Source organism: Pleurodeles waltl, chromosome 11, assembly GCF_031143425.1.
Source record: "Pleurodeles waltl isolate 20211129_DDA chromosome 11, aPleWal1.hap1.20221129, whole genome shotgun sequence".
NCBI lineage: Eukaryota > Metazoa > Chordata > Amphibia > Caudata > Salamandridae > Pleurodeles > Pleurodeles waltl.
The window spans coordinates 662,539,090-662,683,268 of NC_090450.1; positions in this window are offsets into that span (position 1 = coordinate 662,539,090).

Genomic DNA, 144,179 nt, shown 5'->3' on the forward strand with positions numbered 1-144,179 from the left:
CTGGGTGTGACAACACCCCAGCTGCCGCTGCGTGTGAGCAGCTCCATGATCGACCCCTTCAGACTGCCACATAAGCAGTGATAAATCTGCAATTGGATCAGCCCACAACTGAAGGAGACACGGCTGAAGGTGTCTGCAAGACCGCATGAGCAGCACTTCTTCTGCATCTATTGTGGCCTGCCTCCAGTGTGCTCTGTGACTGTGGAGGTGAGAGGCAGTCTAGGCGACCCTGTGGGGAGGGGTGGCAGCCCCTGGGCTGCTGAGTAGAGCTGTGTGGAATGGAGTCCTGTCCTGGCCTAGGGCCCATGGAGAAGTAATTTCAGAGAGACTAAACTAAGACCTGTATTGATATTTGTGCTATGAAGCCGGCCTTGCCCTTCACACTAACTTGACTAGTATTTAGCTTGAGCCTGATAAGTGGTAAAAGTCCTGACCCACCACTGTTATAGGGAGGGAAACAGCATTTAGAGTATCAGGAGTTGAAGAAGAAGGAAAGGCACCCTGTCAAGGTGGTCAGTAAGGCCCCTGTTGCTGGAGGGGAGATAGTTGTGTTAGGCGGAACCGGCCACTCCAGGTTGTGGTGCGGCTTGCAGCCCAATTACCCCTAGTACTACGATTTGCCAGAAATTGCCGTAACTTGACACTAATTGCCATCTTAACATCACTGGCCTAAACTATTTTTGCTGGCCTAATTCATGCGTGACTGTGATCAATAAATTGAAGAACAGTAGCTCAGCCCTAAAATGAGGTTGGGACGTGAAAGACAAGTAAGTACAGGAGTAAACAAAAGGAGGGGGCTACAAATGGGGCAAACAGCAAAAAAAGCTAAGGCAAACTCTGCAAGGGAAAATGTATCTCTAATGTTGCCTGTCACAAGAATATTTGACAAAGTATTGAAAGTGCCAGAAAAATTCAACTTTTAAAAGGATCCAGTGGAAATAATCTTCTCTACTTCTACTCCCAAGGACACAAATATACTCACAGCACTAATCGCACCAATAAAATCCAGTCCAGCACAAATGAATAAACAAAGGGGTGATGTGAGAGAGAATTTGCAGGTTACTGGCCTAAAAAACAGATTTAAAATCAAGAAGAAGAAATTAAGGATAAAAATGGAGATAGTGTGATGTTGGGGTGGGGCTCAGTTAGTGACACAGATCTTTCATCAGTTATGCCAGAGTCATCCCCTCAGCAAAGTAATAGAAGTGAGAATAAAATTCCCCTGTTGAAGAATGAATATCCAATGTCAGTAGAAGGTTTTGTGGAGACTGATGGGAATAAGGCAGGAAAAGCAAAGATACCATTGATAAAACCAGACAAAATTTGAGATAACTGAAAGAGGAATGGAGGGCAATAACCTAGTAAGGAAAAATATGGAACTGCCGCAAAAAAAAACTCACTAGTAAAACAAATTTGACAGGACAAGCACGCTACACACGAAATCCTGAAAGAGTCAACAGATCAACTAAATGAGAGAGGGCCTGCAGCTAACATAGTAAATGTGTGGGAAGTTATGTTTAAAACATCGCAATTGACTCACGAGGCATTGACATATCAATCCAACAAAATGGATGTCCAGATAGGTCTATTGACCCTAAGGCCAACCTCGATATCAGGGATCGATTAGAAACTTGTGGATCTAAATAAACTGATTATGGGAGTACAAACCCTGGCAGCAACAGCAAATATTGATTGTGCATGTGCCCCAATAGTGGACAAATTGAAACAAATCTCCGAAGTGCTAAGTACTAAAATAGAGGATTTAAAAATGAATAATCCAGTAGTAAATGGAAAAATACAGGAGAAATGGAATAAGTGCTGTAATCCTACGAAGGAGGATAAAAAAGTTTTTTAAGATTATGAAGTAAAAAGTGAAAATAATGAAGTAATAAGAGAAAACAGAGAAGATAATACCAAAAATCTTAATTGGGGAACTAATGGGTAGTAATTCCCAAGATGGGAAGTAGTGAGAACAATATGTGTGATGTCAAACTAGAAGTTCAGGAAAAACCCAATGTATATGAGGTGCAAGTAATAAATGGTACAGTAGAAAGGGGAATAACAGAAAAACAGAGGAAACAATTGCGTAAAGCCAGGAACAAGCAACAAATAAGCTCAGCAAATTTAGAAGTCCTAAATGTGAGGCAAAAAATAGAAAAAATAGTGAGATGACACCAGAAAAGGTGCTACTGGAGACAGAGCATATAAAACTCTTTCCAATAATTCAAAAGCAGGAGAGGAACTGTGGGAAAGTACCATCTTGCCTGGCATGTTACCCCCAATTTTTACTTATATGTATGTTTGTTTTTGCCTGTGTCACTGGGAGCCTGCTAGCCAGGACCCCAGTGCTCTTAAAGTGTGCCCTGTATGTGTTCCCTGTGTGGTGCCTAACTGTATCACTGAGGCTCTTCTAACCAGAACCTCAGTGTTTATGCTCTCTCTGCTTTTAAAATTGTCACTGCAGGCTAGTGACTAATTTTACCAATTCTGATTGGCACACTGGAACACCCTTATAATTCTCTAGTATATGGTACCTAGGTACCCAGGGTATTGGGGTTCCAGGAGATCCCTATGGGCTGCAGCATTTCTTTTGCCACCCATAGGGAGCTCAGACAATTCTGACACAGGATTGCCACTGCAGCCTGAGTGAAATAACGTCCACGTTATTTCACAGCCATTTTACACTGCACTTAAGTAACTTATGAGTCACCTATATGTCTAACCCTCACTTAGTGAAGGTTAGGTGCAAAGTTACTAAGTGTGAGCGCACCCTGGCACTGGCCAAGGTGCCCCCACATTGTTCCGGGCAATTCCCCCAGACTTTGTGAGTGTGGGGACACCATTACACGTGTGAACTACATATAGGTCAATACCTATGTGTAGCTTAACAATGGAAACTCCTAACATGGCCATGTAACATGTCTAAGATCATGGAATTGTCCCCCCAATACCATTCTGGTATTGGGGTGCTATTCCCATGCATCCCCAGGGCCCCAGCATGGACCCCGGGTACTGCCAAACAAGTTCTCTGGGGTTTTCTCTGCAGCTACCGCTGCTGCCAACCCTCAGACAGGTTTCTGCCTCCCTGGGGCCTGGGCAGCCCAGTCCCAGGAAGGCAGAACAAAGGATTTCCTCTGAGAGAGGGTGTTATACCCTATCCCTTTGGAAATAGGTGTTAAGGGCCTGAGAGGAGTAGCCTCTCCTGGCCTCTGGAAATGCTTTGAAGGGCACAGCTGGTGCCCTCCTTGCATAAACCAGTCTACACTGGTTCAGGGATCCCCCATCCCCTGTTCTGGCACAAAATTGGAGAAAGGAAAGGGAAGTGAGCACTCCCCTGTCCATCACCACCCCAGGGGTGGTGCCCAGAGCTCTTCCAGTGTGTCCCAGACCTCTGCCATCTTTAATTCAGAGGTGTCAGGGTACAATGGAGACCTCTGAGTGACCAGTGCCAGCAGGTGACGTCAGATACCCCTCCTGATAGGCTCTTACCTGGTTAGGTAGCCAATCCTCCTCTGAGGGCTATTTAGGGTTTCTCCTGTGGGTTTCTCATCAGATAATGAATGCAAGAGCTCACCAGAGTTTCTCTGCACTTCTCTCTTTGACCTCTGCCAAGGATCGACCGCTGACTGCTCCAGGACGCCTGCAAAACCACAACAAAGTAGCAAGAAGACTACCAGCAACATTGTAGCACCTAATCCTGACGGCTTTCTCGACTGTTTTCTGGTGGTGCATGCTCTGAGGGCTGTCTGCCTTCACCCTGCACTGGAAGCCAAGAAGAAATCTCCAGTGGGTCGACAGAATCTTCTCCCTGCGACCGCAGGCACCAAACTTCTGCAACACCGGTCCTCTGGGTCCCCTCTCATCTCGATGAGTGTGGTCCCTGGAACACAGAAGCTGGATCCTAGTGACCCCAACAGTCCAATGGTCCTTCTGTCCACATTTGGAGGAGGTAAGTCCTTGCCTCCCCACGCCAGACAGTAATCCTGTGTACTGCATGAACTGCAGCTGCTAGGGCTTCTGTGCACTTTTGTAAGGATTCCTTCATGCACAGCACAGGCCAGGTCCCCAGCACTCCATCTTGCATTGCCCAACTCACTGAGTTGGACTCCGACTTCGTGGGACCCTCTTTTGTTGTGCTGAGATAACTGCCATCCTCAGTTTCTGTTCAGGTGCTTCTACAGGTGCTGCTGGCTTCTGCATGAGCACTCTATATTGCTGAGTGCTCCCACTGTCTTCTCCTCCAAGGGGCGACCTCCTGATCCTTCCTGGGCCCTGGCAGCACCCAAAATCAGTAACCGCAATTCTTGCAGCTAGCAAGGCTTGTTTGTGGTCTTTCTGCGTGAAAACAACTCTGTATCCTCTAGCACGCCGTGGGACATCTTTTGACCCAAGGAAAAGTTCCTGGCACCCTCCGTTGTTGCAGAATCTTTGGCTTCTTCCACCCAGAGGCAGCCCTTTTGCACCTTCATCTGGGGTTTAGTGGGCTCCTGCCCCCCCCGGACACTTGCATGACTCTTGGACTTGGTCCCCTTCCTTTACAGGTCCTCAGGTCCAGGAATCTGTCTTCAGTGCTTTGCAGTCAGTTGTTGTCTTTGCAAAATCCCCTATCTCAACTTTAGTGTTTTTCCCGGTGTAGTAGGGTAACTTTACTCCTACTTTTCAGGGTCTTGGGGTGGGGTATCTTGAACACCTTTAGTGTTTTCTTAAACACCCGCAACCCTCTACACACTACACTAGGCCTGGGGTGCATTCGTGGTTCGAATTCCACTTTTGGAGTATATGGTTTGTGTTGCCCCTAGGCCTATTTTCTCCTATTGCATTCTATTGTGTTCTACAGTGTTTGCACTACTTTTCTAAGTGTATTACTTACCTGATTTTGGTTTATGTGTATATTTTGTGTATTTTACTTACCTCCTAAGGGAGTATATCCTCTGAGATACTTTTGGCATATTGTCACTAAAATAAAGTACCTTTATTTTTAGTAACTCTGAGTATTGTGTTTCTTATGATAGAGTGCTATATGATATAAGCGGTATAGTAGGAGCTTTGCATGTCTCCTAGTTCAGCCTAAGCTGCTCTGCTATAGCTAATTCTATCAGCCTAAGCTGCTAGAACACTACTGATCTACTAATAAGGGATAACTGGACCTGGCACAAGGTGTATGTACCATCAGGTACCCACTATAAGCCTTGCCAGCCTCCTACAGGAACAATAATGATAATGCTGGAAAGACCGTAAATGTTAAATCACCTAAGGAAACAAATTTTTCCAAAAGTCAAATGAAGGCAGATCAGTCCCCAACACCAATGCAACTAATTAAGGGCAGAAACCTTGTAAACAGTATAATGAAGGCAGATCAGTTTCCAACTACAATGCCCCCCAATGATGGGGATAACATGATTAATTGATTGACTGATTGAGGCCCCTGGACCGAAGAAGGCAGTAAGTTGAAGTACCTAATAGTGTGGGAGCCTCAGGAATTTTAGGGAACAATTATCAACACCAGCAGATAAACAGTGATATGAATAACACGGAGGGGAAATTGCAACTCCTAGATAAGAATGATTATGTTCCAGAGGTACAGAATGTAACAAAAAAAGTTGTGATGTGCCGAGTATTGGACTAATATGACGAAGGAAATAGGAAGGAGATCAAAGGAACTGGGAGTAACGGTCAAGTGAGAAAATCAACAGAAAGGGAAGACTGGAACTTTGTCACCAAATGTTTGATTTTATCAGGCAAAATAATCTTTATCTCCATATATAACTCTAGAGGCTCACAAGACATCTTGAATTGTGAGAATATATTATATTTATTACATGCAATTCCATCACTATCAAAAGTAACCTCTAATTATATAGGCCCTCATTATGACATTGGCGGGCGGTGAAGGCCACATGCTAATGCTATCCAGCCATCAGGCCTGACCCTCACCTGCCCTATTATGGCTTGCCCATGGGGAACAAGGCATTAACATTGCAACCGGCTCCTAATGGAGCTGGCGGTAATGTAGCAGTGCAGCGGGTGCAGCAGCACCTGTTGTGCATTCCACTGCCTGTAATTCGGGCAGTGGAATGCGCGATGGGGCTGTGCATGGGGGGCCCTGAACTGCCCATGCCAAGTGCATGGGCACTGCAGGGGCTCCCAGGGGCCCCAGAGTCCCACATATTGCCAGCTTTTCCATGGCAGTGTTTACCGCCATAGACAGGCTGGCGGATGGGGACTCGTAATCCCCAGGGCAGCGCTGCCCTGGCGGATTACAATGGCCGGGACCACCAGGCTAGAGGCTGGCAGCAGCCTGGCGGTGGCTTGACCGTGGCACCTCTGTCATGGTCATAATGTCACAGCCAGACTGCCACTTTGGTTGCAGTCCGATCGCGACCGTGACCCTGGTGGTCCACTGACTGCCAGGGTCATAATGAACACAAAAGTGTCAATTGAGCTTCTGGGCCATACCGAGGGGAGGGTGCAGGAAGCTACTGTGGTCTCATTTCAAAATAACTTACTGGCACAATCAGTAATGAGAGAAAAACCTATTTTGGCAGCTTGGGGGGGGGATACAATTATCTTTACCACCACAAGCCACACATCCAGAACCCTTTGTGCTAGTAAAATCCAAAATAAACGTGACCCCAGAGGATAGGGGGGATCAATTATACTCAGTACTTAGATCTGCTAGAGGAAGGATAGAAAAGCCTGAGGAGATTCACCATCTCCTATGCCCAGAGGAAAAGGAAAGGGCCATAAAAGTAAATGTAGGTTGGTTAACAGAGGAACTACATGGGAAATGTAGGACATGACTTAATGGGAGTAATGCTACAAATAGACGGTATGACATGGTATCCATATGTTCATGGAACGTTAATGGAGCACAAACTAAGTCACAGAAGAAAGATTTACCCTTGGTGCTAAAAGGAAGTCAAATAATGCCTCCAGAAAACATGGGTGATTGAAGCTTTTGATATGGTAGGGTATACTGGTCTTTACAAACCGGCAGTTAAAATAAAAAATCAGGGGTGACCAAAAGGTGGCTTAGCAATCTTTACTGAAATAGCATTAATAATGAAGTAGTCAAGGTACCCTCACAAAATAATAATATTCTGGTGCTGAAGCTGAATAACTGGATGGAAGATAACCAATACTCTTTTATATATAATAAATATGTATATTCCTCCAAATGCAAAAATAAAAGCCCTCATTATGACATTGGCAGTAAGTGACGCTTACCTCCATGCTGACTGCTGCCAACATACTGCGATCGCCGTGGTATACCGCTACGGGTATTATTACCCACACATAGAAATCCGCCACTATACAGACACACACAAAAGTCTGCCAGCAGGTCAGTGTAGTACGAAAACCCACACCGTTACACCAACAAAAATACGCCCACAGCATCATGACCCACAAATCACTTCATCGGTCATTCAACCGTGGTAAACCATTGGCGGTACCGACCGTCGTGCTCAAAATACACATGCACTAACAAAACAAAACCACATTGGACAATTCAAACTACACACACCTGATACACATACACACACCATACCAACACACCCACACCAATATAAAACACACACACACACTACCCACAACCCTTTACGATCCAAAGAATTTGGCAAGTGAGAGAGAGACAAGCCAGGAGCACCGACTGAATCTGAGCCACAAAACACCATCACCCATACACCATCCACGCACCTCACAGCACACACTCCAACACATCACCCCACACACCCTCACACACACCACTCACACAACACCCATGGCACCACAAAGACACCGCAGATTCTCAAAGGAGGAGCTAAGGGTCATGGTGGAGGAAATCATCCGGGTAGAGCCACAGCTATTTGGATCACAGGTGCAGCAGACATCCATTGCTAGGAAGATGGAGCTATGGCGGAGAGTCGTGGACGGGGTCAACGCCGTGGGACAGCACCCCAAAACAAGGGATGACATCAGAAAGAGGTGGAATGACGTATGGGGGAAGGTGCGTTCCGTGGTTGCAAGACACCAGATAGCTGTACAGAAGACTGGCTGTGGACCCCACCTCCTCCCCCACAACTAACAACATGGGAGGAGCAAGTCTTGGTGATCATGCATCCTGAGGGCCTGGCAGGAGTAGGAGGAGGACTGGACTCTGGTAAGTAAAATCTTCACAACTTAATCCCTCACTACCTGCATGCCATCACAAACACGTACCCCTACCCTCACCCCCATCACTCCACCACCTCACATATACCCCACCATCACAACCCACCCCGCCCAATACCAAGCCATGCATGCAACACCAATGCATGGACCCCCATCACAGACCCGCATCGAAACCCATCAACACAGCATGCACACTAGTGACAATCACTTAGCCAACCAAATCACAACTCAGACAAGCCAAAGCTGCCTTGGTAGTAATAACCATAGAGGGAAACATACCCATGCCCAAAATGTCACACGCAGAAAAAATAACACTGCATTTACATCCCCATAGGACCCCACGCAACGTCACCAGAGATTAGGTGCCAGCCACATCCAGTCCCCCTCCAGAAGAGGCCCACAGTGATGACAGCAGCTCTGCACGCCTGGATCAGGATGACCAACCTGGCCCATCAGGGACCTCTGGACAGTCGGTGACCCAGCCACATTCCCAAACCACCACAGAGCCTCCACCCTCAGGAAACACCAGCACAGCACCCAGTGAGCCCATCACTCTGTCCCCAGGACACGTCAATCAGCAGTGTGTCCACCACTACAGAGAACCCAGGCAACCCCACAAACACAGGACGATCAGGTACCTGGGGTCAGTGGCAGTGGGCACACGGTTCAGGGGACAGAGGCACAGGACAACAGGGAAGCTAGGAGGACTGCAGTGCGAAAGGGAGTGGACATGCCTAGGGAACCGACTCTCCATGAGGCACTCACCAACATCCTGGGGGCATACCGCCATTCCCAGGAGACCATGGGCCAGATACTGGCCAAGCTGCAGGAGACCCAGCGGCTGCAGGAGGGACAGTACCTGGGGATCAGGGAGGACCTGAGGGATATCCACACCACCCTGGTCACCATTGCAGGGGTGCTGACAGACATGGCCAACACTATGAGGGAGGCAGTGGTACACCGACGGGCCCCTGACACCAGCCACACTGAAGAACAGACCTCCACCTCCGCCGACGCTAGTGGACAGGGGGCCCCGCCGATGGAACAACAGGCCACCAGCACCCCACCCCCTGCTGAAGGAGAACCACCATGCAAAAGGTCCCTGCGATCCATGCAGAAGCCAGAGAACATTGCCAAGACCCCAACCAGGAAATAAGACTTCCCTGATTGTCACCCTTGTGTCCCACTCTGTCACCCTGTCCACCTTGAACTGCCATTGCTCCACTTCCTATGGCCCCTTTGACAATGCACCTGTGATACCAATAGACTGGACTCTACCCTCGACATTTCTCCACTATCAACCCAGCCCATTGCAATACCCCCTACACATATTATCACAGAAATAAACACCCTTGGAATAAATACAAGTATGGAGTCTGTCAATTGATTGAAATATGTATACTTAAACCAGCTGTTAACATTGCAATTCAAATGTACAGTTACATTTACATAGGTATGACCTGTGGTGGGCAGCAGTAAACACACAAGGAGCCAGAGTGGGGTACAGATATCTGAAAATAGAGATGCCAAAGGGTACAGAAAGTGGCCATAGAAATAGGGAAATCTGGCTGCCATGTACAATGTCCAACACAAAACTGCAATGGAAGATGAAGTTACAGTGTCTTACCTGTGTGTCACTGGAAGTACTGTTGGATTATTTTAGTTCTGTTGTCCACATCCTCTTCCTCTGCCTCCTCTTCATCACTGTCCATAGGCTCCACCGCTGCCACACAACCATCCCCAGGCTCATCCTCCTACAGAAAAGGCACCTGATGTCTCAAGGCCATGTTGTGCAACATGCAACATGCAACGATGATCTGGCACACCTTCTTGGGTGAGTAGTACAGGGATCCACCTGTCATGAGAGGTTGGGGTAACCAGAGTCACCTGAAAATATCGAGGGCTACATGTTAGCAACACACTCACCCTTAGGGACAACCCCACACCCATATACCTACATCAACTGGGTGGGGACCATAGGCTTACCTATTAGCCACAAATGGTGCCTCTGGAGTTGAGTCATCACATATGGAATGCTGCTATTCCTCAGGATAAAGGCATAATGCACAGAGCCAGGATACTTTGCATTGACATGGGAGATTTACTGGTCCGCCAAACACACCATCTGCACATTCAGAGAGTGAAAACTCTTTCGATTTCTGAACACCTGTTCATTTATCCGGGGGGGGGGGAGGAAGGCGATAAGTGTACCATCAACGGCACCAATGATGTTGGGGATATGTCCCAGAATGTAGAAGTCAGCCTTCACTCTGGTCAAATCCTCCACCTGGGGGAAAACGATGTAGCTGCGCATGTGTTTCAGCAGGGCAGACAACACTCTGGACAGCACGTTAGAGAACATTGGCTGGGACATCCCTGATGCAATGGCCACTGTTGTTTGAAAAGGCCCACTTGCCAGGAAATGGAGTACTGACAGGACCTGCACTAGAGGGGGGATCCCTGTGGGATGGCGGATTGCTGATATCAGGTCTGGCTCCAACTGGGCACACAGTTCCTGGATTGTTGCACGATCAAGTCTGTAGGTGACTATTACGTGTCTCTCTTCCATTGTCGAAAGGTCCACCAGCGGTCTGTACACCGGAGGATGCCGCCATCTCCTCACCTGCCCCAGCGGACGTGCCCTATGGAGGAGAACAGCGAGCAGAGAATCAGCCAACACTGAGGTATCACAAAATTTCATTTGCACACATTTATTAATCCGCAATGTGCCTGTTACTATGTGTATGCAAGGCCTAGATAGGTGTGACGCAGTTATTATTAATGCCATGTGGCCCCCTGAAATGGCGGCTGCCTGACCTGTAAGGTAGGACAAGGGGATAAGAGGTAACTGCACTGGCGTTCTACACCGTCGCGGTATACGGTTGTAGACCACAGAGCAATCCTGAATTGGTTAACTTTGGACCCTATGGGTCTCAGGAGCCAATGACGATGTAAGCTGGCAGTGACAGTACGCACCGCTGTGGACGTGACTGCCATTTTCTGTCTGTTCACTCACTTGATACCTGACCTTCAACAGGAGAGGACCTACACTGCAAGTGCTGCTGTGACCTCAGTCTGGAAGCGAGGATGGCTCATGTGTCTGGGGAATGGGCCCCTGCCTTCACTTCGCAGTAGTTGGCGATACTAGTGGATGGGGTCCTCCCCCAGTACACACAACTGTACGGTCCTCCAGACAAACAGGGGAGTACACTGTGAGCATGCTGCATGGGCAATGCCTGTTTGGAGTGGTGTGGATGGAAGATACATGGGGGGGATGAGGCCTGCATGAGCGGACAGTGAGTGTATGTGCGTCAGGGCAATGGTGGGAACGTGGGCCAATGGGTATGATGGTCCAGACGGGTAAAGATTTTCCTTTTCCCCTGTACTATTCCTCTAGGTCAGCGCCCACCAGAAGAAGGACATTTGGCGTGCCATCGCTAAGGACGTCCGGACCCTGGGGGTCCGCCACAGACGGAGCACCCACTGCCCGAAAAGATGGGAGGACCTTCGCCGCTGGAGCCAGAAGATAGCGGAGGCCCAGCTGGGGATGGCCTCCCAATGTGGGAAGGGTGCCCGTCGTACCATGACCCCCCTGTTGTTCCGGATCCAGGCGGTGGCGTATCCGGAGTTGGATGGGCATCACAGCAGCCACAAGGGGGTGAGTACAGTCACATTCATCTGACTCTGTGCGCATTACGAGGTGTCTGGGTGGGGGAGGTGGGCAGTGGGTTCGCCCAGGCCAGGGCGAGCTTGGTAGGCAAGGTCCCTTGGGAGGCAGGTTCAGTGGAACCCCAACCCCACTAGTGGTTAGTGCCATCTACACCTAGTAAGGCTCCTGTGACTTCCATGTGTACAGCAATCGGGCTTAGGCCTTGTACCCCATGGGCATGTGATTAATCTAGGAACTATAAGTGCATGGCGTAGTGCAGAGGGCTGCTGTGTCTGTAGTGTCCGCATACGGTAGTGGTGTTGCATGCACTGAACATGTCTTTCTTCTGTCTCCCCCCCTTTTTGTGGTCTTCCTGTTCTTGTGTGCAATAGCATCATCAGGCAGAGGAGCAGTGGCACCGGAGCAGGAGGGACCTGCATTCCACTTGGCCCTGGAGGGCAAAACAAAAGAGTCTGAAGCCACCCATTGGGACGGAGGGCGAGGGGAGCTGCACGGCGGGGACAGGAGGTGACAGCAGTGACAGCGACTCCTCCTCTGATGGGAGCTCCCTTGCGGTGGCGGGCCCCTCTGTGCCCCCCGCATCAACAGGTACAGTCGCCATCCCCCCACCAGCACCGCCCTCCCAGCAGCCTCTCAGCATGTGTCCCGTGCCTGCTCACCCAGGCATGTGGGCATCTCCTTCACCCCAGGCACCTCCGCCCTGCCCCATTCAGCCCTGCTGCCCTCAGTGAGGAGGTTCTTGACCTCCTGAGATCCCTCACTGTTGGGCAGTGTACAATTGTGAATGCCATCCAGGATGTTGAGAGGCATTTGCAACAAACAAATGCATACCTGGAAGGCATTCATTCTGGCCAGGCAGCCCAACAGAGAGCATTTCAGGCTTTGGCCTCAGCACTGATGGCAGCCATTGTCCCTGTGTCCAGCCTCCCCCCTCCAACTTCCTCCACCCAGAACCAATCCCCTGTACCTCAGCCTATCCCAAGCACACCACCAGACCAGCATGCACACACCTCAACACACAAAAGTGGCTCAGGCAAACATTAGCACCACACATCCCACAGGCACTCACACAAGCATCATACCCATGCAGACATACCAACATCCACTGTCCCCACTGTGTCCCCCTCCTCCACGTCTCTCTCCTCCCTCCCAGTCTCGTCTCCACTCACACCTGCATGCACTACATCTTCAGCCACAACCTCCATTAGCAGCACGCCTATCACCACACACCGCTCACGTGCACTCACCACCCCCACTACCATTCACACATCCCCTGTGTCCTCCCCCAGTGTGTCAGTGAGCCCTCCTCCCACACAAACACAGGCACACACCCACCCAACAGCCATCCACCTCACAACAGCCTCCGGCCCATGCACCTTCACCTAAATTCAGCAGACGCCTCCTACAACCACTGCCTCTACCTCCACTCCCAACCCCCCTCCATCTTCCCGTCGCAGTGTGTAAAAAACTTTTCCTGGCAAACCTTGACCTCTTCCCTTCACCTCCCCCCCGTCTTTCCCCTAGGGCCAGGCTTTCCAGGTCCCAGCCCAGCACCTTTGCCACCAAATCCCCAGGCACAGCGGTGCCAGCAACTGCAGGGTCATCGAGTGCGCCACACATCAGGGCTGCCAGTGTGCCACATAGCGAGGTCAAGGACATTCCGCCACCTGCCAAGGTGAAAAAGGTGCCCACATCCCGGAGGGAGAAGCCGAAAGTAGCAGCCACCTAAGGCTCAGCAAAAAACAAAGGGGATAGTGGCAAGACAACTGCAACACCCTCAAAGGTGGGGAAGGGCCAAAAGCTGAAGAGCAGGTCAGGAGAGGGCATGGTGGCACCGACTGAGGGACCAGTGTCACACTTTCTGTCCACGACCACGCCAACCTATACAGCGGCGAACACCGCTAGCTGCCCTGCCACCACAACCGCCACCTGCACCGCCACATGCACCGCCACCTGCACCACCCCCGGCAGTCCCCAGCCTCTTCCCCAGTGGGCAGCCATCCGAGGCAGCAGGAGACGTCCTGCTGTGTCCCTCAGCAGGTGCTGGGCCATGCACCACCACCAGCACCGCCGCAACACACACCGTCGCAAGCACCGCCACCGGCAGACGTACACCTCCTACAACCACTACCTCTTTCTCCACTCCCAAAACCCCCTCCATCTACCCTTCCCAGTGTGTCTAAAAACTTTTCCTGGCTAATATTGACCTCTTCCCTACACCTCCCCCCCGTCCATCCCCAAGGGCCAGGCTTTCGAGGTCCCAGCCCAGCACCTCAGCTACCACATCCCCAGCCACAGTGGTGCCAGCAACTGCGGGCTATTGGAGTGCGCCAACCATCAGGGCTGCCAGTGTGCACAGAGCGAGGGCAAGGACATTCCGCCACCTGCCAAGCTAAAAAAGTTGCCCACATCCCGGAGGAAGAAGCAGAAAACACCTGCCACCAAGGGGTCAAGGAAAACGAAAGGGGATAGTGGAAAGACAGCTGTGCCACCATCAAAGGTGGGAAGGGCCAGAAACTGAAGGGCCAATCAGGAGAGGGCATGGTGGCCCCGACTGAGGGACCAATGTCACACCTTCTTTCCACATGCCACCTGCACCGCCACAGAGCCCGCCACCAGCACCGCTGTCACAGACACCACCGCCAGCACCGCTGCCACAGACCCCGCCGCCAGCACCGCTGCCACAGAGGCCACCGAAACACCGCTGCCACAGACCCCGCTGCAAGCACCGCTGCCACAGAGCCCGTCGCAAGCACTGCTGCCACAGAGGCTGCCGCAAGCACCGCTGCCACAGAGGCCGCCGCAAGCACCGCTGCCACTGAGCCCGCAACCAGCACCGCCGCCACAGAGTCCGCCACCAGCACCGCTGCCACAGACCCCGCCGCCAGCAGCGCTGCCACAGACCCCGCCGCAAGCACCACTGCCACAGAGCCCGCCGCAAGCACCACTGCCATGGAGCCCGCTGCAAGCACTGCCGCCACAGAGCTCGCAACCAGCACCGCCGCCACAGAGTCCGCCGCTAGCACCGCTGCCACAGAGCCCGCCGCCAGCACTGCTGCCACAGAGCCCGCAACCAGCACCGCCGCCACAGAGCCCGCCGCCAGCACCGCCGCCACAGAGCCCGCCGAAATCACCGCCGCAAGTGACACTGCAGCAAGCACTGCCAGCCGCCCGCAACATCCTGAGCCAGTGGCACCACCGCAGACATGGCTGCCATCCCCAGTGGTCAGTCGTCCAGGGCTGGTGGAGTGTTCCAGGAGCCTGGGCAGCTTCCATGAAGCATCACTTTCAGTAGAGAAAGGCATCCACTACCTCAGTCCTTGGCAGGATTAAACACTCTGGGCACCAAGCCCCCTCCAAAACCAATGGAGAAAGGCACCCACTACCTCAGTCCTTGGTAGGATGAAGCACTCTGGGCACCAAGCCCCCTCCAGAACCAGTGGAGAGATACATCCACTACCTTAGTCCTTGGCAGGATGAAGCACTCTGGGCACCAAGCCCCCTCCAGAACCAGTGGAGAAAGGCATCCACTACCTCAGTCCTTGGCAGGATGAAGCACTCTGGGCACCAAGCCCCCTCCAGAACCAGTGGAGAGATGCATCCACTACCTCAGTCCTTGGCAGGATGAAGCACTCCGGGCAAAGCCCCCTCCAGAACCAGTGGAGTATCACATCCACTCCCTCAGTCCTTGGCAGGATGAAGCACTCTGGGCACAAAGCCCCCTCCAGAACCAGTGGAAAAAATGCATCCACTTGGCTGTGGCTTTGCACTCCGCAGGATAAAGCAGTGGGTAAACCACCCAGTGTAGAGACTTGAGAGACTGTGGCTTTGCACTCCCCAGGATAAAGCAGTGGGCAAACCACCCACTTGAGAGACTTGAGAGACTGTGGCTTTGCACTCCCCAGGATAAGGCAGTCGGCAAACCATCCACTTGAGAGACTTGAGAGACTGTGGCTTTGCACTCACCAGAATAAAGCAGTGGGCAAACCACCCACTTGAGAGACTTGAGAGACTGTGGATTTGCTCTCCCCAGGATACATCAATGGGCATGGAGCTCCCTTGTGCAGCAGTGGCGTTGTGCATTCTTCAGGCTGAGGTGCCCCTCCTCCCCCTCCCCCTGAGATGCCTGTTTATTTCCGTTTCCAGTCAGGTATCATGTGTGGGCCTCGCCCATGCATTTTGGGCCCAGTGGTCCACAGACAATGATTAGTACACTATCCGTACTTGTGTAGTTGGTGTACATATTTGTAGATACTGAATTTTGACTTTTGACTAATGGATTTTTCGTGATTACAATCATTACAATCATTTCCTTTTGTCCTTGCGTTCTTCTAGGGGCTGGGGGGTGTATATGTAATGTTGCTGCATGTATTTGTGTGTATGTTGTTGTGTGTGAGGGTGAGGGTAGGGGTGTTACGTGTTGCGTGTTGCATGTTGCATGTGTGTGTGTCACTCTCTTTCCGCCCCCCTCCCCTGTGTTGTAGGTGCAGTACTCACTGTGGTCCCCGCCGCCGCCGTTCGTACTCCTGGTAGAAGAGGAGGTAAACCAACATGGGTAACACATGAAGTTCGGGCTCCATGGCATCCTGGTTCCTTTTTGGGTGTCGAGAGGTGAGTGTTTTTCCTTTTGTGTACTGTTTCCGCCGTGCTTTTGATCGCTTCGGTTCTGCCCCGGAAAAGGTGGCGGATAGGCCTCTTGTAATACAGTGGGATGTACTTTGTCTCACTACGGTCTGTTGGCTGTGTCCGCCGCGCTGTTTGTTTCTACCACCTTGGGGGTCGGAGTGTTAAAGTGGCTGTCTCTGTTGGCGGTTTCTGCCACGGTCGTAATCCCATTTTTTTCCCGCCGGCCTGTTGGTGGTATTACCGCTGCTTTAACACCGACCGCCAGGGTTGTAATGAGGGCCTAAGTCTTTTTGGCCCTTAGACTTCAGAAAAGAGGAGGCAAGCTCAATCCCAGTCTTTGAAGAGCACTTCTCTGCAAAGTCAGAGGGCAGGAGGGGAGCCTTTGAAATGTAAGTGCTGGGCCCTCCACCTTTCCAGCCCAGGAAGACCCATTCAATATGCAGATGAGTGCAGGTGTGACAGAGTGTTCTGTGTTTGTAGTTGCCTGGGTGACATGCACAAGGGAGCGGTCAACAAGTCCAGCCCAGCCATTGATTGGAGACAGACTGTAAGGCACAGAAGGATTTTAAGTGAAGAGAAATGCTCATTTTCTAAAAGTGCCATTTCTAAAATAGTAATATCAAATCCAACCTTACCAATAAGTAGGATTTTCTATTACCAAACTGGCCATTCTAAATATGACTTGGTTTCCCCTTTCCGATCAAAATCTACCACTCAAACAGTATATGATGGTATTCCTAATGCTATCCTATGAAAGGAGCAGGCCTCACAGTACTGGAAATTAATTTAGGAGTTTTCCACTACCAGGGCATATAAAACACACATGTACATGTACATGTCCTGCCTTTTACCTACATAGCACCCTGCCCTACGGGTTACCTAAGGCCTACCTTAGGGGTGGCGTATATATGGGAAAAGGTGAGATTGGGGCTTGGTAAGTACTTTGAAATGCCAAGTTGAAGTGGCAGTGAAACTGCACATATAGACCTTGCATTGGCAGGCCATAGACATGGTTAAGGAGCTACTTATGTGGGTGGCAGAATTTGTACTCAGACCAACTAGTGGCATTTAATTTACAGGCCCTGGACACATACAGTGCACTTTACTAGGGAATTATAGGTCAATTTAATATGCCAATAAGATATGAGCCAATGTTACCATGTTTTAGGGAGCGACCACCTGAACTTTAGCACTGGTTAGAAGTGGCACAGTTCCCAGAGTCCTAAAGCCACCAAAAATGAGGTCAGAAAAAGAGGAGGAGGAAGGTGAAACGTTTGGGGCAACCCAATAAAGAAGGCCATATTCCAACAGGCTCAATATTTTAAAGATGTGAATCTTTCCAGTACACATTGTATTCCAACCTAATCCTTCACACTACCCATATTTCTTCAGTGTTACTACACCTGGGGCCAGATGTAGGAAAATGCCAATTTGTGACTTGCAAATTGTGAGTCCCTGCGACTCGCAATTTGCAACTCGCAAATTGGTATGCAGAACGGTGTCTCAGACACCGTCTGCGAGTCGCTATGGGGTCGCATTGACCCACCTCATTAATATTAATGAGGTGGGTCGCAAATTGCGGCCCCATAGTGAGTCTAGGCACTCACAAACATGGAGGCCTGCTGTCGTCAGCAGACCTCCATGTTCGGGACTGCTTTATCAATAAAGCAGTTTTTTTTTTTAAGTGTAGCCCGTTTTCCTTAAAGGAAAACGAGCTGCACTTAAAAAAAAAACCGAAACCTTTAGTTTCGGTATTTTTTCAGGGCAGTTAGTGGTCCCTTGGACCACTACCTGCCCTGAAAAAATGGTTTTGGGTCCATTCGCAAAGGGGAACGAGTCCCATGGGGACCCCTTCCAATTTGCGAGTGGGTTATCATCCACTTGAAGTGGATGGTAACTGCGATACCATTTGCGACCGCATATGCGGTCGCTAATGGTATTGCATGCCACTCCGAATCGCAAATAGGAAGGGAACACCCCTTCCTATTTGCGATTCTGAAATGCATATTGCGAGTCGGTCCCGACTCGCAATATGCATTTCTGCATCGGGAAATGCGATTAGCGAGTCGCAAACGGCAATTTTTGCCGTTTGCAACTCGCTAATCGTTTCCTGCATCTGGCCCCAAGTCCTCCGTTTAGAAATAAGCTTTTGTTTTTTTCTTCTAAATGGTTGTTTCATGTAGGAATAAATCCATCCCATATTGACTCTTCTCTCATGACCCAGTCACAATTTTCTTACCTCTGGTTGTACTGCTCCATCCATCTCGGATCATGGTCCTCCTGATATCCTTAGGATAGGAAGAGTCCCTCTCACCCAACCACTTTTAGCCAGTGTCTAATAATACAGAATTGTGAATGTATGCAGTGGCTTCGTGATTGAAATGGGACAGACCATGACGTGACATATCCTGGTCAAGGCCACATTGTTTAATTGGTAGATTCAATACTATCTTTATGTGTTACATTTCCTTTCTTTAATTTCCATTCCTTGTACCCAATGTGCGGATTGAGATGCATATACGTAGATACAACATATACAAGCATGTTAATTTAAGCCTATGCATTTCTGGCTCACATTCCTGGTGCTTTTCATTTTTCTTTCAGCATTTGTACTAGGTAATCTGGGACTGAATTAAACCCCAGAAACTCATTCCCTAATGAGGTCGAGACACAAGTCAACCATGCCCACTGCAAGAAGTAGGCATTTAGATTTTATACTACAATTGTTTATGGAGTGACCAATCTCTAAAGGACATGCTTAAGGGAAGTGTATGATTACGGAAGAAAAAAAAGAATTTCAGGAAACCTTTTTTGGAGAAACTTTCTCCAGGAACTGGTGTCCTTAAATTTAAAAAAATAAATGACATTCTCGGGATGTCAAATTCAAGTTAGTGAATGCATTTTGGTCCGTTTTAGGTGAAACATAGCAGCGCAGAAGCGGTGTTTTTCCAAAGTGTAGTTATTTATGTGGGCTTTTAACCATACCCACCTCATGCCCATCACTTTCATCCATTCGTGGGCTTGCGTTGTGGCAAGAAAAGTCCAGTTAGGAATTTACAATGGTAATAGCTCTAACTCGAGTAAACGTGAGACCCATTGCATTGCAAATGCTTGTTCAGGATCTTATAGATTCATCTTTTACCTTATAGATAAAGACACTCTCCAAATTGTATTCTTAGTTTCTGCTTGTCTTGTTTGTGGTTGAAAAACTTCAGTTCATACCCTCACTTCTTTTTCCTCATCCTCTCTACCATCATTCAAGTCAGTTTCTCCCTTCTTCATTCACAACTAGGGTTTACGTCCTACACATCCTTCCTTACCCTATTGCAATTGCCCTATAGGTACCTTAATATTTTTATCCTAAGTATATCATAGTATCACTGAGAGAGCGTAGCTTATATAATCTATATTAACATGAAATGCTTATGACTTAAGATGTGATGATGCCGCATAGAAACTATAGTAATAGCAATTTTGCTTAAACGTGCACTTGAATTGTGACCACGAAGAGTGGCCACCAATGTATACTAATAATGATGATCAAAATGTTTATGTTATGTTCAATTAAGCTTATATTAACATTTGCGTTATTAAATCTGTATTGAAAAACCTCGTAGGCCTTAAGTTAGCATGAGCCGAAGCTTAGCTGCTTGGCTCTCATATTAAATGCATTTTTCTATTTTTCAGTGTTCTTTTTCTTCGACTTGGAAGATGAATGTAACCATGTTAGATCCGTTCTCAGGCGTATTTTCTATGCCCATGGAATAAATGTTAAAATATATTGAAACAGTGTAGATTAATGTAATGTACTAGGTCATTCAAACCGGGGAAGACAATGGAAGTGCTGACCAAAAGATGTGCAAAGAATTGCCAAGGGATGAAGTAACACCGGATGTGCCACCTCTGAAGACGTCAATTGCGAAGACCAATCAAAGACTTGTAAACCAATATGGGGTGAAGATTAGGATTACCTAATGTGTTATATGATAGGTTAAAGATAGTGGGGTATAGCAAATGTCCAATAGGATTTTGTGGGAATGTACTACGAAAAAGGGATAAAAACCCATGTCACAGAGAAGTCATCAAGGCGGGCTAGGGAATGCTATTGATTTTATCCAGAAACTCTGTCACTCTGTTTGGTGACTTGAGATTTTATTAAAACCATCCTTGCCCTTAGACTGCCCATTTACACTTTACCTCCTTATGAGGAAAGTGCCCCTTTTATCACTGAGCTGAGTTCTGACTGATGGCGATTTGACTGATGTCCTGAAGACGAAGACTGAACCTGTGCGCTGACCTAATGTTTGGAGGGTAATTATGACAATGCAATTGTAATTTGTCTGTTTGCTTTTCCTTTCAAGGTACCAACTGCTTGCTTTTGACAGAGACCTTTGCTAGATGTTTTCCAAATTAGTGTTCTAAATTGTTTTGCATGAAGCCAAACATGCGAATGCTAATCAGTGGTTAGGACAGGTGTTCACCAAAACTGACGCAAATAGACAAACGACCGAGACTATACTTTGTTGAACTGACGCAATGTTGACACTCTGCTAAATTTGATCTATGTTCACGCCGTGTTATGTTCTAATGTTTGTGATTCTTGCTTTATTGAAATCTTATCAAAGTTGCCATTTCGTGACTATGCTATTATGTTTCTTGGTGTTGAGATTAACTCATTTTCTTTTAGATTGTAACTAATAGGGAATAAAACTCATACAATTCTACTAAACTGGTGTGGTTATGCATGGCTGAAAGGTCATGGTAGTGTCTTTTAATTGATTAATGACTTTGACTAAAGTGAAATGCATTGTCATGATAAATATTGATGACATTATTGATGTATTGATTAATATATTGATTAGCTATCTCGTCCTACGGTGTCTCTCAACTAAGTCAAAAGATTAATTGGCCTAAAACGAGTCCTGATGTGTAATAAAATATCATAAAGGGACGCGTTATCATCACTATTGTATCAACATCTTAGTGGCTCTTTCCAGTCTATGATTTAGTTTCTCTAGCACTGCGAATATGTTCAAACTTAAACCTCTTAGTACACTTACTTTCCACTACGCTTTCTTTAGCTCTAGTGTTTTTACCTATGCCTACACCCAAACACAAAATTCCCCTCCCTGTAGTGAAGTACCACTATGATGCAAAAAGCCTACCCTTACCTCCACCAATCAACAATGGACTGTCTATGACATAGTATTGCTATCCCTACTTCTACTATACTCTCTCTTCTCCCATCTATATGTTGTGACTCTACTGCCATTATTATCTATATCATACTCTAGACCCTTACCTAGACACTTGTGACTCTACTCTTGCCTATAATCTACATTTTACCCCTACGTATTACTAGTACCCCTCTGTCTACCTACCCATATATAACTTCCTAAAACTTGGGACCTCTTGCCTCAAAGAAAACTACACTAGGGTTAGAAGGTCTGAGAAAAAAGAACAACTCAGAATCACTGGAAGATGAAAAACAGAGTCAGAAAGGACTCACCAACGAAAATGATATAATGGTAGGACCTATCTGTTGACGTTAGAACATAGTGAATACATTTTGAGGCAAAAAAATAAAATTGGAATCATCCTTGGGTGTCCACTGCAACATTCTGGTTAGTCCTTCTCAGTACAGTGGAAGTATTGTGGCCCAGCAGCAACGTGACTGCAATGCGGAGCAACAACTTTCAGATGCAAACCAAAGACATGAAACCCTTCAAAAGTGTGGCCCAACACCCCTTACATTTGTGTTCTGTACATATGCCGTGCTACCAAAAGTAATTACATTTCTGATCTTGTAACTAAATATTATAAGCTTCTGGCTTGTGGCATGCTGCAAAGCATTGTGGAAGATGTTAGACATCTAGTCCACAGACCTGTGCCAGCATACAACGTACACCTCTGATTGTCCATTGAGCAAGCACTTACTTGCCTACTGCCAACAAAATATTCCACAGCATATGTCTGGCACCAATGCTGATTCTACCTTCCCTTTTTCTTGCCTGCGTGTTGTCCACTCTCTGAAAGATATAAAAACAATTGGCAACCTGAAGTCAGCTCCCTATAGCTGGTAACAGTAACCCTCGGACACTGGTACCTCTGCCATCACCTTATTCCTCCTATGTAGTTCTTGCTCCTCACCATGACTATGCACCTTTGGCGGCAGTGTAGTGCAATAGAGAACTAAAACGATCATAGAATTACCTAGAAACAGTCCATGCCTGATATCCCACAACTCTCACCTCAACCCCTAAATAAAGTTATGTAGTTAGGATCTTCCATTCAAACTCAACCACCAAAACAACTCCACATACTTGAAAACCTGATTCAGTATATTTCCCATCCTATGGAATTGTAAAGTTTGTCTGTGGCAGTGGTGTAACAAAGCCCCTTGTGGCCCCTGCGGTGCAGAGTCCACCAAGCTGCAGGGGCTCCCTCAGCACAGCACCTGGCCTGAGTGAATCCGAAGGGGTGCCCCTTCCATGTTCTTTGCAGGGGGAACCCCTCAGGTTTCATTAGCACACTGGTCTGTGGTTACTGATCCTATCGAGGTCAGTATAGATAATCAATTTTCAGAGAATGAAGAAGGTATCTAGAATAAATGAACCTAGTGAACTCGTTCAAAAACCTTTTGCATGTTGGTAGTTTCAAAATTATTCTAAGGCAAAAGTCAATGTACAAATGAGGAAGATTTGAAAGGTAATGGCTAACCCCCTCTCCACACAAAAAAATCCCTGTCCCCCACATTTGACACCACTGAATCCCAACAAAGAATCCTATATATCTCTTGCATCTCGCTACCCTAAAACAACTAACTTGTGCGTTACATCCTGCCATCCTTTTAACCCCCAAACAAATCCCAGCTCTTGACACCTTGCCACACCTTGTACCACAAAAATTAATACACATCCATGGCATTGCACCAACTCCGAAGACATAAAAACAAATTCCTCTATCTGGCATTTTCCTACTCGCCTTCTGGAAAACAACAATTAAAACTGGCAACTTGGCACCTACTGAACAACCCTTTGTTGCAGGTGTTGATATTCGGATAATGACAGAGCAGCTGCATCAATGCAACAACTTTGTGTGAAAGAGCACGAAAAAAAAGATGGGCCAATTTCCATCGAGACTAGTTTGGTGACTGGTTGTCATCTAGACCCTTACAGCTCGCTCCTCTGGGCAAACAAGCTGAGGGAGTTAGAGCACAACAACATTGTTGATTTGGGAGAAAGACAGTGGTCATTCTCCTTGAAGAAAAGCAGCTATGTGGAAAATATCTGGCTAAGGTCTGTGGTCTCTTTCTGTGGTATCTGATAGGCAGGCTGCAGCAATGTGAATAGAGATACCTCTGCTGTCTTCTGACCTTTCACTGGCTCCCCAACAGAGAGACTGGGTAGAAAAAAAGCCTTGCCCTTTACGTCACATCATATCCTTTGAACTTTGCAAGGACTTTTGAACCATGAGAAAAACATCCATGTTGATGAATTTTGTAAAAGCGTATTTGTTTGGTGTGTAAAATGTGGAACTGAATGAAAGCACAATAGGGGTTTTCAACATGGAGAGAAAAGAACCACACCTGTGGTCACATATCAGTGTTTTAAATTGGTATCACAAGTGTTAATGCTGAATTTTACTAATAAATATTCATGTATTTCAAGTGTTGAATCTGCATAAAAAATGAGTTAACGTAGAGAAATGATACACGCATTTGAAATTGTGCCTACTTGAGTGATCGTCAATATTCACAAAGTGTACTTATTAAAATAAAATGTTTAGCTAATGTTTGAATTAATGTAGTAGTATGTTATATTAATGGTCATGTATTATGTATATGCTTTATTAATTGTAGGCCTTACTTTAGTGAGGTATAGGCCCAGTTGCACAGCCTCATGTCAAGCTGCATTTCTTAGGCGAATTATAAAATGGCTGCTTAGAGAATTACATTTTTATTTTCCACTGCACTGACGAAGTACTAGTAGCTGAAATTCTTTCCCATGAGAACTGCTTGTTAGAATATGCTATACCAGCTAGGGATACATTGTATAACCTAGTGTCTGTAAAGATGACCTTCACTAGATGAAGACAATGGATGCACTGACTAGAGTGTAAGCTGATACAAATTTGTTACCTGACACATCCAACAACAGGAACAGGAGAAGAGGAGCCAATCATCAACATGTGAACCGTGGACTAGTAAATTCTTAGATTTGAGGTTCTACTTTCATTGGACTAAACGTAAATGTACAATTCTTTGACCAATGGCAATGTGGGAAATACTTTTAGGAAATCTAACTTAGCCAGAGTGCACCAGGAGGAGAGAAGCCATTCTGTGATATTCTTCTTAACTGTCTTGAAGGTTTAGTTATTACCTTTTCCGCACTGCATTAAGAGACTTTACTTTTCTGAACTTTAGTGCTGAATTACAATGCCTTGCTGACCGAACTGATGTCCAATTGACGAAGACTGTCACAGCTTACTGAACCATTTTGAGGCAAGGTATAAGATGGTGTTAATGATTGTTATATCTATTCGCTTTTGTCCCGAGGTACCAACTGCTAATTTTGATAGAGCCATAGTTTGATGTTTTTCCAAATTTGTGTTGACTAAATTGTTTTGCATGAAGTCCAACATGCTATTCTAATCCGAAAGTTGGTCAGGGTACTCACTGATGATGCACGCTACAGGTAATAAGAGAAAATTTATTTTCTTTGCTGAATCTGAATGTATGCCATTTCTCTTGCAGTTATTCTTGCTATTGATTTGTACTGTAACCTTAGAATGTGTAGTGGTCCAAGCTTTGATTAAATTGCAATTCTTTAGGAGATTTGGGCAGCAAGTATTGTTTCTGTATGCTCAACATTTGATTTTAAGACTAAGTTACGTGATAATAGCATTGTTAATATAGGGAAATAAACATTCTAACTTTTACATATAGTTGTAGTTATTCATGACTCAAAGGTCATGATGTGTGGAAATTAATCTTATGATTGTTGATGCTATTGATTGTTATTGCCATTGACTTGTATTGATGCGGGGTCTCATGGTGGGAACTATTCTAAGCGCAGTCAAAAGGTTCATTGACCTACAAACATGTCCCCTTATAAATTAATGTCAATTAACCAAATAAGGTCTGACACGCTAACACGGGCAGCAAGGCACAATATTATCAGCCAATATTCTAGCAAATGGTACGGAATGAATGCTCTCTTGGAGCCAAGTTAACAAAAGTGTACTAAATCTGCACTTTTTGAGATTCACAGACTTTCCCAGAAGTACGCCTAGCAAGCTGATCCTGCAGGATTTCCAAACGTACTTCTGTTGATTTCATGTGCCTTTCTCCATGATATCTGTTTCTCCAGTATGAGATTCTCCATAGGAGAATTCAGCACATTGGAAAAATGAGACGCCAGAGCAAGTGCATATTCTTCTCCCTCCAGGCGGAAAATAACCTTTGCCCCCTAGAGAAAGGTCTCCCTTCTTAACCCGCACCAAATGTGGTGGCCATCAGTCCTGCTTTTCACCCTGAAAGAGGTGATATGCCAGCACTTTGCTGGAGTAAATCATTTGGGAATGCCCAGAAAGGTACCTTTGACTCCATCCCAAAGTTTCTAAGGCAAACCATGTCTTGAAATGCCAACTTTCCATCCCTTGAGAGAAAATTATGAATGCAAATTTCTCCGTACTGATGGATGGTGGAGAAATCCTCACTTGGACACTGATTCATGCCTACCATGGGTCCCTTTGTGAATTTGTGGCTTGTGTAAAAAAATATAAATTTGATCATAAAGCCTTCTATCACAATTACTATTGCATGGGCTGTTGGTGTGGAAACCCTATACCCATAAACACCATGACTGCGCAGAATCACCCTACCAGTACTGTACAAACACATTAATCATGTTGGAATGGGGAATAAATGTGTGGAACTGGATTTAACATTTGGAATTCCACACAGAATTCTTAGTTTCATGGGTTAAGGCACACATTTGCCAGCTTCATTGAGCAGATAATAAATATGAGTGGGGGGTTGCTGGTGTGAAGTATCGGCAGAGGGAGTGGGTAGAGAGGGTGGGAGAGGGGAAGGTGTGCCATGCTGGAGAGGAGTGTTGCAAGATGTCCCCCTTCTTGTAGGAAGAGGGATCATGCAATGTGGGTACTTCCAGCCCTACATGAGATGTAGGAGGGGCTCAAGTGAGAACCAGTGGCCCATGCAGGACTGTTCTTGCAGCCTAAGCCTAAAGTGAATTTGCTGTCCTGATTTTCCAGAAAGTATATTCATATTCAATGTTCACTTACCCGGGAAATACAGTTTTTGGAACACAAGGCTAGTCTTGATAGAGAAAGCGGGATTCCCTCCACAGAATACCTCCTCTTGTTGGCAATCTCTTCAATCGGTACTGAACCACGAATTGCTATTTAAGATGAGCAAACTACCAAAACAACCTGTTTATGTGTATAAGTCACCGACAAGCCGATCGAAGGGCTTTTATTGAGAGCAGTTAAGGACACACTGGTCTGCAAACAACCGCGCAGGGCACCTGTTCCTTTAGTTACTTGAAAGCATGAGAAAGAACACACAATTAAAGGGTGGCAGTTCAGTTCTCACGCTTCTGTATTATTATTGTATGGGACCTGTGTGAAAAACAACACTATCATTGGTGAAGAAACAGCAGGAGGCTGACTTTCGACCAGGAAATCTTCAAGGGGAGTGGTTACAGGTCTTCCTCTGTCCCTCCAACTGAGCTTACAACCCCAGGCTCCACTGACCACTACAGTCAACACGAACTTTGAAGTAACCAAATAAATGCATATGTTTTGCGAAAGGTGTGACTGACCTCATATAGAGAATGGTTAACACACTAGTTTAGTGAGAATCTTATAGTCTGAAGCGAGTTAGTTCGGAAAAGAATACTACATTTACCAGTGTCTATTGGTAGAACTTGCAACAAGCAACGAAATGGTAGAAGGAATGCTACGTTAATATCAGCACTTGGTGATTGCTAGATCCACATTCCAGTCCATCGTTTTTTTGATCATTATGCCACTCTGGGCAGAGACCAGCCGTTTGCAAATCAGTCTTGGTCCTGTTCCAATGAAACATACATGTTTTGCTTAGGGTGACTAAGGCAGCAAACTACAAAGGCATGCTGCATGTCAAAGGCGGAGTTAATACTCGCCCGAACTGTAAAGTAAGAGAGGGATAACTACTAACATTGCTCGCCTTCCCATAAAATCCAAGGTTCAGATGTATGTTAAAGTGGCACAGCGTGGTGCAGCGGCAAAAATAGCACTACCACACTGCACCACTTTTTTATGCAGAAGTGCTCTGTATTTAGAGGAATGCGGCACACCCCTGTGTTTCCCCCTGCGCTGGCACTGAATTAAGCTGCCTAGTGCAAACGCAGGCATCCTTGCACCATAGTGCAAGGACGTCTGCTTTGAGGGGATAGATTGTTTATGTGCAGGAAGGTGTCCCTTCTTGCACGTAAACAATAGTCCATGGCATTTTGCGTCTTCTATCTGTGCTGGCGAATGCAGCACACATAGAAAAGCAAAAAAGGAGGAGGAATAAAAGCATTCCTCCTCATTTAGTTATGCTAACGCCACTCCTGGGGTGGCGTTAGTTTTTGGCACTGCCTCAGGTTTACTACAACTCGTAAATCTGAGACAGCATCAAAAACAATGGGTGTTGCGGTGTGATGCCCACCATAACACCCATTGCACGCCCCTAGGATGCAGAAAACTGCGTCGGAGGGGCCCATATTTACAAGGTGGCGTAACACCACAAAAAAGTGGTGTTACACTTTTTTGTACATATGGAGCAGTGCTTAGCGCCACGAGAGCATGACGAAAAGTAACGCTCCGATGACACTAGGTGCTCTTAAATATGCCCCCAAGTTCCTCAGGACCCAACCTGTTTGCTCTTAGTTCTGATCTAAAAGGCTGCTTCGTATTCTGTCACAAGCACAATTCATCGCCAACACATTTTGTCAGTGTGTCTTGGGTGCATTAACTCTAAGAAAGTCAGCTGCTTAAATTCAAAACCATTTACGTAGTGTGCCAGGTTCTTCATTCTAATAGTCTTGTATTTTATTTTGGAAAAAACACTTTACAAACTATATTCTATGTATGAGAGCCTTGTTGGCTGCAATTTGGAGGTTCTGAACTGACAAACTCACATTCACTGTCCTAGTTGCCAACACATGGAATTGCCTCTATCATACCTTGCAAAAAAGAAAAAGAGTAAGATGTTTAAAAGTCAGCTAAAAGTTGGTTGCTCCATAATACCGTCAGCATCAAGAGCACTCCCCTAACTACGTCTTATAAGTGCCAAAAAGCCTTTAATGACAGTTGAGCGCTCTGCAGAAAAGAAAAAATCATACCAGATAAAATAACATAACATGACATAACGTAAGGTAAGGTAACATAATACAACATGACACGTGGAAGCAAATTACAGCACACAACGTACAACAGAAGCAAGCGGTGCCTCATGCAATTTAGAACCCATCCACACATTTCTTAGTCCCGGTGATAAGTGTTGCTTGCTGACGTGGCAAGCCCTAAGATATGTGGAAGTTAATGTTTCAGGAGACAAGACAGGCAGAACGCACTACTACATGGGACTATTTGGTGGCTGACATGTCTTGATTTGTCGGGACGTAGATCATATGGAAGGTAACTTATGGAAGAGACAACTTCACAATTACTATCTTGGTTGGTAATACCACACATAGACTGAAGCACCACCAAGGCCCAGTGACCAAATAGTGTCTTGATGAAAGGATCCCTTTGGTTGGCAACCACCAACCAATTTTGCCATTGAAATTTTATGAATAAAAAGTTTATTTAACCAGTTCAAAAATATACCATATGTAAATCTTCAAGGGATACTCCTTAAGAGAAACAGGAAGACATTTTCTAGGACAGGAGGAGTAGATCGTCCAAATGATGATTATACACTACTAGGAACATTTTCACTTTTTCAATGGTATAGAGAGGAACTATACTAACGGAGATCAGTATCTATCTGCCTCTCTTGTGCATTGCTTTCTGTATGGTACTAAATATAAACACTACATATTAAATCTGTTCAAAATGCCAGTTCCACACACAGCTCTGTTTGGAGGTAAATAAATAAATTGCTGCAACTTTGTGGCATTATTTCACCTGCTCAGTCACTTTTCTCGTACCTCTTAGCCAAAATGTTTTATTACTGATGCACATCAGACGATCTGCATCCAGTCCCTGCATGTGATTAGAACATGTACACCAATTAACAGCCCAATGTGTCTTCTCCCCACAAGTCCTAAAGATACTTGCCCGTACACACACAGACAATCGTAACTGCCATCCAGACCGTGGATCACAGCTTTTGGTATCCTTCTGGGTCATGGAGAACTACAAAGCTGTAAAGCCTTTTCACTGCCCAAAACTTCTATTCTAGGCCCACGTGCATACAGAGGAAACAAGCATTTACAATGCATCGGGTCTCGCGTTTGCTCGTGTTAGAGCCGATCGCGTTGTAAACTCCTAACCCGACTTTTCACCTATCGGGCAAAAGTGCATTTATGCACGTAACCCGAAAAAGTGAAATCAAGTAGGTAAAGCGCTCGACTTCTGCCAAGCGAGATCGGGCTCGTAAATTAGTTTAAAAAAAAGTCCACGAGCCCGATGGAAAACAGCGAGCCTCGCATGTTTTCTGTACTTGGTCGCTGCGCTCGAGGAGGGCTTGCCACCGGAAAAGGCATGACATATGCATGCCTCGACTAATGAAAGCAAGCCGATTTAATTAGGGAAGCCCACGAATCAATAAAAAGCACTGACGTGAAGTTGATAGGGCTCGGAGCCCTTTTCTAAATACATAAGTCTCCCTGCTATACGCATGCGCGAGCGCATGCAAAGCAGGCTCGACCCTAAAAAGGAGGTATGTTACTGAGAGAGCGTAATTTAAACGTTACTTATTTTTAGATGTGAAAGCTTATATTTAACAATGCTGCATTAATAATATTATTCATTGAAACGTATTTTAAACGTGGAGAATTTTTCACATGCATAAACTAATGTCGACTGTAAGAAATAATTGCTTGTATTATGATTAACTGAAAACATTAACACATATGAAGACTGCATTTTATTAGAATCCATACGCCTTAAGTTAGCGTGAGTCAAAAACTAGCTCTGTAGCTCTCATATTAAAGCGTATTTTTCTGTTTCTCCAGTGTGCTGACTTGCAAAAGGCCATGACCCAGCAGTTGTTCTTTTCTTCGCTTATTTGCAACAATGTTAATTTTTCTCATCCGCATGCTAGCAGCTTTAGTATAAAATTATGGACTTTGCAACAAACAAGGACACTTTCAAGGACATTAAATCGCGGAAAAGAGAACTCTTGACCCGAAGTGTGTGCCAGAAAATGAAGTAACCCCAGATATGCCACCTACGAGAAACGTCAAATATGAAGACCAATCAAAGTGTTATGAGTTATCATAAAATGACAAGTGCATTACTTAATGTATAATTTGATAGGTTACAGATAGTGGGGTGTAGTGACTGTCCAATAGAATTTTGGGGGAATGTATTACAAAAAAGCGATAAAAACCCATGACACAACCCATGACACAAAGAGCATTAGGTAGGGAATGATATTGAATGCATCCAGAAACTCTGTCACTCTATTTGGTGATTTGAGACTTAGAAAAAACCATCCTCACCCATAGACTGCCCCATTACACTTTCTTCCTTATGAGGGATGTGTCCCCTGCCCTTAGATTAGATAGACTGACGGCGATCTAACTGATGTCCTGAAGACGAAGACTGATCCTGTATGCTGATCTATTTCGAGGAGGGTAATTATATTGTTGCTAATGGAAATTCATTTGTTTGCCTTTTCTTTCTAGGTACCAACTGCTGTGTATTTTTGATTAGTGACCTTAGTTAGATGTTTTCCAAATTGATGTTCTAAATTGTTTTGCATGAAGCCCAACATGCTAATGCTAATTAGTGGCTAGATGAGGCATTCACTTGACTGACGTAGTTGACGTGACTGATGTGGTGCTATGCTGAAGTAAACATTATATGAGATTTAGGCGTTTAGATTATTCATCTTCATATTACTATCTTATGATTGTGATATTTGCATTATTGCCATATAGTGACTATGTTCGTTTGCTTCTTGTGTTTTGAGATTAATACATTTGCTATTAGATTGTAATCAATAGGGAATAAAATTCAAAAAATTCCAGTAAGGTGTGGTTATTCATGACTGAAAGGTCATGGTTGCGCCAAAGGTTTACTAATGTCAAAAGTGAAATATATTGTGGTGATATATGTTGACAATATTATTGACGTATTGTTTGATGTATTGATTAGTTATCTCGTCTTATGGTGTCTCACCACTGGGTCCAAAGATTCATCGACCTAAAACGAGTCCTGATGTGTATAAAATTAACATAGACGGACGCGTTATCAGTTCTGGTAGCAGAGCGACGGTTTGGCCCTTGGGGGCCCTAGGACGGAGTTTCATTGTTTAAATTTGTTTTCTGTGATAATGAAATTTGGAGAGATGATGGGTTGCTAGGTTCGCCATGGCTTTCCCGGGATCTCGGAGCCTGCCTAAATGAGTTGGGAATGTTCTCGGCGCCATAATATGTGTGGTTAGGGTCTTTGCGCTTACCTAAGCTTATGCATCTTGCAGGTGGTTGTGAAAATTTGCGTGTATTTAGGCCAAATTAAGTGTTGTTTAGCAGGAGTGGGCGTACTCCACAGTATGATAGTAGGGAAGTCGGCGTACTTCATGTGAAGGTTGCGCTTGTTGCTCAAAATTATCCACGTGGTTGGTGTTGTGTACGGACCTGTTGAGGTCTAAGACTCCGGAGTATGACGATAAATGTGGTTTATGTTGTGATCTGTGTGGTTTAATAGGTCAATCGGGCGTGGTTGACAAGTCGAGTTTGAGTTATGATGTTTGTGTGAAATCTTCGATGGAGATTTGACAAATTCTAAAGTGCACTAGAAGGAGTAATTGACAAGTCGAGAGTAGGATTTGCAGGTCGAATTCTGGTTGCATATGTGGGAACTGAGAAGGAGGGAGTAGCGGCCAAGGCTTCAAGTGAAATCTCTGTAAAGTTCTGAAGCAAATGTGTTACCCTTCCTGTAGTAAACCGACAGATTTGTATTGTCATTTTAAGGTGCTCGCAATAATTAGCATTAGTTTGTATGAGTTGTAAAGGGGTCAGTGAAGAGTGGACGAGCCGCAAGACTTTGTCAGCTGCAGAGTGTGTGAGTGTGACGTCAGTGGTGCCGCGCTGAGATAGGTCAGATGCCGAGAGGGGTCGCGCACGGATTGGCTGCCGTCCGTGAGAGGCAATAGGTTGAGAAAGGGCAGGTGAAGAGTGTCCTGGGAACTAAGCCATTTCTGATTAAATACGAAATAAAGAATCGCAAAAATGAATTTTGTCAAGGCATTCAAAAGCGCTTTAAAGGGAGATGTGTATATTGTCGCAACTGATGGGGAACCTACACCACCTGAGGGTACTCCAGCTTATACAGTTATGGAAGAAAAGGGTGTTGCACCTTGTTTATGGATGAAACAATGGCGCAAATTAACAGAGAAAAAGGGGTGTCTAGCGTTCCCAGAACACGAGACATTTAATCCAAAGGTGCTAGAAAATTTGAGGTGGATGTTAAGTACGCAGAAACCACCTCCGAGACCGGCACAATACGAGGCTTTGGCGATCTGGGACTTGATGGCTCTTAAACATAGACAAGAAAGGTTTCAGAGAAGGGCAGAAAAATCCAATGCAGAAGCTAGATGGGACAATGAGAGCAAAATGTGGAGACGGGGAATTGTAGATGGGTTAAAGTTATTCCCGGCAATAACACAGGGAGAAGAGACACAGGGAAAGAAAGCCTCCTGCAAAACCGAAAAAGATTCAGGCAAAACTAAAGAAAATAAAAGGTCCTGGGAAGAGGAAGATGATTCCGATGATGAGGAATTTATGGATAGATTGTTACATGATCGTCCGCCACCGTATGCGGTGAGTGACGGTGCTCCAAGCACTAGCTTGGATCCTGGGAACCAGACGCAGGAGAAGGGAGTTACTGATACGGTACAGACTAGTGATACAGTATCGATACAGAATGGTGTCAGTGTACCCACTGCACCAGACTTGCCGATACAGTTGCAGCCTCCACCGCAGATAAAAAGAATTTACACTGATGTCCCAGTGCTTGAGACTACTACAAACTTGATAGTGCCGCCACACCCGATATACACAAAGCCAAAGTTAATACAGATCGAATCGACCCCGAAACTAGTGTTTCAACCGCCACAGCTGATACCTGGGTATAACCCTGTAGCAGGACCACCGTTAGTACCTGTACCGGGTACACTGGAGCAGACCTATGGTGTTGCAGCTCCAAGAAGGCTGAGTTCAGGTCAGACACCTGCTGCTATATCATTACCTATTACTGTTGGTCCCCCAGTGCCGTTATTTGCACAAGGTAAAACAGGGGTGTGTGAACAGGGAGTGATGACACAGGAAGCGATAAGAGGAGGGCCTACGGGGACTCTACAGATAATGGCCTCTGGAGAGCAAGCAAATGAGCCACCGAGATCTTTAATGGACCTTAGTCCAGTAGGGGTACCTCTCGAAGCAATGCGTTAAGCAGGGTTGGGAGTTTTGACTCCCCAAACTATGAGTACGAATACCTCACAATCTCCAATGATACATGCAGGGAACATTTCACTGCAGGGTTTTACAGTACAACAGCTAAATGAGTGGTTAGAGAGAACTTGTACCTCGCAAAAGACTACAGTGACCACAGGTGAACCTGAGAAAGAAAAACAAGATGAATACTTGAATTTTGTATGACTAGGGGCAGAAGCTGCCGAGTTAGTGGAAGGAACAATGGGAGTAAATAGGTTGGAATCATACACTGAGGCAGAATTGAGGTACTTATGCCCCAAGATTACCAAAGAGGTAGGCAAAGTACATCAGAGATTAGCGAATTTGGCAGACAAATACAATATTGATATCGAAAACACTAAACATTTGAAAAGAAGCTACAGATTGGATTTTGACTCCAAAGATTTTGAACACATGAGATCTGCAGGCATGAAGGCACACCTGAGAGAACTGTTGCAAAGTGCACAAATTTGGGGTGCATTAGAGAATTGGGAAGGCCGATGGGCAAAGAAAAGAGATAAGGGAAAGGGAGATAGCCCAGGGTCTAATAAAATTGGGACCACACCTAATTTAGATTCAGTAGAAATCTTACCCATGAGAGAGACAGCTAGTGGTGTTTTAGTGCATGTGCCATGGACTAGGGGAGACATTTTATCCTTTACGAATGATTATCCTAGGCTAAGAGAAAAGCCAATCGAGTGGTATCAACAGACGGATAGGTTCGTGAAGCTTGCAAAGTGTCTCTGGGAAGACTTGAATACTTTGTTTGAGATTATTGTTCCGCCAGATTTGTGGCTCGAGTGCAAGAGAGGGGTAGATTGGCCCACGAAGGAGCCGGCAAGAGATTAGGTGACTGGAGCACCTTCAGAAGAGGTGATGAAATATTATTATAAAGTAATTGAGTTCTTGAAACAAAAGGTGTCGCCGAAGGTGACTGATTGGCAGAAAATCGACCGGACCTCTCAAGAGGTTAAGGAGTCAATACATGCGTATTACGAGAGACTATTAAAAGCGTTCAAACATTACAGTGGTACTGAGACTATCGAACCGAAGGACATGAATCATCTTGTGTTTAGGTTCGTCGAAGGGCTGAGGCCGGAGGTCAGCCAGATGATTAAGAATCATTTGATTTGTTGGCAAGCTAAACCGATTGATGAAGTATTACAATATGCGAAATACTGTAGTGATGAGATTGAGTTGAAGCATAAAAAGTTGAAGGAGAAAGTGATGGTGATGCAGATAAGGGCTGCACAAGCTGTAATACAGGGGAATGGAGTTCAGCAAATGATACAGCAACAACCGCAAATGAATGGTGTGTTTCAGGCACAGCCGAGAAGCAGAGGTCGAGGGTTTGTGAACCGTGGTTCGGACATGAATAATGTGGTTATTCAAAATGACGGTCAGGGAATGAAAAAGATGTCACCAAGTCATGCGTGCGGGGACATGGGGCATTGGAAACGGGATTGTCCGAATATGGTGCAGGATGGTGTAGTTCAGCAAAGCATTAATGTCAGTACATTACAAAATCCACGAGGTCCAAATATGAGACATCAAAACCCGAATTTTCAGAATAATTTGGTACAAATGCCAGGGGTACAACCCATGCAGGAGATGCAAATGCCACGTTTCCAGTCAGTATCAATGCAACCAGTGCAGCAGCAGATTCCTATGGTGCCTAGACAGCAAATGCAATTACCCATGGCTCCGATGGGACAGCAACAGGTGATGCTTCCTCAGCAGGTCACAGGTCAGGTAACCAATCAAAACAACATTGTGCAACAATTCCCATTACGAGGTGAAAGTGGCATGAATGAGGATTGGTCAGATGACAGCTCAGACAGTGAAGAGTGCAGGCTTGCAGCATCTTTAGAGGTGGATCAGAGAGGCCCATATGTAGAGGGAAAAGTAATGGGCTGTAAGGTTTCATTTTTGGTCGACACAGGAGCTACACGCTCTACAGTTCGAAGTACAGAAGTCCCAAGATTACCTCTCTCAGGGCGTACTATACGAGTGGTTGGTGTGGCAAACCAGTACTTGACTAACCCGATTACTGATCCGGTGCAGGTTGAAATTGGTAATTTCCAAGGCCTGCATAGATTTGTTGTATGCGATTCAAGCCCAGTATCCTTTCTAGGGAGAGACTTACTAGGTAAGACAAAATGTTCGATTACCTGTTCCAATGATGGAATAGAAGTACAAACGGACAGTGACGATGAGGGAGATGAGAGTCGGTACATAGAGGAAGGAGGAGAGACTAATGAAGACTACCCTTTGATTACTTTATTCCAAATGCATACTTTGATCGACCTACCTGTTGATATACAAGGGACCGTAACAGAGAAAGTGTGAGATTTGACTGGGAAAGAAGTAGGATTAATAAAGGGAGTAGATCCAGTCAAGGTACAGATAAAACCGAATGCAGTGTTCCCACAAGTGCCACAATACCACATGACCCAGGACGTCCTCATTGAGGTGTCACAAATAATTGCAGATTTTCTCAGACAGAGAGTCCTGAAAGAAGTTCTGAGCAGTCCGTGCAACTCTCCCATTGTGGGTCTGAAGAAGCCCTGTGGGAAGGTTCGAATTGTGCAGGATTTGAGAAAAATAAACGAAATTGTGATAAAATGCTGCCCTGTGGTACCTAATCCAGCAGTAATAATGTTCCAGGTTCCTTGTGATGCTGAATGGTTTACTGTAATAGACCTATCACAAGCATTTTTCTCGATACCTCTTCATGAGGACAGTCAATTTTTATTCAGTTTCAAATTCCTGGATAAGGTGTACAGTTGGTGCAGAATTCCTCAGGGGTTTTCTGAGTCACCATCCATCTTTAATCAGATATTGAAAAAGGATTTGGAACCTCTTGTGCTGCCTTTTGATTCGACTCTTGTGCAGTACATTGATGATTTACTGATTGCATCTAAAACCAGAGACAGTTGTAAATATGATACCATTGCATTGTTGAATCATCTGGGAAAGAATCGACACAAGGTGTCACCCAGAAAGTTGCAATACTGTCAAAAAGAAGTGAAATACTTGGGACATCTGATTGAGAAAGGGTCCCGAAGAATATCAAAGGAAAGAATAACAGCTGTTTTGCAGATGAATCCCCCAATAACAAAAAGAGATGTCAGGATGTTTTTGGGAATGGTGGGCTACTGTCGCCAGTGGATACCCAACTTCTCGATCATCTCAAAGCCTTTAATAAAATTGACAGGAAAAGGAGTCAAGGATGAACCATATACAATCACTTTGACAAAAGAGGAGCTTGAATCATTTCTAGAATTGAAGGAATGCATGTGCAGGGCACCAGCATTAGGAATGCCTGATTATGAAAAACCTTTTCTGTTGTTCTGTCATGAACGTGATGCTTGTTCTTTGTCTGTTTTAACACAGGTCCACGGAGATGCAAATCACCCTGTAGCATATTTTTCAGCTACTTTGGACCCTGTCGCAGCAGCCTTACCGGGTTGTTTGCGAGCAGTTGCAGCAGTTGGTCAAAGCCTTTCACAATGTGAAGGCATAGTCATGGGATACCCCCTGACAGTAATGGTTCCACATTCAGCTGAAATTCTGTTGACACGAACTAAGACACAACACATGACAAATGCACGACTCACTAGATATGAGACGATTATACTGGGGTCACCAAATGTCACACTAAAGAGATGCACTGTGCTGAACCCGGCAACCTTACTTCCCAACGAAAATACAGAAATCAAAGATGGGGAAGAATTTGAGCATGATTGTCTTGAGGTGACTGAGCTCTGTACCAAACCTCACCCAGACATACAGGATACCCAGTTAAAAGAAAACGATTGCATTATGTTTGTTGATGGGTCCTGTCTAAGGGACTCAGCAGGAACTTTGAGAGCCGGTTACGCAGTACAGTATGTACCATAACTGGCATTGTCGAAGCCTCCTGGCTCGAGAAAGTGTTTTCCGCACAGGTGGCAGAATTAATAGCTCTTACAAAAGCATGCCACGCAGCTGTAAATTTGAAAGTCACTATCTATACTGACAGCAGATATGGATTTTGAATTGTGCATGATTTTGGCCAACTCTGGTCACAGAGGGGTTTCATGACCTCCCTCTGGTTCTCCTGTGAAAAATGGTGAACAAATAAGAGATTTGTTACATGCGATTCAGTTACCTCTTGAAATTGCCGTGGTAAAATGCAGTGCCCACACCAGATCACAAGATTTTGTGTCAATGGGAAACAGCTATGCAGATCAGGTCGCAAGATTTTGTGCATTAAATTGTATATCATTTAAGGAGCAGTGGGAATTGTTACCACAACCTGAAAATGACACGAGTTTAAGTCTAGCATTACGAGTGGTCGATACCTTAGATGAGCTAAAGACATTACAAAGTCGTGCTAGCAAAGAAGAAAAACGTTCCTGGCAGGGAATGCAGTGTGTACAAAGGGCAGATGATCTGTGGGTTTCAGAAGAGGGAAAACTGGTTCTGCCAAATAGTCTTTTGTCGCAGTTTGCACGGTTATACCATGGGCAGGCCCATCTTGGAAGAGACGCCATGATTAGATCCTTTAAGATTGATTGGTTCAATCCAAAATTCAGACATGCCGCGGAAATCACTTGCCATAGGTGCATCATCTGTCAACAGATGAATGCTGGAAAAGGAACTGTGGTAACTTTGAGCCACATTGGGAGAGCTGGAGGTCCATTCAACAAGATGCAAATGGATTTTATCGAAATGCCTGTTTGTGGAGGGTTGAAGTACGTGTTGGTGATTGTGTGTGTTTTCAGTCATTGGATTGAGGCATATCCCACACGTAGGAATGACAGTCTCACAGTTGCAAAACTACTACTCAGAGAATTAATACCAAGATTCGGGTTTCCGGTTTCTATAGAATCAGATAGGGGGAGACACTTGGACAATGAGGTGATTAAACCTTTGTGTGCCGCACACAACATTGAACAAAAGTTGCATTGTAGCTATCGCCCTGAAGCATCAGGACTAGTTGAACAGATGAATGGTACCTTAAAATCAAGAATAGCAAAAATGTGTGCTGCAACAAACATGAAATGGCCAGATGCTTTACCTCTAGTACTGATGTCTATGAGAAACTCCCCAGATAAGAAAACGGGACTGTCCCCTCATGAAATCCTCATGGGCAGAGCAATGAGATTACCAGCGGTACCTGCAAATGCACTAGTGAATATTACAGATGATATGGTGTTGGATTACTGCAAAGGTTTGGCTGACGTGATTCGCTCTTTCTCCCACCAGGTGGAAGCTAACGTGTTGCCACCAATTGGCGAACCAGGTCACTCTCTGCAAGCTGGAGATTGGGTGGTTGTCAAGAAGCACGTGAGAAAATCGTGTCTTGAGCCGCGTTGGAAGGGGCCGTATCAAGTAATATTGACGACCACCACTGCTGTGAAGTGTGCCGGGGTTCCCAACTGGATACATGCCAGTCACACAAAAAAGGTAACGTGTCCTGTTGAAGAGGAACTTGAAGTTTCCGATACAGCAACTTCAGGAAGAGAAATCTCAGAGTCAGAGATCAGTCAAGAAGGAACTGAAGAGCCCACTGAGAACAGCCTTGTCCCTCAAACTGTCAATGAGTTCGAGAGAGGTGACAGAGTGCCTATCTCAGTTGAGGCAGCAGGAGAACTAAATCAAGGAGAGGTTCTCCCAGAAGTAGACGAATACGGATTAGAGTCCGAACTCAGCATAGAACCTGAAGACGAAAGAGGAGAAATTATAGATACAAATCAAAACGTCTCAGAGTCTCTTGAACCAGTTGCAGGAAACACCATATCACAAGAGGAGGGTGCTGTCCAACGTCCTGAAGGAAAACACCGAACCAAGACACATAGAGGCGATAATTGGCCAGACAAATCACATTCTAAAATAAGAGACGTATCAAATGGGACAATAATAGAAGAAAGTGATACTTCACAAGCAGATGATCTAAGTGAAGGAGAGGTGAACGAAGGCTAAAAAGAAAAAGAATAGCAAACAGAAGGTATACAGGTCCTGAATGGGCATATGCTACAACCTCTGAATGGCAACAAGAATTCTTAGCATTCTGCTTTGATCGAGAAGTACCAGGCCAATATTACGGTACCTGAAGGTATTCAAAGGGGAAACTCAGCTAAAAATTGAATTCGTGAAAACTGAAAAGAGAAAGAGACTTTAGAAACTACCGGAAAGTGACACTTTGGGGGTTATTCCAACTTTGGAGGAAGTGGTAATTAGTCCCAAAAGTGACGGTAAAGTGACGGATATACCACCAGCCGTATTACGAGTCCATTATATCCTATGGAACTCGTAATACAGCTGGTGGTAAATCCATCACATTTGGGACGGATTACCACCTCCTCCAAAGTTGGAATAACCCCCTAAATCTGGATTTGACTTTAAAGAAACCTGATTATGACAAGCTGCTAACCTGAATTGACGAAAAGGGTCCTGGAGTGAGTGAAGACGCTGTAACATACGCAAAAATAATTTTCTTCTCAAGTTGATTGTTGATCTGCTATTCTGATTCTATACAAACATGGCTTACAGTAGCAAAGGAAGTAAGATGTGTGGTTGGTTAGGTCTTATAATAGGTGTTGTATTTGCAGTAATGATTGTGGGAGTGATTGCGGGAATGCCATGGAGAGAGAAAAAAACTATTAATGCAACTTCGAAACCTGAAACTACCACTACTAAACTATCACAGTGGGAGAGATTTGAGCAAGACGCAAGACATATGCATGAGGGAACTAATGCAAAAGGGGAACTTTCTACTAATGTCTTCTATCGCTTATTAAATGAGTATGTGGAAACTATGGATGTGAAAGATTGTCATGTATGTACTAAAATTCCTTCATCTGTGCAGGAGGGAGTTACTTATCATAGCCTCCCTCTTACTTATGGAATTAGTTGCAGCTTGCTATTAACAAGATTCTATAATCAAGAGCATGTGCAATACTTTTATTCAAATTTGGATGTTGTGTTTTCTTTTGTGCCTGTGATTGAATTCCTAAATAAGTTAGCTAAAGAGCATGATATTAAAATAGTTAGAGGATTCTTTGAGCCAACACTTACATTTGGAACTGCTTATGCACATCGCAACAATTTGACTTGCTTATTATCTCCTGTAGAGAAAAGCTTTTTAGATCACACAGATGATAGACGCACAGCACTGAAAGAAAGGTTAGAAAAAGGCCTAGAAAAACGTATTTATGCAAATGATTATGCTTATACTGCAATCAAAACACAAGGCAAAATAGCTATAGATGCATTACACGTAGGTAGGCTCTGTATATATAGACCAAAATCCCATCAAGACAATTTGTTTGTGGGTACGAGTGAATGTAGGCATGTGTTTTTGTTTCAGAGTAAATGGACCTTTATGTTAAATGGACAAGATCCAGCAATCCCTGGAATCTATTATATTTGTGGACTAAATGCATATTACCGACTTCCTAAGGGATGGTATGGGACATGTTATTTGGGAATAGTATTTTCAAAGATATACCAGATTGATGACTTAAAACAAATACCTAAAACGTCTGAATCACAACATCCTAGACAAAAACGAGAATCAGTGGTGGCTGTCATTGGTGATATATTTGGAGCCATAATCCCATCAGTAGGGGTTATCTTGAATTCTATGAAAATTCAAAAGTTGTCTACTATTGTGGATAACATGCTGACAAATTTTACAGGAGCCATACTCCTGATGGATACTGAACTTGCTGCAGAAAGAGCTATGACTCTTCAAAATCGGCTTGCTTTAGACATTCTTTTAGCAAAGAGTGGAGGTGTTTGCAAAATGCTTAATGAGCGTCATTGTTGCTCATTTATTCCAGATAACAGTAGGAAACTTAGAAACATGCTTACTAACCTTACCAAAGATAGTACAGATTTGAAGGATCTGAAAGAACTTGGTGTTTGGGAGAAATTTGGAAAGGGAATTGCCCGAGTGGGAAGCTGGTTTACCAACATTTGGAATTTGGAATGGGGTACTTGCAAAAATTATGATGGGTCTATTAATTGTTTTAATTTGTCTATTAGGATTATGGGGGGTATGCAAAGTCAATGACAAGGTAAAAAGAAATTGGACTAAAAGAACCAAAAGAAATGAAGAAAGTGAAAGAGAGAAAATGTTCAATGAAATATGGGAAAGCTCACATAAAGGGCAAGATGTTGAAATGCGTATTATGCGCAAGGTGAAAAATTGAGGAAAAAAAAAAAAAGAAGATTGTGTGATGACGAGCGTCATCAGAGGAGGGACTGAGAGAGTGTAATTTAAACGTTACTTATTTTCAGATGTGAAAGCTTATATTTAACAATGCTGCATTAATAATATTATTCATTGAAACGTATTTTAAACGTGGAGAATTTTTCACATGCATAAACTAATGTCGACTGTAAGAAATAATTGCTTGTATTATGATTAACTGAAAACATTAACACGTATGAAGACTGCATTTTATTAGAATCCATACGCCTTAAGTTAGCGTGAGTCGAAAACTAGCTCTGTAGCTCTCATATTAAAGCGTATTTTTCTGTTTCTCCAGTGTGCTGACTTGCAAAAGGCCATGACTCAGCAGTTGTTCTTTTCTTCGCTTATTTGCAACAATGCTAATTTTTCTCATCCGCATGCTAGCAGCTTTAGTATAAAATTATGGACTTTGCAACAAACATGGACACTTTCAAGGACATTAAATCGCGGAAAAGAGAACTCTTGACCCGAAGTGTGTGCCAGAAAATGAAGTAACCCCGGATATGCCACCTACGAGAAACGTCAAATATGAAGACCAATCAAAGTGTTATGAGTTATCATAAAATGACAAGTGCATTACTTAATGTATAATTTGATAGGTTACAGATAGTGGGGTGTAGTGACTGTCTAATAGAATTTTGGGGAATGTATTACGAAAAAGGGATAAAAACCCATAACACAAGAGAAAAAGAGCATTAGGTAGGGAATGATATCGATTGCATCCAGAAACTCTGTCACTCTATTTGGTGATTTGAGACTTAGACAAAACCATCCTCACCCATAGACTGCCCCATTACACTTTCTTCCTTATGAGGGAAGTGTCCCCTGCCCTTAGATTAGATAGACTGATGGCGATCTAACTGATGTCCTGAAGACGAAGACTGATCCTGTATGCTGACCTATTTCGAGGAGGGTAAATATATTGTTGCTAATGGAAATTCATTTGTTTGCCTTTTCTTTCTAGGTACCAACTGCTGTGTATTTTTTATTAGTGACCTTAGTTAGATGTTTTCCAAATTGATGTTCTAAATTGTTTGGCATGAAGCCCAACATGCTAATGCTAATTAGTGGCTAGATGAGGCATTCACTTGACTGACGTAGTTGACGTGACTGACGTGGTGCTATGCTGAACTAAACATTATATGAGATTTAGGCGTTTAGATTATTCATCTTCATATTACTATCTTATGATTGTGATCTTTGCATTATTGCCATATAGTGACTATGTTCGTTTGCTTCTTGGGTTTTGAGATTAATACATTTGCTATTAGATTGTAATCAATAGGGAATAAAATTCAAAAAATTCCAGTAAGGTGTGGTTATTCATGACTGAAAGGTCATGGTTGCGCCGAAGGTTTACTAATGTCAAAAGTGAAATATATTGTGGTGATATATGTTGACAATATTATTGACGTATTGTTTGATGTATTGATTAGTTATCTCGTCTTATGGTGTCTCACCACTGGGTCCAAAGATTCATCGACCTAAAACGAGTCCTGATGTGTATAAAATTAACATAGACGGACGCGTTATCAGTTCTTTTTGTGGCGGTCCTAAAAACGAGACTCGTTTTGTCTCCGCTAAGCTTTTCAACTTTTATATCAGGAGTAATTACAGTACAGGCACGTTCAAGTTATTTATTTATAATATTTAAAATGTTATTTAGCTTGCCTGCACACACACACACCCATATATTATCCAGTTTGTACTTATAGTTAGGACCATGTTTTAATAGGATAAGTGTTTTTTGCCTTGCTAATAACTGGTACGGTTTATGTTCAACAAATCTTCATGAAAGTCTCATAAAATGTTCTTCCACCTCAGCTTCTTCCTGGAAAGTTTCGAGGTGACCTATCAAGCAGTGACAGAGAAAAAGGAGGGGGTCTCAAAATGTATTTTCTTCATACATTTTTCAATAGAAACTTTATGTACAGCGACACCCAAACGCCTGAAAGGATTTACACCAAATTTGGCAGAAAGCTATATTGTGGTCCAAAAAGAGTACTGTTATGATTTGGTGTAAATCCATTCAGTAGTTTTTGAGCAATAAAGGCTCAAACATATTTGTTTATTTTATGTCATGGTGGGTCTGCAGGGCCAATAGATCTGAAGGTAAGATCTGATTGGCTGCCACCCATGCAATTTTTCATAGGAAAGTTGAACAGGGATTCAGAAAAAAATGGATGAATGCAATTTCACCAAATTTGGCAGAAAACTAGATTTATGCCCTGAAAGTGTGTGTTTGTCATTTGGTGGTAATTCGTCCATCAGCATCTGAGAAATTAAGGTTCAAAATGTATGTATATTTCACACTGTGATACCTCCGTGAAGGATTCATAAGGAAATTAGATTCTGTGAGCTCAAACTGGGCAGTCATATTGGCTGCCACAACATGAACAAAACGTTGTAGCAACCATTTCAGGACTTGGGAATTTGTTCCCTGTGTCCTAGAAAATTAGAAAGAAAACCTAAGGGATACCCTAACCACATGGGACTTGTGGGGTGGGGGTGACCCCCAGGCTCATGTGAACATTTAAAAAAAATCTTTGATTCCCACAACCCACAAACCCACTGTGACCCTCTGCATGGGCACCCGGTGCAAATTTGATGGGTCCTTTTTTCTGTCACTGCCTGTCCTGCCTACCCAGCCTGATCAGCTTGCTGCCGCTGCTCCATCACCCATACCCTCAATTGTCCAGCTCCCTGCCCACGCTCTCTACAGTGTTCTAATGAACAAGTAGAAAGCTAACATTCTGTATTTATTACAAAAGTGTGTTACATCTGAATTTATCTTGATGGAATCAAAAATGTAAAAGCAGAGGATTTTCTTTCGAAATTAACAAACTAATTTCGAATAATTTTCGAAAAAAAAATTCTCAGCTAAATAATAATTCGTGGTCCAAAAAGTTAAATAAGGACACATTTTCTGAGATCTCAAAGAGCAACAAAGAGATGTTACACTACTTACTATATTTATGTTTTTTTTTACATCTAATTAGTGGCTTGATTATTTGTTGCATGCATTACTTGAGTATTTTGCACACTTCTGTAATTGGACTATATTTGTGCTATGTTTGGATACTATTTGGGCTTTACTTTTTCTTTGCCAGCTATCTTGGGAGACTTGTTTTATTATCAAGCTCCCTTGGTTCCTCAGTTACTACAGTGTACTCTATGTTCTTCAGTTTTATAACTTTGATTCCATAAATATGACATTCAGGTAAGCCACATTTTTGTCATACATCCAGAATGCTAATACTCTAGTTGCTCATTTGAACACTGTGGTAAAGCTACAGTTGATCACCAGAGAGTTAACTGGCAGTCTGCTTTTGGTGTTAAAAGTGCATATGTCAGTCTGCATGTCAGAATGCTTTACTGAACTTGATAAGAAGATATTCAAGAACTCATATAAAATGACTCTTAAACTTTCTTTCTACAGGACTAACCATAGTTTCTATGACAAAATAAGCCACTATTGTATTCACTTCTAAAGGAAATGTTTTAAGTTTTACAGCTTTGGTTCAATAAGATGGCTTCTGGTCTGCCACGCTTTTGTTATCAGTAAGAATGTTAGCTCTCTAGTTGATTATTAGAACACTGGAAGTCTGCAGTAGAACCCAAGGTAATCAAAGACAGGCTGCTACTTCATGATTTACTCAGTATGTCAGACTTTATTGTCACATGGCAGAGGAAAATAGTGTGACTTTACATAAAATTTTCTGTCATTTTAGATCCTGTAGCACCTTCCATAACCATAACTATAATTAGGAAATCATACAGGAAAACAGTTTTCTCTCAAACATGGTTCATCAAAACCCAGCAGAGGATCAGAATTTTACACAGAGTAAAATCAGCTTAGAAGACACCACGATTCCTAAAATTAGTATGGTACTACCAACAAATGATTTATAATGTGACTAAAATCGATTAGCATATTTTTTACATGCTCCTTTTTGTGTCCCTCAAAACCTGCCATTCACTTCAATTTAGGACAATGGGAACCATGCCCCAGATTCCTGTAATGGCTAGCAAAACACACTGTCCATGCTATAGCCAGCCAAACAATGCCCTGCCATATGCCCTTTTGGTGTTTTTAGAGCATATTTGCAGAACAACAGCTCGGGGTTTTATAAAGTATGCACCATCATTTCTCAATAACTATTGAATGGATTTTCATAAAAGAATGAAAAACACTCTTCCTGCATAAAACTGCCAGCTTTGTGCTAAAATTGGTGTAATTCTGTTCAGCTGTTTTGGCGGTAGTGTCCGTGCAAGGTTCTGGATAAGGCACACAGTGCTTATAGGAGAGGTGTGACCACCTGATGTGACATGAAGGGCTGGTGGTTGAAGTCTGTCCATAGTGTGTTTTGCTCAGGGTAAAGAATGTTTGTAGTTGGTGCTTAGACACCTAATAGGATTGGGGTTTTGAAAGTAGTTCACTGTCTGTGAAAATTTGCCCACATTGCGAAGGATGTGTGTAGTTGGGGCTTGGCCACCTAAGGTGACTTGTATGTCTAGAGGGATTAGTCTACAGTTTATTTAATTTATATAACCATATATGCTTACATTATAGATGCTTTTCATAAATATGCAGATTTTATACTTACTTACATATTTGAAAGTCTGTACTGGTTTGTAGAGTAAATTAAATAAAAGTAGGATTGATGATGTCATCAGACATCATAAATTATGACATGCCATGAGTGATGTAATAGGTAAGGTCATAAGCAGCTGATGGAGAGGGAGCAAGTTATAGTTAGTTGAGTAACCTGAAACTTGTGAATTGAAGTTAGTTCGAGTTTAAATTGTTATAACAGAACTATTGTTTTTATGAGGCCTGGGCGGAGTTTGCGTAGTCGCACTATGCAGAGCTATGCAAAGTAGAAAAAAACCTACAATTCGTGGAGCAACGCTTGCGGGCCGAGTTTCTTATGGCACCTGTTCACGTGATGTTTAACACCACTTGCAACGCGAAGTGTGTTCTCGTGCTGGAATTCTCACACAAATGGTACCACATAGTTCGCATGTGCACGGTCATCTTGATTTTTGCTCCGTTTTGGTGCTTGGTCCTACTTGTTCCCCTTTTCAATCACTTTATTCCTACACTTTTTACATTTATTTTCCAGTATTTTTCATTTATAATCTTACCTCTTCTCTCTGTGTTTTATTATTTTATGTTTATTCTAATTTTCTTTTGTTCTTTTTGTGTTTTTTTAACTTTTTAAGTTTTTTGCTTTACTTTCTTATTTTTTCCTTTTTTCCTTTTTCCTTTTTCCTATCTTCCCCCAAAGAGCCGCAGCAGCGCCAGGCCCCCCTAAACCACCACCATCAGCCGCTGTTTCTGTGGGCGGCAGCGCCGCGAAGGGGTGCGACCCAGCATGTTTTTTTCAGAGGGGAAGGTGGCAGAATTAGTTTTCTATGTTTATTACCACCTCCTCTCCACCCTGGCAGCAGGTGGTAGGCCTGGGAGTGGGTATAGCCTCCAGGAGCATAGGCAGCACTGGAAAAGGGTGCATCAGGCTGTGCATCGCAGCTCTGGGGTCCAGTGTACCCAGCAACATCTTATGCACCGGTTAACTGACATCCTGATTCGAGAGACTGACCTGCTGGACCTGCTAGGAGTGGAGGTTGTGGGGATCTGTGAGTAAAAAAAATAATTATTATTTGTGTTCTATGTTAATATTTTTTCCCAAATACCAAGCATGCTGCCTGTGCTCCCAAGCAGGTAAGTAAATTTTATGTTACAAATATTATGTGATCGTCATCTAGACAGGTGGTCGACACTACCTAATCATACTTGTTGTGGCAATCGCTTGGGCTGATTATTTAGGAAGTAATGCGGAGACTCCTATTCTGTTCACTCCTGTCACTAAGATAGTGATAGTTAATAGTATTAGTGATTTAGAACATTCTCTCACTTCTCTGTGGCTTTATTTTTTGTAACCTGTACAGTGCCAAGCTATTTCCCAGTGATGTGTATTTATGAATGCATCCATCCAGCTATGCATTAAAAATTGCAGACTGAGTTAGCCCTTCAAAGGGTGTTGAGAGATTGAGAATGAGATGAGAAGTAAAAAATAATTTATAGCAATTTATTTGTGAATCCAAAATGCAGTTTAGGAAATTTGGAATAGGATGGTCCACTTTTTTACAGGCGCTCAGATTTTGAAAAGTTCAATGTTACTGCTTTTGCCTTTTTCTTTCAAAAAATATTTTTGGAGAGATGTTGATTATGAATTGTACCAATAATCTTTTTTTTCCCTCTCTTTCTTAGATCATTCAGCATCCAGAGGCAAGATGGCTCTGCTGGCCCCGGTAAGTCCTCCTGTTGTTAATATTAATATTTATTTCTCTAGCTTTTACCGCTCCACATTTAGAATTATTTTTTAACTTTTTACTATTCATATCAATTAATTTTTTTCCAACTCCTCTTCGATTTATCTGTTTCCTAAATTCTTTTTATCCCTGCATTTTCCTATTTAAATATTTTCTATAATTACATTTTCTGTATTTTACGTCAAACTGATTGTACAAGTTTGTCTTTCTGTATTTGCTTCCTTTCTTCTCCTTTGTCAGTAAACGTTCCCTCTTCCCTTATATATCTTGTGGACTGGTGGTACTGTAAGGCTCAGAGAACCCATGTACTCTAGTGGGGAAAAGTCCTTAACAATGGGTTGCGAACAACGCAAATGTTTCCCACGCAAGCGTAACCACGCTTCCCGGGAACAATGCATGACTTTTCCTGTGCCTTAACCACGCATGTGCCAAACTACGCATGTGCCTGGTTAAGGCACAGAAAAAGCCAGAGTGGATCAAGAGAGGAAGGGTAAGGTAAGTGGGGCAGGGACAGGGTTGAGAGGTGGATTAAGAGCTTGGGGTGGGTGGGGGGCTTGTCGGGCTATTTTCTTTAAGGGATGTGGGTTTGTGCATTTTATTAGGGCTTAGGGAGGGCCGTCGGGTTACAATTTTTTTTAGGTGTGGGAGTGGGGGGTTTTGTATTTTTTTTTTTATTTAGGGCTAAGGGTGAAGGACAGGGTAGTTTATTTTCAAAAGGGTGGGGGAAGGCTTAAGGAAGGGTGGGAGGAGGGAGGAGAGAAGAGGGGGAAGGATTGGGAGAGGACGTGGCGAGGTAAGTGGGGTTGGGGCAGGGTTAGTGGGTAGTTTTTAACAGTGAGGTGGATTTAGGGCTTAGGGTAGGTGGGGGTGTCGGGTTAGTTTAGTTTTTTACGGGCGAGGTGGGGGTCAGGATAGTTTTTTTTTTAGGGCTTAGGTTTGGTGGGGGTTCGGGTAATTTACCTATTGGGGGAAGGTATTAGGGCTCAGGGTGGATGGGGTTGTCAGGGTAGTTTAGTTGTAAGGGGCAGACGTGTGTGAGTTGGGATAGTTATTTTTTAGGGCTCAGGGCTCATGGCTCATAGGGGGTGGAGTAATTTAGTCTTTAGGGGCAGGGGCGGGGGTCAGGATAGTTTTGTTTTTTAGGGATCAGGGCAGATGGGGGTGTCAGAGTAGGATGGAAGGAGAAAGGATGGGTGAAATATATGAGTGAAAGGATGTGTGGACAAAAGGGTGCAGAATAATCAAATAGGTGGTTGATAAGATGCATGGGTGGGTGCGAAGGATGGATGAAAGGGTATACGGGTGAAAGAATGCCTGCCTGGATGGGTAAAAGGAATGCTGGGGTGGGTTGGGCCTGGGATGGGGGAATGGGTGAAAGGATGCATGGGTGGGTATTGGGTTAATGGATATTGGTGAAAGATTCATTGAGAGACATGTTTGGATGGTTTTCAATAGTGAAAGACTGGATTAGAGACTGTAAAACTTGAATGGTGTGTGTCATATCCAAGGGTGAAGAATAAGAATACTAGAACAGCAATGCAATGATGAATGGATAAATGCTTGGAATGAAGAGACAAGTGAGCTCTTCAGGATAGGGGTGTTCTTCTCACCTTGGAATGGTTTTATCAAAGCTTTGAGTCAAATGGTTGGGGTGGTATTTCTGACTATTCCCATGACTTACAGCATTTTTCAAGCGATGCAGATAATAATATGTATCCCATCATCATTAATCATCACCTCCCTCCCTACCTATGGCAGTTTCACCAGTGGCACCCAAGATGACCTAACAGCTGCATGCTTCAATTCAGCAGAATCAGCACTGCAATGTTGGCTGTGCAATGTGCGACTGCTTAAGTTAATTTATTGTGTCATTTATATTCAAAGTTTTCAATGCATGGCAATGCAAAAACAAGATGTGTTTCTCTTCCCTCCCTGTGCCCACTTGCTCAGTCACGTCTTAGTACTTCACTCCTCTAATCTTTCTATGTTCTGTCCCAGCCTTCTGAACATTTTGAAAATTCCATTCTTTGCTTGTGCCACATTTTTCTAGCCAAGTGATATATTTCATTATGGCTTCCATAACGGATTTACCTTTGTTCAAATTTTTCCCTTTCAACATTTCTCAACTACACATGAGAGTGACTCACACTACTAGCCAAACCTTAGGCACATGATGATGATGATGAATTGATCAGTAAAGCATGTAGTCTACCAACCCAGACTAATCCCCTCTAATTTACCCAACAGTAGAGTAAGTTAAGATTCCTTTCCTTCCTGCCAAGCAAATGTATTTTGTTGGGAAAAAGTAATTATTATTACAAAGTGCGGTGTAAGAGGAAGATAAGGAGAGTACAGGGATTATGGTGGGATTAATTAAGTGACTTGACTTTTTGCGGAAGGCATAGTTTGTGACGAACGTGCCAAATACAATCTATATATTCTGTTTGTTAATCCAATTCCTTTCCCTGTACTGCAGTACATCAGTTTTCCTACTGCCTACTTACAGGATGTCTATATGATTGATTTTATTACAATAAGTGGCATGTTCATTTTTAGTATTCATCTGCCTTGTAGTCAGGGTAAAGTTGAAAGGCATTTTGGAGAAGAGCAGGGCCACTGAAATAAGATAATTGTCTGTTGCAGCTGCTCCATCTGAAGACAGTAACGAGTACGACTTGGGCTGCGGGCCGCAGCTGAAATAGCATGCCTTAATTATGTAAGCACACCAGGAGAGAGAAGGACTACTTGTACCCCATAGTGTAAAATGGCTGTGACTCTAATCACATCAAGATTGAATGACCTGGGGTGACCAGAAAATGTACTGCTAATGTGCCACTACATGATTTTAAACAAGAGTTTTGCACAGAGCATTATTTACAATTTCTCTGTTTTCTTATTTTATATAGCTATTCCTGGTGGTCTACCATCACAGCAGGAAAAAGCAGCCTGGCTGTGGCAGCAGAAGCTGGAGGCCATCAGGGATGAATATTGGCAGCTGGTGGTCTTGGAAGAGAAGGAGAAGGAGGCAGCAGCAGCTGCTGCCAATGCCCTGGCCCCTGCAAGCTCCCATCGCCCCCAGCCTCACAACACCAGCACTGCAGTTCACTGGCAGCTGTTCACCACTATTCTAACACTGCTGCCCTCCCCTAAGACACCACTTTGCAACACGGCTTGCTTAGAAGGCTGGCACAGATGGAAGCCAGGCAAGCACACATAGAGGGGCTCCTCCAAAAACTCCTGGCCCGCTGTTAGTGCCCTCTTCTGCCCTTTTTAACATTTGTTTTGGTGGGTGGGACTTGTTGTAGGTGGAGAGGGTAGGAATGGGTTTCAGGGCATGGGTTCAGACTGGTGCCCTTTGTTTTCCTTTCTTCATGGACAATAGAGTTTTTTTTGGTTATTGGTCGGGACAGGGGGGTTTGTTTGTGAAGAGAGGTGGGCCAGTTGTGGGAGGAATTGTTGGCTTATACCTTATATTCCTCTTGTTAGGGTGAATAAATATTTATATAATGTTACTCATGCCTCAAATCTTTTTGGGGGTATTTGTTTTACGTTTTACTGCTGCATTTTAGCACAGCATGTTTTTAAAATATGCCTATAATGAATAACAATTAGTTATACGGTTAGGTACCCTTGCCCTGCTACTCCCTTAGTCTCTGGTATGTAGTCTGCAACTATGTTTGACCCATAAGGAGAGGGGGAAGAGATCTGCCATTGACTATTACATTGCCTAAGACTAAACGTACAAAAATGCTCTACAGTTCTCTTACCTGAATAGATGAGGTGAGGGCTGCATGGTTTCCTAAGGTGCCATGCTAGTGGTAGTAGTCGCATTCTGGTGCACTAACAGTGAAGGCATCGAAAGCAAGATCCCACTCCCACCTAGGTGAATTCAAATGAAGATCCGGCACACTGAGTTGGAGTTGCTTCCACCCCATCATCCCCACGAAGTGTGTGATTAATTAATGGTGTAAATTATTAAGTCACACTGCAATAAATCACTTATCCCGGTGGAAAAGGGTGAGGGATTTGATGAAAGGATGGGAAAGCCTGTTGAGGGAACAACATAAATGAATGAGTATGACACAGTTAACTTAAATGGATTGCAAAAATTCCATCAGCCCCGGATGGACCCAAGTTATTATAATATATACCTAAATGTTCTGTCACCTAGGTTTTCAAAATAGTATATACAAGTAATTTTGAAGTGAAGATAACACACACAGTTTTAAAATAAATGATTATTAAAAGAAAAATGATACTGGTCTATATTGCCAAATTGGGTGGTTCATCTGCATTGTTCTTGGATTGACCCATCAGTCTTGATTGCCTGCCTGGCTGAAGCGGTCTGACAAAGTAAGCATGAGTGATATTGTGCTTTTGCCTTTTATGCAGGAAAAGAGAAGGTCTTCAGATTGTAAAAGTAAACAGAAATTATTATGTTGTAGAATCAAGAAGGATAGAATGGAAGGTATACTTCATGAGGAGTAGTTTCATTTTATGACTGACGTGCAATCAATTAAGTGAGAACAATTACAACAACCAACAATCACAGACAAGTGGCTGCATGTATATTGGGATATTGGGATGATCTAACTCGCAACTGTCATGATGATGTTCATCATCATAATAACATTTAGCCTAGAGCTCATGCACAATGTGATGATGCATTCAATATCACATAATCCATCACATGTCTGTCTCCTCCAGTTAGCTACAGCAACCAGCCCCCCAACCAACCACATAGTTTCAAATTTGAGCCAACCAACACACACATGCAGCATTGCATTTCCTAAATCAAGTAATCAATGCACCTCTCACCAGTCCACAGGGTTGAGTAGGCTTCTTTAACTTGTCATCATCCATGTTGGTTTCCATGAAGATTATAACTTCCTTCTTCTGGCAGTTGTTACAGGTGTCAATTAACGTTCTATGTCCTTCCATCACCCTCCTGACTCTGATTAAAAATTATGTCCCACTCTGTACCAACTTCTCCTCAGATTCCTAGTCTCCTGACCTAATTGAGATAGAGAGATCTGTAGCACATAACTGTTTTTAACAGCAAGAGAATCATTGAGTAGCTGTTTTTTGTGCAGTCTAAATTTGTGTTTGTTAGCTAAATGGACTGCTCTTTGAGGAATGTGAACCAGAAATCAAGGCAGTGTGAAACTGGCAAACAATTCTTGCTAAATGTCAAAAGGACAGAAGATAAATGAAAATCACCTTCAGGAAAAAAATGGCCACTCACATTGTAAATCAATAAGAAACACAATCAAGCGTAATAATTATAGGTAAACAATAAACACCCACTCTTACTGTCTGCCACAACATGACATGATTCATCGCAACATTCAAGCAAGAATCACTCATATCATTCGTTAGGGCATAGTATAACTTACCAGTTCCAATCACGTATGGTGGTACATTGCTGATGCTCTTTGATCCATGAAACAATACACACATTGGCAGTAAGTTATAAATCAAATATCTGGGGCATTCTTGCTTGAGAACAAAAGAAAGGATAGGCACAGGATGGAGGCAGGCATTGTCTCTCCAATGTCCTTGAAGGGATTTTGGGGGGGAGGGGGCTTCTTCTTTGCACACTGGTCCATCTCCAATCTGGCCATACATGTGTCTAAAAGGGTGTCAATAGAAAGAAGAAAATTCCATGGTGGCCCACGTGGTTCGCACAGAAGTTGGACAGCTAACACACTAACATGACCTGAGTCTATCAATCACCCTCATCCATCTCCTGTTGTACCTCAGGTACACTGTAATTCAGACTAATAAAGTGCTGATTAATTTTGATCATGGTCAACCTCTCGACATTTTGTGGTGAGAGACTGGTCCTTCTTACTTTGTCAATTGCACCAGCTGCACTGAAAATACTCTCAGCAGACACACTGACTACAGGGCAAGCCAGAAACTTTATTGCCAGCCTTCTGAGTACTGACCATTGTGGTGCCTCTTCCCACACCAATACATCAATGGGTGTTGATCCAGATAGACCTTTGTTGAGTCATCCACGTAGGCCTGGACCATCCTCTCAATAGTCATTGGTGCTTCACCTTGCTCGACCTCTTTTGCTCTTGCCTCTGCAGTGGACTTAAGCCCTGCCTTTAGAAACCAAACAAATGCAGATTTTAGGGCTGCTGCTCCCGTTCCTGTTGTTTGCTGGTGTTGGTTTTGGCTGCTGTGAGCAAACAGCACTGTCCGTAGTCTCTATGGAAGTTGTAGGCTGCAAACCAGAACTTCTGTGTGGGCCTCTAATTCCCAGCGTTTCTTTTTCTAGGTCGCTCGCTTGCTCAGCAATCCATGTTTTGTAGATTGAAACATCCCTGCCTGGAATAGGAATGAAAGTGCTCAGTGATTGTACTGGGGGTCAAGAATTGTGGCACAGATGTAATGTTTGGATGACACTATGGCCCTCATTACAACCCTGGCAGTCGGTGATTAAGTGGTGGTAATACCACCAACAGGCTGGCAGTAATTACCACCAAATTATGACCATGGTGGTGAGAATCCAGATAGACAGCCACTTTACCACACCGACCGCCAGGGCGGAAACAACAGGCACCATAGCAGTAGCCGCCTACAGCCAGGCGGAAGTCAAAGTTCCGCCCACCATATAATGACAACACAATCCGCCACCTTTTCCAGGGCGGTACCAATGACATCAAAAGCCTGGCGGAAACAAACCTCAGAAGGGAAAGGACTCATCACTGGAGACACAGGGAACAACCACGCCGCCATGGAGCCCGAGCTGCAAATCTTTCCAATGATCTTTTAAGTCCTGCTCCACCACAAACACCAACTACGGCGAAGACTACCACGGTGAGTACAGCCGCCTAGTACACAGGGGAGGGGGGAGGAAAAAGAGAGTGACACATAAACGCAACACACACACCCCCAACACCATACACACAATCCTGGTGCAGTAATAAAACATATTGACCCCGTACCCCAGAGGAATAATGCAAGGACAACAGGAATATGATAAAATGGGTGTAATAATATAAATACAGTAGAAATACGAAAATGTAATGCAACTGGTATATACATACGTACAGTTTAAGGGACACTGCCCAGTCCTCATTGTGCATGGGCCACTGGGCCACAGGCCAAAGTCCTTGGCCCCACCTGCAGTAACACGAAGAGAACACTGCAAGGGCATCAGCTGGAAAAGAGGCAGGCACCTCAGGGGGACGGAGAACAGGGGGGCACCTCAACGGGCAGATAAAAGAAGACCGCTGGTTCTGGAGGGGGCAACATGCCCTGTGCTTGGTCTTGGGGAGTGCAAGGCCACAGTCTCTCAAGTGGGTGACTTGCCCATTGGCTCTGGAGGGGGCAACATGCCCTGTGCTCTGTACTGGGGAGTGCAAGGCCACATTCTCCAAAGTGGGTGAATTGTCCATTGGCTCTGGAGGGGGCAACATGCCCTGTGCTCTGTCCTGGGAGGTGCAAGACCACAGTCTCTCAAGTGGGTGACTTGCCCACATGCTTTGGAGGTGGCACAGCAGCCCATGGACGCTGGACTACATACTGTCCGCCGGCAGTGATGGCTGCTCAGTGGTGGTAGTGGTGCTGCTGGTGGTGGGGGAGGCTCCAGCCCATCCTCTGCAGCCTTGGATGGCTGTCCACCGGTGGTGGTCGTGCTGCTGCTGGTGGTGGTGGAGGGAAGCTCCTGCCCATCCCCTGCAGCCTCAGACGGCTGCCCACTGGTGGTGGTGGTGGTGGTGCTGCTGCTGCTGCTGGGGGGAGGCTCCTCCAGCCCATCCCCTGCAGACTTGTACAGCTGCCCTTGGTGATGGTGGTGCTGCTGCTGCTGGTGGGGGGAGGTTCCAGCCCATCCCCTGCAGCTTTGGACGGTTGCCCACTGGTAGTGATGGTAGTGCTGTTGCTGGTGGTGGGGGGAGGCTCCAGCCCATCCGCAGCTGCCTCAGATGGCTGCCCACTGGCGGTGGTGCTGCTGCTGCTGGGGAGGGAAGCTCTAGCCTATCTCCTGCAGCCTCAGACAGCTGCACAACCATGGTTGCTGGTGGGGTCTCTGTCTGAATCCCTGCACCAGGCCCCTTGTCCTTCCTGGCAGCAGCTGGCTCCTTACCCTTCAAGCAGCAGCTGGTGCTGGCTCCTTGCCCTTCCAGGCAGCAGCTGGGGCTGGCTCCTTGCCCTTCCGTCCTGCAGCTGGGGCAGGAACCCTTTCTGGACATGTGGCCTGGATCCTTTCCCACCATGAGCGGGTGTGGAGACTGCTGGGCCTGTGGACTGGGTGGCTGAGGTGCTTGTCTGAGTTTCTGCTACCCTGGCCAGACGTGAAGGACGGGGGGAAGGGGTTGGGGCGGGGTCAATGTTGGAGAGGAAAAACTTCTTAGGGACATTGGGGCTGGAAGAGGGAATGGAATGGGGTCATGAAGATGGAAAGTCCAGGTTATTGTTCCAGTTTGTTTGTAGCACAGGTGCATTGTCCAAGGGGACATAGGATGGAAGCAAAGGCAGTTCAAGGTGGACAGGGTGACAGTGTGGGACACAAGGGGTGACAATCAGGAGAGTCTCATTTCCTGGCAGGCATCTTGGCAATAATCTCTGGCTTCTGCCTGGATCGCTGGGAATTTTTGCGGGGTGGTTCTTCTTCTGCAGGGGGAGGGGTGCTGGTGGCCTGTTGGTCCTGTGGTGGGCCTCCTGTCCACTAGAAGCAACGGAGGTGGTAGGCAGTTCAGATGTCTGGCTATTGGCAGGGGCCCACTGGTGTGAGACTGCCTCCCTCATAATGTTTGCCATGTCTGCCAGCACCCCTGTAATGGAGACCAGGGTGGTGCTGATGGCATGCAATTCCTCCCTGATCCCCTGGTACTGTCCCTCCTGCAGCCGCCTGTTGTCCAGGATCTGGCCCAACGTATCCTGGGAATGTTGGTAGGCTCCCAGGATCTCTGCAAGTGCCTCCTGAAGAGTTGGTTCCCTGAGCCTGTCCTCCCCCTGGTGCACAGCAGTCCTCCCAGTGTCCCTGTTGTCCTGTGCCTCTGTCCCCTGAAACGTGTGCACACTGCCATGGACCCCAGATCCCAGATTGTTTTGGGTATGAGGTGTGCCCTGTGGTCCCTGTAGTGGTGGACACACTACTGATTGAAGTGTGCTGGGACAGAAGTATGGGAATGCTGGGTGGGTGCTGTGGTGGTGTTTCCTGAGGGGGGAGGCTCTGTGGTGGTGTGTGACTGTGCCTGCGTAACCGACTGGCCAGAGGTCCCTGATGGGCCAGGTTGGTCATTCAGATCCAGGCAACAAGAGTTGCTGCCATCACTGTGGGCCTCTTCAGTTGGGAGACTGGATAGTGCTGGCACCTTTTCATCGCTGACATTGGCTGAGATACCTGTGGGGATGTAAATGCTGTGTCATTATAACTGTGTGTGACATATTGTGCATCAGTGGGTTGCCCTATTTGTTTGTATTTGCCCTGGCAGCTTTAACTTGTGTAGGTTGGTATGTGGTGGGCTAGCTGATTCTCTCTAGTGTTCATGCTTTGGTGATAGGTGTCCATGCAGGGCTGCTAGTGATGTCCATGCATTGGTGGTGCACGCAGGGCTTGGCATTGGGATGGGTGGGATGTGATGGTGGGGTGTGTGGGAGGTGGTGGAGTGAGGGGTTTGAGGGTGAGTGTGGGAGTATGTGATGGCATGCAGGTTTGGGCGGTGATAGTAATAGAGAGTTGACTTACCATAGTCCAGTCCTCCTCCTACTCCGGCCAGGCCCTCAGGATGCATGATTGCCAAGACTTGCTCCACCCATGTTAGTTATGGGGGAGGGGGTGGGGGTCCACAGCCAGTCCTCTGTAGAGAGAGTTGGTGTCTTTCTGCAATGGAACGTACCTTCCCCTGTATGTTGTTCCACCTCTCCCTGATGTCATCCTTGGTTCTTGGATGCTGTCCCACAGCGTTGTCCCTGTCCACGATCCTCCTCAAAGCGCCATCTTCCCATGGATATCAGCTGCACCTGTGCTCCAAATAGCTGAGGCTCTACCCTGATGATTTCCTACACCATGACCCTTAGCTCCTCCTCTGAGAATCTCGGGTGTCTTTATGGTGCCACGGGTGTTGTGTGAATTGTGTAGGTGAGGGTGTTTAGGGTGATGTGTTGGGGTGTGTGATGTGGGGTGCGTGGGTGGTGTATAGGTGATGGTGGTGTGTGGCTCTGGTTTTGTCCTGATGGATGTCTCATGCCAATGGTTTGTAGTTGTAAGGGGTTGTGGGTAATGTGGGTGTGTGTTTTATAGTGGTGTTGGTGTGGTGTGTGTATGGGTGTCAGGTGTGTGTTATTTGAATTGTCCAATGTGGTGTTGTTTTGTTTGTATGTGTCCATTTTGAGTGCGGCGGTATGTACCGCCAATGGTTTAACGCCATTGAATGTCCGCTGTGGTGATTCGTGGGTCATAATATGATGGGCGTTGTTCTGTTGGTGTAACGGTGTGGGTTTGATACCTCCAGTTTATCACTTGTGTCTGTGGCTGAATAGTGATGGATTGGTGTGTGTGTGTCATAATATGGTAAACAGATATTCGCCGCAGCAGGAGAGGAAGAGGTGGAACGACCTACGGGGGAAGATACATTCCATTGCAGCAAGACACCACCTCGCTGTACAGAGGACTGGCGGTGGACCCCCACCACCTCCCCCACAACTAACAGCATGGGAGGAGCAAGTCTTGGCAATCCTGCATCCTGAGGGCCTGGCCGGAGTAGGGCGAGGACTGGACTCTGGTAAGTCAAGTCTCAACTACTACCACTCCCCTACCTGCATGCCATCACATATCCCCAGACTCACCCTCAATCCCACATACCCAGCCATCACATCTCACTTATCCCAATGCCAAGCCCTGCATGCTCTAACAATGCATGGACACCCCTCGCAGCCCTGCATGGACACTCATCACTAAAGCATGCACACTACAGAGAACTAATCACCCCACCATACACCAACGTACACAAGTGAAAGCTGTCAGGGCAAATACAACCAAAGAGGGCAAGCCATGGATGCACATAATGTCAGGCACAGAAACCATAACACATCCTTTATATCCCCACAGGTATCCCAACCAATGTCAGCGGACAGGAGGTGCTAGCAATATCTAGTACCAAACTGAAGAGACCCACAGTGATGACAGGAACTCTGGTCTTCAGGATCTGGATGACCAACCTGGCACATCAGGGACCTCTGGACACATATCAATTCTAAACAACTAATAAACCATAAAAAAACAATTACCTTAAAATTCTTTGTTCAGGCAATCGTTATTCAGGCAAAATCGTTGTTTAGACAGTAGTTGTTCAGTAGTTCGTTGTCGAGACTTTTTCATTGTTTAGCAGTAGTGGTTTAGGCAAGTGGTTGTTTAGGACCTAGTAGTTCCAACACATATTCCCTCAGCACTCCTCCCCCTGCAGAAGTAGAACCACCCCGCAATCGTTCCCTGCAACCCGGACAAAAGCCAGAGACACTTGCGAAGACCCCCGCCAGGAAATGAGACAATGTAGCTGCACATGTGTTTAATCAGGGCAGACAACACTCTTACTCTATTGAGAACATTGGCTGTGACATTCCTGCTGCCAAGCCCACTGTCACTTGCAAAGAACCAGTTGCCAGGAAATGGAGCACTGATAGAACTTGCACAAGATGGGGGATCCCAGTGGGTGATGGATAGCTAATATCAGGTCAGGCTCCAACTGGGCACACAGCTCTGTGATTGTGGCCCTGTCCAGTATGTAGGTGAGGATGATGTGCCTCTCCTCCATTGTTGCCAAGTCCACCAGGGGTCTATCCACGGGGGTATGTCTCCATCTCCTATTCATCCACAGCGGTAGGAATTTATGGAACAAAAAAGTGAGGAGCCAGTCACAAACTGAACAATGGAGCTACAAAAGAACTTTGCATGCTGTTATCTTGTAATGGGAAAGTGTGATTTGTCCAGTATGTCCTAATTTCACCAGTGATGCAGCAATTTTCCAGGGCCTGCCCCACCTGAAATGGCATCCGCCTATCCTGTGTGGAGGGCCAGGTGGAAGTGAAGCAATTCCCCTGATGTTATGCGCCGTTGCCGGAGTTGGTCTGGAACCGCCGTGCAACTCCTCATTGGTTAACATTGGGGCCTAAGGGTTACAGTGGCAAATGGTGATCTATGCCAGCGGTGACGGTGTGCACCGCTGCGGGCGTGACCGCCTTTTTCTATCTTATCCCTACCAAGGCCCGTGTGACTGGGGAAAGGGCCCCAGCCTTCACTTCGGCAGAGTTGTAGAGACTGGTGTATTGGTTCCTACCCCAGTAGGGACTGCTGTATGGGCCTCCAGACCAACAGGTCAGTACACCGTGGGCACAATGCATGTGACATGAATGCATGTAGTGGTGTGTGAAGGCCTCGTGTAAGGGGGGTGGGTGGATGTCCTCTGGGCGGTGTATAGGTTGTGTGCTGGGCCATGTGTGTGGAAATGGTGATGTGAAGGGGTATGGTGGGCCATAAGTGTAACAGCAGGACTGTTTCACTAATTCCATTTTCCTATGTGTATTGCCTCTGCAGGTCATCAAAATAAGGGAATATGGCGTGCCATCGCCAAGGATGTGCGGACCCTGGGGGTCTATGGCAGGGGAGCACCCACTGTCGGAAACCGTGGGAGGACCTGAGACGCTGGGCACGGAAGACTGTGGAGGCCCGGATGGGGATGGCCTCCCAACGAGGAAGGGGTGCCCATCGGACCCTGACCCCTCTGATGTCCTGCATACTGGCGGTGGCCAACCCTGAGCTGGATGGGCACTTGAGGGCATCACAGCAGCCATAATGGGGTGAGTACAGTGGCTATCATTACAACTTATGGCTGATGGAGTGGTATTGTGTGGTGGTTGTGTGTCAGTGGGTGCCCCTAGGCCAGGACACATATAGCAGCATAGGTCCTCTGGTGGCTAAGGATTGAATGTGAAATATTGCTTACCTAGCTTGTTAGTATTCACTTCTGGGCAGGGCTCCATGGGTCCCAGGTGTGCTGCAGTTGGCAGTGTGTGCCCCTCCTCATTTCTTGGTGGCCAGCCATTTCACTGGTAGTGCCATGCATAGTGTGTAGGCCTGGTCCCTGTGTGTGGGGGTGCTGTGTACGCCAACTGAGGTGTTGTTGCAGGCACTGACCCAGTGGATCCTTTGTCTCTCCCCCCCCCCTTTCTTGTTTTGTCATCCTGTCCTTATGTGCATTAGCATCATCTGGCGGAGTTGCAGAGGCACCCGTGACAGAGGGAGATGCATCCCACAGGACCCTGGAGTCAGAGTCCACCGACACTGAGGGCACCAGTGGGACGGAGGGCGAGGGGAGCACCACGGTGGAGACTGGAGGGGACAACACTGACTCTGATACCTCCTCTGAAGGGAGCTCCCTGGTGGTGGCGGACACCTCTCTGACCACCCCATCTGCAGGTACAGCCGCCATCCCCAGTACCAGCACCATCCTCCCAGTAGCCCCTCAGCGAGTTGCCCTTGCCCAGTCACCAAGGAGGGTGGTTGTCTCCTCAAGCCCTGCCCAGCGAGCCCTGCTTCCCTGAGTGAGGAAGCTGTTCACCTCCTGAGATCCACCTCTGTAGGGCAAACAACCATTGTGAATGCCATACAGGGGCTGGCAGCCCAGATGAAGCAATCAAATGCATTCCTGGAGGGCATTCACTGTGGATTTGTGGCACAACAGAGATCGATCCAAGCTCTGGCCTCCTCTCTGATGGCAGCCATTGTCCCTGTTTCAACCACCTCCCTCCAACTTCCACTTCCCAGTCCATATCTCCTCAACCCCAACCTATCCCAACCACACAGCCAGACGAGCATGCACACAGGACAACACCCAAGAGTATCACAGGCAAACACAAGCACCATACTTCATCCCACTGGCACTCACACAAACACCATTGAGTTGCAGACATGACAACATCCACTATCTCCACTGTCTCCCCCTCCTCCTCTTCCTCCACCTCCCACCCAGTTGTGGCTACACTCACACCTGCATACACTACATCAATATCCACTACCAACATCATCACCACACCAAGCAGAACATACACCTCACTGGCAGACTCCTCCACAACATCCATGCACACTTTCCCTGTGTCCTCTCCCACTGTGTCTGTCCCCCCTCCTGAAGGACGCAAATGCAAGCACTCAGACACCCAACAGCCATCCACCTCACAAAAGCATACAGCCGATGCACCTGCACCCAAATTCAGCAGACAAACACCTCCAACAACCACTTCCTCATCCTCCACTCCCATTACACCTCCCTCTTCCCGCCCCAACGTCCCTAAAATGCATTTTCTTTCCACAATTGACCTATTACCTACCACCCATCCTGCACGTATGGGCAGGGTAGCAAAGACCCCGCCAAGCACCTCAGCCAAACAGTCCACGGGCCCATTGGTAGTACCACCTACTAGTGGTGGTAGGGATTCCAGGCCAACAAAACTGAAGGGGAAAGAGCCTGCACCAGCTGCAAAGAAGGGGAAGGAGCCTACACCAGATGGAAAGAAGGGGAAGGAGCCTGCATCCGCTGGAAAGAAGGGGAAGGAGCCTGCACCAGCTGGAAAAAAGAAGGAAAAGGAGCCTGCACAGCTGCAAAGAAGGGGAAAGAGCTTGCACCAGCTGGAAAGAAGGGAAAGGAGCCTGCATCAGCTGGAAAGAAAGGGAAGGAGCCTGCACCAGCAGGCAGAGGGGGGAAGGGCCCATCTACCAGTGGCAGGAAGGGTAAGGGATCCCCAACTCATGAGCAGTAGTAGAGGAGGCAATCTACGCCAGCGGAAGCTGCCAGCCAAATACCACCACCACCACCAGCTGTCAGAGGGCCCGCACCGCCAGCCGTGGTTGTGAAGCCATCAGAGAGTGCAGGGGCTGAGCTGGAGCTTGCCCCAACCCCCACCACAGTGCAGCCATCAGAGGGTGCAGGGGCTGAGCAGGAGCCTCCCACAACCACCACCACAGTGTAGCCATCAGAAGGTACAGGGGCTGAGCAGGAGCCTCCAACAACCACCACCCACATTGCAGCTATCAGAGGGTACAGGGGCTGAGCAGGCGCCTCCCACAACCACCATCACAGTGCAGCTATCTGAGAGTGCAGGGGCTGAGCAGGAGCTTTCCACAACCACTACCACAGTGCAGTCATCACCGCTGGCAGACACCATATAGTCCAGCCTCCAAGGGCTGCTGTGCAGCCTGTCCCCACCAGAATCAGTGGGAAAGACCCCCACTCCAGAGACTGTGGCCTTGCACTCCCCAGGACAAAGCACAGGGCATGTTGGCCCCTCCAGAACCAGTGAGAAAGACACCCATTCCAGAGACTGTGGCCTTGCACTCCCCAAGACAAAGCAATGGGCATGTTGCCCCCTCCAGAACAAGTGGGCTTGTTCCCGCATCCGGCTGAGGTAGCCCCCCTCCCCCTGTGGTATCTGCCTATTTGACAACTGATGCCCCTGCAGTGCTCTATCCGGATTGGTTCAGGATTCAAATGGGGCCTTCGACTGTGCCCTGTGGCCATGTGGGCCCTTTGAACTATTTCCTGGGCAGTGTCTCTTTTTTATACAAGTGCACATATCTGTTTTGTGGCCAAATCGGATTGTTGATTTTATTGTTGGGCTGATTACAATCACTTTCATCAATTCCTGTTCTCCTTGCATTATTCTACAGATGGTCAAAATGTTTTTCTAATGCATATGGTTGTGTCTATGGCATGTGTATGTCGGGTGTGTGTAGTGCGTGTGTGTGTCACTGCTGTTTTCCTCCCACCCTCCCTTGTGTACTATGCGGCTGTTCTCACCAATGTCGTCTTCTCCGGCGTTGGTGTTCCAGGTGCAGCATAATGTGGAAGATCATCGGAAAGACTTGCAGTTCGGGTTCCATGGTGGTGTGGCTCTCACCTGTGTCTCCAATGATGAGTCCTTTCTCTTCTGTTATTTCGTTCTGCCAGGCTCTTGATGGCGCTGGTACCGCCCCGGAAAAGGTGGCGGAATCATGTGTCAAAATGTGGTGTGCGGTTGTTAGAAATTGATTCTTTGGTTGGCAGTCAGGTCATCCCCTGTCCAAGCAAGGACCCTCACACTAGTCAGGGGAAAGGTGAATCACTCTCAGCTAACCCCGCTCACCCCCTTGGTAGCTTGGCACAAGCAGGCAGGCATAAATTCAGAGTCTAAGTGTAAAGTATGTGTACCAACACACACAGTAACTCAGTCAAAACACTACAAAATTACACAATACAGGTTTCGAAAAATAACAAATATTTATATGAACAAAACAAGACCAAAACAACAAAAATCCAACCAGACAAGTCAAGTTGTTGATTTCAAAAGCAAAAGTGTCTTGAATCCTTTAGTAAACAGTAAAAACACTGTTAGCGTTGAAAAGTACCTGGGTAGCGTCAAAATAACACTGGCATATGTTCGTTGAAAAAGGTTAACGATGTGTCGATTTCTCACCCACAAGCTATACCGTGCGTTGTTTCTCCTTCTCAGGTCAGGTTAGCGTGTGTCATTTTTGCTCTCTGCTGGAGAGTGATAGTCGATCCGGGCAAGCACTCGGGTCCGGGAAGGCGTTTCTTCATTTTTCCACACCCAGCAAGGTTTGGGTTGAAAATCCTGCAGCACGGTATCAGCACGCTCTGTGGGTTGAGACGTTATCAGCTTCTGTCAGCGGGTGTTGCGTGTCGTTTCTCCAGCTTCGTGCATCGATTTCCCAGCGGCGATGCAGGTGGAGTGTTGATTTCTGCCACGAAGCTGCCGGCAATTCGTTTTTCAGCCACGTCTTGGAAGGTGCGTCAATATTTTCCCTGCACGGTAGTCTGTTCGTAGATTTTCAGTCTTGGTCTGCCAACTTCACCTTCCAAGGCCCCAGGAACTGGATAGTGCACCACTTGGCAGGCCAGGAGTCTCAGCAGAGAGTCCAGGTGCTGGCAGGAGACGCCTTTGATGGCCCTGAGACTTCAACAACAGGAGGCAAGCTCAGGACAAGCCCTTGGAGATTTCTTCACAAGCAGGAATGCACAACAAAGTCCAGTCTTTGACCCCTTGCACAGGCAGAAGCAGCAACTGCAGGATAGCTTCACAAAGCACAGTCCCAGGCACGGCATCCCTTCTCCTCAGCTCTTCAGCTCTTCTCCAGGCAGAGGTTCCTCTTGATTTCCAGAAGTGATCTAAAGTCTGTAGTTTTGGGTGCCCTTCTTATACCCATGTTGGCCTTTGAAATAGGCCTACTTCAAAGGAAAGTCTCTCTTGTTTGTGAAATCCTGCCTTGCCCAGGCCAGGCCCCAGATACACACCAGGGGGTTGGAGACTGCATTGTGTGAGGGCAGGCACAGCCCTTTCAGGTGTAAGTGACCACTCATTCCCTCCCTCCTAGCACATATGGCTCATCGGGATATGCAGGCTATACCCCAGCTTCCTTTGTGTCACTGTCTAGAGAGAGGTGCAAACAGCGGAACTGTCAAACTAACCCAGAAAGGGAATCTACAAACAGAGTCACTAAATGGTTTAATCAAGAAAATGCCCACTGTCAAAAAGTGGCACTTTCAAATACACAATCTTAAAAACAACTTTACTAAAGGATGTATTTTTAAATTGTGAACTCAGAGACCCCTAACTCCACATGTCTATCTGCTCCCAAAGGGAATCTACGCTTTAATCACTTTCAAAGGTAGCCCCCATGTTAACCTATGAGAGATATAGGCCTTTGTAACAGTGAAAAACAAATTTGGCAGTATTTCACTGTCAGGACATTTAAAAAAAAACATTAGTATATGTCCTACCTTAAAGATACACTGCACCCTGCCCAGGGGGCTACGTAGGGCCTACCTTAGGGGTGTTTTACATGTAAGAAAAGGGAAGGTTTAGGCCTGACAAGTGTGCACACTTTCCAAGTTGAATTGGCAGTTACAATCTGCACACACAGACAATGCAGTGGCAGGCCTGAGCCATGTTTACAGGGCTACTAATGTGGGTGCACAACCAGTGCTGCAGGTCCACTAGTAGAATTTGATTTACAGGCCCTGGGCACCTCTATTGCACTGTACTAGGGACTTACCAGTAAATCAAATATGCCAATCATGGAAAGCCAATTACATACTCATTCCATACAGGAGCACTTGCACTTCAGCACTGGATAGCAGTGGTAAAGTGCCCAGAGTAACAAAAACAACAAAAACAGAGAGCAGTACACATCAACAACCTGAGAAACAGAGGCAAAAAGTTAGGGAAGACCACGCCAAGGATGAAAAGTCTAACACGTGTCCCCCCCAGCTGAAAGTGAGAAGCAACTACCCAACCTCATGGGAGTTCTCATCACTAAGACGGAAGAATCTGGACAGACCATCAGCACTGGCATGTTCTGTGCCACAGCAGTGTTCCACCGTAAAGTCCATCCCCTGTAGGGAAATGAACCACCTCAACAGTTTTGGATTCTCACCCCTCAACTTCATTAACTATCTGAGGGGCCTGTGTTCAGTCTGAACCCAGAATTGAGTCCCAAACAAGTAGGGTATTAGTTTCATCAGCGCCCAGACCACAGCAAAAGCTTCACGTTCTATGGCACTCTATCTATGTTCCCTGAGAAGTAACCTCCTGCTAATGAAGGCTACAGGTTGATCTAGGCCCTCTTCATTAAGCTGTGAGAATACTGCTCCAATACCATGCTCTGAAGCATCTGTTTGCACAACAAACTCCTTGGAGTAGTCAGGTGCCTTCAGCACAGGTGCTGTGCACAGGGCAGCCTTCAGGGTATCAAAAGCCGTCTGGCAAGACTCAGTCCAGATCACCATTCTTGGCTGCTTTTTGGAGTTCAACTCAGTCAAGGGAGAAACAATTGTGCCATACCCCGTGACAAACCTCCTATAGTATCCTGTGAGACCTAAAAAGTCTCTCACTTCAGTCTGGGTCTTGGGAGGCTCTGACAGGCCCATGATCATGCCTTTCAAGGTGTGGTTGAATCTCTCAACCAGACCATTACTTTGGGGTTGGTAAAGGGTGTAAACTTGTAGGTTACCCCACACACCTTCCACAGAGACTTCATGTATGTTGATATGAAGTTGGTAGCCTTAACGGACACCACTTCCTTAGGGAACCCCATGCGGGTAGAAATTACAATGGCTTCTGGGAACCGGGTGGCATGGTCCACGAAGACCAGGATAAACCTGTTGCCCATGGCTGTCTTGGGATCCAGAGGCCCCACACTGTCAATGCCAACCCTTTCAAAGGGAGTACTGACAACAGGGAAAGTTTGGAGGGGAGCCTTACATTTCCCCCCACTCTTGCCACTTGCCTGACAAGTTGGGCAAGACTTACAATAAGCATCAGAGTGCCTGTGCATTTGGGGCCAACAGAAGTGGGTGACAAGCCGCTCACACGTCGTGTCCTGCCCCAAATGACCAGTTAAAGGCACATCAGGAGCCAGACCCAGTAGGAAGGCTCTGTAGCACTGGGGAACCACCAGCACACAGGCTGACACAGGCTCAGGAACCTGAGGCTCGCTATATAGGAGGCCATCCTCCCAGTATATCAAATGTGATCCAGGCTGCTTGCCAGAAGCCTGGTCTGCAGCCTGCTGCCGCAAACCCTCCAGAGAAGGGCATGACTTCTGTGCCTCACAGAATGCTTCCCTAGTGGGGCCCCCCTTCCTGCTGCCACTTTGACAACTCAGGGAACTCACACAGTTCAGCCACCTGTTCCCCTGTAGGCTCCAGGGTCTCCGCCTCAGGTTCAGCCTCCTCCTGAACCGTGGGAACTTCTGGGGCCGGTTTCCCGTGCCCCTTGCCCATCCTCCTTCTTGCAGACACCTGAGCCACTCTTTCAGGCTCCCAGTTCTCCTGATCACCCTGACGGGCTGCCATTGACCTGGTGGATACGCATACCCACCCAGGGAGACCCAACATCTCCAAGTGTGACCTGTGTTCCTCCTCCTTCCAATGGGAATTCTTCAGGTCATTGCCAAGCAAAAAATCTATAGGCATGGTTGGACTCACAGCTACCTTCAAGGAACCTCAGCCCCCTCCCCCCATTCAAAGGAAACCTGTGCCACTCTGCACAGCCGCTCTGAGTTGTCTACTGCAACTACTTGGTGAAGTACCCAGGATCTATCTGCTTTTCAGATACCAGGTGACTCCTCACTGTAGTCACACTGGCTCCTGTGTCTCTCAGAGCCTCTACTCTCTGTCCATTGATGGTCACCCACTGTCTGTACTTTTAGTGTTCTCAGGCACTAGGGTTCTCTGGACCATCTCACTGTCCCCTAGTGAGACAAGGGTCATCTCAGCTGGCTCCCACCCATCTGGAACCAACTCCTCCCCAAACGCTACTCAAGCCAAACCCTGGGACTGTGCACCAGTGGGTGCCAGTGTACTGTTGGGGCATTTGGGGTTCCCCCTCACATGAACCACTTGGTCACTTGCATAGCACTTACGTGGGGGACCCTCTGCCACAGGTTTCCCTTTGGAGAACCATGGCTTCTTCTCACCGGAGGGCTGGGAATCCTTTCCCTGGGAATCAGATTGGGACCCTTTAGAGAACTCCCCCTGTTTACCCTTACCTCCCCTTTCTTCTGAGAGGGACCTTGCCCACCCTTGGCATGGTCTCCCCATACCTCTTTTGGACCCTGGTGCTCTCCCAGTGGTCCCCTTCCTGTGCAAACTTCCTGGGGTCAGTCAGATTGCTGTCAATCAGGTGCTGGCACAGCTCTGGAAAACATAAACTGTACAAGTGTTCCCAAGCAATCAGATTGTAAAGCCCCTCATACGTTGTCACCTTACTGCCCTTCACCCAACCATCCAGTGACCTGCAGATTGAATCAACACATTCCAACCATGTTTGGGATTCCTTCTTCTTATAGGACTTAAACTTGTCCTTATACTGATCGGGGGTGAAACCATACTAGTGATCATGGCGTCCTTCATGATAGGGTAAGTGAGCCCCGGGGGATCCCCTAAGGATGTTAGGGTATCTCTTTCCTCGACCTCAAAGTGCTTCCACAGACCCGCCCCCCCAATGGGCTTCAGGGACCAGATTCATATTGAGAGCAGACTCATACCACTTAAACCACAGCAGTATGTCATCCTTCCTCTTGTAATCCTTTACAAGGTCATTAGGAATGTGCACCCTCCTCCCAGACTGCACTGTGATGTTGCTGCCACCATCCCTACTAGACTGGCTCCTCTGATCCAACTCACTCAAGCTGAGGTCATGAGCTGACAACAACTTTTTCTCCTCTATGACCATCCTCATTTTCTCCAACTCCAACTGGTGAGCCCTCTCTGTCTGTCTGTCCTGCAACTCTTCAGGAGTCAGACTCCTAGATGAAACACTGCTACCTGCCCTGGAGATCTTCCCTTTAGACAGAACAGGCCCACTTACAATACCATTGTGCATACTCTGCACCTCCTCCTCACCCTCATCCTCATCTCCTGATGGCCCCTCAGCTTCATTGGCTGCCACCCAGGGTCTCACTGCCTCTTGCAGCTCCTCCTTCCCCGTGGAGCTCTTAATGGGGCAGGGAAGATCGTTACAGAACTGTTTCAATTGGGCCACTGTGGAACCCTCCAGTTTCCCTAAATCAAAAGCAGCTCCAGCTGATGCATCTCCAGACTGAGACATGATGAAAAATCGACGGAAGTGCAAAGTTCCAAAGGCAGAAAACAAGTTCCAAATGAAGTTCAAAAGTCAATCAAGGATTACCATGAAATGGAAGTAGGAAAAAATCCAAAAAAGAGAAAAAGCAAAATCACAAGACAAGTAGTATGTGGTCACGTAGTGATCTGCACTCAAAACAGTAATGTACACTTAATTACTGTTTGTCAAGTACAAATAGAAGTCTAATCTCAACCGCTGATCACCAATGTTAGAAATGGGGTCTTTGGTTGGCAAGAACTCTCACTCTCGTCAGGTTAAAGGAGAATCACCCTCAGCTAACCCCCACTCACTGCTTGGCACAGAGCAGGCAGGCTGAACTTCAGAGTCTAGGTGTACATTTTGTACCAACACACACAGTAACTCAGTGAAAACACTACAAAATGACACAATACAGGTTTAGAAAAATAGGAAATATTTATCTAAACAAAACAAGACCAAAACAACCAAAAATCCAACATACAAAAGTCAAGTTATTGGTTTTAAAAGCGAAAGACTCTTAAATCCTTTAGTAAGCAGTAAAAACACTGTTAGCGTTGAAAAAAGTACCTAGGTAGCATCAAAATAACATGCACGGGTGAGTGTGCGATGAAAAAGGTTAGCGATGCGTCCATTTCTCACCCACAAGCGATACCGTGTGTCGTTTCTGTTTCTCCGGTCGGGTCGGCATGCGTTGTTTTTCCTCTCCACAGGAGAGCGATGCATCGATCCAGGCAAGCACACGGGTCCGGGCAGGCATTGCGTTGTTTTTCCATGCCCAGCAAGGTTTGCGTCAAAAATCCTGCTGCATGGTATGAGCAAAACAGCACTATGCGGGTTGCGACATTATCAGCCTCCGTCAGCTGGTGTTGAGCGTTGTTTCTCCAGCTACGTGCGTCGATTTTCCAGCCGCGATGCCAGTAGAGCCTCAATTTCTGCCGCGAAGCCGGCGGCGTGTCGTTTTTCAGCCGCCTCTCGCGAAATGCATCAATATTTTCCCGCACGGCAGTCTGTGCATGGATTTTTAGTCTTGGTCAGCCAGCTTCACCTTCCAAGGCCTCAGGAACTGGATAGGACACCACTTGGCAGGGCTGGAGTCTCAGCAGAGAGTCCAGGTGCTGGCAGGAGAAGTCTTTGATGGCCCTGAGACTTCAACAAAGCCCTTGGAGATTTCTTCACACACAGGAATGCACAACAAAGTCCAGTCTTTGTCCCCTTGCACAGGCAGAAGCAGCAACTGCAGGATAGCTCCACAAAGTACAGTCACAGGCAGGGCAGCCCTTCTCCTCGGCTCTTCAGCTCTTCTCCAGGCAGAGGTTCCTCTTGATTTTCAGAAGTGATCTAAAGTCTGTGGTTTTGGGTGCCCTTCTTATACCCATTTGGCCTTTGAAGTAGGCCTACTTCAAAGGAAAGTCTCTCTTGTTTGTGAAATCCTGCCTTGCCCAGGCCAGGCCCCAGACACTCACCAGGGGTTGGAGACTGCATTGTGTGAGGGCAGGCACAGCCCTCTCAGGTGTAAGTGACCACTCCTCCCTTTCCTCCTAGCACAGATGTCTCATCAGGATATGAAGGCTACACTCCAGCTCCCTTTGTGTCACTTCTTAGAGAGAGGTGCAAACAGCCCAACTGTCAAACTGACCCAGTCAGGGAATCCACAAACAGAGTCACAGAATGGTTTAAGCAACAAAATGCCCACTTTCGAAAAGTGGCATTTTTAAACACACAATCTTAAAACCAATTTTACTAAAATATGCATTTTTAAATTGTGAGCTCAGAGACCCCAAATTCCAAATGTCTATCTGCTCCCAAAGGGAATCTATGCTTTAATAATTTTTAAAGGTAGCCCCCATGTTAACCTATGAGAGAGATAGGCCTTGCAACAGTAAAAACCGAATTTGGCAGTATTTCACTGTCAGGACATATAAAACACATTAGTATATGTCCTACCTTAAACATACACTGCACCCTGCCCAGGGGGCTACCCAGGGCCTACCTTAGGGGTGTCTTACATGTAAGAAAAGGGAAGGTTTAGGCCTGGCAAGTTGGTATACTTGCCAAGTTGAACTGGCAGTTAAAATCTGCACTCACAGGCACTACAGTGGCAGGTCTGAGCCATGTTTACAGGGCTACTAATGTGAGTGGCACAACCAGTGCTGCAGGCCCTCTAGTAGCATTTGATTTACAGGCCCTGGGAACCTCAAGTGCACTGCACTAGGGATTTACCAGTAAATCAAATATGCCAATCATGGAAAGCCAATTACATACACATTGTATAGCACTGGATAGCAGTGTTAAAGTACCCAGAGTAACAAAAGCAGCAAAAACAGAGTCCAGCCCACATCAATAACCTTGGAAACAGAAGCAAAAAGTTAGGGGAGACCATGCCACCTGGCTGTAGGCGACTACCGCTGTGGTGACTGTTGTTTCCGCCCTGGCGGTCGGTGTGGTACATTGGCTGTCTATCGCAGATATCACCGCCATGGTCATTATTTAGTGGTAATTACCTCCAGCCTGTTGGCAGTATTACCGCCACTTTATCTCCCACCACCAGGGTCGTAATGAGGGCCTATATTTGTAAAATAAAGGGTACAACAGTGTATTTCTAATTGTTTAATATATTCATATATATTTTTTTTTTGGCTACAGCAACCCTGCCTCTGTAGTACATTTTAAAATAAATATATAGAAACGTATAAATATTTTTCACTACCTATTACCACTTTAATAAAGTGACAACATGTGAGGAAAATATCAAAGTCAATACTTGCCTGTATCTAACGGTGAAACACAGAACACAAGCAAACTGTACCGAAAAACAACTTGGCTGCCTTTAACTTTTGTAAAGGCAGTCAGCCTATCACCAATGACTTGTCGTGTCAATGTACTATGTTACCACCACAACATGACAGCTGTACTAACGTGGCAACAAATATCACTATTCTTTTACCCTTAAAACTTCATAATCACTTGCAATATAAAAAAGGATCATGTATACACTATAATATATTTGTGACAAATGTAATAAAAATCTTTTCAGCTGTTTCTGCACTACATCAAATTCAAAAGTCTATGTAAAATAAATTGATTGAAAATTCTGTTTTTGGACCCTCTTTTTATCATTGCTCCTCCTTCATGATTCGCCACAACAATTTCTATCATCACAAAATGAAGAAAATGCGACAGGTCTGGAAGTGTTGAGACGGATTAAAAATTATGAGGGATCAAAAAGCAGAGGAATTCACACACACACACAATTTCAGCCTTGTGACCCCATCTCCCATGTCCTGGCATTATTATAAAGGGAGGACATGCAGCCCCCTCTGCAGGCTAATATTGGCCCTAGAGTACCCATCCCCCGGGGCCTGTCCAGTAAATACAGGGTGCCCTGGAGCCTACCCAGGGCACCCACTTCATATTTAAATGTGTGGAGGGAGCACATAGCCCCACTCCCAGAGGAAATATTGGGCCCGGGGATCCCATCCCTATGGGCCTGGGTACTAAATGGTGGGTGCCCTGGAGCCTACAAGGGCAACCACTGCCTTTTGTTGGAAGCTAGGGGGGATCCCCAATGCTCCTGTTGTCCCAGTTGACTCCCTGCCTCATGCGGGATCTGGCATTGCTCCTGCCTGCAAGGAAGAGCTTAACAGCTTAAAAGACTGTTTCCCTGCCTGCTTCACAGCCCGGCACTGGGGAGGTGGTGGTCCCTTGGCCAAAAATGAGCCAGCCTACCTCCCCATTTTGGAACTTGGCCGGTGTTGGAAAACGCATGATTAATAAGGGCAGGTAGGTACCTACACTTAGTAACAAGTCACAATCCCACACTAGGTCCAGTCAAGGTCCCAATAAATTAACCATTGCTCAACCCTTGGTAGCTTGGCCCACAAGCAGTTAGGCTTAACTTAGAAGACAGGTGTGTATAGCATTTAATTCAAGATAACAGTGAAAAAGTAAAAGAAAACACACTTTAAAACTCTGACACCAAATAAAAAAATTGAAAATATTCCTATATTTTAAATGACCTAAAAATCACAAAAATTCAATTTAGGGAACAAGAGATATGTATTTGTTAAAATTAAATGTAAATTAAATGCTTTATCGTGCCTAAAAACAAAAAGAACCAACCAGGGGCATCTAGTTTCGCCTGGCCGGGGCAAAGTCAAAAGCTGAGGCCAACTGAGATGGAGCCCTGTCAGATAGACTGAGCAGGAGGCCTAGGTCAAAGTTTTACTTTGCACTTAGAAATGTTTCTGGCACTTTTCTCCCTTGACGTTGTATGGTCGTCTCCAGTAAACCAATTTCACTGCAATGTCATCAGATTGCTTTTTCGCGAGACCCCAGTCAAATCCTAGAAACCTGGAGTGCTGGAGCTTTCAGCGGGACAACCCTGAAATTGAGGCCGAGTCGCAGTTGAAGGTAGCAGGCTTGGCTCCTGATGTTGGGTCGGTCCATTTATGGAGCTATTTTACAAAGTTGATCCAAACTTCTCCAAACTTTGGATCTTTTACCAGAAGTCCTTTCTGGGCTCTTGAAGTGTCCACAAACTTGATCCAAGGTTCCAGAAACTCTGAGTTGCCCCTTGGAGGTTGGGACTACAGTTCCCTGAATGGACCTGGTCAGAATCCTCAAATAGCCACTGGACGCAGTTAAGTTGGGCTCTTCTTGCAGGACTTGATGCAGGGGATTCTGGTCAGCTCCATTGTACCTGTAGCTTACAGGAAGACCACTTCTGGAGATGCAGAAGCAAGGCAAAGTCCTTTTCTTGGTGAAGCCCACAGTGTGCAGCAGGTGCAGTCTCTGTGGATTGTAGTCCTTCAGGTGCAGACGAGGGGCTCAGCTGGGAAGTCCTTCTTCTCCAGTATCTTCTTCCAGCAGGGATCTGAATTGTTGTGCAGCTCTGCCATATTTATCCTTGCTCATGGGTTGGCAGACACGGCCCCCCCGACCAAAGGGGTGCAGGGTGCCATCCTCTGGGGTGACTGACCACTTCCTGCAAAGTATGGCAAAAATGAATCCCAGAAAGAAACATTATTTAAAAATCCAACATTGAGAAACTCTCTCCTTGGAGGTTACATCTGGCTGAGTACATCCACTGGTATGGCTATCCCTCCTATGAAAACCAGTTTGGCCATTCTACCCCCTTCCTGCTCTGCCATTTGGTGCAGTCAGTTCTCTTACCACTGGTTGCTTCCTTTGTTTCAGCCCAGCCCACTTCACACTTCATTAGGGCAGCTTGGCTCAGGCTGCCAGAGACTGACCAATCAGGAAAGGACACTACAGGGCTAATTTCGGTAACTTTCAGAGAGAGTTCTAAAACACTTTCTCCGTACTAGTTATAATAAATACAATATTGGCAATTTGTTGGATTATTTTAACTTTTAATTTAATACCAAACATTACAGGTTCAGCTCTTTTCCTGCGGAAATGAGACTTTATTAATTTTAAATAAAGCCTTGCAATGTTGGCCTATGGAGCTAATGCACTACAATGGGGAAAAACACATTTGGCAGTTGTTCTGTCATCTGGGCTTATAAAATATATTTTATAAAATCCTTGTTTATATTTACATGGCACCCCACCCTTATGGCATCTAGGTCAGACCTTAGGAGTGACTTATATCTAAAAATAAGGTAGTTTAGGCAGTACTTTTAAATCCAAGGTGAATTTGGGGTTAATTTAAAAGCAGTCTGCAAGTCAGGCCTGCTTTTGCAATGACACACGAGAACACAGCAGTGCACCCAGGGGTGCTACTACTCTTGGGTCCCTAAACCTACAGGCCCTACTATATACTAAGGACTTATATATAGAGGCTGTCAGAGCCAATTATAATTATGCTTAATTTGCATAAACCATTTTAAATAGAACATTGGCCCTGGGAGTGGTAAGCAGTGCCCAGGGCACTGTCGGGGTCAGAAAGCCCAGTATTGGGTAAACACAAGGGCAAAAAGTGAGGGGGCTTCTGCTATCATCCCAGGTTTTTCAGAGCTGGGTCCCGGGGGTAGCGGTTCCTGGAGCAGAAACCAGTCCAGGGAGGGGGCAGTGTGACCCCCTCTCCCTTTTAAACAATGAACTAGCCCTGGGGTGTTAGTGGTCCTTAGGGCTAAAAATGGCCATAGGAGGCGGGGGTGGCAGCCTCCATCTCCCTTTTTTGGATAATGGCCCGGCCCCAGGGAGGCGGTGGTTGAAATAAGATGGCAGGATGTCCACATGTGCTCCCCTCCTCAAATTATTATATAAGTAAATACACCCCCTTGGGACCCATCCTACCCAGGTGGCATATACCAAACAACAGTTGAAACCTGCACTTATTTTTTTTTTTTACCAGAGATCCTTCGAATTTACAATAAAATTAAAGAACTACATTTTTGGCCCTTGGCAGGTTGGGACCGAACCATAATGCCTAGGGGTTTGGGGTATATCTACCCTGCCCCTTGTCTTTTTTTCCCATGTTTGTATTGCAACTTAAAGTCCCAAGATCTCTTTCAATACTAGTTGCAGTGTCAGTAGCCAATCAGATTTCACCTTTACATATATCAGATCCTCAGATATCTATATTCATTTTTCCTTTAATACCTCCAAAACTACTGAAAGGATTCACACCAAATTACAAAACGTGCTCTTTCTGGACCAAGAGCTAGCTTTCTGCCAAATTTGGTGTAATTCTGTCCAGCGGTTCGAGCTGTAGTTGCGTCTAAAATCCCTATGGGAAATTGCATGGGCCAAATGCATTTTGGGACGCCCCTTTTTCTCAGCCTTCGCTTGGCAAATCACCCCGGAACTTTCCACACAGTAAAAAATGCTTTGTCTATCTATATATATATATATATAAATATATATATATATATATATGCTGTGACTAATAACAAACTAGCACTGGCACACTCAGGATCATTCAATCAAAGGCTTTATTACAGGTCACAGAGCAAAAGGCGTAACACGTTTCGGCCATCATAGCAGCCTTCCTCACAACCGCCATTAATCTCCCTCAATCAACTGAAATAAAGCAACTGTGTTCCTACTAGATGATGTGATGCATGACCTTCGCCTGTCCCATGAACATAAACAAAGCATTCATTTTCATGATACCAATGTGCATGCAAACAAAATCAATTTATATTCCTTAACCACCAATGGAAGCATATATTTGCAATCAATGCCAAATTATTGCAATTATTGCATCATTCAAATATCACAATTTAAATAATGAAATACAATTATTAAAATGGCAACAATGTTTCCAAGAAAATCAAGAGCCCCAGTGGGCTTTAACCACTGGACAAATCTCACATAATACAGCTGTAAACATTAAAGTGCTAGTGCATATCAAATCTATGTTCCCGCTACATTGTCTCATGTGTGCCATTATATAGAAGAAGTCAATAATAAAATAATAACTCTGCATTGCACATAAAATCAAAAATTAATTAATAGAACATTCAAGTACTATCCCTTGTGGGTAACTCCTGCTCAGGCAGAAAATCAAAATCTAAAACATGGTGCTACTGCATATATCCAGGGATGTTTTGGTAATTCAGACAATAAAACAGAACTTCATTATAAAAGAACAAACAGCTCTTCATCAATATTAAGTCCCTGTGGGGCCTTAGTATCCAACAAGAGGATATACTTATACTCAAATCACCTCAGTTGCTGTTCTTTATTGACCCTTCGCCTTTATTTGGGAACAGTGTAAAGTACAAAGTATCTGTGTTCATTACCCTGCCCATTATGGGCTTCATCGAGTGATGGGCTAAAGGATAGCTGAAATCACTGTTTCTGATTGCTCTAATGTGTTGGAGAATGCGTAGATGGACTTCCAATATTGTACTTCCTGGGTAGAGCTTGGGACAAGGGCATTTAAGTACATATATGACAAACTCTGTTTTAAAGTACACTGCTTATTAAAACAAATGGGGTAATCAAATAATGGTGAAGACCCAGACGTAGTGTTAGCCCCAAATTCACAGCCTTTGCACCTATGGCATTTCCTGAATCCCAGACCTGAATCAAGCCAAGTACCCTCACTGATACATACAGGACTGCTCACTACTAAGCCTTGTCTCATGGACTTGGCTTTGCGAAAAGTTACAAATGGGTTCTCTGGTATCTCATCTCCTAGTACTGGGTCATTTTTAGTCAAATGCCAGCGTCTATTGAGGATGGCTCTAAATTGATTATGTAACACACTGAAGCCAGTGATCATCCGCAGAGGTTGATTCTCAGTCCTTCCTGACTGCCTTCTGCCAAGCAGGAGCTGTTCCCTCACTTTTTTATTTGATCTCATTTTGGCACCTGCGATAACCAATTCATTGTAACCGCTATTGACAAATCTGCTAGCTAGCTCATCCTGAGCACTCATAAGGTGTTCTCATCACTACAATTTCTACGCATACGTAAATTCTCAGAGTAGGGAATGGTATATTTCAACTTATTTGGATGAAAGCTGCTGGCATGCAATATGGTGTCATCTGCTGTTGTTTTGTCTGACAAAAATCATGAGGTCTAAGAAACAGACCATGTGTTTACTCACATGTGCAGTAAAGCACAGATATAGATTATTCTGGTTGATTTGTTCTGCAAAACAGTGAGCTGACTGTTCAGACCTCTTCCATATGAAAAAAATATCATCAATGAAGCGCGTTGAAAGAGCAATGTTGTCTGCAATTTCTGATTCATATTCAACCGCGAGCACTTGCTCCTCCTGCCAGCCCATATTCAAATTAGCATAGCTGGCTGGGGGCGAAGCAGATGCCCATTGCTGTGCCTCTCAACTGTCTGTAAATCCTATCACCAAACAGATTTTTTTTTTTATCTAAGTACCAACGTGCCATCTCTAACAGCATCTAGGTATGTTTGTATAAAGAGAGGTGCCTTGTGCTAAAAAAAAATCCAAATCCTTCAATCGATCTCCATGTTTGATGCGTGTATACAGGGAAGTCACATCGAGTGTCATCAACACAAAGTCATCCTCCCGCCCAAAGTCATAAATTATCCACAAGGAATCCCCTGTACCTGGATGTAAGAGGGCAAATTTCTCATTAGGGGTTGCAAAAACTAGTCAATAAACTTAGACGTATGTTCAAAAATCCCACCCTGAGCAGAAATAATAGGGCGTCCTGGTAAATTGTGGACATGTTTATGAACTTAAGGGATAAGGTAAATAATTGGAAGAACGGGATGGTGAACTCTCAAAAACTGAAATTTCTCCTGGTTGATCAAACCAACCCCTCTCCAATTCCCCACTTCAGACAGAAAAGCTGAATAAACACTCTCCACTGCACCATGGCCTATTGTAAAATAACAGCTCTCATCGTTCAATTGACTTAACGCCTCATTGACGTACATGGAAAGGCACCAAAGGAATATATTCCCTTCTTTGTCCGCCTGCCGAATTGCCACATCATGCCTATTTTGAAATTTAGTCAGGAGTCTACTATATTTCAACATGTCACTTAGAGCCTTATTACGACCTTGACTGAGAGGTTTTCCTTTATCACAATTGTGGCAGATATTCCGTCCGCCTTATTACGATCCCATTTTATTCAATGGAGATGGTAATATGGCGGACTGGATATCCGTCACATTTGTGATGGAGGAAACCCCTCCGTCAAGGTCGTAAAAAGGCCTTTAATCTTTTTTCCTTCCACCTTTTCTCCATATGCTTTTGAAGGCTTCTAAGTTCCAGTGTCACCACTTCCAAGAACACCTCAATGGCATCTTTAGGTAGCGTTGGGGGAAAGGTGGATCTCAGCTTGAAGTCCGTAGTGGGCCTCTCATATAGATCCAAACCTTGCTGTTAAAGAAGGAGCTCCTCAGAAATGTGCTCCTCTTCCTCATTCATCCTTTCTAAATCTGCTAGATCTCTTATAAGGGAAATATCAGATACCAGTAAATTAATTTCCCGCTTCTCTAACCGACATGGCACATTGTGTGCTTGGACTGCTCTCAATGCATGAAATGTCTTCAAATAAGGGGCATATTTATACTCTGTTTGCGCTGAATGTGCGTCAAAATTTTTGACGCACATTCGGCGCAAACCATGCACCATATTTAAACTTTTACGCCCGAGCCCGCGGACGTCAAAATTCCTCTGTGTGTGTCATTTTTTGGATGCGGGAAACTGCCTTGCGTTAATGACATGCAAGGTAGGCGTTATAATGGTAATAATTATACATAGTTTTAGAGTGCTCCACATACTTTTCTATTTTTGTTCTCTACACTGGTTAAGGTCTCTTTTCCAGTAAGACATATTTGGCAACAATATGCACATGTGGATGAGCACCTGTAGGACATTATAACAACACAGAAGTTTGTGGCCAAGTTTAGCTTTTTGTTGCCACACTGATGTTAATTTTCAGGGGACAGAATTCCCCTGGGCGTGGCCATTGGGCAAGGGGGCATGAATCCTGTCTTTGCTAAGACAGGAGTCAATTCAATGGGGGTTGTGCATCAAAAAATGTTGCAAGTCCGGTTTTTGGCATGATTTTTGCCTCTAACCTGACTTGCACCATTTTTTGACGCACAACCCCCATTCTTACCTACGCCGGCGCTGCCTGGTTTGAGTCTTTTTTTTTTTACTCAGACCAATCCGCAGCTCCAGCTAATGTCATTCCTTAAATAAGGCGTCCGCATGGCGCATAGGAATGGCGTTAGCCGGCGGTAAAACTTTTGACGCAAACCAGCGCCGGCGCTGATTTGCGTCAAAAAGTATAAATATGGACCTAAGGGCCAGATGTAGGAAGGTAAAATTTTGCGAGTCGGAAATTGCGAGTCATTGCGACTCGCAATTTCTGACTCGCAAAATGGGATCCAACAAAAAAAAGCAACATCAATTTGCGACTCACAAATGATGTCGCACCGCAGATTGCGAGTCCGCTGTTAGAGAGGTTTCTTTTTGCGACCTCGCTAAAAGCAAACTCGCAATTTGCGAGTCAGGTGTCGCAAATTGCGACTGGGCCGCAAATTGCATGCAGGTGCAGCAAAACAGTTGGAAAACACATCCTGGGTCTTGTTGATGACATCAGAGCCAGGAAGACATCAAATACACCTGGGAGGAGGGAGGACCACACCCTTTTCAAACTGCTGAGCAACTACCTGGAGGAAGAGCTGCTACCATGGAAGACACAGGCAGTGCAGGAAGGAACAGGAAATTAAAATTCTCAGAGAAAGAACTTGAGGTGCTGACAGAAGAATGCTGCCAGCACCATGACCAGCTTTTTGGAAAGGCAGCCCTGAGTGTCACAGACACTGAGAAGAGGAGGATCTGGCAGGAAATCCAGGAGAGGATCAATGCCATTGGGGTGAGCCACAGAAGCATTGAAGAAATAATAAAACGGTGGTACGACCTGCGCTCCAGGACAAAGGAGAGGGTGGCAGAGCGCCTCAGGGAGATGAGGGGCACAGGAGGAGGCCCATCCACCACCCCACCACCCACAGCCATGGAGGAATTGGTGGAGCAGACACTGGAGCCTGAGGCTGTGTCAGGAATGGGAGCATTGGACACGTCAGCGCAAGGGACATCCAAAAGTGAGTACCATGAAACATGCATGTACACCTATAACTGCTATACCCACACTCACCCAGTACACAGCAGCATGCACAACCAGAATAGCTCCATTCCAGACTAGCAGCCACCAGAATGGTGCATTATGGGCAATGTAGTACAGTAGGCAGGATATAGGCAAATGTTTATTATGAGGCATACAACAGATGTTATAGACTGACAGTGTGTTCCCTATGTCCCACAGGTCTCCCAGAAGACACCCCCACCAGCCACACCATCCAGGGTGAAGACAGCAGGCCACAGGCAGGGCAGGAGGCTGCAGCAGCCAATACAGGGCCCAGCACGACTTCACCACAGTCCCCACCAGATGAAGTACTGGACATGGAGGAAGGAGACACAACACCTGGTCCCAGCCACACTGTGAGACAGCAAGAGCCAGAAGCACCAGCGCGTTGCAGACGCAGAGTCCAGGTCCAGGCGGTGGCCCAGGAGGATATAGGGGAGGCATCCATGTCTGTAGTTGAGGCATCCCTCCTTTCTGGTCAGCGCCTGCAAACAAGGCAATTGAGGATTATCTCAGGGGCAATGCATAGAATGGAACACAATTTCACACATGGCCTGGCTGATGTGAACACACAGTTCACAAGACTGAGTGACAATGTCAGTGACCTTACACAATCAATCCACCAACTGGTGACGGAACTGTTGGCTGAGAGACAAAGCTCAAGGCGCTGTGAGCGCCAACTAGTTCAGAGATTTGACCGCATGGCAGCGTCCATTGTCCGTCTTGCAATGAAGACCACAGGCCTGTCACGACGGACCGTGAGTCTGCAGGTGGAACTGGGCCACTTTGCAGGGGATGTGGCGCGGGGACTGGGCCCCATTAGCCACACTGTGGACATGTTGGAGGCCAGGCAGGTGGCAAGGGGCACGGGTGAGACCCCTCAGGACAGTGAGGAGGGGTCCACTATCAGCAGTGTATCTGCCACAGACACACGTGTACTGCGAAGTAGCAGTGCACGTCAGGGGTCTGCTGACCCACCTGGCACGAGCCATGCTGGGTGAACCAGGAGGAGGAGTTAGGCACAAACACTGCAGGACTCATGAGGCACATACAGTTAATGTGTCCTCATTAAGGATGGACATGTGCAGCCCCTTACGGACCGTTATGTTCTTTAGTTATTAGGTTCACAAATTAAAATGTTTTGTTTGATCCACTACACAACTGGGCTCTTTGTGTGTGACATTGGTGAGTGTGGTGTCTTTTGCCACGTTACCTTCCAAAGTATTAGTTTGCAATGTGGTCCCGTCTCTGTCTGCCTTGATTTGCAATGCTTCTGTCTCCAAGCTGCCCATGTGGTAGCTCTCGCTCGTCATCCTCCGAATCTGGGTCTTCAGGGGTGAGATGTAGCCCACGTCTGGTGGCAATGTTGTGCAGTATTGCGCATGCGCCAACTATCTTGAATGCTGTTATTGGGGCATACTGGAGCGCACCTCCACTTCTGTGGACGCATCGGAATCTTGCCTTTATCAGTCCAAATGTCCTCTCTATGACATTTCTGGTCCGCCTATGTGCACTGTTATATCGCCTCTCATTCTCATTGCTGGGTGTTAGGTACGGGGTTAGTTTCCATGGTCGTAGCGCATATGCACTGTCACCTGTTTGGCATAAATGGACAATGTTAGCAGGGCATGGATGGTTTCTACAGTGACCTGTGTGTATGGCTTCAGGGTGTCTTCAGCAATACCTAATAGATATCCGGCTCCAAAATCCCCACGTTCTAGGCGTTGGTGTATCCCACTGTGCCTGAAAATGTAAGAGTCATGTGTACTCCCTGGAAATTTGGCTACCATGTCAGTGATGACATAATGGGCGTCACATACCACCTGGATGTTCAGTGAGGGGGTACACTTCCGATTGCGGAACAGATATTCCAGATTTGCAGGAGGGCATATTTGTATATGTGTCCCGTCCACACACCCTATCACATGGGGGAAGTTGGCAATTCTGTAGAATTCCAACTTGGTGCTGTTAATTTCTGCCTCATTCCTGGGGAGGTATATGTATCTGGACATGTGTGTAAGTATAGCATCTAGGAAACATCTGAAGAAACGTGAGAGTGCACTTTGGGATACCCCACCTGCCACACCAATCACCCCCTGATAGCTACCCGAGGCCAAGAGGTGCAGTGAGCATAGCACTTGCACATGTGTGGGGATGGCGCTGCCGCGCACAGTCTGGCGTTGAATCTGCGGATTGAGTAGATCAATTAATTCTAATATTGCTGCACTGCTGAGTCTGTATTTGTCATATATCTCCTCCTCAGTTTGTTGGAAAAGTGTCTGCCTGGTTCTGTATATCCTCTCCTGTCTCTGGCTCCTCCTCCTCCTCTGCTGTGAGCGTGGACTCTCCTCCTCCTTGGTATCACATATATTTCAGCCATTTTGAGTAACCTAGATGACTTCTGGGTCTCCTTTTATACTTTGGTTCTGGTTAACACCTGCTCTGACTTAGTGGTAATTTGGGTGTGCAAAATGGGCTTTTTGCGACTAGTCGCAATTTGCGACTGGCTTTTGCATATGGTTTGCGACTCGCAAATTGCGACTTCATATTTGCGGGTCGCAAAATCAGGTCGCAATTTTTGCGAGTCGGGAAGGGCTCGCATCGCAATTTGCACTACGGAAATGGGATTTTTGCATCCCATTTCCGATTTTGCGGGGTCGCAATTTGCGATTTGGGCCATTTGCGACTCGCAAAATTTTGCTACATCTGGCCCTACATTTCCCAACATATTTAAACAAATCAATCCGAGTCTGACAGCAAACAAAATGTGCTGGTAGACAGTATGATATTCCCAGGGATAGGATTTTTTGTTCCTCCTCATTGAGTACTATGATGGACAGGTTGATTATACTGTGCGGATATCTATCACACATTTCCTCCCTGATTTGTCCTTGGGGTTGAACAACCTTTTTGGTGGTACTGTATCTTTATTTTTTCCTTTGCTGTTGTCAATGATGCATTTATTTCACCTCCTTTGGGATTTCTTACTTGACCAGGTAGTGGTCTCAAGCTCTGAATCCAATCTAAATGTAAAAAATGTAACTCATCTTCAACTGATGGCTCATCCTGCACTGTCCGCACTTCCTCTATATCCCTATCCACCTCTGAGCTAAGCTCAGAACTGGTTTCCTTCTGAGCCTGTGTGACTCCAGAAGCAATTAAATCAGTCAGTTTCTGCCTGTGTATGTCATCAAACAGCGTGAGAATGTGAAAATCTGACCTCTCTGGTAATCTAATTTGTCTCTTTTAAATTTGTACGCCTTCCTGTTTCTAATTGAATGCCCATATTTTTCTAATAGTTCCCTTATCTAAGCTTCCAACTTATTTCCAAGATCCGTATCTTGACTTTCCTCCAATTTTGCTTTTGAATTCTCTATCTCTTCCATAAGAACATCACAATCCAAGTCAGCATACTTGATAAGAATTGCCATCATCCTCCTCAAGGACTTTAAATTGTCCTCAGCTCATTCCCTGAGCATGTTAGGATTAGGATTCTCGTAGGTCACTGCAATTAATATGCTCAGCCCACTCGGGACACACCCCACATTCATGTAGTCTCTAAGAGATTTACTCTCTCACCACTTTGAACTTTCCATTTTATGTAGTTTTTTAAGTTGTTTGATCAAATCTTTGACATCACTGGGACCCGATCCTGGTGCTCGTGCTCCTCTCATCACATCACTATCAAGTTCAAAGTCATCTTTAAACATCCTCTCAGCAGCACTCTCCTTCTTTAACCCACTGTGCTGCCATGACTAGGAGGAAACAACCGCCACTGTGTATAGATAGCTATATATTACCTAGTTTCTATAGAAAAAGAATGCAGTCTGAAATATTTCGGGGTGATCCATCAAGCGGTGCCAATCAAAACGGGGGGGGGGGGGGAAAGAGCGTTTACAATGGTAATTCCCATAGGGATTTTGAACAGCGATAACGCCTGAACCACCAGACATAATTCTACTACATTGGACAGAAAGGTAGCTCTTGGACCAGAATGTGCCCTGTTTGTTATTTGTTGTAAATCCGTTCAGTAGTTTTAGAGAAATTAAAGAAAATCAAAATTTGTATATATAGGGACGTGAAGAATTCTCAACCCCTTCAGATCTTATGCTGAGATCTGATTGGCTGCCACCACTTCGACAAGGAAGTGTTGGCAGTCCTGTTGGGACCTGGCTTCAGTCAAGGCCCAGGAAAAAGTGTAAAAAATAAAGTAAAGGGGCCAGGGTACAGACTCCCTGACCACTTAGCTCTGGTGGTGGGGTCCTAGAGGGACCCGGACTTAAAAGCACTTTAAAAATAAATTGCCACAAATTTGTGATGGGTTGCGAATTTGGGCAACATTTAAAAAACAACAAGCGTGGGTCCCATGCTCCTTTCCTATCAAGCCCCGGGTGGTCCAAGGCCACACCGCTCACACACATACACACGCACATACATGCACACATAAATACACGTTACATCCCCACTACACACATCAAACCCCCGCAAACATACAAGCACCTACACGCCCCCTCTAAATACTCACACTCATACCCCCATTCACGCACACACCACAAAACACTCCCCAACCCCCCTCCCCTGTCAGACGATCACCTTACCTCACTCGGTGCTCATCCGGGAGGGAACGGGATCCATGGGGTCTGCTCCGCCGCCAGCACCCCGTCACCAGAATACCGCCACGCCAACTACTGGCACGTAATTCGGTAGGCAGTGTTCTGATGACGTGGCGTGACGGAGGAGCAGCCTCCACTACACCGCCAACCCCCAGTATGGCTGCTGGTGGCTCTCCGTCCAAAAAATGTTGGAGGGTCGCCACCAGTCATAATCTGGTTGGCGGAAGACCACCAACGCGGTCTTCGGTCCCGCGGGACCTCGGCGGTCTTTTGAAAAGACCGCTGAGGTCAGAATGAGGGCCTTAATATTTTAATGTGGGGGGGCTCTCCTGTTCCCCATTAACGCTGGAGACAACACCTCCCCGGGGTTCTAACTACATTTAATGCAGAGGCCCCACCTCCTGGTGCCCCCCCAGCAGCCTCTGGGACTGCCACCTCCATGGGGCTGAAAAATTATATTGAAGGGGCCCCTCCCCAGAGAACTTCACCTCCCCTGGGGCTGTTTAACATTGAAGAGGGTCTGCACGACCCTACTCATGGACCCAATGATTGCCCTAGGGACCCCCAACCTCCCAGTCCGGCTCCAACTATATCCTGGTGTGCCCACCCCCGGGACCTAGCTGTTTGCTTTGACTTCCCAGGAGGTTTTACAGCTCCCGCCAAGTCAGAGCAAACACGCTGGTTCCGGAAAGTGAGAGCTGTCAAACAGCTCTCGCTTGCTGTGAGTGGAGGTTTCCTCTGAAACAGAGGAAACACTAGCTCTCACAGACAGGGAAATGCATCTTTAGCAGCTCCCTGTCGGTGACAGCAATACTGGTTCCCACAGTAGACCGGGAGCTAGCTGGGACCGCTGGGGCCTTCAGACTCCCCTTGCAGTCCCATTGCACACTGGGCACAGATGGCTGGGCCCTGGGGCATGGGGTCCCCCGGGACCGAGATCGCCCCAGGGATATGAGGCCACTCAGCCCCCCACCCAAGGGAAAACAGTTATTAAGGCCAGGGGTTGCGTTCCCTGGACGAAATCAGCCAAGGAGTGGGTAGTACAGCCACACTCTCTCCCAAAAAAATAAATATTAAATGTCTGGGCCCCAGTGTATGGCATCCCCAGGGTTGAAATCAGCCAGGGAGGGGGATTGTGTGGCCCCCCTCCTCCATGTATTGATGGCTGAGTCCCATGGGATGGGGTCCATGGGCTTGAATTGGCCGTGGAAGGGGTGATGAGTGCCCTCCCTTGGAATTGTATTAGGCTCTGGTGGATGGGGTCCCCGGGGTCGAAATCGGATAGGGTAGGGGGGCCATGTGGCCCCCTCCTCCACACAGGACATTTACCTAATGGGGTAGCACTTACTAAATAACCAGTAGAAAGTGCCCCAGTTGGATAGACATTTTGTGCAAACTGCGGATTCTTGTTGGATGTAGGTGAGCTTCCCTTTTGGCCATTATGTTCATTTCACAGAAATAAAACCTCAACAGGAAGCATTTACAAATATAAACATAGCAGGTGCCCCTTTTGAAGTTCCACTTCTGGAAAGGACAAATGATCCTACCTCCTATGCTTAGTGAAGGCAAAACCAGTGTGTTTACTCCACAATTACAAATTGAAAACAATCAGAAATCCGTTGCAGAGGTGAATGCATCTTTCTTCTATTAGAGCACAATCACACACTCTCACACCCAGTCTCACACCCACATGGATCCTCTCGCACCCATTCTCACATCCAGACAGACATTTTCACAGCCACTCTCACACCCAGAGACACCCTCTCACACCTATTCTCACACCCACAGAGACAGGTCAAAAACCATAGAAATTCACTTACAAAACCAAAGGTTGCAGGGGCGCTAAAACCAGAAAAAATCAGCAGTTATAGTTAGTTATTTTAAGTGACTGTAACTCATGGCCTAAGGTAACTACAACTCATGCCGTCTCCAGGCAGTGCTAATTACCCCAGATATTACAGCACTCATGATACCTTTTATAACGTCAATAAAAATATCAGTGAAACATTAAAAGTCATTTTATTGAAGAAAAAACTGTGCATGGTAGGGGCACAAGTGATAGTTACCTCAGGCTACTAGGGAGTTTAAGACTTGCATTGGGTTTTAAATGTCAAGTGGAAATGGCAGTGAGACACTGTATTGAGGTTGCAAATGCAGGACTGGACACACTTTAAAGGGCTACTTAAGTGTTTGGCAGACCCACTAGCAGCATTTAGCTTACAGGCCCTGGACACATGTAGTACAGTTTACTAGGGACCTATAGGTAAATTAAATCTGCCAATTAGGTATATATCAATTAATACATATTTTAGGGGGAAAGCACATGCACTTTATCATTGGACAGCAGTGATAATGTGCCCAGAGTCCTAGGGACAGCAAAAATATATCTACAAAAATGTGAGGCAAGCAGGCAAAAAGATGGGGGGAAGACCACCATAGGGCTATCGGGTCTAACACCACTCTACAACACGCCAGTCCACTGTACTTTACAGCACACCACTCCACTCTACGCCACTCCATTCGTCTATACAACACCCCACTCCACTCTATTCCACTCTACTCCACTCTTTAACATTCCACACTTGTCTATTGTATGATACTCTACTGCACTGTAGGCCACTCTGTGAAACTCCACTCCTCTCTATGCCACTGTACAACACTATATTCCACTGTGTGCAACTCCCTGCATGTCACTCCACACCACTTTACTTTACTGTACTCATTGACGCACCACTGAACTCTACTCAGCTGTCAGTCCTCTACTCGACTGTATGACGCTCCACTCTACACCACTTTATACCACTCTACTGGATGACCCTCTATGCCACTCTACTTTACCCCACTGTATGACACTCTACTCCACTATACACTACTCCATTCTACTCCACTGTATCACACTGTACAACATTCTACTCTACAAAAATCTACACTATGACGCTCCATTGTATGTCAGTCCACTGAACAACAGTTTCCTCCAGTCTACTCTATGACACTCAACTCTAAGTCACTCCACTCTATGCCATTTCACTTTGGCGGTCATTTTGACCGCGGCGGTCATTCCGGGACAACCCCTTCAACAATGAAGCCGGCTCGGAATGGAGCCGGCGGTGTTGAAGGGGTGCGACAGGTGCAGTGGCACCCGTCGCGATTTTCACTGTCTGCTAAGCAGACAGTGAAAATCTTTGTGAGGCCCTGTTAGGGGGCCCCTGCAATGCCCATGCCAGTGGCATGGGCAGTGCAGGGGCCCCCAGGGGCCCCACGGCACCCGTTCCCGCCATCCTGGTTCCGGCGGTGGACACCGCCAGAAACAGGCTGGCGGGAAGGCGGTTGGAATCCCCATGGTGGTGCTGCAACCGCCGGCTTCCCTTTTCAGACCGCGGCTTTACCGCCGCGGTCAGAATCGCCCAGGAAGCACCGCCAGCCCGTTGGCGGTGCTACCGCCGCACTCCGCCATGGCGGTCATGGACCGCCAAGGTCAGAATGACCCCCTTTATGCCACTCCACTCTATGCCCCTACACTGTACGACACACCACTCCGCTCTACTCTGCAGCACACCACTTCACTATCCACCACTCCACTTTACTCTACGATGTGCCTTTCCACTCTACGTCACTCCTCTATATGCCCCTCCAATGTTGTTCTACTCTACGGCACTCCACTCTATGCCACTCCATTCTACGCCATCCATTCTATGCTACTCAGCTGTATGCTATTCCACTCTGTGCCACTCCACTCTAAGTCACTCCACTCTATGCCATTTCACTCTGTGCTACTCCACTTCATGCCTCTCCACCCCACGTTATTCCACTCTACACAACTCCACCCCACTATTCCACCTTAAGCCAATCCACTCCATGCCACTCTAGTCTATGACGCTCCATTGTATGACACTCTCCTCCACTCTACTCTATGCCTTTTCACTCCATGCCACTCAATTTACACCACTTTACTTTACACCACTCCACTCTCCGCTACTCTACATTACAGCCCCACAGTGTATGACATACCACTCTATGACATGGCACCCTACTTTCCTCTGCGACACCACTCCACTCTATGCCCCTGCACTCTATCTTATGAAACATCATTCCATTCAATGCCAGTCAACTATACTCGACAACACTCTGTGCCATTCTACTCTATGCCACTCCATGCTACACTCTTCCACTAAATGCCACTCCACTACATGCCACTCCACTCTATGCCTCTACACTAGATGTTTATATTATTCCACTCTACACAACTCCACTCTTTGTTATTCCACTCTATTCCTCTCCACTCTATGCCACTCTACTCCACGCTACTCCAATCCACACTATTCATCTCGACCATACCTCACTCCTCTTTAGGCCACTCCACTGTACTCTACTCTATGACACTCCAGTCCACTATACAACACTTTACACCCCTCTGCTGTACCATGCTGTACTCCACTCTATGCCACTCTGCTGTGCAACACTCTATTTCAGTTTATGCCTGAGTACAACACTGTATTTGATTCTATATCATTATATGACACTGTACTTTAGATAACTCCCTCAATGCCATTCCACCCAACTTTATTCCACCTTACACTATGACACACTGCTCCACTTTACTCAACTCTACTCCACTACTCTACTCCATCCCACTTCACTTTATGCAACTCTATGCCATTTGACTCTATGACACTCTATGCAATTCCACTTTACTACACTTTACCACAGCCTACTCTACTCTATGCCACCCCACTGTACAGCACTCTACTTCACTCTATGGACTCCATTTTATTCCAGTCTACAACACTTTCCAACATTCTACAACACACTCTCCACACTGTGAGGCACCACTCCACTCTATGACACGTTTCCTTATTATGTGATGTGCCACGGCACTGTACTCCATGCAACTGTCCTCTACCACATACCACTCCAATCTATGATATTTTAGTTCACTCTGCATTTGCCACTCCACTTAACTCCACACCATTTTACTCCACCGTATGCCACTTTGCCCACTCTTAGCTATTGTATGACAAGCCACTCCATGCCGCTCCACCCTACAACACTCTACTCCACTCTATGGCACTTTACTTCAATCTATGCTATGCTATTGCACTGTACTCCATGTCCGCCTACCCTATGACACGCCACTCCACTCCAACACTTTACTTTATGCTATGCCACTCCACTCAACTCCACCTAACTCTATTCTACTATATGACACTTCATGCCATTCTAGGCCATCAGACGACAATCTTGTCTACATGGCTCTACCCTACAGCACTCTACTGCCTTCTGTGCAACTCCAGTCTACAACACTCTACTGCATTCTATGTCACTTTGCCACTCTACTCCATTCTAAGCCCCTACACTCCACTCTACAACACTCTACTCCAAAATATACCACTATATACCACTCAATGACACTCTGCTCTTCTCTATTCAAATCACTCAATGCCACTACACACCACTTTAATCCACTCTACTCTATGACACAGTGCTCCACTCTACTACTCCACTGTATGCCACTGCACTCTATGCCACTCTATGCCACTCAACTCTATAACACTTTCTGTCAGTCAATTTTACCACGATCTACGTTACTTTACCAGGCAGTAATCTAACACACTCATGCCAGTTCACTCTACTCCAATCTACAACACTTTCTGACACTGTATGACACATGCAACTACACTATATAACACTCCACCCCTCTTCATGGCCCGCCACTTCACTGTATGACATATGCAGTCCACTCTACAACACTGTCCTACACTGTACTCTATGACACTCCACAACACATCACTCTATGACACTCTACTCAAACATACTCCATTCTATGCCACTACACTCTCCAATACTCTTCTCCACTCTGTACCATTCTACAACACTATACACCAGTGGTCTTTAAACTTTTTTATTTTAATTTTTTTATTTTTTATTAAGGTTTTATTATGAACGTTGACAAAACTCAAATGGGGTCGGAGCCCCAACAGTTTTCAATGGTTGTGTACAATGATCAATAAACAGTGGAACGGGGAGGAATGGGTGGATCAGTAGAATATTATCAAACGTAAACATATTATAACAAATCACGCAGGGGACAGGGAGGGCGTTAGGAAAGAGAATGAAAGAAAAGTGTGAGGTGTGAAATGTGAAATCGGGTAAGGGCGCTGTGCCTGGTTATGTCGGGTTACAGTGGTTGTGGAGTTGTGAGGCTATTAGGTTGTAGAGTTGTAGGGCTCTCGGAGGTGGGTTTGTAGGATAGTGTGGAATACAAACAGTTGTGGTCAGGTAGGCAAGCTGTCTAGGACAGCCTATTGGCATAAGCATTAGGCATAAGGGTCGGGCGCCTGTCTGTCTGGGAGTAAGTAAGCAAGCAGGCGAGTGGGTGTGTAAGCTCTGTGCCGTGTCACCACCTGGGTCGGATGTTGGTCGTTAAGTGTCTGGGTCCATACCGAGTCTGGGGGTCGCCATGACCGGCGGTATCGTAGACTGGAGCGGTGTTGAGTTGATGGCAGACGGCGGAGAGGGGGGGGCAGTGCGTCGGGAGGGTGGGGCTTAAAGCCTTTGGCTGTGCTCTGCCCATATCTCCTTTAATACAAATGTTCCATTGGCGGCACATGGGGCTGTGGGGGGTGTTACTAGAGGGGGGGGAGGGTAGGGAGAGGGTGGTGTGCAATCCGCTAACTACGCGTTAAGTTCTATGTTTCACGCTCTACGCGCTCTGTGCTCTGTACTGCGTTCCCCATGCCACGCACCACTACCCCTACTACGTCCCACCCCCAGTCAGAAAGGGGGCCCATACTTGGGTAAAGGTTTGGGCTTGATCTTGCAGGTTGTAGATAATTCTTTCATATGTGGCCGTGCGGGTCATGGCTATGATCCATTCCTCCGGGGTTGGGGAGATTTCTGACCGCCAATGACGGAGAATACAGATCTTTGCGGTGGCTAGTGCTGTGTGTAGCAGTCTTCTTTGTGGCCTGGAGAGGTCTGGTAGGGTGGTCGTGTCTTGTATGAGTATTAAGGAAGGGGGGAGTGGTGACCGGACTGTCAGTGATTCGCTCAAGGTGGAGCTCACCGCGTCCCACAGTGGTCGGACCGTTGGACAGTCAATTAAGATATGGTTTAAGTCGCAGTGTGTCTCTGGGCATCTCCAGCATTGCGCATGCGGGAGAAGGCCAATCTTGTGCAGTTTCGCCAGGGACCAGTACCAATCGTGTAAGACCTTAAAAAGGCAGAACTTTAATTGTGCTTCGCGGGTTCCTCTGTCCAGGGCTTCCAGGACATCCTCCCATTCAGTTGGATCTAGGGATTGTTGCAATCTGGTTTGCCAGTGCAAGCGCAGTTTCTTTAGGAGGGGTTGGGAGTAAAGTTGTTTGGTGATTAGGTCGTAGAGGCCCGACATGACTCCCTTTTGTTGGGCCCACCGCTGCAGGTAGGTCACTATGGGCGAAGGTTGGGACCCCCGTCGGGCAGCTTCGATTCTTTGGGAGATGCAGTGTTTGAGCTGTTGGTATCTCCATTCTTGGTTTGGCTGTAGACCGAATTCTTTCCTTAGCCTAGGGAAGGGTTTGATCGCCTCGTTCTCTAGTATCTGAGAGAGGGTGTGGATACCAGCCTCCCTCCACTGCGACCAATTAATCACTTTCCCACCTATCCGGAGTCTGTTATTGCGCCACAGCGGCGCCTGAGCATGGATAAGGGGGTGCACCCCGAATAATCTGTGGGCCCTTCACCATGCTGCTCTAGTTGCTTTCAAGATAGGGTTCACCGGACTGTTCGATGGGAGGTCGTCGCGATAAGGTCCCCCAAGCCCTTCGTTTGCGGACAGTAGTTGCCTTTCCACCGCGATCTATTGTGGTGGGTCAGGCGCCACAAGCATGGTGTGGGACAGTTGTGATAATTGTAATGCTAGCGAGTAGTGCTCCACTGATGGGAGTCCCATACCCCCATGTGAGTGGCGGGCTATGAGCTTGGCGGGTGATATCCGTGGCCGCATAGGGCCCCATACGAACAATCTGATAAGGGAGTCTATGCGTCGTAATGTGTGAAGGGGTACTTGTAAGGGGAGGAGTCCCAGAATATAGGTGAAGCGAGGCACCGTGACCATCCTGGTCGCTTGTACACGGCCCCACATGGACAGGCCCAGGTGGGTCCATTTGGCGAAGTCGAGTTTCATCCGTGCAATGAGGGGGTCGATGTTGTCCGCTACCATATGCGCCATGCCCGGGTTGATTAGCACTCCCAGGTATTTAAGGTGTTTTGGCGTCCACCGAAATGAGAAGCCTAGGAGTGCGGCTTTTGTAGTCACCCGCGAGAGAGGGAGGGCTTCACTCTTGTCCCAGTTGACGCGGTAACCGGACAGTGCTGCGAATCCGTCGATGACATCCAGGAGGGCCGGTATAGAGTTTTCTAAGTCCGTAAGTGTTAACAGGATGTCATCGGCGTACAGGTATATTTTGGATAGGCCATCAGGAAGTGCTAGGCCAGTTATAAGGGGGGAAGATTGGATAGCTGTGGCCAAGGGCTCCATAGCAAGTAGGAACAAAAGAAGGGAGAGAGGACAGCCCTGTCGTGTGCCTCTGCGGATTGGAAAGGGGTCTGAGAAGAAGCCCCCGCAATTGACTCTTGCCTCTGGTTGGTCGTAGAGTAGTCATACCATTGAGATGAATTTGTCTCCCATACCAAATCTCTCTAGGGCCGTGAATAGGTAGGGCCATTCTATGCGGTCAAACGCCTTTTCGGCATCTAGAGATAGAGCTAATGCGGTCTCCGGTAAGTCTTTTGCTGCCCATAGGGTATGACACAATGTGCGCAAGTGGTTCCTAGAGGTGCGTCCCGGTACAAACCCCACCTGCGTGTGGTGTATTAAGGATGGGATGACTTTGCGCAACCTATTTGCCAAGATGCTTGCTAAAATTTTAACGTCGCCGTTTAGGAGAGATATGGTCCGGTAGCTGCCGCATAGCAAGGGGTCCCTCCCAGGTTTCGGTATAACAGCTATCGTTGCGTTGTTGGATATGGCCCCTAATGTCTGCGTGGAACAGGCTTTGTTTAAAGCTTCGTGCAGGATATCTATTGCCTCTTTTCCTGCCCATTTATAGAATTCTGCTGGGAAACCGTCCTCCCCGGGCGATTTGTGATAGGGGAGGTTGAGATGACGCTCTCTAGTTCCAGTCTAGTTATTTCCCCTTCAAGGAGGCTACGACCCGTGTCTGACAAGGAAGGTAGATCGAGGCCTTCTAGGAAGATTGTGGTCTGTTCCGGGTTAGATGTTATTTCTGGGGTGCATAGGTGCCTATAGAACAGCGCGAATTTGTTTGCAATGGCTTGCGGGTGTGTCAGTGTTTCTTCCGAGGGAGCGCGTATGGCCGGTATGGCGAGGGCTGCCGTTCTTTGGCGCAGTTGAGCTGCCAGCAGGCGTCCCGCTTTTTCACCCTGGTTATAGTGTCTCCCTTGTATTCTCTGTAAAGCATATTCAGCCTGTGTGGTGTATAGCTCAGTGAGGGCCATTTGGGCACGTTCTAATGTTCGACGCCCTGATAGAGAGGGGTGCATAGTGTATTGTCTGGTAAGACGACGGATATCCAGTTCTAGTGCCGCCTGTTGTTCCTTTCTGTCTCTATTCGCCAGCGCCGCGTCTCGCATGAGTCGTCCGCGTATCGTGGCCTTGGCTGCGGCCCATAGTATGCGGTTGGACTGGACTGTACCTTTATTGTCCTGAGCAAAGGTGGCTGCATGATCTTGTAGCTGTAGTTTACCTTGTGGGGATCGGTAGCGATGGACCGCGAACCTCCAGGGTTTGCGGCCCGGGATACTAGTCCTAGATGGATAGTCACACTGATCGGAGAGTGGTCTGAGAGGCCACCCTCCATTATGGTATTGTCGTGGGCGTGGGCCACGAGGCTATCAGACAGGAGGAAGTAGTCGAGTCGGGATTGGGTGCCATGTACCAGCGAAATGAAAGTGAATTCTCGTTCCGTCGGGTAGGTCAGCCTCCAGTGGTCCACAAGGCCGTTGTCCGAGAGGATATCAGTCTGTAGGGCTCTGTCTGCGTTATTGCTTGTGTCAAGGGGTCCCGTTCTGTCCAGGACTGCGTCCCTAGCTATGTTCCAGTCCCCCCCTATTACATAGCGAGATGCTCCTATCTCCGTCAGGAGCCGATTGATTTGTAGAAAGAAAAGGCGCTTGGGGCCTGTTGGTGCGTAAACGGAGACCACGCAAAGCGAGGAGTCTCCTACCTTTAACTTAGCGAATACATAGCGGCCCTCAGGGTCGGACCATGATTTGATAATGCTATGGGGGAGGGTTTTACGTATTAATAGTGCCACCCCACATTTCCTTGGGGTGTGCTCTGTGTTGGGGGAGGGTGGATTGCAGCTGAATAGGACTGTGCCTACCCAATCCTGTCGGAGTTTGTCGGATTCCAGTCTGTCCAGGTGCGTCTCTTGTAAGAGGGCAATGACGGTTCGTTTGTCATTAAGGTAGGTCAGGATTTATTTTCTTTTTATGAAGTGGGTAAGGCCATTCACATTCCATGACATAATCCGTAAGGGTGCTACTTTATTTGCGTCAGACATAGCGGTATTTTAGAGGGGCTTACCCGGGGGGGAGGGAGTAGGCGTCAAGGATGGAGGAAAGAGGAATTTGGAGGAATTGAAGGGGGGGGGAAAGGGAGGGAAAAAGTGCACCTCTAAAAGCGGGGGGAGGAGAGAGTGGTGTGGGGGGAGGGAGAGGCTATAAGCGCGTGTAGTAATGAGGGGAGGGGAAGAGAGATATAGAGACAAAAACCAAAATGAAGGAAAATAAAGAAAGAAAATGGGACACAAGTCCTGGTGTTCTCGAACTGTGACCTGCGGGTCTAAAACCCAAGTCCGTCGAGCTCCGCTGCCCGTCCAGCGGGCTGCGTGTCCAGAGAGGCAGCGCGCGTCTGGCGTCCAGGTCCCCTTTGGTCCTCTTTGTTTCCCTAGGGAGGTGTGTGTGGACCCTTTACGCCCATCGTTGATGGCTGACAGTTGCCAGGGGGAGCCGTGGGGAGCTGTGAGGGCCGGTTTTATGGGGTTTATTCTACCTTCTACGTCGCTACGTACTCGGCGTCTCAAACCTACATTACTCTAGTGCACTCCATGGCTCGGCCGTGTCACCCCCCACTAATGCAGGAGAAAGAAACCAGCAGGCAGGCAAACAAGCAGACAAACAAACAAACAAACAAACAAGCCGCCCATCAAACAAGCCCCCTCGAGACGCGGGGGATGGGGGTGAGGGGGCGGAGCGAGGCCCAGTAGAAGTTCCCGCCTCGCCGAGGGGAGGGGGGGAGAGAGGGTGCGCACTCTGGCCCATTGCTAAGCAAGTGTGGTGATATGGGAATGATGTGTGAAAAAGGGGTGTTTGTTAGGAGAGAGGAGAGTAGAAGGAAGAGGAGAGAGTAGGGATAAACATCAGTAGCTCTGTTTCATCGCTACATCGCGCCGGGTCAATCTGGGGTAGAGGCCCACATTATTGAGGTGACCCATGAGTTCACAAAATCAGGTACTCATCTCTCCGTTTGTTCTTCTCCTCCGCCTCCGGGGCTGCTGGATCCAACCGCAATAGTCTAGTGTTTGACGTGACCATGAGTCCGAGGGTTCGGGGGGGGGGGAAGGAGGGGAAGGTACTGGTGTCCGTTCTGCCTCAGATGGGGGCAGTTGTGGGCTTCAAGGGGGAGCGGGATTTATCTCTGTCCGACATCTGGGTGTACATCGCCACCGCCTGTAGCACTTGACCCCTGTCGTCGTGGCTTTTTGCAAGTCTCTCTAAGTCTCTTCCCCTGGGTTGGGGGTCCATGGTTGTTCCTCTCTCTGGGTTAAAGATGGCTTCAGGGTGGTTGGTTTCCGAGGGTGTCTCTCGTATGTCCTGGAGGGGCAGAGTTGTCGTTTCCTTAGGGTGTGACAGTTCTTAGATTTTGTCTAGAATGTTCTCAGGTCCTCCGGGTCGAAGAAGGTTCTTGAGACCCCATTTTTGGTGATCCACATTCGGGCCGGTTCGAACAGGCCAAATTTCACGTCCATGTGGCGGAGGCGAGGGCGGAGAGAAAGGAAGGCTCTCCTACGGTCTACAGTTTCTTTGGAGAAGTCAGCTGAGAGTCGGATTTCTATAGTGCCCAGCTTCAGTGGGCCTTGTGCCCGGGCTGTCTGTAGTAGTTGGTGAGCTTGACCATGGCGCAGGAGGCAGGCTATGATTGAGCGGGGCGTCCGTTTCCGTCCTGTCTCTTTGGACTCAGCCTGTACACCCTTTCAAATTCTAAAGGAGGGTCGAATGTTATGTCCGTTAGCTTAGGGAGTGTGTCCCGGAGGAAGGAGGTCAGGTCCGTGCCCTCTGTGCCCTCCGGGAGTCCCATTAGGCGGATGTTGTTCATGCGGCTTCTATCCTCCAAGTCCGTTAGTTTGCTACGTAGGTGCATGAGTTCTTGGCCATTGTCAGTCCAGGAGGCCACCTGGGTTTCCACTGTTGCCACTCGTTGATCCAGTCCCGATATTTGCGACTGGAAGCCTGCTATCTCTAGACGCATAGATCTTGTCATGGCGCTATCCATACCTTCCAGCTTGCGTCCCACTGCCGAGATCTCCTGCAGAATGCGGTCCATGGATGCACCTTGCGGGCTCTCTTCCATGTTGCCAGTGATGGTGTGACAGTGGGGCGGGGGCTCCTTTGGGTCTTTTACCGGTGGGTGCTTCTGTTGACGCAGGGCTTCCGAGAAGAGTAGTTGACAGGCGGTGTTGCCCGGTGGTTTGCCCGTCGCTTTTCCTCTGGGCATGGCAAGTCCCCCCTTGTTGGCAGGCGGCTGGGGAGGGGGTATGCGTCCTTGGCTCAGCGGCGTGGCAGGTGTTAGGGGAGTAGAGGGGGGGAGTTGGAGAGCCTCGGTTGGCAGGCAAGTTCTTGTCCCAGGGTAGCCTCAGCGGTAAGGCAAAGTTTGGCGCCGCGTGTTAGGCACCGTCTCGGGTGGTCTCTGGTGGTAGGAGGAAGGAGGAGAAGGCATGTATGTGGCAGGGGTCTCACCTCCGGTTTCTGCACCGCTCCCACATGGTCTGCCGCAGGAGTGTGCACCCCGGTCTTTAAACTTTTTAATGCTGTCCCCCACGGTGGAAAAGAAATTATTGGGTCCCCCTATGAATGTTTCATAATTATTCTATTAAACTGTCAATGTTTAAACATGTGTAGACTTATTTAAACATTGGTTCTTTTATTGTTTTAAAAATGCAATCAAATACATGATGCCAAACATTCTATTCTTAGCATGTAAAAGTATTCACAGTGAGATTATTAGAATTGGGGGTGGAGGTTTTGAAGAGAATTTGGAGTCCCTTCCCTTTTTACACATACTCCCAGCTTGGATATGAATGACAAAACATGCTAGTGATGGCCCATTGCAGAGTGGTTAGCTGTTGATCAGTTGTTTCAGCTTAAAACAAAGCCGTGTTATCAGTATAATGCTTCTATTGGCCAGAGCCTGGCCAGAACCCCCACCCCTGGAAAACTTGAAGCCTACCTAGGGATTCCTGCGCCCCAGCTTGAAGACCCCTGCTCTACTCAATGACACTTCACTCAATGACACTCTTCTAATTGACACTCCACTGGATGCCACTCTACTCTGTGACACTCTATTCCACTACATTGTAGTCTATGTATGACAAGCCCCTTTACTCTACGTTATTCCACTCCAGAACATTCTAGTCCACTATATGCACCTCCATTCCATGTCACTCCAGTGCACTCTACGACACTCCACTCCACTCTATGACAATCCACTGTAATCTACAACATGCCACTATGCCTCTCTCCCCCAATCTGCTCCACTATCTGACACACTACTACACTCTACTGTATGACATACTACTGTGCAACACTCCACACTATGACATTATGCTGTATGATGCTCTCCTCCACTCTGCTGTATGGCATTCCACTTACCAAAACTCTACTCTTTGACACTGTACTCCATGGTACTCCACTACATGCCACTCCACTCTACAACACTCTACTCCACTCTATTCCTCTCTACGACACTATACTCAATGGCACTCTACAACACTCCACAGCACTCCAGTCAATGACACACCACTGTACAGCACTCTGCTCTATGATACTTCAATCTACGACCTTCTGCTCCATTCTGTGCCACTCTACTGTACTCTACACCATGCAACTTGCTAGCACTCCACTCTAAACACTCTACTCCACTGTATGCCCCTCCACTCCACACCACTATACACCACTGTATTTCTCTCCACAATTTTTTTAATAAAAATAAGAAATTTAAATTCAATAGAAAAAACAAAGGTTAAAGCTTAGTTATAACTAGAAAAATGTTATTTTTTCTTTCTCTATAAAACCAACTTAAATTAAACAAACATTTCAAATTCTAAAAATATAGTTATAACTTACGGCTAGAACTTCTGCCCTGTCTGAAACGTCCTATAACTCACACACCTACGTATACAGTGTTGTGAACTTGCTAGGCAGACAAAATCACCTATAACTTGTGCCTTCACATTGCACCGATTATACCTTTTCATATTACATCACTTCTGACATGTTAAATCAAAGCATTCAAACACAGTTGAGTAAAGTGGAGTTGCATGTTGTGTTGTTTAGTGGAGTATTGTAGAGTTTAGCGGCATGTTGTACAGTGGAATGGTGTTTCATACAGTAGAGCAGGTTGTTGTATACTGTCATAGAGTGGAGTACAGTGTTGTAGAGAGGAGTGACATACTGTGGCGTAGGGTGCAGTATAGTATCGTTCAGTCGAGTATCATAAAGAGAAGTGTCATGGAGTACACTGAGCTGACTGTCATATAGTGCAGTGGTGCAGTGGCGTATCATATAGTGCTGTAGCGTGTCGTAGAGAGGAGTGGAGTGGCACCTCATCGATTGTTATACAGTGCACTACAGTATTTTACAGTGGACTGCAGCAGAGTGCTGTAGCATGCAGTGAAGTATCATAGAGTGGAGTGACGTAGAATGGGATGGCATACTGTTGAAAAAGCATTTACTGCAGTAACGTACAGTGGAGTGACATACAATGGAGTAGCAGAGAGTGGAGTGGAGTATACTGGAGGAGGGTAGAGTGGAATATAATACAGTGGGATGGCATAGAGTGGAGTGTTGTCCAATGCAATAGAGTAGAATGTAGTGGTGTACAGTGGAATGGTCTATACCCTAGGGTGCCACAGAGTGGAGCACCCTGAAGTGGAGTGGCACACAGTGGAATTGTGAACACAGGTGTGTTGTAGAGTGGAGTGACATACACTGGAATAACATAGCATGTAGTGGATAAAGAGAGGTAATGTAGAGTGGGATAGCATATAGGGGAGTAGAGTAGAGTGAAGTGGCTTACATTAGAATAGAGTATAGTGCAGTAGTGCACAGTGAAGCGGCATACGAAGGAGTAGCATTGGAGAATTCCCCAATGGAATAGCAAAACATGGAGTGGTGTACAGTACAATGTCATACACTGGAGTGGTGTACAGTAGACTAGCATCTAGTGTAGTGGCATACAGTGGAACTGCAAACAGTCAAGTGTTGTAGAGTGGCATTCACTGGAACAGCATGGAGTGAAGTAATAATTAGTGCAGTGGCATAGAGTGCAATAGCATATAGTGAAGTAACATCGAGTAGAGTGTTAGACTGTGCAGTGGCGTACATTGGAGTGGTGTTCAGTGTAGTGGGGTAGAGTGGAATGATATACAGTGGAGTGGCATAGATTGGAGTTCTCTACAGTGTAAAAGTATAGATGGAGTGGCGTATAGCAGAGTGTGATACAGTAGAATAGAAAAGAGTGTAGTACAGTAGACTCGCGCACAGTGGAACAGCATAGAGTGGAGTAATGTAGAGTGAAATGGCATCAGGCAATGACACACAATGCAGTGGCTAGGGCGGAGTATCGTACACTGCAGTGGCATACAGTGGAGTAGCACCCACTGGAGTGGCATACACTGCAATAGCGGACAGTGGACTGTACTATAGTGAAGTAGCATACTGTGGAATAGTGTAGATTGGATAGAGCGTATAGTGGAGTGGTGTAGAGTGGAGTAGCGTACAGTGGAGTTCCTGTACAGTTGAATGACGTACAGTGGAGTGGCATAGACTGGAGTGGTGTACAGCAGAGTGGGGTAGAGTGAAATACCATACAGTGGAATGGCATAAATTGGAGTTTTATAAAGTGTTGGAGACGCATAAAGTGTAAAGGCATAGAGTGAAATGGCTTAGAGTGGTGTGGGTAGGGCAAAGTGGTGTGCACTTTAGTGGCGTGCAGTGGAATACAATAGAATGGAGTGATGTGCACTGGACTTGTGTACACTGGAATGGCATACATTGGAGTGGAATAGAGTGGATTACCAAACACCGGAGTGGCATAGTGTGAATGTGTGTACGGTGGAATATTGTAGAGTGTGGTGGCATTTAGTGGACTGACATAGAGTGGAGTGGTATACATAATAGAGACATAGAGTGATGTGTATAGTGTAGTTGCATAGAGAGGACTTCTGAAGGGTGTAGTGGTGTAGAGTGCAGTGGTTTGCAGTGGGGTCCTGTAGAGTGGAATAGTGTAGAGTGTTGAGTGGAAAGTGGAGTTTGATGCAGTGGAATAGCATAGAGAGGAAGTAGCATAGAGGGGGCAGCATAGACTGGATTGGCATGAAATAAAGTGGCATTGAGTAGGGTGGAGTAGAGTAGCGTAGAGTGTAGTGGGGACACCAAATGGCATACAGTGCAGTGGCACACAGTTGAGTGCAATACAATGGGATACCATATATTGGAGTAGTGTACAGTGGAGTGACGTATAGTAAAGTTGCATGGAGTTGAATAGCATACACTGCAATAGTATAGAGTGGTTTAGCTACACTATAATGATGGACAGTTCAGTGGTATACACTGGAGTGTATTAGAGTTGAGTCCCAGGCAGTGAAGATCTGCATAGTGAAATAGTGTAGAGCGTATTGGTGTACAATGTATTGGCATAGACTGGAGTGCCATAGAGTCGAGCTGCTTATAGCAGAGTAATGTACAGTGGAGTGGTACAATGTGCAGTGACGTAGCGTGCAGAGTGGTACAATGGACTGACATTCAGTGGAATAGCGTTGAGTCGAGTGGCATTACAGTTGAGTGCCATGGAGTGGGGTGTAGAGTGCACTGGCAAAGAGTGGAGTGAGGTACAGTGTAGTGATGTAAGCATAAGAGTGGAGAGGCATAAAGCGCAGCGGCACACAGTGGAGTAATGTACAGCAGAATAACGTACACTGGAGGGGGGTAGAGCATAGTGGTGTAGAGTGGAGAGGTATAGAGTGGAATAGCAGAATGCTGTGGCATACAGTGTAGTAGTATACAGTAGAGTGGTACAGAGTACATTGCAGTTGAGTGCAGTGGTATACAGTGGAATATATACTGGAGTGGCATAAAGAGGAGTGGTGTACAGTGGACTGCTGTAGAGTGGAGTGTTGCAGAGTGGAGCGGGGTAGAGGGGAGTGGGCAGACTGTAGTGGCATAGAGTGTAATAGTGTATTGTGGAGTGGCATAGAGTGGAGTGTTGTAGAATGTAGTGGCATACATTGCAATAGAGTGGAGGGTCATGGCAAGCAAATGGTTGGTGTAGAGTGGGGTGACACATGGAGGAGTAGAGTAGAGTGGAGTGGTGTTGAGTGGAATAACATTGGGTTTAGTGGTGTACAGTGTAGTGATGTAGAGTGGCATATACATTGGTAGCAAAGAGTAAAGTGCTGTAAATTTGTAGAAAAGTACCCCTTTTGACATTGTCACACCCAGTTTTTGCCAGGTATATGATGCAATTTTGACCAGAAGTGCACTGGGTTCCTGCTAACCAGGTCCCCAGTGGCAGCTCTCTTTTCCTAAAACTGTACAATGTTTCCCTGATTGGCAATACCGTTGATCCTTGTAAGTCTCTAGCAGATGGACCCCTGGTACCAAGGGTGTGGGCACCAAAGAGGGTCCCGAAGCGTTAAAGCATGTATTGTGCCATTCTCAAGGACTCCTCAACCAGCACATACAGACTGCTGTTGCAGGCTGCATGTCTCGCTGCTGTTCAAAGTAAAAACACAACATGGCACACCGCCTGTGCCACATCCCCAAACACTGCATGCAATATATATAAATCACTCCTACCACAGACCTTACAGCCCTAAGGTAGTGTGCATTATATGACATGTGAGGGCATATTGGCAGGGAACCCATTTTGAAGAATGTGTTGGACACTGGTCAGTATGAGTTTCCCATCTACATGATGGCGTCAATAAAAACAGGAATGATTGGTATCAGACATCTTGCATTGATAAACCCTCACTGATGCCAGTAATGGGTTTATCAATACATACATGCAAAGGGCACCTTAGAGATGTACCCTGAAAACCTACCAACTACCCATATGGAGACTGACCAGTTTTAGCAAGCTTGCCACCACCAGAAAGTATGTTGACGTCCTAGGGTGAGGACCTGTGCTCTCAGGCAGTCAATCACAAAGCCTAATCTGGGAGAGGTGCTTTAGACACTTCACCCAAGGAGGTGACCTTCCAAAGCAGGGGACTTTAAAGAGACCATCCGCTCTCGACATGCAGATTTGGCTTCACTCACAGGAAGGACGCTGACCCCTTGCCCCAGGGAACATTTGCCACCTGGACAGGCAGGAAATTCAGACTTCTGGGAGGAGTACCCACCCCCTCAGGTCTGTCCCAACACTAAGGTGAGCTGCCTAATATGGACACAACTTTTAGAAATCTGTCATCTTGGTTTTGGCAGATTTAGGAACTCTGGGACAGGGTTATGCCCCCTTCCCACAGGAAGTGGTCATACAGGGGGTATAGTGACACAGGGGCAAGTAGTCCATTGATTACTACTCTACAGTCCCGAGAACACTCCCAAATGCAGTATTTACGGGAGCCCCTGGCTCTAGGAAATCAGATTACTGCTGTCCTACGAAGAAGAAGGACACTCAAAAGCTGCAAAAGCAAAGACTGAGGAAGAATCAACTGACTTGGCACCAGCTCTGCCAAGTTATCTGCTGCTCCTCCTGAACTGGGCCAAAGTTGGCTCATCTTGCAGCTCTTGTGACTCCAAAGCCTGGGAGGACTGACTGCCTTCAACAAAGACCCAGGAGCTCCTGTGGAGCAGAGGAACTGCTTCCCTACATTTGTGCAGGCACCCCAAGACAAACTGCTAGGACTCCAAACTGTTAAAAATGTGACACTTGGGAACACCACTTCACCTGTGCCACACGGTTGAGTTGAGGTGGACCAACGGTGCCAGCGTGGTCCTCCGGCCCTTCAGAGATGAATCCCAACATGGACTTACCCACTGTAGACCCTCAAGACATCGCTTGCCACTTCTGCACGCAGGCTCCCTAAACCATGAGTGCTCCGGTAGATGAAACCCAAAGCCTCAAAGAATCTCTGCACCTATTGCCCCTGGCCCGTGGAGAAGTAGACTTGAGGTGTCCCCACATCCCTGGACACCTCATGGATGGACCCACCCCTTATTGGTTCCTTGCGACTGGATCCCCAGTCCTCACCGGCAACACCTTCTCGACCATCCCATCTCTCTTGAGTAACATTAGGCACCCAACTCCGTACTGCGCCTCTGCACCCGGCAGCCGCAGCCCCACTCGGTGTGAAATGTTGGTGGGGTTCTGACTCGAGTCCAGTACTTACTTGCTGTACTATACCTGAACGCAGTACTTGATGTTCTCGTCATAGGATACCATTGCTGCTTCTGACAACTGCACTAAGTGCCTTCTTTTCCAAACTTGGAAATATTCTTCTTGACAAATGTATTTAACTGATCATAATGATTCTGATGTCAAAACATATATTAAGATACTTGTTTTTTCTAAATTGGTGTGGATTTCCTTCTTGAGCCATGTGTCTCATTTATTGACCATGTGTGTATTTGCAGATGTCTCATACTCCTCTTTGATAAGCCTCAGGCTGCTCGACCACACTGCCCTTACGATTGCTAGAGCAAGCCTCTGTCCCTAATAATGGGGAGCCCCTGACTCTTTGCACAATATAACTTGTTTTTATATATCATATAAAGAGATTGCTTCCTACAAGACTGCATTGTTGTGCAGTGGAATAGCATAGAGTGTAGTATTGTAGAATATAGTGATGTATAGTAGAGAAGCTTAGAGTAGAGTGGTGTAGAATGCACTGTTGTACATTGCTATAGTGTACACTGATTTGTTGCAGAGTGGAGAGATGTGTAGTGCAGTGGCATACAGTGGAGTAGTGTAGATAGGCAGCTTTACAGTGGAATGGTGTGCAGTGCAGTGATGTACAGTGAGGTGGTATACAGTGGAACAACCTAGATTACAGCAGCATAGTGTGGAATCTCGTAGAGTGGAGTTTCAGTCTAAGGGTTTCCTGTCAGACCCAAATAATTAGGATTTTTTGAGTTTTTATACAGATTTCTGAGTTTTCAGGTGTCACAGCACAGCAGCTTTTCAAAATGATATCACAGTACTTAAAACTCAGAGTGAAGCTATTGGATGACATGGTTGTAGTGAAGCATTTTCAAGGCAAGTGATAAAAATATGTTTTTTCCTTTTTTTGACCCATGCCCTGTTTTTTTCTTAGCTTAGTTTTATTTGAACCTGCCAAAAATTAATAATTTCAGAAAAAAGTTGTTTTTGAAACCACTTTTTTAGATTAAAAAAATAAAATAAATATATGTTGTTTGTTTGTTGGTCAGAAGCTCCCCAGATAAACTGCCACTGGAAAAAATGTGCTGGCCCCTTTGTTGCTCACCCTTGCTTGCCCCAGTCCCCTACCCCACCCCCGGTTGACAGCCAAGTAGTTTGGTAGACCACCTGGAGGTTAGGGTGAGAGGTTCAAGAGGGCAAGTTGGAACCTGGAGCTGGGTGGAGAGAAACTGTGTTGCTGGAGGCAAGGGAGTGTGGAGGAGTGCGGGGGAGTGAGGAACGCTTAAAGCCCTCTCATTGGATATTTCCTGTGCTCTGGCCTGACCCCGCTTCTCTAAGCCACTTTGGTGGGACAGGGCACACCTTGTGTGGATTCTGTGGCCAGCTTAAGCTGACGGGCAGCTTCTTTTCTTTGCCATTCTGCCACCTGTTGTTGCAATCTGCCTCTCCACTGGTCTAAAGCACCTAGGATCTAGCCATCAGTTGCCAGGAGGTGAGAGTTCAGGGAGAGTGTGGTCTAGGGAGTTTGTCTTCCAAGTGGATAAGTGATTCACTGCACAGTATCTAGTTCTGAGGTGTCTCTGCTGTTGGAGTGATACGAGTGCAGTGACCGTAGCTGGTTACCGCAAAGTGTGTGTCCCAGCAACCCGTGGAGGTGGCCTGGTTAAACTGGGTGCAGCTTGTGGGTCATCCGGTGTACCCTACTCGTTATGTCATTACCTTATTAAATTCAGTCCACCAATCTGCATCTCTGGAATTTGGGGGCTTCCTACAGGCCAGAATTGAGGACAGAGATTATATTGAAGGGGCGGTCGTGTGATAAGACTGGAGCTAGACTCTCTGACTTTGGCTTTTAAAGGCAAAAATGAATTTTACCCTATCTGGTAAGTGGAGAATTCATCCCTATGGGCTAATGGGGGCTCGGCAGTACCAAATGGAAGCCTTACTAGCCACCAAGTAAAAGAGCCTTGTAGTTGTGAAGCAGGCCTTCAAATATTTCCGAGGGGGTAAGCTACTTAAACAACTGTAAAGTCTGGGAGTCTGCTCCAAGGTGAAAATGTGGGCTTCCCTGTTTTTGAGCCAGCCCCTTCTTCAGAGTTTCTGGACATAGGTCAAGGGATTAAGGGAGGGCATCCTGCTCCCCCATTTGGGAACTCCCCTGCCGAGTGCATCACCAGGTATCCATGAAGAAGATTTTACACTTCCTGATATTGATTTCGATCTTTGTTAAACATATGGGTACAAAGAGAAGGTTCTTACAATTCAATCCGCTCCTACCCCAGTTGATTAGCTCTCCTGATTGTGAGGTGAAGTGTTTGTCAACTTTTCTCAATCTAGAGCTACTTTTATAGTCTATTCTATCTTTGTTGGAAAAATGTGTAGGGGGATCTGAATCTACACTGGATGTAGTTACAGCTATATTAAAGGAATTGATCAAGGGAAAAACGGAAGGTACTTCAGGGGATGGGATGCAATGTACAACCTTAGGGGATCTTCCCTTAAATTGTATAAATACTGATTCCACGATAATACTTTTGTTAATGTCAGCTCGCAAGCTTGTATATCGTATTATAAGGTCAGCAAGAAAGAAATGCCTATCGTGGAAGTCCAACTGGTGGTGTAAAATATATGTTTGAGATGAATGCAACCAGTGGATGAGTTACTGAAAGGGTGGAGGCAGATAAATCTTTATATCCTATTTTTAATTCTCATGTTGATAAGACTCTTAGCTCAGATGGAACAAAGCCTAAAGAAAAACTAGAAAGGAAAATTAAAGAAATCTATCAAAAGTAGAATTTAAAAGAGAGGTTTTCGTAAACTTCACTTTAAGGAAGAAGCCCCTCAGTGGAGGCGAGGACAATGTCCTGGGCTAGAGGAGCCTCAGCATTTAACTGATATGGAGGAACTGCCTCACTTGTTACAGCTGGATTTGAGGGCAATAAGCTCTCCTCAGACTCCTGGTAATTCCAGGCCCGTGGGGTCTGGAGTGGAATCCGGTGCAACTTCTCCAGCTAAGCCTTCTCCCTTGGTTTTATCCTCCTTGAATCCATTGATTCCCCCATTTACATTTCCTAAGGTTCAGAAGCATTTGGGGGCAGTATGTCAATCCACAGTTACAGTCCATCAGCAGTGGAATTCTGTGACAAGTGTATTGGATTGTATTCCCCTTTTTGATTTCAATATAGTATTGAAGAGGCAAGCGCTGCTGTCCTGCTTTGCTGATATTGAGTCTTTAAATTCCTCACAAGGTAGAGATCTGGACTTGGTTTCCTTAATTTACAAGGGGGTGGACTTAAATCTAGTGTAACCTTTTCTGATACTATTGTAAACAATATTGTACAAAATCCAGAGTGTCAGCAACGTAGAAGAATTAGGGGGTCATTCTGACCCCCGCCGGCGGTGGAAGCCGCCGGCCTGGCGGGAACCACCAGAAGACCGTACAGCGGTCAAAAGACCGCGGCGGTCATTCTGACCGCGGCGGTCATTCTGACTTTCCTGCTGGGCTGGCGGGCGACCGCCAAAAGGCCGCCCTCCCGCCCAGCGGGAAAGCACCAGCAACGAGGAAGCCGGCTCCGAATGGAGCCGGCGGAGTTGCTGGGGTGCGACGGGTGCAGTGGCACCCGTCGCGATTTTCAGTGTCTGCAAAGCAGACACTGAAAATCTCAATGGGGCCCTGTTAGGGGGCCCCTGCATTGCCCATGCCAGTGGCATGGGCACTGCAGGGGCCCCCAGGGGCCCCACGACACCCGTTCCCACCATCCTGTTTCTGGCGGTGAAAACCGCCATAAACGGGATGGCGGGAAGGGGGTCGGAATCCCCATGGCGGCGCTGCTTGCAGCGCCGCCGTGGAGGATTCCCTGGGGCAGCGGGAAACCGGCGGGAGACCGGCGGGAAACCGACGGTTTCCCTTTTCTGACCGCGGCCTTACCGCCGCGGTCAGAATTGCCCCAGAAGCACCGCCAGCCTGTTGGCGGTGCTTCCGCGAAAACCGCCAGGGTCAGAATGACCGCCTTAATGTTGTTCGATTTTTTAATGAGAGGGGCGGCTCAGTAGCCGGTAGGGTCCCTCCACAGGATAATGCTTGGGTTACAAGCCTGTCTTCCCCTTCACATAGGAGGGATAACTTAAAAGGAGAGGCTCAGGATCTAAAAATATCCCTGGGGAACAATGGCAGACAAGTGGCTTTTAGGGAGCATTTATTCCATCACAATCAGGAACAGGAACAGAGTTGGAATTGGCTGCCAGAGGTTTTAAATCGATCCAGCATATATATCCATTCAACACCGTCTCTGATTTACCAAATAATTAAAAATTGCCTCCTTGAATGTAGCTGGGGTAAAGTATAGTAAGGAAAAACGTGTGTGTCTCCAGGAGACATGGTGTGATAATGACATTTTCTGTCCTAATTTGTTTGTTATTGATTGCAAAGCTAGTCCGTCTAATACGGGGCACATAAAGGGGGAATAGCTTTGCTTTCAACTAAGGAACTACAAATGTGGAAATACAAATATTACGGAGACCTGTCTGGCTTATTTATTGCCTTACATGTTTATCAATTAGGTGGAGAACTGGGGGACCCTCGTTTCTTGTTAGTAAATGCATACATTCCGCCAAAGGCTAAATATGATTTTTTGATGTTTAGGGTCTTTTCCTGTATCAAAAATCATCTTGATTGTTATGCGCCTCCACATGAGGTCTTGGTTGGTGACTTGAATTGTAGGATTTCTAATCATGCCTTGAGTCAGAGAAGTGATTTGGAAAAAGAGGAAGCACATTGTATCCCCTATCCTGTTCCCTCAAAGAATAAAGATTAATAAAAGAGGGCATCATCTCCTGGAACAAATGAAAAGATGTGACTGTATTATAGCAAACATGATATTTAGTTCTGATTCCCCCGCTCAATTCAGTCGTAAACCCTTACAAGGGGTTTCTATCTTAGATTATGTAGTGGTTGGTGCCTCTTCATTCCATTTATTAGGTGACCTAAAGGTAGCAAATATCTCCTTAAGTGATAATAGTATGGTGACTTTTACTGTAGGTCTTATTCTGCCCCTGGCTTGCTCATAGAGTTTTGATGGCTCTACTTCTAAATTTAATAAAAAATCTGTAAGAACGCAGCGACATTATAGGAGGTGTAGGAAATTAAAGGGTATTCTAGAGTCTACCTTGGAGAATCTAGATGCTTGGGACGGGGATGATCTGGATAGCGTTGTAGCATTCATGAAGCAAGTATTCAAAAGTGTAAATCAAGACTCAGACAAGAATTAGTTTAAGCCAATCCTCCTCCCTATTCTCTCACTGTATAGAGAAATAATTGACTTTATATGGATGCAATATCTGTTTTTTACGGTGGAGAGGGAGGCTTGGTTATCATTGTTAAAAAGAAGGAGGATAAGATTGAAGGCCTGTATGCATAAAATGTCCTGGGCCGTTTGCGGATAGATCTGAAAGAGGCTGTTCTAAAGGGAGATGCCAGAGCCTTTTGGACTTCAGTTGCTAATGATTGTGAATCTAGGGTAAGATAATTTCCCTTGGAGACAGAAGAAGCACAATGTATTCATGTTTTAATAGAACTATATGCAGCAAACTGGTAACAGTTAAATATCGCACCCCAAGAGTGGGGGCATTTGTTTGTCATTCCCTTTCGGTCAATGAAATTGAACTGGCCATCTCTGTTATAAAACAAGAACCCTCCCTGTCGAGTTAAATAGTATTCCCAGTCTTCAATGGATGTTACATGTTGAATAAAGTGCCTCCCTCCTGGACAGGAAGTATCCTGGTTCCTTTATATAAAAAAGGTGATAGGAAATCTCCAGGAAACTGTTGTTACATAGCTCTACTGGATGCAGTGGGCAAGGTGTTCACCAAACATTTTCTGACCCAAATAAATCAATGGGCAGAAGATAATAATTAAATTCCCATGAAACAAACTGGGTTTCGGAAACATTATGGAACAAATGATAATAGAATGGTTTGTCATCTGATCAATGAAAAATATGTATGGAGTAGAGGGGGAATCACCTATGTGGCATTCATAGATTTCTCCAAAGATTTTGATAAAGTTGACTCTCCTTTGCTGTGGAGGAAGTTGGCACGGATGGGAATGCCTCAGCCCCTTTCAGATGTGTTAATTGCTCTTCACACCTCTACATGCCTTAGAGTACTATTAGGAGGCCATCAAGGCCTTTAGAAAAAATACCCACTAATATGGCTTGAAGCAAGGGTGTCTTTTAGCCCTCACTCTATTCTTGTTATAAATATTTTAGATCTTCCAAGTCACCTATCGCAGGGAGAGGGGATAGCGCCACAGATTGACATAAAGAAATATCTTGTCTGCTATATGCAGATCTCACTCCCAAAGGTTTAAATGGTCACCTAAAGGTATTACAGCATTTGCTGCTAGTCACTATCTAAAGATTAATAGCTCAAAAGCAAAAATTACGTGTTTCCATGGTAGGAAGATACCTAAATATACTAACTTTTCCTAGTCAGTGGAGCCTCATAAGTTAGAATGTGTAACATCTTACACCTTCCTGGGGAAGATATTGGTTAGTAACCTTAGTGGCAGGCCCCATATAGATAATAATAAAAATAAAGCATGGGCACAGGCCAGAGGGTTGAATGCATTATACTGTATGAGGCCATGGATAGAAGGCATTTTCCTTATCTTTTGAAAGTATATAGGGCAAAAATTCCAGCTACCTTACGATATGGCTTGGAAACTATCGAAATCAATAAATGGGACTTCCTAAATAAAATGGAAGGTCAGCGGCTGAGGAAAATAACTGGGGTCTCTCCATCGACTCCAACAGTCATCTTGCGTTTGGAGATGGGGGCTGAGAAGCGTATGCGCTCAAGGTTTAGCTGGGGTGGTTGGCTGGGTTGTGGCAATATTGAGGTGTAGAGAGAATGCCTCAAGGGTTTTGATGATGAAATATTTATTGATTGAAAGAAAGGTTAAGTTGGTTTTGTATAAAAACTTTCCTTCAGCATCTGAGAAATTTATTATGGAGCCTGAGACCGCCATGACAATCTCAGCGGCTCAATTAAAAGCTGTTCTGAAGCAGGCAACCTGGGCGTTTAGCTTTAGCTTTGATAATGAAAGGTGTAGTAAGAGGAGGGACTTTGTGAACATATGTAGCTCGATCATGCTGAGCAAGGGGAAACCTTATATTACACGGAATCTACCTCATGGGTTAAGACATTTTTGTATATTGTTGAGATTTGGGATGCTTCCCCTTAATTCACTCCTAGCTAAATGGTATGATCCCAGCCGGATTGCAATTTGTGTAATAATGGGGTTCAGGACCTAAAGCACGTCCTTGTTGTCTGCCGCCATTTTATTTACATTGTCAAAAATGGTTAAAACCACTATGGGCCATATTTATACTTTTTGACGCAAAACTGCGCTAACGCAGTTTTGCATCAAATAAATTAGCACCGGCTAACGCCATTCTGAAGCGCCATGCGGGCGCCGTATTTATTCAATGACGTTAGCCGGCGTTAGCCGCCAGCGCTGCCTGGTGTGCGTGAAAAAAAATGACGTACACCAGGCAGCGCCGGTGTAGGGGAATATGGAGCTTGGGCGCCAAAAAATGGGGCAAGACAGGCTGAGGCAAAATTATCGCCTCAACCCGATTTGCGCCATTTATTTCGACTCCCAACCCCCATTAAAATGACTCCTGTCTTAGCAAAGACAGGAGTCATGCCCCCTTGCCCAATGGCCATGCCCAGGGGACTTCTGTCCCCTGGGCATGGTCATTGGGCATAGTGGCATGTAAGGGGACACAAATCAGGCCCCCCTATGGCACAAAAAAATAAAGAAAAAATACTTACATGAACTTACCTTAATGTCCCTGGGATGGGTCCCTCCATCCTTGGGTGTCCTCCTGGGGTGGGCAAGGGTGACAGGGGGGGTCCCTGGGGGCATGGGAGGGCACCTCTGGGCTCCTTCTGAGCCCACAGGTCCCTTAACGCCTGCCTTGTCCAGGCGCTAAAAAACGGCGCTAAAAAACGGCGCAAAAACGGCTGGACGTCATTTTTTTTGACCCGCCCACTCCCGGGCGTGAATTTTGCCCGGGAGTGTAAATACGGCGCACATGCCTCGGAGTCACTTTTTAGACGGGAACGCCTACCTTGCATATCATTAACGCAAAGTAGGTGTCCACGCTAAAAAATGACACAAACTCCATGGACTTTGGCGCTAGACGCGTCTAACGCCAAAGTATAAATATGGAGTTAGTTTTGCGTCGGAATTGCGTCAAAAAAAATGACGCAATTGCGGCGCAAACAGAGTATAAATATGCCCCTATGTTTCTCTGATTCTATTCGTTCTTTATACATCCCCAAATGAAATGTTTTGCTACAGGATATTTAACTATTTTCTTTAAACTTGTACTGATGGTATGGTTGGTAAAGTGTGAAAAATGTGATGTTTTAGATTTGGCTAACTTTTTTATCTATGAAATATTGTTTGCATTGTCATTTTTATGCATGGTTTTATTATTGTATATGTTAATTGGACGTGTGTTTTATGTTATGTAAATGAACTAAAACTTTATGTTCTTTGTCATGTCTGTTCCTTAACTGTAGGCTGTGTGCACCAGTGCTTGAGTGTCAGGCCTAGCATGTAGCCACAATTTTCCTTTGGCATATGCAGCTGGTGTTTGCCAAAGAACCAGGCCTATGGCCAGGCACTGCACACAGTCACTGATGAGTGGCAAATCCGTGCTGTGCACTGCCTTCTGCAGCATGGGTTAGTCACAACAATCTGGCCCATGCCAACCCTAGCTTTGTACAGCTTTCATCTGTTTAAAGTGGTGGTTGGCTGTAGGGTCTGACTGTAACCCATGGGGCTGCCACCTCCACTTCACATTGCCTTCAACCATTCAAAGCAGGGTTTGGCTGAAGGCCTGACCACTGGCCAGGCCCTGCTCCCAACTGCTCCATAGAGAAGCCAAACCTCTTGGAGCAAGGCTTGCATTTAATTCCAGTTCCCAACACACCCATGAACTGGCCAACACAGACTGAGAATGTCCTTTTGCCAGGGGCAGTGAAGACTGGTCACAGGGCCTGCCCTGAGGCCTGTTGCACATGAGGTTTGGCCAAAGGCCCTGAACGATGCATCAAATTGACCATGTGGTGGCCAAACACTTTTGCACATGGGCTTTGGTGTGCAGCAGCCATTTTGGTACCAGTCATGCAATCCCAAAATGGCTAACAGGAGAAAATGCTTCCTTGACCAATCAGGTTTGAGTATTTTTTATTTTTGTACACCAGGACTACCTCTGCACTGTACCATGTGAGAACTGTGGGAGGAACCTTCAATCAATCAATCAATCAATCAATCAAATTATTTCTTAAGCGCACTACTCACCCGGTAGGGTCTCAAGGGGCTGGGTGGGGGAAAGTCCCGGTTACTGCTCAAAAAGCCATGTTTTGGGGTGTTTTCTGAAGGTTAGGAGGTCCTGGGTCTTGCATAGGTTGGTGGGGAGGGAGTTCCAGGTCTAGGCGGTGAGGTGGGAGAAGGATCTGCTGCCGGAGGTGGTGCGTTGGATGCAGGGGACTGTAGAGAACGCGAGGTTGGTGGAGTGGAGCTGGCGAGTTGGTATGTGGAAGTTTACTTGTTCGTTGAGGTAGACCGGTCCAGTGTCGTGGAGGGCTTTGTGAGCGTGGACGAGGACCTTGAAAATTATCCTTTTGTTGATGGGCAACCAGTGTAGGGCTCTGAGGTGAGTGGATATGTGTTCTTGGCGAGGGAGGTTGAGGATGAGATGTGCGGCTTCGTTCTGGATTCCCTGGAGTTTTCTTTGAAGCTTGGCTGTGGTCCCTGCGTAGAGGGTGTTGCCATAGTCCAGTCTACTGCTGATGAGGGCATGGGTGACTGTTCTTCTTGTTTCTAAAGGTATCCATTTGAAAGTCTTGCATAGCATGCAAAGGGTGTTGAAGCAGGAGGATGATATGGCGTTGATTTGCTGGGTCATGGAGAGGGATGAGTCCAGTATGATGCCAAGGTTGCTTGCATGGGTGGTGGGTGTTGGGGGTGGTCTGAGGGTGGTGGGCCACCAGGAGTCATTCCATGCTGTCTTGTTGGAGCCGAAGATGATGATCTCTGTTTGAGTTCAATTTGAGGTGGCTTGTTGTCATCCATTTGGTGATGTCGAGGAGTCGGGCGTGCAGGTTAATCTTGGCGTGGCTATGTTCCTGGTGAGGGAGATGATGAGCTGAGTGTTGTCAGTGTATGAAATTATGGTGATGCCGTGGGGATGGAGGATGTTGGCACGAGGAGCCATGTAGATGTTGAAGAGGGTGGGGCTGAGGGAGTATCCTTGGGGGACCCCATAGATGATCTTGGTGGCTGAAGACCGGAAAGGAGGGAGACAAACTCTTTGGGTTCTTTCGGAGAGGAAGGAGGTGAGCCAGTCCAGGGCCTTGTGGTGAATTCCGGCGTCGAAAAGGTGTGTGTGGAGGGTTAGGTGGCATACAGTGTCATGAGCTGCAGAGAGGTCTAGGAAGATGAGGGCGATGGTCTCGGCCTTGTTTACTCTGGTCCCGATGTCATCTGTGCAGGCAATGAGGGTGGTCTCAGTGCTGTGGTTCTTGCAGAATCCAGACTGGGAGGCATCAAGTATGTTGTTTTCTTCTAGGAAGTGAGACAGTTGTGCGTTAACTATCTTCTCAGCAACCTTTGCGGGGAACGGGAGTAGAGAAATGGGTCGGTAGTTTGTGAGGTCTTCTGGGTCTGCTTTGGGTTTTGTGAGAAGAGCATTGACTTTGGCGTGCTTCCAAATATCTGGGAAGGTTGCGGTGTCAAAGGAACTGTTGATGATGGCACGGAGCTGGGGAGCGATGATTTGGCTGGCTTTGTTAAAAATGTGGTGGGGGCACGGGTCTGTTGGGGAGCCTGAGTGGATGGAGTTCATGGTTTTGCCGATTTTTTCATCGTTGGTAAGGGTCCAGGTGTTCATTCGGTTGGTGCGGCAGGGTGTTGTAGTGTTGGTTGTGTCTGTGGTGCTGGTGGGTGCTGATGATGTGAAGCTGTAGTGTATGTCTGGGATTTTGCGGTGGAAGTAGTTGGAGAGGGAGTTGCAGAGGTCTTGGGAGTGTGGAGGGTCTATGGTGTAGGATTTGGGTTTGGTGAGTTCTTTGATGATGGCAAAGAGTTCCTTGCTGTTGTGTGTGTTGTTGTCTATGCGTTCTTTGTAGAAGGACCGTTTGGTGGTCCGGATGAGTTGGTGGTGTTTGCGCATGGCTGTTTTGAAGGGGGAGAAGTTGCTCATTGAGGGTTCTTGGTGCCAGGCTTTCTCACTTTTTCAGCATTCTTGTTTGAAAGATTGAAGTTCTATGGTGAACCAGAGGGGGGGTCTTGATGGTGCAGGTGTTGTTGTTTGTTTTCAAAAGGGCAAGGGAGTCTGCACAGGTTTCTAGACATCGTGTGAGGTTGTGGGCAGTGGTGTTGGGGACATTGGTGATGGGAGGTGGAGCTTGTGCGAGGTTGGAGATCAGGTGTTCCTTGGAGATCTTGTTCCACTTGCGGTAGGGTGTAGGGTGTTGTTGGTGGAGGGTTTCATGAAGGAGAAGTGGACGCAGTGGTGGTCAGTCCAGTGGAGTTTGGTGGTGTGAGTTAAGGTGATGTGGCTGCTGGAGGTGAAGATGGCATCTAGCGTGTGTCCCGCTGAGTGGGTGGGTGAGGTGACCAGTTGCTTGAGGCTGAGGTATGTGAGGTTGTCCAGCAGGGCTGTGGTGTTGCAGTCATGGGTGCTTTCCAGGTGAAAGATGAGGTCACCAAGGATCTCTAACTTATTCTGTGGGTTAACCCCTTTAAGACTGGCTATGAGCAGTGGGGATTGGACACAAGGCCTTGGCTTCGCCCTCTCTGCACACAACCTCTAGCTGAAGAGATTGGATTCAAAGCTTTGCCTCTAGACAATTTGATTTTTTATGTATGTTTTTTCAACCTTTTCTTTGGTTTAATACTTTTTTGAACATTTAAAAACTTGTATTATTAGTGTTCAACTACTGTATTCATTTATCTTTACTTTTTTTAAATGTTATTATGTAACATATATATTTTGTATTTTTTATGTTTTTGTTCTTCCTATTGTCTTCCATGGTGTTGGAGAGTAGATTATTGGTAAGGGCAAGTAAGTACTTACACTTAACAATAGCCCCCCAACCTCCATTAGGTTCAGTTAGATCTCAAAAAATTAACCCCAGCTCGACCCTTGCTAGCTTGGCAACAAGGCTTAACTTAGGAAACAAAGGGGGTCATTATGACTCTGGCGGTCTTTTGACCACCAGGGTTAATGTGGCGGTATCACCGCCAACAGGCTAACAGTGTATACCGCAACATTATGAGCATGGCGGGTTGGCTGCTACCAACCCACCACATCACCACTCAAACCTCACGGAGGTATGAATCGCCAGGCTGAAGGCTCACAGAGTACCGCCGGTGGCATTATGAGCCAGCCTACCACCATGGTTTTCGTGGCGTTAGCAACACCACGAAAACCATGGTGGTAGGGCCTACCAGCGTCAGGGAATTCCTTCCCTGTCACTGGTAGGTGCTCCCCCACACCCCCCAGCAAGCACCTAACTCCCCCACCCACCCTATCTAATCTCACCCCCTGCCCCCATGTTAACACCCCTCACCGCCCTTTCATTCACAAACACCCCAACACCCTCATACATGCACACACCCACAGACACAACACGCATTCATGCACATGCAGGCACACACCCACCACATAACTGTCCCTGCCGTCCTACTAGCCATACATGCACACAGCCACACACACTCATATCACTCCCCTCCCTCACCCCCCTGCAGTCACAGCGCCCCTCACCCAACACCCCCGCTCACTGACAACACGCACACAGACACCGACAAACAGCACGCACTCACCCATTCACCTACGCTTCCCTGCACACATTCACTCATACATACCAACATGCATTCAGGCACACATTCAAATAGACATACTCACACGCATACATACATGCATTCACACAGACATCCAAACACCCATTCAGGCACTGATACACACTGACATTCAGACACGCACTCACTTCAACTTTCATACATGCATTCACTCACACGCATACAACCATGCATACACCACAACACTCACATTCACACACACATGCATACACACATGCAGACACCACACACTCATCCAAAACACCCCCACCCTCAAACCCCCCTCCCCTGTCATATCCGACTCGCCTATTTCGGTGAGGAGGTTGTCCGGCAGGGAACGGGAAGGGGTGCTGCCGTACTAATGGCCTTTATACCGCTGGCGGTATCCTGCTGGTGGGGCGATGCTGTTTGTAACAGCGCCAGGGCACCACCATCCGCCAGCATGGCTACTGCAGGATTTTCACCCTTATTGTGGCGGAAATCCTACAATGTCCATAATGTGGCAGGCAGAAGACCGCCAGCACTGTGGTCTCCTGGCGCCCTTGGCATTGGCTGTATTCTGAGAATACAACTGATGTCATAATGAGGGCAAAAGTGTGTAAAGCATTCAAGTATCACAAAACAGTAATAAAAATAAAACACAGGAAACAGTTTAAAAATCTGAAACCAATTTATAAAGATAGGAAATATTTTTATCCTCAATTTTTGACACCAGAACAAATCAAATCGGATAAGGGGAACTGGAGAAATGAATTTTTAAAGAATTAATGTTTTCTAGTGCACAGAAACAGAAAGCGCCAATCTGGTCATCTGGTCTCACTTCGACTGGGGCAAAGTCAAAGTTTCAGGCTGACCGTGATGGAGCCCTGCTCGGCTGTAGCAAGTGGGAGGCCTCGGTCAAAAGTTTACCTTTGGACTTATTCCTTTTCTTGAAGATTTTCTTCGGTGGGATGAAGTCACCAATCCGATCCGACTTCCCTGGAGCCCTCTTCGGTTTTGCGTCGCAGGAGACCTCGTTGAAGATTTCTACGTTTGGACAATTTTTGGAACGAAAATCTTCTTCCGAGATAAAGCTGAATCTTGATCCAATGTCCCTAGAGCCCTCCTTAGATACGCTGCATGGGAAGTCCCAGTCAACTTTTTATCTTTGAACTTAGTCACTTTTTTGGAGCTTTTTCTCTCTGACATTGGACGACCCTCCACAGCAAGCCGATTTTGAGTCAACATTGTCAGATTGCCGGGTGAAATCCTGGAATTCTGGGGCTCTGGAGCTTTTCAGCGGGGCAAACCTGCAAGTCAGGCCGGGTCACGGTCAATGTAAGCCGGCTTGACTCTCGACGGCAGGTCGGTCCGTTTATGAAGCTTTCTTTCAAAAGTTCTCCAAAGTTCTCCAAACTTCTGGATCTTCTTACAGAAGGTCTTTGAAGGTCATTTGGGAGTCCTCAGCTCCCCCCAAGGTTCCAGAAGCTCTGAGTTGCTCCTTGAGGGCTAGGACTCAAACTCCCAGAATGCACCTGTATCAAACTCCAAAATGACCACTGGAGAGTGGTCAGCTAGTCAGTTTCTTCAGGATTTGACGCAGGGGACTCTGGTTAGCTATTTTTCACCGTTATCAAGCTCTGAGTCATTTCTTGAACCAGTTGAAGCCAGGCAATGTCATTTTAGTGGTGAAGCCCAAGTGTGCAGCTGGTGCAGTCCTTCATAGTGCAGTGTCCAGGTGCAGGTCAGGAGTCCAGCAGGGCAGTCCTTCTACTTCTTGTCTGGTTCTTGGTAGGGATCTGAGATGTGAGTGCAGCTCTGCTGTATGTGTCCTTGCTCCTGGCGTGAAAAGCAGGGGGGATTGACTGTCCAATCACAGGCAGGCTCCTTTCCCCTTTGATGACCACTTTTTGAGAAGTGTGGCAAAAGGTATTCCCAGGGAGCAACATTCTTCAAAAATTCAACATGGCTGAAACTGATTTTTGGTTGTTAGAATTGGCTGAACCCTCACACTAGTGTGGCTAAAAATCCTAAACACACCCCTCTCCTGCCCTATCCTAATGTAATCAAGAGGGCACCTAATTGTCTGGGGTTGCAGGAAATGGGGGAGGCCCTGAACTGCTCCAAATGTCCTTCGCTGCCTTCGAAGACCAGTTTGGCTACTCCTCCCAATCCTGTTTCACCATCTGCTGAGGCAGATCTCCACACATCCTTTGTATTCAGCACAGACCACTTCACACCTCATCAATGCAGCCTGGCCAGGCTGCCAGATGCTGGCCAATCAGAGAAGGACACTACAGAGGTGAAGTTGGCAACTTTCAGGTAGATTTTTAAAACTCTTTACCTGAACTAGTTATATTAAATTTCTCAATGGCAAGTTGTGATATTTATTATAACAATTAGTTTGATACCAAATGCAAGGTATCTGGCACTTATGGGACTTTGTTAAATAAAATTAAGTCTCTCCATTTTAACCTGTGGAAGCCATTAACTACAGTGAGGGAAAAATGAATTTGGCTATTTTACCTAACCAGGGCTTATAAAAAAATGTATCCGGTCCCTGCTTATAGTTACATGGCAACTAACCCTAGGGGCACATAGAGCCCACATTAGGGGTGACTTATATGTAACAATAAGGTAGTTTAAGACTTTGGTAGTACTTTTAATTCCAAAGTCAAATTTGCATATAACTTTAGTTTAATAACAGCCAGCCATGTAGGCCTGCCTTTAAAATGACTCTGGGCACCTCAGCAGTTCACCTATGGGTGCACTACCTATGCTGGGGTCCCTAAACCTACACACCCTACCATATACTAGGGACTTATAGGTAGGTTGATACTGCCAATTATAATTATCCTAATTTGCATATCCATTTTACACAGAGCAGTAGCACTGGGTCTGGTGAGCAGAACCCAGGGCACAGCCAAGAAGCAGTAACCACCAGTATCTATCCAAAATGTTTGGGGGTGACCAGGGCAAAAAGGAGGACTTTCCTACACTGCCCCCCCAGATAAAAGGTGGTGGGTACTAACCTGCACCCTGGTAGTCCTCATTAGCTATAGTCAGGGGGCAATAACACTGGTGCTGAACACAGCCTGTTTCAGAGTGTCAAAGGTCTTTTGAAATCTCTGGGGTCCAAATTGCTTTCTTAGGCTGTTTCTTTGAGATGAGTTCTGTAAGGGGGGCTACTCTGGTCCCATAATTTTGAACAAACTTCCTGTAGTACCCAGTCAGGCCAAGAAAGGCCCTGACCTAAGTTGGTTTTAGCAACCTCCCAATCCAGGATAGTCTGGATCTTGGGCTGTACATGGCCTCCACCAACAAGGTGGCCCAGGTACACCACTGAACGTTGCCACCTGTGGCACTTGCTTGCCTTGATAGTCAGGTCTGCTTAGAGTTGGGCCTGAATCGTTTCCTTCAGGTGGACCAGGTGATTCTCCCAGGTGGAACTGAATACAGCTATATCATCCAGATAAACTGTACTGAAAGATTCCAACCCAGAGAAGATTGTTCACCAACCGTGGGAAGGCGGCAGGAGCATGTTCCAGGCCAAAGGGCATCATTGTGAACTGAAAGTGGCCCTCTGGGGTGGAAAATGCCAACCTCTCCTTAGTTGCTGGACTTAAGGCAATCTGCCAGAATCCTCAGGTCAGGTCAAATGTACTCAGGAACTTGCCAGCCCCTAACCTATTAATGAGCTCATCAGCCCTAAGTATGGGTTGAGCATCAGTCTTGGTGATTGCATTTTGACCGCTGTAGTCTACACAGAATCTTAGTTCCTTGTTCCCACCTTGGGGATTGGGTTTGGGTACCAGTACCACTGGACTGGCCCAAGGACTATGTGAGGGGTCAATTACCTTGAGAATCAACATCATAACCACCTCAGGTTTGATGTTGGCCTTGACCTGGTCAGACAGCCTGTACAACTTGTTCTTGACAGGTCACCAGTGTTAATATCATGAACACACTGATTGGTGAGTCCAGGGGTCCAAGATAACAGACCTGAAAACTAAATCTGCACCAAAATGTGTCTGCAGTCTTTCTGCTGCTAGGCTGCCAGCTTGAGAGAGGGTACCACTCCCTCCACTGACCCATCCTGTGCATTTGTGGAGAGAAGGTCTGGCAGAGGTTCAATCTCCTCCTCCTTTCCCTAATCAGCTTATGGTCATGTCTGCCTTGTGGGGTTTCAGTCTGTTTGCAAGCAGGATCCTATGAGGATTTCTGGGGGTGCCAAGGTACACCAAGTAGGTGACATCACCCTTCTTCTGCAAAATTGGACAGGGCCCAGTCCATTTGGTCTGAAGTGTCCTGGGAGCCAAAGGCTCCAAAAAAACACCAGGTGACATGGGTGATACTCACGCATGGTAGCCTTCTTGTGGTGCCAGAGCGTCATGAGATCTTGGCTGGCCTCCAGGTTGCTGCTTGCCTTTTTCATATACTCAGCCATGCGTGACCGCAGGCCCAGCACATAATCCAGCGCATTCTGCTTAGACTCCTGGAGAGGCTTCTCCCAGGACTCTCTCACCAAGCACAATGGGCCTCTTACAGGGTGCTCAAACAGTAACTCAAAGGGGCTAAATCGAATCCCTTTTTGTGGCACCTCTCTGTAAACAAACAGAAGGCATGGGAGAAGAACATCCCATCTCTTCCTGAGTTTGTTAGACAACCTCATGATCATGCCCTTCAGGGTCTTGTAAATCTTTCCACCAGTCCATTGATCTGGGGATGATAGAGGGTGGTGAACTTATAGGTAGTATCACACTCATCCCACATTGCTTTCAGGTAGGCTGACATAAAGTTTGTGCCCCTATCTGAGACCACTTCTTTTGGGAATCCCACTCTGTTGAACACCCCAAGTAGGGCCCTAGTCACTGTGGGAGCAGTGACTGTTCTGAGGGTTATTGCCTTAGGGTACCTGGTGGCATGGTCCACAACCAGCAAAATGTACTTGTTGCCTGAGGTAGTTGGTGGGTCTCGGGGACCAACAATGTCAACCCCCACCCTCAAAGGAAGTATCAAGGGAGCCTTTGGCTTGCCTATGCCTTGCCACTGGCCTGGCAGGTGACACAGGAGCTGCAAAACTCCTTGACTTTTTCTGACATGTGGGGCCAAAAGAAATAGTTGACCAGCCTGTTCTATGTATTGGTCTACCCCAAATGTCCAGCTAAGGGAATATCATCTCTTAATGTTAGGAGGAAATCTCTATAAGTCTGGGGGGGCACCACTCTTCTGGTTGCCCCTGATTTGGGGTCCCTTGCCTCTGTGTACAGAACTCCATAATACCCTTGTTCTTGTCTGGAGGCAGTCTGCCTCAGGCCCTCAAGAGTGGAACACTATATTTTTCCCTGGCACAATTTCTTTCTGGTGGGCCACCTGTCCCTTGTAGTTCTGTAAGTCAGGTAGAGTTTTGAGGGGAAGGGGCCCTCACTCACAGGTCAGATCCTCCTCCTCAGGTTGATTCCCCCTGACCCTTTGTACTTGAAAGGGCTGGCAAGCCAGATCCAGTGCACTTTCTCTCCTTCTTGGAGGCTAGGCCCATTGTTCCAGTGTTCAAGTGTCCAGCCCTTCCCTGTTGTGCTGCCTGAGTCCTGGTCATAGCACACACCCATTGAGGGAAGTCCAGCATTTGCACATGGACCCTTCTTTCCGCCTCTGACCATTCAGATGCTTCCACATCATTTCCCAGCAGACATTCTACTGGGAGGGCAGGAGCTACTACTACTTTCCTAGGGCCAGTTACACCTCATCATTCCATGATCACCATGGCCATGGGATGGAGATTGGTTCTGCTATCGGCATAAGTTACTTGGTGGAAGACACAGGGTAAGACCTGTTCTGGAGAAACCAGCTTTTCTGTGACCATTGCCACCCTGGCTCCTGTATTTTTCAGAGCTTCCATCTCAGTCCCATTGGCTTTAGGCCTCTGCCTATACCCCTCCATCTTGGGAAGTAAGGTGGCAATAGCTGCAATGACCATCCCACCCACGGACACTAAGGTGACCTCTGTGTACCCTGATCCCAGCCCTGGGCCAACTCCCACCTCCATACCTACACTAGCAATCCCATGGAACTGCCCACCAATGTGGGGCTTCGTGGAGCAGATAGCATCCCCACGTTTGTGCCCAGGCTGATGACACTCAAAACACTTGCCAGCCTTACCAAGCTCTTCAAACGTTATTGCCTTAACAGCATCATAACGCTTCCCTGTTATAAATGGGGTCTTTGGTTGGCAGTCAGGTTACCCCCTGTCCAAGCAAGGACCCTCGCTCTAGTCAGGGTAAGTCACACACAATCCAAATTATCCTGTGCCCACTCTCTAGTATCTTGGCACTGAGCAGTCAGGCTTAAGTTAGAAGGCAATGTGTGAAGTATTTGTGCAATAAATCATGCAATAACACAGTATATCACCACAACAATATACCACAATGTGTTTAGAAAAATATGGAATATTTATCTGGTTAAATGCAGGTCTAAATGATCAAGGTTTGATAAGTACATGTTGAAATATCACTTTAGAGAATGATAAAAAGAGTCTTAAGTTCTTAAAAAGCAATAAGTGTCTCTGCAAGTACCTCGTTTGTGTCTAAATCATTCTCAAGGGACCGCAGAGGAGGAGATGCATGGAAAACGGGAAGTGTGCGTTGGTTGCTCCGGGCGCACATAGACGATGCATCAATATTTATCCACGCAGTCAGGGCCTTGAATTTATTTCTGGTGCAAAGACTTAGATCCCCTTCGGGTTGCAGGGTATTTGGATGCCCCTGGTATGATGCAGAGAAATCCTGAGCATACAGGATGAAGTAACAGGAGCTGCATCGATCCTGTGGGCGATACGTGGAAATTTCTGTCGCACAGCAGGCGCTGCATCGATTCTTCTCACAGGAAGTGGGGCTGCATCGTTCTGGCTAGGCTATGTGTTGATCCAGTGAGCCATGCGTCGAAGCTCCGGTCACAACGCTGGCGCCGCTCCGATCTCCTCTCTGGGAGGCAGGCTGCATCATTCCGATTTGGCGTGCAGTGATTTTCTCACCACAATGCAAGCTGTGCATCGTTTCTGGCAGACTGTGCATCGAATTATCGCTGCACAAGGAGTTATTTGCAGGATGAAGTCTTTTTGCCCCTGAGACATCAAGGAACAGGAGGCAAGCTCTATCCAAGCCCTTGGAGAGCTCTTCCCAGCAGAGACAGAGGGCAGCAAGGCAGCAGAGCAACAGCAGGGCAGCAGTCCTCTGCAGAAAAACAGTCAGGTGAGTCCTTTGGGCAGCCAGGCAGCTCCTCCTGGCAGGTTGCAGGGTCTGTTTCAGAATTTCTTCATCAGTGATATCTTTTCCAGAAGTGTCTGAGTTGGTAGGGTCAGAGGCCCCAAATGTGCCTTTGAAGTTGGGAAGACTTCAAAGAGTGGCTTAGAAGTGCACCAGGTCCCCTTTCAGTTCGATCATGTCTGCCAGGAGGGGGTTTGGCAGTCCATTGGGTGAAGGCAGACCACTGTACTTTCAAATGTAAGTGTCAGGCCCTCCACCCTCCCAGCCCAGGAAGACCCATTCAGTATGCAGATGTGTGCAGGTGTGGCTGAGTAACCTGTGTATGGGGTTGTCTGAGTCAAATGCACAAGGGAGCTGTCAAGTAACCCAGCCAGACGTGGATTGTAAGCACAGAAATATTTAAGTGCAGAGAAATGCTCACTTTCTAAAAGAGGCATTTCAAAAATAGTAATGTTAAATCCAACTTCAGCAGGATTTTGTATTACCATTCTGGCCATACTAAATATGACCTTGGTACTCCTTTCAGATCAGAATCTACCACTCAAACAGTATTTGAGGGTAGCCCTAATGTTAGCCTATAAAAATGACCAGGCCTCACAGTAGTGTAAAATTAATTTAGGAGTTTTACACTACCAGAACATATAAACTACACAGGTACATGTCCTGCCTTTTGTCTACACAGCATTCTGCCCTATCGGTTATATAGGGACTACCTCAGGGGTGACTTATGTGTAGAAAAAGGGGAGTTTTAGGCTTGGCAAGTACTTTTAAATGCCAAGTCAAATTGACAGTAAAACTGCACACACAGGCCTTGCAATGGCAGGCCTGAGACATGGTTAAGGGGCCACTTATGTGGGTGGCACAATCAGTGCTGCAGGCCCCACTAGAAGCATTTAATCTCCAGGCCCTGGGCACATATAATGCACTTTACTAGGGACTTATAAGTAAATGAAATAAGTCAATTGGTATGATCCAATGTAACCATGTTTTAAGAGAGTGAGCATATGCACTTTAGCACTGGTTAGCAGTGGTAAAGTATGCAGAGTCCTAAAACTAGAAAAACAGTGTCAAAAAGTGGAGGGAGGCAGGCAAAAAGTTTAGGGTGACCACCCTAAGGCTGTCAGGTCTAACATTCCCCTGGTACCCTTTCCCCTTAGAAGTGTCATGACTCGGGCACCCCCACCCTGAGAAGGTTTTGTGAAATCTTGTACCACCTTTCCCTTGGTACTTCCCCTGAGTAGAACCAAGGTGGTCATTACAACCCTGGCGGACGGTGATAAAGCGGCGGTAAGACCGGCAACAGGCCAGTGGTAAAAAATTTGCTATTACGACCGTGGCGGAAACCGCCAACAAAGACAGCCACTTTAACACTCCGACCGCCACGGCGGTACAAACAAACAGCATGGCGGTCAACGCCAACAGACAGGCGGAGGACAATGTACTGCCCACACTATTATGACAGGCCAATCCGCCACCTTTTCTGGGGCGGATTCACCGTGGATAAAAACACGGCAGAAACAGGAATTCCAAAGGAAAAACGCTCACCTCTACACACCCCACGAGGAACGAGGACACCATGAAGCCAGAGCTCCAAATTCTACCTGCAATAGTCTTCCTGCTCCTCTACCAGGAGCAAGATTGCCGGCGGCGAAGACCACGGTGAGTACTACACCTACGACACAGGGGAGGTAAAAGAGAGTGACACTCACATGCAGCACGCAACACCCCCACCCACTGCAACACACACACTAATGCATATCAATACATCAAAGTTACACCCCCCAAACCCATGGAAGAATGAAAAGACAATAGAAAATGAATGTAACCATTGTAATATATTAAAAGCAAGTAGGCAGAAATATATATATACACCATGTACAAAATATATACCAAGCATAGTAGTCCAGGTAGTGCTCTAATTAAGTCCGTGGAACACTGGGACTACACGGTATGGGCGAGGCCCACACAAGATCCCCGACCATGACGGGGAGAACACCGCAGGAGCATCAGAGAGCAACTTAACAGGCACCTCAGGGGGAGGAAAAGGGGAGGCACCTCAGCCGGTTGAGTGCACGACACCAAATCCACGATGGGGCCACATGCCCACTGTTCCATCCTGGGGAGTGCAAAGCCACAGTCTCTCAAGTCTCTACAGTGGGTGGGTTGCCCACTGTTACGTCCTGGGGAGTGCAAAGCCACAGTCTCTCAAGTCTCTACAGTGGGTGGGTTGCCCACTGTGACATCCTGGGGAGTGCAAAGCCACAGTCTCTCAAGTCTCTACAGTGGGTGGTTTGCCCACTGTTCCATCCTGGGGAGTGCAAAGCCACAGTCTCTCAAGTCTCTACAGTGGGTGGGTTGCCCACTGTTACATCCTGGGGAGTGCAAAGCCACAGTCTCTCAAGTCTCTACAGTGGGTGGCTTGCCCACTGTTACATCCTGGGGAGTGTAAAGCCACAGTCTCTCAAGTGGATGACAGTCTCCACTGGTTCTGGAGGGGGCATGGTGCCCAGAGTGCTTCATCCTGCTAAGGACAGAGGTAGTGGATGACATTCTCCACTGGTTCTGGAGGGGGCATGGTGCCCAGAGTGCTTCATTCACCCCGTGACGGACTCAGTAGCGTCAGTGCCCTTGCCGCTCATGGGCCAGCAGTGCTTGAGACGGCGGTGCCCTGTTCAGCAGTGCTTGAGGCGGCGGTGCCCTGTTCAGCGGTGCTTGAGATGGCGGTGCCCTGTTCAGTGGTGCTTCAGACAGCGGTGCCCTGTTCAGCGGTGCTTGAGATGGCGGTCTCCATTGCAGGTCCTTCATAGCCCAGCGGGGCTTTTGCTGGCGGTCCTTCATGGCCCAGCAGGGCTTTTGCTGGCGGTCCTTCATGGCCCAGCGGGGCTGGTGCTGGCGGTGGCCTCCTGGGAAGCTGGGCTTGTGCTGGCGGTGGCCTCCTGGGCAGTTGGGCTGGTGCTGGCAGTCCTGTCCTGGGCAGGTGGGCTGGTGCAGGCAGTCCTGTCCTGGGCAGCTGGGCTGGTGCTGGCGGTCCTGTCCTGGGCAGCTGGTCTGGTGCTGGTGGTCCTGTCCTGGGCAGCTGGGCTGGTGCTGGTGGTCCTGTCCTGGGCAGGTGGGCTGGTGCTGGCGGTCCTGGGCAGCTGGGATGGTGCTGGCGGTCCTGTCCTGGGCAGCGGGGCTTGTGCTGGCGGTCCTGTCCTGGGCAGGTGGGCTTGTGCTGGCGGTCCTGTCCTGGGCAGGTGTGCTGGTGCTGGCGGTCCTGTCCTGGGCAGCTGGGCTGGTGCTGGAGGTGGCCTCCTGGGCAGCGGGGATGATGGTGGTGGCTTCCTAGGCAGCAGGTATGATGGCGGTCTTCTCCGCCGTGCTGCTCTTCCCAGACTTGCCTAGTTTATTGTGGCCCTTCCCCACCTTGGAAGGTGTCACAGCTGACTCCACACTCCCACCGGGACCCCTGGGAGCGGCTTTGGTGGCTGTAGTCTTCCCCCTCTCCCGCTGGGCACTGGCCAACTTCTGATGCTTCACAGGTGGGGGACTGTCTGTGCTGTGGTTCCGTGCCACACTGGCTGCCATGGTGGCCGGTGCACTCAAGATTCCGGTGACTACAGGCACCACTGGTCCCAGAGATGTTGTGGCTGAGGTGCTAGTTCGGAACCTAGCAGACGGACGGGGTGGGGGAGGTGTAAGAAAGAGGTCAAGGTTGGACAGGAAAAGTTGTTATGGACACACTGGGACGGGTAGCTGGAGGGGGTTTGGGAGTGGAGGAAGAGGTGGTGGTTGTAGGAGGTGTTTGCTGACTTTGGGTGAAGGTGATTGCGCTGGAGGCTGTGGTGAGGTGGATGGCTGTTGGGTGGGTGTGTACCTTCGTTTGTGTATCTTGGGAGGGGGCATCACAGACACACTGGGAGAGGACACTGGGGACGTGTGAATGGTAGTGGGGGTGGTGACTGCACGTGAGCGGGGTGTGGTGGTTGGTGTGCTGGAGAGGGATGTAGTGGCTGTAGAGGTAGTGCATGCAGGTGTGAGTGTAGACAAGACAGGGAGGGAGGAGGGAGACGAGGAGGAGGGGGACACAGTGGAGTCAGTGGATGTTGGTGTGTCTGCATGTGTGTGATGCTTGCATGAGTGCCTGTGGGATGTGTGGGGCTTATGTTTGCCTGAGCTTCCCTTGTGTGTTGACGTGTGTGCATGCTGGTCTGTAGGTGTGCTTGGGATAAGCTGAGGTAGAGGGGATTGGGTCTGGGTGGAGGAAGTTGCAGGGGGAGGCTAGAGACGGGGACAATAGCTGTCATCAGTGCTGAGGCCAGAGTCTGAAAAGCTCGCTGAAGGGCCGCCTGACCAGAATGAATGCCCTCCAGGAATGCATTTGTTTGTTGCAACTGCCTTTCCACACCCTGGATGGCATTCAAAATGGTAGACTGCCTAACAGTGAGGGACCTGAGGAGGTCAATGGCCTCCTCACTGAGGGCAGCAGGGGGTCTGGGCAGGGCCTGAGGTGCCTGGGGCGAAGGTGATGCCCACCCTCTCGGGTGAGCGGGCACGGGGCGAAGGCTGAGGGGCTGCTGGGAGGGCGGTGCTGGAAGGGGGGTAGCGGCTGTCCCTGTAGATGGGGGTGGCACAGATGTTGCCACCACCACCAGAAGGGAGCTCCCATCCGAGGACGAGTCCGTGTCAGTGGTCTCAGCTCCTGTCCCCGCCGTGGAGCTCCCCTCGCCCTCCGTCCCACTGGTGAAGTCCGATTCCATAGTGTGGCCCTCCATGGCTATGTGGGATGCAGCCCCCTGGTGCTCCGGTGCCACTGCTCCTCCACTTGATGATGCTAATGCACACAAGAACAGGGAGACCACAAAAAGGGGGGGGACGACAGAAGAAAGACATGTTGAGTGCATGCATTACCGCTACCATTGGCGGACACGACAGACACAGAAGCCCCCTGCACTACGCCGCGCTCTTGGGCTCCACTCTTCAATTCCTGGGAAATGGCCTACAAGGCTATGGACGACATCTGCACACATAGATGACACTGGGGAATGACTAGGTGTACTTGGCACTCTACAGAGGTGGGGTGGGGTGCCACATGGCCTGCCTTACGGAGGGACCTTGCCTACGGAACTCGCCCTGGCCTAGGGAAACCCACAGCCCACCTAACCCCACCCAGACCCCTCCACTGCACGCAAAGTCAGCAGAATGAGAGTGTACTCACCCCCTTGTTGCTGCTGTGATGCCCTCAAGCGCCCATCCAACTCCGGGTAGGCCACCGCCAGGATCCTGAACATCAGGGGGGTCATGGTGCGACGGGCACCCCTCCCACTTTGGGAGGCCATCCCCAGCTGAGCCTCCGCCGTCTTCTTGCTCTAGCGGCGAATGTCCTCCCATCTTTTCCAGCAGTGGGTGCTCCGTCTGTGGTAGACCCCCAGGGTCCGGACGTCCTTGGCGATGGCACGTCAAATATGTTTTTTCTGGTGGGCGCTGACCTACATGAATTGTGCAGGGGGAAGAGAAAGTTAATACCAACTACACCGTCAAAGTGATTGGCCCCCAACCCTACCCTTGCCATGTGGCACATGCATTCACTGTCATTTCATGCACGCCGCACTCTCCCCCCTTCCTTCTTACATCCAGCCCTCTCCACACAGGCATAGACCATACATCATGCTCCCAGTGTACTTACCTGTTTGTCTGGAGGACCGTAGAGTGGCGTGTACTGGGGGAGGACCCCATCCACGAGTTTCTCCAACTCCTCCGATGTGAAGGCAGGGGCCCTTTCCCCAGACACTCGAGCCATTGTCTCTTCCAGAACGAGGTCACAGCAGCACTTGCAGTGTAGGTCCTCTCCTGTCGAAGATCAGGTATTGAGTGATTGAACAGATAGAAAATGGCAGTCACGTCTGCGGCGGTGCGTACCGTCACCGCCGGCGTACATCGTCATTGGCTCATGGAACCCATAGGGTCCAATGTTAACCAATGCAGCATTGTGCCGCGGTCTTCGACCGCCTACCGCAACGGTGTACAACGGCAGCGCAGTTACCTCACATCCCATTGTCCCACTTTAGAGGTCAGGCAGCCGCCATTTCAGGGGCCTGCGTGGCTTCATTTTCAACTGCGTCACACATACCTAGGCCTAGACTCAACACACATACAGGCCACTTTTTGAGTATGAATGGTGTTCTGTGTAAACTGTGGGTACGTACCTCTGAGTTGGTTGACTCTGTGCTCACTGTTGTCCTTCATAGGCACCGTCTGCTGGGACATGTGAGGAGATGGCGGCATCCTCCGGTGTACCGACCGTTGGCGGACCTGTCGACAATGGAGGAAAGACATGTGATTATCACCTACAGGCTTGACCGTGCCACAATCCAGGAACTGTGTACCCAGTTGGAGCCAGACCTGATGTCAGCTATCCGCCATCCCACAGGAATCCCCCCTCAAGTGCAGGTGCTATCAGTGCTCCATTTCCTTGCAAGTGGGTCATTTCAAACAACAGTGGCCATAGCATCAGGGATGTCCCAGCCTATGTTTTCCAACGTGTTGTCCAGAGTGTTGTCTGCCCTTCTGAAACACATGAGGAGCTACATCGTTTTCCCTCAGGTGGAGGATTTGCCTACAGTGAAAGGTGATTTCTTTGCCCTGGGACATATCCCCAACATCATAGGTGCCATTGATGGGACCCATGTGGCTTTGGTCCCAACCCAACAGGAGTGAACAGGTGTACAGAAACCGGAAGAGTTATCATTCGATGAATGTACAGATGGTATGTTTGGCAGACCAGTTCATCTCCCATGTGAATGCCATGTTCCCTGGCTCAGTGAATAATGCCTACATCCTGCGGAATAGCAGCATCCCTTATGTGATGGGTCAACTCCAGAGGCACCATGTGTGGCTATTAGGTGAGCACCTGGAAGCTAGTCAGTGGGAATGATTGTGTGGGTCTGGGGATATCCCTACAGGTTAGTGCGTGTCTAACAGTTGTCCCTTGCCATTTGCAGGTGACTCTGGTTACCCCAACCTGTCATGGCTACTGACCTCAGTGAGGAATCCCAGGACAAGGGCAGAGGAACGCTGCAATGAGGCCCATGGGCGAACTAGGAGGGTGATTGAGCGGACCTTCGGCCTCCTGAAGGCCAGGTTCCGGTGCCTCCATATGACAGGTGGATCCCTATTCTACTCACCAAAGAAGGTGTGCCAGATCATCGTGGCCTGCTGTATGCTTCACAACTTGGCTTTGCGACAACAGGTGCCTTTTCTGCAGGAGGATGGTCCAGGTGGCGGTGTTGTGGCAGCTGTGGAGCCTGTGGACAGTGAAGACGAGGAAGCAGAGGAAGAAGACATGAACAACAGGGACTCAGTGATCCAGCAATATTTCCAGTGAGACACAAGTAAGAGTACAGACCTGCCTACTACATGTACTTAAACACTACTGCCTCTCTACTGTCTGTCGTTTTCACCCAGTGAATGGTCACTGAGTTGTCACTTTCCCTTACGATTTCACAGATGTGGGTCCCACTGTGTGACATCTGCTTTGATTCCTCATGGACTAGAGCTGTGTGACATAGGTATGTTGACATTACATTTGAATGAACATTTTTCCACTGTAATTGCTAATATGCTATTTCGAAATCACAGACAGACTCCAGATTGTTTTGTGCTTTAAGTGTCTTTATTTGAGTGCTCAATATTGGAGGGGGTAGTAAAATAGTGAGGGGTGATGGTGGAGGAATGTCCATGGCAGAGTCCAGTCTATTAGTCTCACAGGTGCATTGTCCAAAGGGGCATAGGAAGTGGAGCTTGGGCAGTTTAAGTATGGACAGGGTGACAAAGAGGGACAGTAGAATGACAATCAGGGTGGTCTCATTTCTTGGCGGGGGTCTTGGCATTGTGCTCTGTCTTGTTCCTGGATCGCAGGGACTGTTTGCGAGGTGGTTCTCCCTCTGCAGGGGGTGGGGTGCTGGTGTGGTGGTCCTGTGGCGGGGCGGCGGGTCCACTAGCGCCGGCGGAGGTGGTGGGCAGTTCATCGTCCATGCTAGTGTCAGGGGCCCCTTGTAGTGCCACAGTGTCCCTCCTAGTGTTGAGTACTTCTTTCAGCACCCCTACGATGGTGCCCAGGGTGGAGTTGATGGTTCTGAGTTCCTCCCTGAAGCCCATATACTGTTCCTCCTGCAGTCACTGGGTCTCCTCAAACTTGGCCAGTACCGTTGCCATTGTCTCCTGGGAGTGGTGGTAGGCTCCCATGATGGAAGAGAGGGCCTCGTGGAGAGTGTGGTTCCCTTGGCCTGTCCGCCCCCTGTCGCACAGCAGCCCTCCCAGTTTCCCTGTGTTCCTGGGCCTCCGTCCCCTGGACCGTGTGCCCACAACCACTGCCACCAGGGCCCTGTGGTTGTTGGGAGGGTGGGTTAGCCTGGGTTCACTGTAGTGGTGGACACACAGCTGATTGACATGTCCTGGGGACGGAGGTATGGGCCCGCTGGGTGCGTGCTGTGCTGGTGTTTCCAGAGGCGAAAGCTCTGTGGTGGCCTGTGACTGTGTCAGGGGAACCGACTGTCCAGAGGTCCCCGATGGGCCGGGCTGGTCATCTAGATCCAGTTGGACAGAGGTGCTGTCATCACTGTGGGCCTCTTCTGTTGGTGGTGTGGACATGTGTTGACCCTCCTGTCCGGTGACATTGGGTAGGGGTCCTGCAGGGGTATAAAAGGATGTTTATTACATCTGTGGGTGTCATGGTGTGCAATGGGTGGGTGACCGTCCACCCCAGTGCTTGCATTCCTGTGTGGGACATCGTGTGATGATGGTTTAGGGGGGTGTATGGGTATGTGCAGTGGGAATGCTTTAGTGATGGGTGTCCATGCTTTGTTGTTGCATGCAGGGCTTGGTGTTGGGATGTGTGCTTTGTGATGTTGGGACATTTGTGAGGAGTTGGAGTGCTGGGGGTGATGGTGGGGGTATGTGCTGGCATGCAGGTAGGGTGAGGGATGTAATAGTTAAGATTTTTCTTACCAGAGTCCATTCCTCCACCTACTCGTCCGAGGCCCTCAGGATGCAGAATCGCCAAGACCTGCACCTCCCATGCTGTTAGTTGTGAGGGAGGAGGGGGGGTCCGCCGCCAGTCCACTGAACCGCCAGGTGGTGTCTTGAGACCAAGGAACGCACCTTCCCCCGTAGGTCGTTCCACCTCTTCGGGATGTCCTCCTGATTTCTTGGGTGCTGTCTCACTGCGTTGACCCTGTCCACTATTCTTCGCCATAGCTCCATCTTCCTTGTAATGGAGGTGTGCTGCACCTGTGATCCGAATAGCTGTGGCTCTACCCGGACGATTTCCTCCACCATGACCCTGAGCTCCTCCTCCGAGAACCTGGGGTGTTTTTGACGTGCCATGGGGTGGTGTAGGTGGTGTGTGGGGTGGAGTGTAGGGTGATAAGTGTGCTGATATGTAGTGGGGTGTTGTGTGAGGTGCGTGGAAGTTATGTGGGTGATGGTGTTGTGTGCCTGTGGATGCTGTTGTTCTTGCTGGTGCTGTCTCTGTCGGGCTTTTGTTCGTGAATTGTTGTCGTAAGGGTTTGTGGGTGATGTGGGTGTGTGTTTTATATTGTATTGGGTGTGTGGGAGTGGTGTGTGTATGTGTATCAGGTGTGTGTATTTTGAATAGTCCAATGTGGTTGTGTTTTGTAAATGTGTGTGTATTTTGAGCGCGGCGGTGTGCACCGCCAATGGAATACCGCGGTTGAAAGATCGCCGCGTGGATTTGTGGGTCGTGATAGTGTGGGCGTATTTCTGTTGGGGTGACGGTGGAGGTTTGGTTTTCGCCAGTTTATCACTGACCTTTGGTGTGGCGGACTTGTGTGGGTGTCTAGATTTTGGCGGATTAAGAACTGTGGGTCATAATTGCTGTGGCGGAATTCCGCGACCGCGGCAGTGTGTTGGCGGTCTTCTGCACGGCGGTAAGGGGGATTTACCGCCAATGTTGTAATGAGGGCCCATGTCTTCCCTTTCTCTGGTTGCCTCCTAGGGGTCTCTGGTCAACTCTGGTTCTCAACCAGTAATCTGCTGCCTCCCTCAGCTCTCTGGGGTTGGTCAACTTCGAGTCAACTAGATACTGGCAGAGCTTCTCTTTGGCACAATTAGTCAGAAGATACTACCTCATAATCAAATTGTAAAGCCCCTCAAAGGTACTTACCTTGTTGTCCTGTATCGAGGCCTCAAGTGCCTTAACTGAGATGTCCACAAAATCAACCCAGGACTGGATAGCTGTCTTCTCGGTGTCCCTAAACTTAACCCTATATTGTTCTGGGATCAGACCAAACTTTTGAGTTAAGCACCCCTTCACACTAGGATGTGAATCTGCCTTTTCCCCACTGAAGATCAGAAGTCTATCCCGCCCTGAGTTGGCAGACCAACTCCCATGGAAGTGAACCCCAGTATTGAAGCTTAACTCTCCTCATCTGGAGGGTCCTCTCAAAGGCCCACAGCCATTTATCTATATTTGGTAAGCAGAACCCAGGGCACAGCCAAGGGTACAGGCAAGAGTCAGTAACTAGTATCTATCCAAAAAGTGTGGGGGTGACCAGGGCAAGAAGGAGCACTTTCCTACACATGGCTCTATAAAAGTTACTATATTGGTCTCTCCGCAGACCACAACTTTCATACAGCTTTTGCAGTATGTTTTGAAAGGCTGCCTGATGTCCTCGCTCTCCTCTTGCTGTAAATACTTCAAATGGTGCTGTTTCTTCACCTTCTACTTGATGCTGTTTTTTTTCTCAAACCGTACACAAACCTGCATGTGCTTTAAATCCAGCTCATCCCATGGAGTACTGTTCAAGCTTACCACTATAGAGCAACTGTTTGCACAGGGGGCATGTAAGAAATGCCACACCACTTACTGTTATTCAGCACAGCTGGATGTGCTGCTGCAAATGTCAAAGACAGCACAGTTAAGACATCATCCTGTGATGATAATTCATGTGTGGAAGAGCCGATAAATTATGTCGTTGGTGTCTGCTGCTGTGGATTTCTGCCTGAGGCCATGATAGAATCTGACTGTATGCACAGCTATGTGGCTCTGTAAACACCAATGTGCTAATGGAGCTGAAGAAATTCATTTGAACGTTTTCTATAATCTGTGGCTTTATTTTTTAACCTGTTCTGTGCCTTGGACGAGGTCACCTCGTCCAAGGCTACAGTTTCCGTGTGCCTTGGACGAGGTCACCTCGTCCAAGGCACGGGAACTTGGGGGAGTGCTAGCGCTCCCCCCCTGTGCACCCCCTTCACCCCCCCAAGGCGGGGATGGAAGGGGAAGACCTTCCCCTTCCACCCCGACCCCCCCACCCCCCCCTGTGAAGTCAGCGCGCGCGTCACAGGGGCCTCCCCCATGAAAGAGAAATACTCAGCATTTCTCTTTCAATCACGTGGGGGAGGCCCGGAGGGGCTTCAAAGGGAAGGAAATGTATTTCCTTCCCTTTGAAGTGTCTCCCAGGGTTTCAAAAGCCGGATTGCTTGCAATCCGGCTTTTGAAACCCCACTAGACACCAGGGATTCTTTTTTTTTTCTGTGAGTGACAAAAGGGAGCGACCCCTTGGGCAAGGGTCGCTCCCAGGGGGGGGCATTTTTTTGGGAAGGCCTTTTCTGCCCCCCCCCCTATTATTAGGCCGATCTGCCCCCAGGGGGGGCAGAAACCTCTAGGCACCAGGGATCATTTTTTATTTTTTTTATTTTTTTAGGTGGGGAGAGACCCCTTAGGCAAGGGTCGCTCCCCTGGGGGGCAAATTGTATTTAGCCCATTTCTGCCCCCCTTGGGGGCAGATTGGCCAATTTTAGATCAATCTGCCCCCAAGGGGGCAGAAACCACTAGGCACTGGGGATTTGTTTTTTGGCGCCAATGTCACGCAGGGGGAGCGAACCCGTAGGCAAGGGTCACTCCCGGGAGGAGTTAGGGGGGTTGGGGGGGGAAATTTATTTTAGGCCATTTCTGCCCCCCCTGGGGGCAGATTGGCCTATTTTGATAAGGCCAATCTGCCCCCAAGGGGGGCAGAAACCACTAGACACCAGGGAGTTTTTTTTCTTTACCTGAATTTCACGCAAGGGGAGCTCCCTGGGGGGGGATTATTTTAGGCCATTTCTGCCCCCCCTGTGGGCAGATCGGCCTATTATTAGGCCGATCTGCCCCCAGGAGGGGCAGAAACCTCTAGGCGGCAGGGCAATTTTATTTTGTGTTTTTTTTTTTTTTTTTTTTTTTTTTTAGAGATGGGGAGCGACCCATTAGGCAAGGGTCACTCCCCTGGGGGGCAAATTGTATTTAGACCATTTCTGCCCCCCTTGGGGGCAGATTGGCCTATTTTAGGTCAATCTGCCCCCAAGGGGGGCAGAAACCACTAGACACCGGGGATTTGTTTTTTGGCGCCAATGTCACGCAGGGGGAGCGACCCCGTAGGCAAGGGTCACTCCCGGGGGGAGGGGGGGTTAGGGGAGGTTGGGGGGGAAAATTTATTTTAGGCCATTTCTGCCCCCCCTGGGGGCAGAACCCTCTAGGCGGCAGGGCACATTTTTTTGTGTGTTTTTTTTTTGTTTGTATGTTTTTTTAGAGATGGGGAGCGACCCATTGGGCAAGGGTCGCTCCCCTGGGGGGCAAATTGTATTTAGCCCATTTCTGCCCCCCCTTGGGGGCAGATTGGCCAATTTTAGGTCAATCTGCCCCCAAGGGGGCAGAAACCACTAGGCACTGGGGATTTGTTTTTTGGCGCCAATGTCACGCAGGGGGAGCAACCCCGTAGGCAAGGGTCGCTCCCGGGCAGGGGGAGTTTGGGGAGGGTGGGGGGTCAAATTTATTTTAGGGCATTTCTGCCCCCCCCCGGGGCCGGCTGAGCTAGACGCCAAAATCCACAGGTAGGCACTTTGCAAAAAACACCTCTGTTTTCTGTGAAAAAATATGTTGTGTCCACGTTGTGTTTTGGGCCATTTCCTTTCGTGGGCGCTAGTCCTACCCACACAAGTGAGGTATCATTTTTATCGGGAGACTTGGGGAAACGCTGGGTGGAAGGAAATTTGTGGCTCCTCTCTGATTCCAGAACTTTCTGTCGCCAAAATATGAGGAAAATGTGTTTTTTTAGCCAAATTTTGAGGTTTGCAAAGGATTCTGGGTAACAAAACCTGGTCAGAGCCCCACAAGTCACCCCATCTTGGATTCCCCTAGGTCTCTAGTTCTCAAACATGCGCAGGTTTGCTAGGTTTCCCCAGGTGCCAGCTGAGCTAGAGGCCAAAATCCACAGGTAGGCACTTTGCAAAAAACACCTCTGTTTTCTTTAAAAAAATGTGATGTGTGCACGTTGCGTTTTGGGGCATTTCCTGTTGCGAGCGCTAGGCCTACCCACACAAGTGAGGTATCATTTTTATCGGGAGACTTGGGGGAACGCTGGGTGGAAGGAAATGTGTGGCTCCTCTCTGATTCCAGAACTTTCTATCACCAAAATGTGAGGAATTTTTTTTTTTGTATCCAAATTTTGAGGTTTGCAAAGGATTCTGGGTAACAAAACCTGGTCAGAGCCCCACAAGTCACCCCATCTTGGATTCCCCTTGGTCTCTAGTTTTCAAACATGCGCTGGTTTGCTTGGTTTCCCCAGGTGCCGGCTGAGCTAGAGGCCAAAATCCACAGGTAGGCACTTTGCAAAAAACACCTCTGTTTTCTTTAAAAAAATGTGATGTGTGCACGTTGCGTTTTGGGGCATTTCCTGTCTCGGGCGCTAGGCCTACACACACAAGTGAGGTATCATTTTTATCGGGAGAATTGGGGGAACGCTGGGTGGAAGGGAATTTGTGGCTCCTCTCTGATTCCAGAACTTTCTGTCACCAAAATGTGAGGAAAATGTGTTTTGTTTAGCCAGATTTTGAGGTTTGCAAAGGATTCTGGGTAACAAAACCTGGTCAGAGCCCCACAAGTCACCCCATCTTGGATTCCCCTAGGTCTCTAGTTTTCAGAAATGCACAGGTTTGGTAGGTTTCCCTAGGTGCCGGCTGAGCTAGAGGCCAAAATCTACAGGTAGGCACTTTGCAAAAAACAGCTCTGTTTTCTGTCAAAAAATAGGATGTGTCCACGTTGTGCTTTGGGGCATTTCCTGTCGCGGGCGCTAGGCCTACCCACACAAGTGAGGTATCATTTTTATCGGGAGACTTGGGGGAACGCTGGGTGGAAGGAAATTTGTGGCTCCTCTCTGATTCCAGAACTTTCTGTCACCAAAATGTGAGGAATTTTTTTTTTTTTAGCCAAATTTTGAGGTTTGCAAAGGATTCTGGGTAACAGAACCTGGTCAGAGCCCCACAAGTCACCCCATCTTGGATTCCCCTAGGTCTCTAGTTTTCAAAAATGCACAGGTTTGGTAGGTTTCCCTAGGTGCCGGCTGAGCTAGAGGCCAAAATCTACAGGTAGGCACTTTGCAAAAAACACCTCTGTTTTCTTTCAAAAAATGGGATGTGTCCACGTTGCGTTTTGGGGAATTTCCTGTCGCGGGCGCTAGGCCTACCCACACAAGTGAGGTATCATTTTTATTGGGAGACTTGGGGGAACGCTGGGTGGAAGGAAATTTGTGCCTCCTCTCAGATTCCAGAACTTTGTGTCACAGAAATGTGAGGAACATGTGTTTTTTTAGCCAAATTTTGAGGTTTGCAAAGGATTCTGGGTAACAGAACCTGGTCAGAGCCCCACAAGTCACCCCATCCTGGATTCCCCTAGGTCCTAGTTTTAAAAAATGCACAGGTTTGGTAGGTTTCCCTAGGTGCCGGCTGAGCTAGAGGCCAAAATCTACAGGTAGGCACTTTGCAAAAAACACCTCTGTTTTCTTTCAAAAAATGGGATGTGTCCACGTTGCGTTTTGGGGAATCTCCTGTCGCGGGCGCTAGGCCTACCCACACAAGTGAGGTATCATTTTTATTGGGAGTCTTGGGGGAACGCTGGGTGGAATGAAATTTGTGCCTCCTCTCAGATTCCAGAACTTTGTGTCACAGAAATGTGAGGAACATGTGTTTTTTTAGCCAAATTTTGAGGTTTGCAAAGGATTCTGGGTAACAGAACCTGGTCAGAGCCCCACAAGTCACCCCATCCTGGATTCCCCTAGGTCCTAGTTTTTAAAAATGCACAGGTTTGGTAGGTTTCCCTAGGTGCCGGCTGAGCTAGAGGCCAAAATCTACAGGTAGGCACTTTGCAAAAAACACCTCTATTTTCTTTAAAAAAAAATGGGATGTGTCCACGTTGCATTTTGGGGCGTTTCCTGTCGCGGGCGATAGGCCTACCCACACAAGTGAGGTATCATTTTTATCAGGAGACTTGGGGGAACATAGATTAGCAAAACAAGTGTTATTGCCGCTTGTCTTTCTCTACATTTTTTCCTTCCAAATATAGGAGAGTGTGTAAAAAAGACATCTATTTGAGAAATGCCCTGTAATTCACATGCTAGTATGGTCACCCCGGTATTCATAGATGTGCAAATAACCACTGCTCCTCAACACCTTATCTTGTGCCCTTTTTGTAAATACAAAGGTTTTCTTGATAGCTATTTTTTACTCTTTATATTTCAGCAAATGAATTGCTGTATACCTGGTATAGAATGAACCTACAAGCCCTATATATCCCCACAACCAGAGGAGTCCATCAGACGTAACGGTATATTGCTTTCGAAAATCTGACATTGCAGGAAAAAGTTACAGAGTAAAACATAGAGAAAAATTGATGTTTTTTTCACCTCAATTTCAATATTTTTCTTTTTCAGTTGTTATTTTCTGTAGGAAACCCTTGTAGGATCTACACAAATGACCCCTTGCTGAATTTAGAACTTTGTCTACTTTTCAGAAATGTTTAGGTTTCTGGGATCCAGCATTGGTTTCATGCCCATTTCTGTCACTGACTGGAAGGAGGCTGAAATCACAAAAATTTTAAAAAATGGGGTATGTCCCAATAAAATGCCAAATTTGTGTTGAAAAATTGGGTTTTCTGATTCAAGTCTGCCTGTTCCTGAAAGCTGGGAAGCTGGTGAGTTTAGCACCATAAACCCTTTGTTGATGCCATGTTCAGGGGAAAAACTACAAGCCTTCTTCTGCAGACACTTTTTCCCATTTTTAAAAAAAAAAATGAAATTTTCACTGTATTTTGGCTAATTTCTTGGCCTCCTTCAGGGGAACCCACAAAGTCTGGGTGCCTCTAGAATCCCTAGGATGTTGGAAAAAAAGGACGCAAATTTGGCTTGGCTAGCTTATGTGGACAAAGAGTTATGAGGGCCTAAGCGCGAACTGCCCCAAATTGGCAAAAAAAGGCCTGGCACAGTAGGGGGAAAAGGCCTGGCAGCGAAGGGGTTAAATATTGTTCCCTGAGTGGCCAATAAGATGTTAGCGTCTACTTTTTATTGACTTCCCGTTTAAATTGCGGTACTCCTGTTCGACCCATAAGGCCATAACTAGACTGCTGTGTTATTCCCGTGAGGCCTTTACTTACTTTTCAGGGTCCTGCGTACAACAGCAGACCCGGAATGTTTTTAAGTAAAGTGTTTTTACTACAAAGAGGTCGTTTTGTTTTAAGTTGAAGCCTAGGGACTTTCTGGCAAGCACAAATAACTATCATATTTTGTAGTTTTTATAGAAATGACTGAGATTTCAGATGTTGCAGGTCAGCGGCACTTAAAACTGTTATTTACTAATTCTTCACCGATTTCCTTCCCTAGATATATATGCACTTGAGTATTAACATCGTGTGCCTTCTTATACCTTTCTTTCTGTTATTTTTTCAATTATTTTTGGTGTAATCAACTCGATCGTTTAAAAAGATGACATCTGGAGAAGACCAGAGCACCTAAAGACGCTCAGGATGAGAAGCACCCAAATGTCTTCCAAAGACCATTGTTTCACAATTGTTCTCCATACCACCTGGAGAAAAGTAGATATCTGCAAACTGATGATATGTACCTGTAACAGAAGGAATTTAGCATGGCACCTGAATGTGTAGCACAGCTGGCATTTGAAGGCTGGGAAGTGGAGACAGGACGAGGTTGAGGATGCATCAACATCTTTACTGCACTCCTAAGTATACAAACTGATTACCCTACACCTGAAACATTCTTACAAGTCAAAGAGATGTCAACCCTTTATACACCAAAATAGGGCTGGACAGCACGTTGAGCCAGATGTATCAAAGTACTGTTTTGCATTTCTTAAATAGCGAATTTTAATAAATCACTATTTAAGAAATGCAAAATGGTATTTACGAAAATAGTGTTTCACTAATAGTGATTCCCACAGTCACAATTGCTATTAAGGAATCGCTATTAAGAAATGCAACTCCATTTGTTCCTAAGGGCCTTCACGCACATAGGTGCAAATATTTTTGCATTTCCTAAATTGCGATTGCTTATTAGGGAATTGCAAATTAGGAAATTCAAAACCAAAGGTGCTGAGGGCCTAAGGCCCCCTTTGAGGCACCCCAAAATGTAATTGTGCACATGTCAAGTGCACACATGCACTAGGGTCATGTGTGAGCTACATGGTACTTTTAAAAATACATTTTTAATGCATTTATAAAAATTGCACAAGGTTACCCTGAACTTGGAGTTAGTGGTAATTGCATTTCCTAAATGCCCAGTTCGCATTTAGAAAATGCTTGATACATGTGCATAGGGAATCGCAAATAGGAATTCCCTCTTTGCGATTTCCTATTTAGGGAATCCCTAAAAATTGTGATTCCCTAAAATGGGACTGCATTGCTTTTCATACATAGTGAAAGGCTATTTTGCATTCGCAAACGGTCGAATTTTGTGATTCGCACCATTTGTGAATTTGAACTAGTTTGATACATCTGGCCC